Source organism: Cupressus sempervirens, chromosome 4, assembly GCF_028749045.1.
Source record: "Cupressus sempervirens isolate cs-2001-9-10 chromosome 4, ASM2874904v1, whole genome shotgun sequence".
Taxonomy (NCBI): domain Eukaryota; kingdom Viridiplantae; phylum Streptophyta; class Pinopsida; order Cupressales; family Cupressaceae; genus Cupressus; species Cupressus sempervirens.
This window is the reverse complement of record NC_143121.1, coordinates 202,523,147-202,667,325: the sequence shown is the minus strand read 5'-3', so window position 1 is coordinate 202,667,325 and position 144,179 is coordinate 202,523,147. Positions and strand designations below refer to the sequence as shown.

Here is a 144,179-nt window from a genome sequence, read left to right as displayed (position 1 = left end):
AGGAGATCTCATTAGTTTCTCAAAATGTTTGATAACTTCACTAGGTCTATTGAAGCTTTTTAGCAAACTCCTTTTCTCTTTTCATATCATTTATGTGTTGTTCATTCTATAACTTTAGTGTTGTGATCTCCATATCTTTTCCATTCAATTCATGATTTAAAAAAACCATTTGATTCAATGTTTCCAATTTCATGTGAGCAATCATATTCACCTCTGATGTTTTCTCTTCCATTCTACTAGTTAGTATCCTATTGTCATTTTTAATCATGACTTTGTCTTCTTGAGCTTTCTTTTTCTGCTTGATCACTTCACATAGCAATATTGATTTGACTTCTTGTTCTATCTTGAGATTTATGACCTCTTCAGTTAAGGTTCACTTCTTTTCCATCAGATTTACAATTGTTACATTAAATTCACTTGTGTTTCCACTTGCAAATAATTCACTAGTTCAATCTCTTTGTAATTTGTGTCCTCTTCAATAGATATATTTTTCCTTCTTTTCAATGATCTCTTTAACTCATCTCTTGCTTCTTTCAGCTAATGTAGGGTAAGCTATATTTCAATTTTCTAGTTGTCAATACTCTTTCCCAACTTTTACACTTTCATCTCCAAGATCTTTCCTCAAAGTTGCAAAGCTTTACTTTTCAGAGAACTTAGCTCTGATACCAATTGTTGGAAATACAATTCAAAAATTAAACTCTTAGAGGGGTGGGCGGGGGAGGGGGGAAGGTTGAATCAATACTTAAAACTTCAACCTTAAAATCATTCACCACATAGCCATCTCAAAATCTATACATGTAAACTAAAATATAAAATTAAGCATATACATCCATAACTAGAAAGTAAATTAAAATTTGACATATGTATGACACAAGATATTTGGTTACATAGAAAGCCTCCGATAAGAAGGTAAAATTGGGGAGGGGATGACACCCACAAATCTCCACTACTATAGTAATAAAGTGTATCCAATGAAGGTTACAATGTTTGATCATGGAACATGATCTACCTTGTGAAAGGTTTGCCTTGTTAAAGGCTTTCAAGATTGTCATATTTGACCCTATTAAAGGATTTCAACACCTTGTTAGAAGTGTGCCTGGTAAAAGGAAATTGACTTATAATGAAGTAAGAACCCTATTAAAGGATTTATAATATTTGGTTAAGACTACTTTGTTAAGAGACTTAACTAATTCACCTGATAGAATGTATCAACAATGATCTTATGGTTAGCACTCTATTGCTAGATAATAAATCACCTCTTTCCATCTCTCCTTGATCATTCTAATCAGATGCATCTCTTATGTCCTCTAATTCCTTTCATCTATTCTCCTATAGCTAATTCTACAATGCATTTCAATTGAAAACTCCTTAGTCACCATAAATGCTCTACTTTTATCATGAAAAATTTTCTCTCTTCTCCTTCTACATTTATTTAAAAAAATTAGGCTTTTTCCTCCTTAAGAAGACCTAGGTGACTTAGGGTTAGGTATGAATCATTGATTATGATTCATCCATATAGCTACTCAATTCATCCCTTTAACTAATTGGTTACGTGTACTACATAGGGATTCACAATTAAGATTCATTCTTATCATCTAGGATCACAAAACAATCCTCAAGTCGGCTCCAAAATATTTTACATAGTAGTTTGGGACATTACAAACAACTATGTCAAAATTGTCTTACTTAGCACTTGAAGTCCTTGATGCTTGACATCAACTATAACTTTAATGTTGTAACTTGGCCTATGAATGGCTTGACATCCATTGATCACTTGGCATCTGAATGACTCATCACTTACTATCTACTCAACACCTAACTAACTCGACATATCTCTCACTGAACATATACTATCAGACAACTTATGCTCAACATGTATTACTTGTTTGGCATGAACTAAATAAATGACTTAAGTGTATTGTCACTCATATGTCAAAACCAATCTAAGATTAACAAGAACTGATATAAGATTTTTCTATAGAATGAAGAACAAGGGACTTACCATTTTTAGAACTTATCCCTTCCTTGGGATCCATCCTTAACACCATGGATCTTTTAGGATTATTGCATTGTTGCACAAGAGAGGCCAATGCATCCAACCCTTCACTTAAAATCTTCCCTACTACTTGGTTACCAAAATCTAGGTTAACACCAAGGTTTCCTTCAAAAAAATTTCTCTTTGTTGCTGCAAGAGATAGTTCTAGTTCATCTTCTTCCATTGTAAAGCATTCCTTAGGCATCTCATCATTTTTTGAGTCACTACAATTATTAGTTGTTTGAGGACCCTTAGAGGACGAACCTCTTCTCTAGAATCCAAAAGCCTACTCTTCAAGGCTAGAGTTATCACCAATTATTATAAATTCTTTAGTCATTTATTTCATAGGAACCTGTTCCTTTTCTAACTTAAGAGATTCCTCAAATTATTCCTACTCAACAATCCTAGGTTCTTCTTCCTTTTTGCTCCACAATTTTAGATTCAGAAGTGAACCCTTCTAGTGATATGTCCACAATTACATTTTTATTTTGTCTACTACTTCTAAATGAAATTTCTTCCTTTCTCTTTGAAGATATTTTCTTCTTAGAAGTGTTTGTAGCCACATGAGACTATTCTTTCATCTGTTGATAAGGACTAGGAGTAGTTTTTCCTTGTTTATCTATGTTTCTCTGAGAAACCATTTTTGACATAGGAATAGACTTTTCTCTAGAGGTATTTTCTTCTTCCTTATTCTAGGGTGACCCAGCAGTAGAGAGTTAAGGGGAACCTTTAGGAGTCTTAACCATAGACATTTTCTTAGAGGTAGATCATGTCTCAAGCTATACAACAATTTTCTTAACCCCTTATTTAGTTTGAATTCTCTGTCCAACTTTTTTCCCTATAGGAACTATGATTGGTTCTTTAAACCCTTGTGATTGAAAATTGTCCCATGATTTTTCTAACTATTCTCTTAAAGCTTGTTCAATAATTATCTTAATTAAACAATGATGTGAAACAAAGTTAAGTTTACCTTCTTGTACTAGAGCAACCTTCCTCATCAAAATGATGGACATAAAGTTGGGAATGTTTATGGCCCAATTCTCATGTTGTAGACAACTTCAAAACTTGAAATGAACAAAATGAAAATATGTCTGCCATCCTTCACAAGTGAAATACTTGATAATATGGATTGTATACTACCCAAATGAGTTTGGAAAAGGAATTTTCTATGTACCTTCCTTCTTTTCAATATCCAGAGGTGGATCTAAGTGCAAGGTAAACTATGCCCTAGATGTTACTGGATCAAGGTCTTTTGAAAACTCTTCCCCTTCCTGAGCAAAACCCATAACATCAGTCACCACTACTTGCAAAAATGGTACCTTTAATCCCTTAACTATGGCCACTCCTTCCTTCAATCTATTCATAAACTCCAATGCAACCTCGCGGTCCCAACTAGTGAGCCTTTGAATGTAATAAAGTCATTCTCTTGCTTGAAAGTATGGCATATAAGCTTGATCATTTAACAAAACATCATGCACTATGGGTTCATACTAGATAAGGCCACCTCCCATCTTCAAGTAGTCAAATTACCCCAAAACAATGTTGCAGTAAATTTAGATAGACTAAAACAAGAGTTGGACAAGGAGTTTTTGAAATGGAAAGAAATAGGAAAATTTCAAAGTGCAAAAGGTTATAGTATTTGGAAAATGAGATCTTAAGTTAATATGAGTGTAAATCAAGAATATATAACACATTAACTAATAATTATACAACCACGGACTTCATACTAGCCATCCTTGCATGATATGTTCAAAATAAAACCATAGCTCTTTAAAGACTATCACATCACTTGAAGAAAAGGATGGCAAGAAGTGTGCAAAAGTACAAGTAAGATTTGAAAAGAATATAAGAATAAAATATAATATTTTATGAATACATAAGAAAAAATAATTATATATCTTACCCCCAAGCATAATTTGGAAATTGGTCCCACAATTGCACATGCGATGAGGAAAAGCTAAAAGTTTGAAAACAAATTAAGAAATAAATACCTTCAATAGTGTATGAACCTGAATATTTGATGAGGACATATGTTGTCATCATCCATGGGTGGATAATGATAAAATGGATGAGTGAAAAGACAAGAAATGATGAGGTGGAATTTATTGCAGAGAAATTAGTTTCATGAAGAAAGTGTTTACTATGGGATGATGAGAAATTTCCAAAAAGAAAAACTTAAATGAGTAGAGGACTTATTTTCAGAGGTTGTAGGAGAGATATTGTGAATGGTAGAAGAGAACTGTTGTAGGAACTCTGCTTTACTTTGTGGTTTTTCATACAATTTGAACCTTTGACCATTGACTAATAAGTTGAATCAAATAGGATCAATAGTAGATAACTAGACCAATCCATTTGGAAACACAACAACAATTTTATATGGTCCTAACAAATGAGTTTGAAACTTCCCTAGATTATGTTGGTACCTGGAATCATAAAGAAGCCCCCAATCTCCAACAACAAACATTTTATTCTTGATAAACTTCATGTCATTGCTTCCTTTAGTGTTGGATGAGTTTTGTATTATTCAATATTGATTTGCACCATTCATCAAGGCAATTTAAACTCATAATTTGTTCTTGTTGAGAAGAAATAAGATCCATAACAATCTCTAAAGAAGTCCTTATTGTCTTATGTTCAAACTCCATAGGTATTACAACTGACCTACCATAGACTAGCTTGAAAGGAGTAAAGCATGTTGTAGATTTCCAAGTGGTTCTATAGGCCTAGAGAGCTTTAGGAAGACATGTGGAAAAATATTTCTTTTGGAGTGATACTATTTTGGTAAGAATGGCTTCTAGCTCCCTGTTGGTAACCTCTACTTAGCCATTAGCTTGTGATGTTAGGGTGATGATTTACTATGTCGAATAATGTATTCCTTTATTATAGAAGCTATCAGATTAGAGGTAAACTGAGCTCCTTGATCAGATGTCAACTCCCTAGAAACCCAAAATCTTGTAAAAATAAATTCATATGAGAATTTAGCAACATTATTATACCTTGGATGGCTCATAGGCTTTTTATTTTCCCACTTTGTGACATAATCAGTGCAAACTAGAATATAGGATTTTCCTTATGAAGAAGGTTCAATAGGACTAACAAAGGAAATCTGCCATTTATCAAAGGGTGCAAAAATTATTTGAGGCTCAAGGGGTATCTCATATGATTTAGTAGGTTTCCCCATCCATTTACATTTATCACATTTCATGGAGTATCGAGATGCATCCTTGTGTAAGCTTGGCCAATATTACCCGGTAGTTAATATTTTTTAGGTTTTCCATTTAGTTACAAAATGACCTCCATAGGGCTCATCATGGCATGCCCTTAAGATATCACATGTTTCATCTTCCCTTATACACCTACACATGACTTAGTCAGGACTAGTATGAAACATAAATCCAAAACTCCAAGAATAGTTAAAGCTTTTCTTAGCTAATAACATCCTTTCTATAGTAAATTAGTGAGCTAACATCTTTCTTCTGGTTAGGTAATTAGAAATATCTACATACCATGGATCTTGTGATGAAAATAGAAAGAGATTTTCATCTCAAAAACTATCATCAATGGCTACAAGATCATCAGGGACATACAACTGAGAGAGGAAATCAGCCACTACATTGATCTTGCCTAGCTTTTCTACTATTGTGACGTCAAATTCTTACATAAATAGAAACCAGGGAGCCAATCATCCTTATATTGCAAGCTTATTCACCAAGTAATTAATAGTATAGTGTTTAGTAGGAAGAAATATTTCATATTTCTAGTAATGTAGTGCCTAAATTTATTTAGTATATAGATAATTGCGAGCAACTCCTTTTTAGTGATTATGTTGTTGAACTTTGCACCTTGCAAATTCTTACTGATGAAATAGATAGCATGCTCAACTGAGTGTATCTTATGACCCGGCACAACACCTATAGAATAGTTTGAGGCATCTATATGAATGTGAAAAGGCATTCCCCAATTGGGTCCTCTGAAAACTAGTGTTGTTTTGAGAACCTCTTTAAGCTGTACGAAATATGTACAACACTTAGTGTCCCAAGAAAATTTAGAATCCTTTTTTAACAAGTTATAAAAGGGTGATGCAATTTGAGTAAAATTCTTTATGAATCTTCTGTAATACCCAGCATGTCCAAGGAAACTTCACAGGTCCCTCTACTTTTATAGTCTTGGCATCTCTTGAGTACCTTTTCTAGGTTTTCTTTTGCTTCATCAAATGTAGTCTCATAAATAGTAAAATCATCAATGTAAATCTGCATTCAATCAATAAATATATGAGAAAAGATACTTATGACAACTTGTTGGAATGTGGCTAGACCATTGCATAAGTAAAAAGGTAGAATCAGGTAAGAAAATTTTCCCCATCGAGATGTGAAGGTTGTTTTATCTTTTTCCTTAGGAGCTATTTGTATTTGATTGTAACAACTAAAACCGTCCATGAAAGAAAAATATTTCTTGCCAGCAAGTTTATCAAGAACTTGACTTATAAATGGCAATGGAAAGTGGTATTTTCTAGTGGTTTAATTCATCTCCCTATAATCCACACAAGCTCTCCATTTTCCTCCCTTATCCATTTTACTTGAACCAAGGGTTAAACCCATTGGCTATCAAAGATGATGTAGATAAAACCAACATTTAACAACTTCTAGAGCTCATTCTTAACTATATCCCTTGGAATAGAGTTAACTCACCTCTAAGGCTCATGAACAAGTTTTAGTTTAGGATTGATGTAGATTTTGTGAGTGTAGAGCTTAATATAAAATCCTTTCATGTTCATGTAGTCCCAAGAAAATACTTGTTGATTTTCCTATAATAACCATAGGACAATTTTCTTATGAGGATGTGACAAAGCATTGCTAACACTGAACTCTCTTCCTAGACTAACTTCCATCTTAATGACCTTCTCTACCATGAATAGCTAAGCAACTAGAGAAGAGTCAACCTCATGAGGTAATAATGTGTAAAGGAATTGGGAGGCTTTTGAATGCTGAGATGTGTTCAAAGGTAGTAATATGGTTTGTAGGATATAGTCAGCTTGGGGACGTAATTGAGACTCTACTCCATACCCATTCATGAGAATGGATGAAATTATCTCATCTTCTCCTCGAGAAGCTAAAAATGACTCATGACCTATATTCATTACCTAATGGATGGATTTACCTCTAGATCATCATCACCCAAATTTGGCCAGACTAGGTCATCATCTCACAATAGTGGCTAAGAATGGGAGTATAAAGTCAAGGTTTTAGTATGGATACCATTGGATATTGTCATCCTCCTAGATTGAAAATCTATATAGGCATTTGTAGTGGATAACCATGGTTTCCCTAGAATGAAAGGATACCCACCCATGTTATCCTTGCAAGAGATGACAACAAAGTCTACAAGATACTCCCATCAATTTAATGTGACTATAACATCTTCTATTATCTCATCTTGCTTGATAGTAGAACTATCAACAAGCTGAAGTATGGTTGGTGTTTCTCAAAGACCAATGATATGTAGTTGACACAATACCTCCATTTTAATGACATTTATGGATTCTCCTAGGTTAACTAAAGAATTTTGAGCTTGCATTCCATGATTGGTTATAGTAACTACATGACTCCCAAGGTTAGAATATTTGGGTATAGTCAATTTTTCTAGCACTAGATCAGACAATTGTCCTAAGACATGAATAGTTTTTGGATCCTTTTTTCTTCCCCATTATTTGATACATGCTTCCTTGATGGCTTTAGTATAAATAGGAACTTCCTTACTAGCATCAAGTAATGGTTTTTTTAGTTTCATCTACTTCAGTTGATTAAGAAAATTAGTTACTGCTTGGTTTTCTGTGGATTGACCTTGTTCTACCAACCTATGACGAAACATGGGCTCTTTGGTTGTACAAAAGCTATGCTGGACTAACACTTCCACTTTTTCAACTGAGGAATATTCAAATGTCGTTATTATGGACATTTTTGGTGAAGGAAGAGTGTTGTCTAACCTTAATAGCATAGCTTTGTTGTTGTGCTGGTTATTTAGTATTGTTGGGATTAGGATTGGGCTAAAATGGATGAGTCATCTTAGGAGGAGTATTATTGGCTATAGGAGGAGGTATTAGAGCCTAATATTGAGGTTATGGCATTAAGGCTTTTTGACTAGATTGGTTATTCTAATTATGAGGTTGTTTCCACCCTTTCTTAGGTTGTTGCCAACCTTGTTGGGATTTTTGCCATCCTTGTTGAGGTTGTTGCCAATATTATACCTACTAAAATGAGTATCCCAATGATTTTTCCACTGACTATTAATATTATAATTTTGGAGAGGATCTTGTGTCATATCTAGTCTTTAACTCCATAGCCTTCATTGGGTAATGTAGAGAATCTCTCCATTTTCATCAATGACTTTAAACTTAGTAGGAATTGGCTATGACTTTGAGCTTGCAACAAACTTGCACCTACAAATCATTTTATTCTCTCTACAATGTGGATAGTATTCAACTAACATGCCATTAGCTTCATCCTTCTTCCTTCTTGTCTACATGGTGTCCAGCTATATAGCTACATCATTAATGATATCTTTTTTGGAGTCATACAAAAGATTGATTAGCTTCATCTTAGATACTTTTGAACCACCATTAGACTTATTTAGTAGGTTTCTAAGTCTCGTACCTTTCTTCATAGTAGCCCTTGAATAGTTTAGGTAGATATATTTAATGTCATTCGAACTCTTCTAAGTAATATCACCGCTTGCCATAAGATCCAAAGATTTGATGTTGTCATCATTTACACCTATTGGAAAAATATTTTTCCAAGACTCCTCATTCAACTAATGTTGTGTATTGTGATACAGGTTGAACATGAACCTCAAGAAATATTCCTCCAAGGTTTCTTCTTCCTTTTTAGATATTTTGAAAATGTCATCTCCTTTCAAATATCTTCCCCTATAGTATTATTTATACTTCAAAAGAAATAGATTTCTCATTGTGGACCAATCTTGTACAACATTGGCACCAAACCCCACGAATCATCTTAGAGTAGCTTTCTTTAGAGTAGATGGAAACAACTTCAACTTGTGGGCATTAGTTGTATAGTCATAGCTCCTACAAAGGATGTTAGACACAAAGAGAAATGTCTCAGGGTCTTCTATGATGAGGCCATAGAATTTACATACTACAGTGACAAGTCTGTTCTCCAAATTTTTGTTACCTTGTTGAGAAGGAATAGGAAAAGGAAATTTAGGTTGAGGATGAGTCATTCTTGGAGGAGGAATTGGTTGTTGTGACTAGTACACAATAAGGTCAAGTGGGTTATCCTGATACTTTAGGTCAGCAAAAAGATCATTTAGATGAAATGATTCTTCAAAGGATGGAGGTGAAGGTAATTATTCATGTACATCAACAAATACATTTTGAAGTGGTTCTTCCTCTTTTATGTTGTCAATTTGGGGATTTTTAGGCTTTGGGTTAAAAAACTCAAATGGTTCATCATGAATAATGTAAAGAACAAATCTCCCATGATTGCCTCTTCTTCTATCTATGTAAAATAATGTAGAATTTAAGCTAATAGAATGACATTAGGATTGAACTAGATTGACACCATCCCCGAAAATGGTTACAAAAATGACTAGTCAGTATAATAACTTAGTAATCAAGGATTGGACATCCTTTTACAAGGATTCTATGGTTAAATAGAACCAAATATCTTACTTAAAGTAACATACTAAGTTCATTTGATTTATCAATCTAAGAGTGCAATCTTGAAATGGAGATGACAAAGTATATGTGCTAGTTTACCTTTAAATTCATTAGAACTAAAGCAAAGATGATTGTTGAATGATACTAGGAATGGAAACAAAAACTTAACTTAGAGCTTAAGATAATGCTACAAATAAAAAACCTAACTACACACCTATGTTGTCCCTGAAACAACCAATGGTTCTACTACCAGGTAGTTGTACGAGCAATAGAGTATAACTTTTTCAAGAAAGCTAAAGTTTAATTCCAACTTAAGCATGAGCTAAATTTTCCTTCCATGTGGGTCCCCATGGGAAACTTACTGAATTGGAAACTCAAAGACTAAGATATGAAAATATCATTCATTCAATCATCAAAACATAAGTACAAGATGAAGATAAAAAAGTTGTATTTACTACTTACTGGATTTCCTAAACATATCACTTTGAAGTCATGATATCCAACATATTTATAAACAACAATAAAAAAATGAACTACTAAGAACTAAGATCCTCCCATTTAGGAATAGAAAAACTTTCAGTTATAACAACAACATTTAGCATAAGAGAAGACCACATTCAAATACAAAGAAATATAGGAACATTGTTCAAAGCATGAATTCTGATGATATTTATATGGGGAAGTATATTAGAAACATGATCAGGTCATTATCATGATGATATCTTGCATTCATGACTATGTTTGTCATTGATGTCAACATAGCAATTTTTTGTGGAATCTCACAGAAGAACAACAAAAAGATCAAATTGGTATGGATAAAAAATTGATTATTTTCACTAAGAGAGATTAAAGGGAGATAATAATAAGTTTCTAGTATATGTAGCTAACCTTAGAAGCACAAAATAGTAATTCAAGAAGAAATTATGCAAGCTTTCATAAAAATTGTCCAAAGATAGAATTTGCATAGGCATGTTCTAGTAAGCTTGTTATATCTCTTAGTATACTTATTATTCTAAGAAGCTAAAGTTAAAGATGTAAAGAAGACATGTTGGTGATGATGTGGCCAAGTTCACTCATCATAATTTTATGTGTATGGAAAGATATTCAAGTTGCAAGGTGGAAGATTAATGTTATCGCTAAGTGTAATGTGCTCTTAAACTGGTCCTAGAATAATTATTTGAGAAGGTGTAATAGCTAACTCAGGGAATTGTTTGATGGATTTGGTATAAACGAAGGACATTTTCCTTTATCATGATGTATGAAAGGAAAGTGATTGTAAGAAGCATAAAGAGAGGAATGTGAAGTTGAGAAGAGCAGAGCAAAGGTGAAGGAAACCTCGTTGCCAAAGTTTTATTATGTGATCTGAATTTGGATACTTGGATTTGAGGTTTATTACCTAGTCTACAAGATTTGACAGTGATTGGTTTGGTTGATAGGATAGAAGAAAGAAGTTAAATTATAGTACATACAATTACTCTATAAGGAATAGTTAAGAGATCAATTGGATAGTGAGTTTGGTGATCTTGTCCCATAAGCTATTTGGACAATGGGTCCTTCTATCTTCTACAACTCCTATCAAGGTTAGCACAACTCCTAATAGGGTTGGAATCTTCTAAAAAGGATTCAAAGTTTCCTAACATGGACTATTATGCACTAAATATTGTAATAGAATCCTAATGGGGTCCATCCTCTAACAAGGAATATTTATATTAGTACATCATCTTGTGGGCATCATTCCCACTAGGGTTTTCCCTCTGATCAAGAGCGTCCCTAGTTAACATATCTAGTATAATAGAGCATTGTTTTTTGTCTAGATGGAATTCTAATGATTCCTATATGGGGAAGTATCTGTGATGGAAAGAGTCATCTAGGACTCTTGTTGGATGTTGTTTTTAACAATGTCTTTGGACACTTGAGCTAGTTAGAAACAATTGTTATAGAGATTGCTAGTTGCTGAAACCTTTTCCATTAATGTCAATGGGTGAGAAGTTTAGCATGAAAAATAGCATGGAGAAGTAAATAGGTTGGTGTAGTACATCATGGAAAAATATTTTGATGCAAAGCACATTTAGGTATATCAATGGGGGAGAATGATTAATGAAGAGGATTTGAAAAGAAAGATTAATAGTCTTTTGCAATTGATATTCTTGGAGTTAGATGTTTTTCATCTATGTTACCATCAATGTGAAAGGTGGAGATTTTTGGAAGCATGAATGCTGATGATATTCCTATGGGAGAGTATTTTAGAAACATGATCAAGTTATTATCATGATGATATGTTACACTCATGACTGTGTTTGTCATTGATGTCAACATTGCAATTTTCTATGGTATTTGACATAATAACAACATAAAGTTCAAAATAGTATGGATAAATAGTTGACCATTTTTACTAAGCAAGGTTAAAGGGAGATACTACTAAGTGTTTATTATATCCACCTAACATTGGAAGCACAAGATATTAAGTCTAGAAGAAGTTGTGCAAGTTTTGGTAAAAACTATTATGAGATGGAGTTTACAGAGGCATGTTCTAGTACACTTGTTATATCTCTTAGAAAAGTTGTTATTCTAAGAAACCAGAGTTAAAGATGTGAAGAAGACATGTTGGTGATGATGTGGCTAATTTTTCTCATCATAATATTACATCTAAGGAAAGATATTCAACTTGCAACCAATGTTATCAGTAAGTGTAACATGTTCTTAAAGTGGTTATGTAATAATTAATTGAGAAGGTGTAATAGCCAACTTAGGGAATTATTTTATGGATTGAATAGAAAGGAAGGAAATTTTCCTTTATCATGATATACACAAGGAAAGTGATTGTAAGTAGCATAAAGAGAAAAATTTGAAGTTGAGTAGAGCAGAGTGAATGTGAAGGAAACTTTGTTGGTGAGGTTTTATTGTGTGATCCAAAGTTGGATACATGGATTTGAGGTTCGTCACCTAGTCTACAATGTCTAACAAGTATTGGTCCAATTGATAGGATAGAGGAAAGAAGTTAAAGTGCAATACATACAATTATTTTGCAAGCAATAGTTGAGAGATTAGTTAGACAGTGAGTTCAATGATCTTACCCCAAAAGCTATTTGAATAGTGGGCCATTCTATCTCTTACAACTCCTAAAAGAATTGGAATCTTCTAACAAGGATTCAAAGTCTCCTAACATGGACTCATATCTACTAAAATTTGTAATAGACTCCTAACAGGGTCCATCCCTTAAGAAGGAATATTTATATTAGTACATCATCTTGTGGGCATCATTTCCATCAAGGTTTTCCCTCTGATCAAGGGTTTCCCTAGTTAACATATCAAATGTAATAGAGCTATTATTTGTCTGGACTGAATGTTGATGCTTCCTGTATGGGTGAGTATCGATGATGGATATAGTCATCTGGGACTCTTGTTGGATTGTTTTTTTGAATAGTGTCTTTGGACACCTGAGCTAACCAGAAATAATTGTTGCAGAGATTGTTGGTTGCTGAAACCCTTGACACTTATGTCAATGGGCAAGAAGTTTAGCATGAAAAAAAGTATGCATAATTAAGTAGGTTGGATAAGTATAGCATCGAAAAATAGTTTTATGTAAAGCACATTGAGTTATATCAATGGGGGAGAATGATTCATGAAGAGGATTTCAAAAGAAAGATTAGCAGTCTTTTGTAGTTGGTATTCTTAGAACTAGATGTTTTTCATCTATGTTGTCATCAATACCAAAGGGGGAGATTGTTGGAAACATGAATGTTGATGATATTCCTATGGGGGAGTATTGTAGAAACATGAACATGATATTATCATGATGATATGTTACATTCATGACTGTGTTCAACATTGATGTCAACAAAGCAATTTTTTGTGGTATCTCATAGAAGAATAGTGGAAAGATCAAATTAGTAAAAATAAATAGTTGACCATTTTCACTAAATGAGGTTAAAGGGAGATACTAATAGGTTTCTAGTATATGTAACTAACCTCAAAAGTAAAAGATATTAAGTTTGGAAGAAGTTATGCTAGTTTGGGTAAAAACTATTATGAGATCGAGTTTACAGAGGGATATTCTAGTAAACTTGTTATATCTCTTAGCAGATTTGTTATCTTGAGAAGCTAAAGTTAAAGATGTGGATAAGACATGTTGGTGATGAAGTGGCTAATTTATCTCATCATAATGTTAAGTGTATCAAAATATATTCAAGTTGGAAGGTAGAAGATTAATGTTATCGCTAAGTGTAACGTGTTCTTATAGTGCTCCTATAATAATTAATTGAGAAGGTGTAATAGCTGAGTCAAGGAATTATTTTATGGATTCAATATAAAGGAATGAAATTTTCCTTTATCATGATATATGCAAGGAAAGTAGTTGTAAGTAGCACAAAGAGTGAAATGCAAAGTTGTGCAAAGCAGAGCAAAGGTGAAGGAAACTTTGTTGTGAAGGTTTTATTTTGTTATCCAAAGTTGGATACTTGGATCTGAGGTTCATGACCTAGTCTACAAGGTTTTATAGTGATTGGTCTAGATGACAGGATATTAGAAAGAAGTTAAAGTATAGTATATACAATTATTTTGCAAGGAATAGTTGAGAGATTAGTTAGAAAGTGAGTTTGGTGATCTTGCCCCAAAAGTTGTTTGGGTAGTATCCATCTATCTTTTACATCTCCTAATAGGGTTGGCACAACTCCAAACAAGGTTGGAATCTTCTAACAAGGATTAAAAGTCTCCTAATAGGGACTCATATGTACTAAATGTTGTAATTGACTCCTAATAGTGTCTATCCTCTAATAAGGAATATTTATAATAGTACATCATCTTGTGGGCATCATTCCCACTAGGGTTTTCCCTTTGATCAAGGGTTTCCCTAGTTAACATATCTAGTGTAATTATACATGTGTATCTTGGTATGGTTGATGTTTAATTTGGTTAAATGGATAAGATTGTTTAAGGTTGATAAATTTTTTAATTGTTGGATAACTAATTCACCCCCCACCCCCCTCTTAGTTATCTTGGTGGACTATTGTTTCTAACAAACATATGACTATTGGATTTCCTTTGAAAATACTACTGAATGAATTGAATCAATCTACAATAGAAACTGTAACTAACTAGAAATGATGGAGCCATTATCAATATTGAGAGCAGTTCAATGTTTTGATGATGCCATTCAATGGTGAGTCTTCTTTGTCTTGTGATATTTCTATCAGGATTTAACTGTGTAATTTTGAGTCAAACTCATTGACCCATATTTCATGAATAGTGATTCAACATGAATCCATCTCTCATGAGAATAAATGGAACACTTAGCACTCATTGGATCTAGGTGATGCTCATAGGGATGAAGCACTGAGACTTCTTGGGAGGTCACCCATCCCAGTACTAGGATGGGTGACCTCCTAGGAAGTCCCAGCTAGAATGGATGACCTCCCAGGAAGTCTTGGTGCTTCACCCCTATGAGCATTACCTCGATCCAATGAGTGCTAAGTGTTCAATTTATTCTCATGAGAGATGGATTCATGTTGAATCACTACTCATGGAATATGGGTTAATGAGTTTGACTCAAAATCACACAATTAAATCCTGATAGCAATATCACAATTTGACTTGCTATGGAAATTATCTCCTACTTATCTTCTTTGTCTACTGAGTTATTATTTTCTGAAAGAGATTAGTAGATACAAAAGCCACAAAACATACCAAAGATAAAGATTCCTAATAATATTTTCTTGTTTAGCATTATCCTCATCACATGGCTATAGGAACACTACCCCATTAATGTAGAATGGAAAGAATACCATATTTCATCATACATAACCACATAATCTATATATATTTAGCATATTCATTTAGTCTTAAAAGTGTCAAATAAACACATAAGAAAAGAATTAAAACATAGAAAGTTTGAATATTGTTTATGAGAAACTCATGAAATATCAAGTTTTAAATCAAAAATTTGTAAACTAGGCTCATCAATTGTCTTGGACATTTCCATCATTGGGTAACCTATAATTTGATGGATCATCTTCTTGGTGATTATGACTGGTTTCTTGAGCCTGAAGGTCATGTCATGGACTCAACTCAATACAAACCTGACCCACCTCACTTGAAATTTCCTTGGCATATGAAGGATGTGGGTCAATCCTTTAACTTCTAGATGCTTGTGTATAGATTTTGATGCTTCATTCTCAGACAATGTATTGTATGCTTGATCTAGCTCAAAATTACCAAATTCTTGAATTGAACAATGATAAAAATTCCTTATATCATGAATTAGTAGTACCTTTGGAGGGATGGCCGAGTTTTCTCCCTTAGGATCCTTTTCTTCTATGATTGCAGGATATAGTTTTAAAATAGGCATTTTGTAATCTACATTCTTGACCAAGATTTTAGAACCATTCCTAACCTTTGTACTTCATGAAGCTTCCACAATGGTCAGTTTGTGAAGAACTTTACATAGTAAACTTGCTTGTACACTTAGCTCATCAACAATTTTTTTCTAGATGGATTGGGGGATCAAGGAATGTTGTACATAGTTTGATTTTAGAATTTAGTGTGAAATAATAATCCTTTGATTTCTACTTTTATCATAATTTCAAATTTTAGGGCATCATAAATTTTCTATACTATGGTAGATTAAATAAGCTCGATTAAGTCTTCTACCTTGATTAGATCATAAAGCTCAATTAGAACTAGCTACCAAGTTGACTTTTCTTGGTTAAGTTGTATGACTTAGTTGATTCATAGAACCTAACCTTTCTTGGTTATGCCTAAAGAATAAGTTGGTAATTTTTGACAGTTCAGTTATAATTGAGACTTGACTTAGTTAAAACACATGATCCTTTTATTTTTCATACTGCATCTAATATGTTGATTTTGAATTTCTTGCTTGCTTGACAAAAAATGGTGTAGGATCCATTAGGATTAAACCATAGACAAAAAAACCAATTACATACAAATATAAATGATAACAAAAAATAATAGATCACACAGAAGAGAACACAAGACACCAAGAGTTAACATGGTTTGCCCAATCCGTGGGCTATGTCCACTAAACAACAACTCCAATATTATTACAATCTAGTGATTACAACCTGATTATAAATTGTAATCCCTTACAACTCAATATCGCTACAAGAAACAATTTTTGCATCACCCACACTAAAACAATCCCTAACCCTAAGCCCTTTTATACAAGTAGTTTTTCCACTTTAGGGTTAAAATTAGTTACAACATGTCAGCCACAAATTGATGATAAAATAGCCCCAAAAGAAATCTCCCACTTGGTGACTTATGGAGTATGTATAGTACTTCCTTGATCAGTCACCACCATCTAACAATCTCCTACTTGGGGACTGATTAGGCTCCACATTAAACAACAATCTCCCACTTGGAGACTAATCCTGTAGCAATACTACTACCACATGGGGCTCCACCGGATCAAACCACCCTATACTTTGTTGTTCATTTATTCTTGTATAGTCTAGAAGACCTACTGAAGATGAAGAGGATTTCAACTTCTCTTTTGTTACTACCATTGTAAAATTATCTGCTAGATTGTCATCTATATGTATCTTGTCCAGCTTTAATTGTCCATCATCCAAAACTAGACAAATTAAATAGTAGCAAAACTAAATGTTTTTCTTCTTTGAATGTAGAGCTGAATTCTTTACATGATGAATAACACTCTAACTATTTGTAAACAAATAATTATCCTTCTAAGAGTGTCCCAATTCTTGTAAGTAGAATTGAAGTGATATTATCTCCTTGGTTGCCTCTATAGCAACAACATACTCTAACTTTGTAGCCTTTGGACACATCTCCTTAGTCAACTTCAAATGACCAGGCAAAGGTGTGCTGGCAGCTTTAACATTGTCCATAGAGAAATGTTGCAACACCTTCACAATATAGTCAACCTAAGATAATGTCAATTTCCTATTCGTTCTATCTCTACAAATCTTCATACCAAGGATTCTTTTTGCTGCCCTCAAATCCTTCATAGAAAATGCATGTGCTAACTAGTATTTCAGCCCCTTAATGTGCTCCATGTTATACCCGACTACAAGCATATCATCAACATATAAACATAAAATAATGTAGCTATCATCATTCAACCTCTTAAATCAAACACAATGATCTGAATGAAACCTACTATATCCATGCTCATACATAAAACTATTAAATTTTAGATACTATTGCTGAGGTGCTTACTTCAAGCCATATAAACTTTTCTTCAATTTGCAAACTAATTTTTTATTACCTTTGACCTCAAATCCCTATGGCTGAGCCATATATATCTCTTCATCCAAATCACCATAGAGGAAGCTTGTTTTAACATCAAGCTCATCCAAATGAAAATTTTTAGTAGCCACAATACTTAAAACAATATGAATAGAAGTCATTTTAACAACAAGAGAGAATATCTCATTAAAATTAATGCCTTTTTTCTATGAAAATCCTTTTATAACTAACCTAGATTTAAATTTTTTTTACCTCCATCCTCTTCTTTCAACCTATAAACCCACTTATTCTATAAAGCCCTTTTACCTATATGAAACTTGCATAAATCCCATGTCTTAATTTTTAGCAGAGTCCATTTCATCTTTCATTGTAGTCTCCCACTAAATCTTAGTATCCACCTGCACAACTTCATCATGACATTCAAGTTCACCAATATCTATCAGTAAAATAGAGTAAAAGGAAGGAGAATCTTTCTAGAGGTCTACTTAGCCTTGTTGACTGTCTAACATTCATTGGTGTGTGTGGTATTTTTTGTTGTGATTATTGCACATCACGAGGGATTGCTAGAAGATCATCATTTGGAGTATCATCCAACACTACATAATCATCTTCTTTCTTCTCATGTTGCTACAACAAATCTTTGTACAACACTTTCTAATCAAATATGACATTCCTGGTTCTTACAATTTTACAATTTTTAAAATCCCAAAGCCTATAACCAAATTCATTAATGCCATATCCAACAAATACACATTTCTTTGACTTAGCTTCCAACTTAGTTCTATTTTCAGAATCAACATGTGCAAATGTTTCACAATAGAATGTTTTTAGAAAATAATAACTGACCTTCTTACCAGTCCATGCTTCCTCTAGAATTACATAGCCCAAAGGAGTAGAATATACAATAGTATTGACAACCTCTACCCACATATTTAAGAGAAACCCTATATGCAACCTCATGTATAGTCATGTTAATGCATTCAACCACTCCATTTTCTTGTAAAGTCCTTGGAATAGTTTTCTATCTACAAATACCATTAGTGGAGCAATAATCTTCCAATTCATGACTGCACTACCCACCACCATTACCAGATCTAAGACATTTTAATTTCTTACCAGTCTCATTTTCAACCAAGCATTTCCATTTCTTAAAAGTTTGAAATACATCATATTTTTGTCTATGGAAATAAACCCATACATTTCTATTAGCATCATCAATAAATGTAACATAATAATGATAGCAACCAAGGGAAGACACCTAAGATGGTCCCTGTACATCTATATGGACAAGCTCTAATCTCTCACTTTTTCTTTTCCTTTCAATATTGATACATTTCAAACCTAGTAAAACTTTCTTTGAATGAAGTACTTTCATACCTTTCTCACTCATGTGCCCAAGTCTATTGTGCCACGACACTATATAAAAATCTATAGTAGTTATTTGTTCTCCCTGCTCAATTGTAGCAACTATTCTTGAACATTCATTTTTCTTTGAAACAAAGTAGAAGGAACAATATTATATGTACAAAGATATAGGGTGCGTACTTTCACACCTTTTGCCACTACAAGAGAAACTTTTGAAACCTTTCAATTTTTATCATTAAAAGTAACTACACAACCCTCATCACCAAGTTTCCCTATTGAAATTAAATTCCTACTCATCCTTGGAACATATCTTATGATTCCCATTCTGCAACTTAATCTTAACTTTCCCCTTTCCAACAATCTAATAAGGTTCATTATCCCCCAAATAAACAAGCCCAAAATCCCCTTGGACATAATTAATAAAATAATCTCTATGAGGTGTAGCATGAAATGAAGCATCAAAATCTAAAACCCATGAATCATCAATTGTTTCTAAAGAAAGAAGCAAAGCATCCTCTTTAGATTTGTTACTTAGCACATTTGCCTTCTTGTTCCCTTCTAGTTTAGCTCCTTCATTGTTCTTTTGAGTCCAACAATTTTTCTTCTTGTGCCCTATTTTACCATAGTACCAACAATCTCTCAGTACTCTGGATTGAGAACTCTTCACCTTTGAATTTCCTCTTGATTTCCTATGATTTGTGGAATAATTTCCTCTTTCATTAAATATGCCTCTACTTTGTGTGTTCAAAGAACTTGCTGATGTAGGTCCACCTAAGAATTTCCTACAAGTTTCCTCACTCAAAACAACAGCAATCACATCATTATATTTCAGGGTAGTAGCTCCAAAAACATAATTTGTCATAGCCATTACCAAGTCATCCCATCTTTTAGGCAAAGAACACAAAATTGAGAGAGCCTTAATTTCTTCATCAAAATTAATACCCATAGAAGATAACTGACTAGTAACAATATTAAACTCATTTAAATGATCTACAATAGATCCACCTTCTACCATCTTTATATTAAATAAATGCTTCATGAGATATACCTTGTTTAAATTGGAGGGATTTTCATACAATTTTGCTAGGGTTTCCATCAACTCTTCTATCATCTTCACTTTTGTAATATTTAATGTCACTAATTGTGCCAGCCACAATTGAATGCTTCCAAGTGCCTTTCTATTGAAAATATCCTAATTGTCATTTGTCATAGATATTTGATTCTTGGTTTTTCCTTCCCATGCCTTCCATAAATCCTTCTAATAAAGATAGTCTTCCATTTGCATCTTCCATAAATGAAATTTTTGCCTATTAAACTTGTTGACCTTCAGCTTACCCTCCCCTGCCATTGCTTTCAATTAACCATGAGACTCCCACACAATCATGAGACTTTCCTACAAAGGGTAACTGGAAAACAACTAGGCTCTGATACCACTTGTTAGGATTAAACCACAGACAAAAATTACAATAACATGCAAATATAAACAATAATAAAAAATAATACATCACATAGAAGAGAACACAAGACACCAAGATTTAAGGTGGTTCACCTAGTCCTTGGGCTATGTCCACCAAACAACAAGCCCAATATTATTATGATCCAGTGATTACAAACTTATTAGAATATGTAATTCCTTATAGCTCAATATTATCACAAGAAGCATTTTTCATATCACCTAGACTGAAACAATCCCTAACCCTAAGCCCTTTTATACAAGTATTTTTGCCACTTTGGGGTTAAAATTAGTTACAACATGTCGGCCACAAAATGCTAATAAAATAGACCAAAAAAAAATCTCCCACTTGGGGACTTATGGAGTATGTATAGTACTTCCCTGATTAGTCAATGCCATCTAACATGATCATGTTTTTCTTACAACTCCAATGGTCTCCTTTTATGTTTATTTAGAGGTGATTGAATCACCCAAATCATTGACTTGGGTGTCAATAACTTCAAATTTTTTACTTGAGCTTTTAGGAGAATTCCTTACCCATTATTGATTCCTTCAAGACTTTATCTCATCGATCTTGGTCTTTCCTTTTTTTTCTTCATTATTATTTATAGTAGCTCTATCCATGTATTTCCTTGCCAAATAAACAAGTTCTTTGCATAGATAGCATCTTTTGGTAGGATTCCTTTTTCTAAAGTGAGTGTTGACATGGTTTGCTCCAATATGTCCACATTCTCCACATACATAACATATGTACTATGTGTTGTAATCCAAACTAATAAATGCTCCCAGTCTTGATTCAATGTTCTAGTCCATTGGTCTACACTCTAATAATTTATGACCTTTTTGGTTGTATGTAAAGCACTTTCCTTCAAACTTTGGTTTGTCTTTACATTCACTTTCTCTATGACAAGGCTTATTGTAACTATAGTGATTTTGATTGAATTTTGACTTTCCATTGCACCAACATTTGTTTCATGAGTGTCCTATATTTCCACAATGATTGAATGTAGGCCTTTTTTTATTTTGAGATCCTTCTTGTGATGATTCTCCTTGTTTAGTGTAACCCATTCCTATTTTCCCTTTCTATCTTTTTCAGAATAGTTCATCCAACTAATTCATTCTTTCTTGTGATCTCATCATTCTTTCATTGGTTACTTTTTCTACTCTAAGATCATTCTTGAGTCTATTATTTTATGTCCTTAAATTGAATGACTTAATGATTTGCACTATTAAGTTGATTTGTCATATCTGCCTCATGTAGTGATAGTTGGTGGATTTCATTATCCTTTTCTTCTAGTCTTGTGCTTAGTAATCATTTATCTTCATCTTCCATCTCTTTATCATTTTTAGCTTGATTCTTTTCTTCTACAACTTCACAAATCATAAGTGGATGAATCTGATGTTCTATTATCAAGTTTTTGATTTCTTGCAGAATGAAGTTCCTTCCAAGTAGATCTTTTATAGTTGTGTCTTCTTTATGTAAACGTCCTTCTCTTCAATTATCTTCAATACTTTCTTTTATGTATAGATTTTCATTCATATGTACTACTAACTCTTTTCTTCTTTTTAAGGATTGAGATTGTTAATTCTTCAGTTTCTTGAATTTTTCCAAGGCCACATGTAGATCCATCTTTTCATTATCAATGGCTTTCTCTAGCTTGTACACTTCTATTTTTTTGATATTTTCTTTGAACCTGTTAAAATTCTAATAAGAGAACCTTTCTTTGATACCAATTATTGGAAATATAATGATGAGTAGGTGACTAAGAGGGGGGGGTGGTGGGGGGGGGGGGGGGGGTGGGGGGGGTTGAATTTGGAACTACTCTAAACTTCTTCTTACTCCCACTTTATTAGATTATCTAATCTAGTTACATGTATGGAACATAAAGTAATAATGTAACAACACTATAACACTTTTACACAATATTTGGTAACCCAAAAGGCCTCCAAGGAGAAGGTAAAGGTGGGGTGGGGATGACACGCACAATGCTTCATTATTGCAATAATAAAACTATCCTATTAGGGCTTACAATTGATCACTGCTAGTGATCTACTTGGTTAAGAATAATTATGACTGCTAGGTCCACCTTGTGAAAGGATTTATACAATACAATAAAGTATACACTCGATTAGGAAATTATGTATGGACTATTAGGTCCACCTCGTTAGAGGATTTTAGAATGATACATATATTAGGATGAATCAACATGTTGATCTCTTCTTTTCAACTTTGTTTATTGATGAAGATCATTTGAATAATATAATGATCACCTAATTGTGTTAGATGATTCTTTTCTTTGGCTTTTTACTACTTGATAGCCTCCTAATCAATCTCCTCTTGCATTATCCATATTCACTTGTGATAATAAATTTAACCCCATGATATCATTTGGATGAAACAAATGTCTTCCTTATATATTGATCCAAATAATAACTTTGCATTAGATCAACTATAATGGAAATTCAATAGTTTTAGAAACAGTTACCAAGATGGTTCAATGTTGATACTCAGGTTCAATAGCTTACTTGGATGATATGGAGACACTTGGGAAATACTGTCAAATTAGTGCACTGACTCTAGCACTTGGTTGACTTCTGATTCTTAGATCACATTGATTACTTAGTAAATGCAACTAGCTTATTTCACACTACTTTGCCTGCTTGGTTCTCATTCTAAAGTTGGAATGCTAAACTAACCCAATTTATAGTGGAGCTTGGTTGATAATCTTAGCTCAGGCTATAGTGACTTCCATGATGACTTAAGTGTTTTGGCACTAATGCACAATATATCTTTTCATAGGGTCAGTAGAAGTATTATTGGGAGTTTGTTAACTTTAACCCACACAAGGCCTAATATTACATATTGAGTTATATTAGTTTTAAGTTATGTGACAAATTCTTCAGATATACATATGAAGGAAGCTAGGAGAATATTGAGGTATGTGAAAAGAACTATAGATTTTGGTATTCATTATTACTTCTCAAATAAATTCAATCTTGTTGGCTATAGTACTCTAGATTCGGGAAGTAGTTTTTATTATTGTAAATGTACATATGATAATTTTTTATCTTTGGATTATGGTTTAATTATATAGAGTTCAAAGAAGAAAAGTATTGTTTCCCTCTCTTCTATAGAAGAAAAGTATGTTGTAGCTACTTTGGCAAATAAACAATCTTTATGGCTCAAATTTTTTTTTGAAGAAGTTGGATAAATACACATTCATCCTACTATGACTTTTTGTGACAACATTAATGCTATTAAATTGAAAAGAATTTAATTCATCTAAGTAGGACCAAGGATTTTGATTTAAATCAATATTTTATTAGACATTTGGTACAAAAGAAATTAAGTGAATTGAAGTATCCAACACAAAGGAAAAATAGAAGATATATTCATGAAGGATATTGCAAAAAAATTGATTCTAGCACTTTGAGATATGTTTGTTACTCCTATTATAATTAATGAGGAGTATGATGAATAAACATACTATTATTTTCAGCTCCACCATCAAAACTTTTAGTAATCAAATCAGTGTCAATTAGAGTAAGATTTTCTTAAGTTTATCATGCATATTGTTATGGGACTTTATATCTTCTAATGTGTAGTTTTGAAAAATAATTTAATTAGTTAAGAGTGAAGAATAGATGTATGATTTCGGAAAACATGCCAATTTTCTTTATATCAAATAAATCATCCACAACATGTGTAAGACTTATGAGTTTGTTTCAATTATTATAGGGATTTAATCCATAGTCTACAATGGTAAGAAAAATGAATAAAATATGATTTGCATTCAATTTTTTTTCTAGTAGCTTGAGATAGACAATTGAAATATTTTGAGATTTATTTTTATAAAAATAAAGCATCCTCTATTGTGGATTATAATTTAATTTGTCATTTTAAAAAAAAAATTGAATGTGGTTTTTGTTGCTACTTCAAATCTATAATAACCCCATATGTCTAGTAATATGTTAGCACATATTTTTTATTCTCATCGAAATAAACATAAGTCTAGGAAAAATTCCTTTGCTACATTGTCAAAGGAATAATTACTATTCTCCAACAATCTAATTATCACATCTTTTTGATAATCTACTATGCATTCTCCTCTAGACTTCTTGTCATTTTCCCTCTCCCAACCTCATATAGTTCCCCATGCAAACAAAATCCAATCACCTTTAGAGAAATTGGTAGGATTCCACATTCTTCTTGCACTTGTAATCAAAGAAGGATCCTTTTTTTTTTAAGGGGTTTTCCATTAAAAAAAAAATTCACGTACCTAACAAAATTTCTTGACTTGTGAAACCTAATTTCAACTTCGAAAATTTCTAAAATTCTATAAATTGTTTAAAAATAAATTCTAATTCTGGCATCTAATATAAATCATTATATTGTGAGAAAGCCTAGTCAATTGCAGAATTTTCAGGAAATTTATCATTATTTCAGTATATTAGATCTGACTAGTTAGTAATTTGGAAGAAAAATATTTCAAATTCTTATTGATCAAACATAATTAAGTAGTTCAATAGTTTTTATATGTCAATAAAATCATAATCCACTTGAAATTTCCATTCATAATTGCACATATTAAATTCACCTTTGATTCTACATATTATGGAATCCACCTCCCTTTTCTTTTCCAATGTTTTTATAGTTCCACTAAATGATTCAATCATTAAAATTAGAAAACGTTGTATCCACTACATAGTATGAATGAGAATATTGACTACCATATATTTCAAAAGGATAGTGATGCTATTTGATAATAATGATTAGGTTATAATATTAAATAATTAACAATGTAGCATGTAAAAAAAAGAAAAGAAATATTATACCTCATCCACTATGTCTATATTTACATTGGTCGGAATTTATAGCAGTTCAAATGCCCAAAAATAGAAAAGTGATAGAATATCCCATTGGCTCTTAATTTAATAGTGATTTTAACTACCTTTTACAATGTGAAAAGCACTAGGAATTATCAGAAACCATTATAGGTAATCTACAAATTGAAAAGGGCCAACTAATAAGATGTCAAAGTCTTCTCCACTTCAAATTCAACAAGATTTAGGTGGATTTACCCCAAGGAGTCAACTTTATCTATTATTCAAATCAAGATTTATAACATGAATTCCAGTCAAAACAAATTATTAAGCCTTATCTTTTCTAGTTCATTGATCTCAAGAGGTGATAACTAGCCATTTTACCAAACCCTAGACACCATGACTCAAGTGTAGGCTAACATCTCATACTTAGCTAACAAAGGACCAAAATATTTATTGATTATAGTACTCTACATTGTGCAAAATATTCCTTTTAGATTAACTCATAAGGATGACCAGTACCTTATCCATTGGGCTAAGCTCATAGAGATAATAAACCTACTTCTGGGTGTTATCTTAACACTTTGTGTAAAGATTTATCTATTTTCACTTCCAGATCTTATACTTACCATATCTTTACCTAAAACAATAATTTTCACTCAATTTTCACTAAAAATTTACATAATCCATTAGGCCATCAGTAAAGGCAAAATGAAATATAATTTATGGTGAATCACAATTGAATATCAATAAAATTTGTTATTAGAATTTCAAAGAACAAAATAGAGACAAGGAAAGAGACAAGGTCTAGAATGAAATAAACTCTCAATATTTGTATTCATTTCATTGGACTATCTACAATTCAATGAACATTGCTATTAGGAAATAACATAGTAGACTAGTAATTGTAACTTTCATATTCAATTTTTTGGAACCAGTTTACACTATGCATGAACTGACTTAAAAATACAATGACTCATGAAAAGAAATAATCTAGGACCATCCATTCAAGTGTAGAGGGAATGGACAACTATCTTTACGAAAAAAATATTTACAAAGGAAAAAATTGTCATAATCAAGAATTATACAAGAAGAGACAAAATTGATGATCTTTTACTTTTCATAATAGAATGGCTTCTTCATTGGTTGCTTTGTGGTGGGGCCAATTCTATTATAGTCATTTCTTGGACATCCACTACATCTAATGATTGATATTTCTTTTCTTTCTTTTCCTTAGGTTGTGGGACCACCTGTTCCTCATGTGTTGTATCATATTCTGATATATGGATATTTATCACAATTGTTTGTTCTGCTGCAAGATCATCAGTTTGGGTAGCTACATTCATTATTGTAGTTTGATTCTCCTTTTCTCTTTCTTCTTTTTGGATTGATTGATCAACTAATTGTATCTATTTTTTAGTAAATTCTTTTTCCACACTCTCATCTTCAATTTTCATCTACAATAGTTATGTTGCTAAGGAATGATCTACTGTCCACTTGTCAAAAATTGTATCATCTAGCCAATTGAAGTTCAATGTTTCATGTTCTCTCTTTAGGATGCCTTTAGCCATTCTTTTTATTTGAACAAAATCTTGTTTGAAAGAATCAAATAATATTTGTGCTTGTACAACTTCCTTGGTGGTCCTAGAAAACCAGAGGTAAGTTTCCTTATTGACTACTTTATTTAGCTTGATACTCATTAATTATTTTAATTCATTGGCCCACTCTTCCTTGTCTTTTATTTTACCTATGTCCTTTATTGCATGAGGGAGGAGATCAAAGCTTTTGCCTAGATATTTCAAAAAGAAATTATTTATTTTCCTTTGCAATAAGTTCCTCTTATTGTCAAAATCAAGGAAATCATTAGTCTGATCAAAAGTTTTCTCTATCTAATCATCAGAGTGATCAATAAAAGAGAAACATAAGGCTATAATAGCATTATCCCTATTGATCAACTTATTCAAAATTGGTCTAAAGTTGGATTCATTATTGTTGAACTCATTTCATATCTCTACCAACCTTGAAAAATCTTGGTAAAAAGAGGCCAACCTACCCTATTGACTAGATACATGATAATATCATTGATTCTATCTTCATATTGGATTCCTAGCTCAAATGTAGGGCCTAGATCTCAGTCTTCTCTTCTTCAAGCTCCTCAACTATGTAGAAATCTATTTTTTGAGGTGTGCTTGGAATTTCCACAATTGGTATAGTATTGATGGGTGACACATGGGGAGGAGGGGGAGAAATTTTGAGTTGAATAGACTACCCTTTATATCTTGTCATTTTGTTTTCAAGTCTGAGTAGTTTTTGGACTTCCTCATTGTAAGTAGCCAAGACTTGTTCATATTTCTCATGTAGCTCTTGTGTAAACTTCTTCTCTTTCATGGAAGTGGCTAAAGTGAGATTTTTTGTCTTGACATTCAATTTTACTACCGTATCATTTGAGGTATCTTCCAGTCTTTTGACAATTAAGTAACCCATCAAGTCAGAGTAATTGGCCTTAGAAAAGATAGTTCTTGATACTCCTTTTAAAGTCCAAATAACTAAGGTAACATTGTCTTCTCTATATTTAACACCACTAAGTGATTTTTTATTTTTATCTTTAGTGTTCAACTCCTTTTTAATAGTATTAAAACCCATTGCATATGCAATGTACCAATTTGGAACAAGTAACACTATAGCTGATTTAATCAATTTTCTTCCTTCCTCAGGGGTCACATTATTGAATTCTTGCATCATCTCTTCCTTGACCTCATTTTGTATGACTATGTCTTCCTTCTCGTGCTGCTTAGCCTTCCTTTTATTACATCTTTCCTCAAGAATTTTAATAAATTTGTCCTCCATAGAAATTTTTAGAAGGCCCTTGACTTTATAAAATTATCATCAAATAAGAATTCATGGATAGCCTATTCAATTACAGGTTGTTTCTCTCTTCGTTTGAAATAAAAAACAATCAATTCTAGGGTAGGCATATGAGGTTCCTTGGTATTTCCCTCTTCTAGCTCCACTATGGTAATGAGTATACACTCTGGGATCCAAGTTGCTCAATTTTCTCTCCAATAAGTTCTTCTTATCCTATATGTATAGGAGATTGGGACACTGTATAATTTTCATTTTGTAACACCTATTTTCCTAATATTTTCTATCTTTTTGGTGATGGCTATGAAGGTCTCTCTTCAAGTTCAGGTCTCTTTTATAAAATACTGGTGCTTGACCCAACCTTTTCCTTCCCCTTAATACTAGCCCACTCCCCAGTTTTGACTATGTTGTAGCCAGTTTTCTTTTGAATAACCAATTTTCTTGAACCTAAAATAGGGGTAAAAGATAATTATTTCATTGCCTCTCTTGCTTTTTCAAGATAATTATTGATAAGGAGGGATTTCTTCTCATACATGGTGTCCATGATCATTAGCTTATTTATCTTATCAACTAATATCTTAGCATCTTTCAATGAACTATATTCTTTTTCAAAATAATTAATGAATTATAATACTCTAGAATAAACTCTCCATTTTTCCTTCTTGATTTATTTTTCTTGTAGGGACAATTAATCTCTTATTATATCTTTTGGAAAATAAAATTCATGATAGCAAGCTTTGGCCTTGGCACTCTATCTAAAAGTCTCAAAGAATACTTCATTGTCATTGAATCTAGGATGAGAAACTACCATTTTATATGGGATTGATACTTTATATAGTAAAATCCAACCACTCTTTGTAATTACAAACTGATGGGCCATAGTACAACTTGAGAAAACTTGATCTACCAGTTAACTCTAATTCCTCCAATCCACTGATCTACCACATAATTTCAGCTAAACCTACCTTAAAAGGGACTTGGTAGGGTAGCACATGTGGGGTTCCCTAGAATCCATATACTCTAAAGACAATAAGAATTGGATATATGATAATATTTTCCCAATTATGGGAGACTTTCAAATTGTTTGGGAGGTCTAATGGAATCCAACAGGAATCTAGGTATCCTAGGATAATAATTTGACAAAAGGATCCTCAATCTAGATGCAAAATACTTGTCAAATATTACAAATCATTATTCTTCTACATTCCATGTAATAGATGCACTCCATATTTGAACTGATAGAGGCTCTCCTTCATGCTCTTTTGTTAATTCCATTTCCCTCTCAAACTATTGAACTCCTCTAGAAAGAAACATGTGCATTAACATAGAGTAGAGACCAAAAGTTTTCTCAATTTTTCCTTTACCTATGCCTATCAACCCCACATGGATTTCCTTATCCAAAAAAGATGAAAAATTTATATGGCATGGGAATTACAGAATAACTTATTAAAGTGTTCCCTTGTAGAGGTTGTGACTAATGTCAAATTCCTGATTTTGGCTAAATATCCCCTCAATGCCCCTTTACTAATTTTCTCTTTATGGGATGTGTATTCTTTCTCCAAAACCTTAAAAAGTAATGACCTCATGATATTGTGAAGTGGGATTCATTCCAAACACTTCTTGAATTTCTTCAGCGGTAATTTTTACCAAGCATTCCCCATTTGTCCCCCTTACAATTATAGTTATAGGGTAATGATTTTAAGCTATAGAGGCAAGGAAGTTTGAGTCCATAAACACTCATGGGACTACTAGCTTCTGTAGCTCAAAGTTCCAAACATTTCCACGAGGAGAAAATAATTTTCTCTTGGAGAACCATTTCTTGAATAACTATAACCCAGTCTTAGATGTCACTATATCTTGGGTCTAATTCCCCATATCATACAAACTTTCTACTACCTCTAACCTAGGATTTATAGGGATTCATTTTTTCATCTATACAACATCATTAGTGGATTCATTTAACTACTCCAAAAAATCATCATGAATATTTTTTTGAGCATAATCCTTCTACCTGAAGAAACCCTTCTTTGGAGGCATTATAATTAATAGATATAGACTACCCAAATTTTTCTTGCAAGCATAGAAAAATACTTACTTGGTTTGCTAATACATTTGTGATCACTAGAGTATATTATTGATGTAGAGATTTCTCAATTTGAGTTAAAAGATTTTTTGCAAGTAGCACGCTCTGATTCCTTAACAATCCTTTTGCAGAATAAAAAATTTAATGTGTCTATTGTAGCTTTCATATTTATTCACATGAGAGGCATTTACTTCCCATAAATATTCTATATAAAATATAATGACATGTCTTATGAATTTGAAAATGGGTCATTGATTCACAAACATTTGATGATCAAAATATATTCTACAATTGGACTCATTTTCCACCCTCTGACCTAGTAGTCAAACCAACCAAAATTTGACACATGGAACACATCTTACCTAGTTTACATTTCCCCTATAATGGTTACATATCATAAGACACATGTCACCTTGTCATTATGTTGCTATGGTTAAAGGACAAACAATTCTTGTTAGTGACATAGTGATAGCCTTAGATCTTTCATACATCTAATGATTGAGAAAATAATTGGACTTTATTTGAAAGTGGGCCACTGTTACAATGTATCAACATGTCTCCATGTCGCTATATTTATCAACCTTTCATTTTGGGTTACAAACATAGCGACAACCCTTGATTAATATTTAATTTGATAGCTGGGAGAAAATGCATCATGGAATGTAATGGGCACACTGGGACATGTGTTTCCTTGTCACTGTGTTGCATGGATTAAAATAGCCTCATCTTTCCATAGCGACAAACTGATAGTCGTAGATCTATTCTAAGATCAACAACCCTCATTATTTTCCTTGATTATTGTATACGGCCTGAAAAGGAAAGGTCCCACTAGCTCTATGTGTCATGTTATTACTCCATCACTATTATTAAAAATCACACAACTGCTCATAGTGACATAGTGACAAACCTTGATTAATCTATGGATCAATGGTTAATAGAAAACTATCAAGAAATTGGCTCACTTTGCAAACAACCAATCAAATGGAAACACCTATCATTTTGTTTGACAACCTTACTAGTTGCAAAAGAAAATGGCCCACAAGGACACATGTCTTGACATCATTATTTTACATATATTAAAGAATAAGAAAATTTTGTTAGCTACATAGTGACAACCTTTGAATTCAATTTTGATCTATGATTGTGGGATTTTCTAAAATTATACCATAGCTAGGTCTCATGGATAGGTGTCACTTTATCATTAGGTTACATGGATTAAAGCACCTTCATCTTTCTATAGTAATATAATGAAGACCCTTGATCTAAGGGAAGATCGAGAGTTTTCATTATTTACCCAAAAAATATGAATCAAAAGGTAACCTGTGTAGGAGGAAAGAGGCATTACAACACAATTTTAGGTTAATAACAAGTTAGGAACTAGGGTAGGGTAGAAAAATGTAAAAAAATTTCAACATAATGTAGGAAAAATTTATAATAAGAGTGTTTGGAAGAATTTTTAGGGCTTTAGGAACTTTCCACACACATTTAGAAAAAAGAGGACCACATCAATAAATAAAAAATATGAAGAACCTAGGGAAAAATAATTAGCAATTTTCTAGGGTATAGTTTTAGGAAACATACAATTCCTAATCACAAAACAATAACTAGTTTTCCACAATAAATTTTGAAGAATCTTTAATCTGTGAAAGACTAGGCCAACACGTCCTCTTGGCTCAATAATGGCAACTGATACACATGGGAATTTGGCATTGTGGGGATAGTGGAACTATCTCTTGTTTCTACAATAATTTTGTATCTTGGTCCTTCAAATAGTAAAGTTTTAAAATTTTCTAGTGACCATACATCATCGAAAATCACCAGAGTTAGTTCTGATTGAGTTAAAATCAAATGTTGCAGCTTCATGCATTCATATTTTATGTTCTTAAATGATAAGCACTTCATTCCAAAAATATTCTCCATATAGAATCTAAAATTCCGATCAGGTTTGGGGACTACAAGAGAGTGATGAAAATCACACTATCACATAAATATATTGAAAATCAGAGTCAATTGGTCGGTCAACTTAATACCTTAGTAACAACAGATTGAATATCCTTTCATAGTGATTCTATTGTCATATAACATCATTTCTTTTACTTAAAATAGTACACTACATCATTTAATTTGTCAACCTAGGAGCATAACCTTGAGAGAATGACTGCAAAGTATATGCTCTAATTCTTCTTTAAGTCATTACAACTAAAGAAAAGGAAATGTTGAAGGAAACCTATGATAGAAACTAAAACAACAACTTAACTCAAAGCTTAAAGTAATGTTACAAATAGTAAACCTATCTATGTGTCTATGTTGCATGAACAGTTCATTGATTATTTTATCAATGGCTGTAGGTGCAACATAATTCTACCATGCAAGGAAACAAACATGGAAATGAAATGTATTCTAATAGAACAATTTACTCACCAAGTGGCCCCCCCTTGGATGAGTGAATAGAAAAGACAATCAAGATAAAATAAATAAACTTGAACTACTCAATCTATTCATTCATGGTGAAAGATTACAATTGATTAAAAATGGTATCACACTCTGCTACTATGAAAATCAACTTATACTATTCTTCTCCCAAAACTATGCTCAACACTACACCAGACGTTATTTAAAAGGAACTTCAATTACTTCCTAACTCTACGATCACTCCATTAATGAGGATCAATTACAGAATCATAAAGTATGAAACAGGAAATGTCATTGACCATGAATAAATCCTCTATGAATATAGAAAGTTGTGGAAGCTACATTTGTATGCTGCAACAACAAAAAACATATAATGACTTGCAATAGTTTAGTAATCAGGTTGGATCTGACATCCTTAGCACTAAAATGTTGAACATTGAATATCATGACAAGTACCTATAGAACATTCAATGCATACACAACTTCCACATACATATATTTATTTCAGCATCAATATTAGAGAAAATGTGTAAAGTTCAAATTAACACTCTTTCAAATCCTATGGCTATAGGAGAAAAACTATGCAAGACATAGAATAAATGGAGAAATATTTATAAAAATGTAACATTACTTTAGTATATCATTTCTATCTATAAAATCAAGCAAATATAGCATATTTGTACTACCCAAACTTCTACTTCATGTCTTAACACACACACACACACACACACACACACACACACACACATATATAAGTTAATCTTCTTAAAACCATAAATTTATGACTTTCCTTGCAAGATAACTGCTTGAAAATAGGATAAAAAGATCTTAAAATAATGGCCTTTTTGGAGGCATATTATTCCCCCAAATGAAGATATTACTAGTCCCTAGCATCCATGAAGTTTCTGATTCTACCTTGACCTCTGCTGTCACCAGCTATTCTCTTTCATGGCTCATTTTTAACATAGTCAAAGTATCCATAATTTACCTTGAGCCTTCTCCATCACCAAACTCCTATTTTTTCATCTATTGACATTTCAGTCAAGTTTGTTTATTAGTGACACACACACACACACACACACACTTATTTAGATGACTAGTAGCTATTGAGCTTATTGTATAGTTAACAGTGTTAAAAAGGTAATTCAAGCTCTAACGATTTCTATAGTTGCTACCAAGTTGTAGGAACAATATTCAGTTTGCACTGAGCAGTTTCTACTAAGTTGGTGATTATCAGTGTAAATTGAGCTTCATAGTGTTTACAGAGTTTCTCAGTACAAACCAAGTTCTCTAATGCTTATGGAGTTCATAGCTTCAGTGATGCAAATCTAGTGTTGACCAAGCTATGCAGTGTCAACCAAGTGATTCAGTTTATACTGAGCTCATAGTGATAGTATTGACTGAGCTATGCATTGTCAATAAAGTGATTCAGCTTATATGACAAATTTTGCAATGTTAACTAAGTCACTAGTACAAACCAAGTTTAGACTACTTGGAAGTGATTAGTATGAGCCAAGCTTCTACATCTATCAAATGCATAATGATTCCAAGCATTGATAATGGTTGTCGAGTGTCAAAACCTCACCGAGTTTGTCCTCATAACCTGATTATCTATAATTGGGCTAACTTTGTCTATTTTGGTGAAACTTGTATTGTAGTCAACTTTGATAAATTGTAAATTGGATTGGTATATATGTGATGTATTGTATTACATCTAAGAAGATATAGAAGTATCAAAGAATATGTATTAAAGAGAATAAGTGCAAAGTAAAAGGTTATAGTAGTATAAGGAGTAGCGAAGATTTATCTATCATAGCAAGGTGATCATTACACTCAAAGAAATCTCATTTAGCAAATTAAGTTGCATATTAGAGATCAACTACTAGTTCATCCTAATAGGTGGAACAATTAAATATTTACATAAGGTAGACTTAAGAGTCTTTTGTAAATCTCTTTACCGAGTGCATACTTCATTGTATGTTTGTAAATCCTTTTGCAAAGGTGGACATAGCAGTCCTTATTGTTCCTAATAGGGTAGATCACCAGAAATGATCATTGTAAGCCTTAATAGGCCAACTTTATACTACAATACTAAATCTTGTGTGTATCATCCCCACCCTAGTTTTACTTTCTATTTGGAACGTTTTTGGGTTACCATATTGTGTGTCAAAGTGTTATGAATGTTTTAATGATTTCATTTTATCATGCATGCAATTAGATTAGAATACACTGAAGGATTAATTGGTAAATAAAGATTAAGTTTTATTGGTTATTGATTCACCCCTCCCCTCTCAGTAACTTATCCTATAATATATTTCCAATAATGTCATATTGCTCTACATTGTTGCTCATTGCTAGTAGTAGTTTCATGAGAATGGGATGTTAATACCTTAATTCAAGCCAATATTTTCATCAACTCCTTCCCAAATTGATATACCATGGAACTCTAATAGTAGCATGAGTTAAATTTTGAGGAGTGTGAGGTTCTCTTATCTTTAGGTCATGTGGCATCTATTTCCACCTTTGTCTAGAAGCAATAATTGTTGTCTCCACATCTCGAGATGAGTGTTGTTCCTAATCTACAAAGTCTTGTTCTTTGACTGAACATATTTTACTAGCTCTAGTAGGGTTGCCTAGGATAGATTTCCAAAAGGTTCTATAAACCCAAAGAGCATTAGGAAGACATGTTTCCAAATCCCTCCTATGAAGTGCTACTATTTTTGTGAGAATGGCTTCTAGCTCCCTACTAGTAACTTCTACTTGGTCATTAATTTCAAGGTGGTAAGGTGATGATTTACCATGTTGAATAGTGTATTCATTCATTGGAGTAGCTATCAGATTAGATGTAAATTGAGCTCCTTGATTAGATGTTAACTACCTAGGGACTCGAAAATATGTAAATATGGTTTTGTACAAGAAATTGGCAACATTGTTATCCCTTGGGTGTTTTATGGGTTTGGTCTCTTCCCACTTAGTTAGATAATCAGTAAAAGCTAGAATATAGGATTTACCTTGTGAAGAGAGTTCAATAGGACCTACAAAGTGAATTCCCCATTGATCAAAGGGTGCAAAAACTATTTGAGGCTAAAGGGTATTTCATCTGATTTAGTGGGTCTTCCCATAGGTTAACACTTATCACATTTGTTTGTGTATCTAGCTACTTCCTTGTGTAAACTTGACCAATAGTACCTGGTTGTCAATATTTTGAAGGATGTCTATTTGGCTGCAAAATAAACTCCATAAGGCTCACCATGACATACCCTCAAGATCTCATATGTTTATTCTTCCCTTATCTACTGACACATTACTTTATCAAGTCTAGTATAAAACATAAATCTAGTAATCCAAGAATAGTTAAAGCACTTTTTAGCTAGTAAATTTCTTTCTTTGGCAGAGAAGCGAACTGACATCTTTCCTATGGTTAGGTAACTTGCAGTGACTACATACCATGGATTTTGTGCAGACAACAAGAAATGTATTCATCTAGAAAATTATCATCAATATTTGTAGGATCATCAGGGACATACAACCAAGAGAGAAAGTCAACTACCACATTGGCCTTGCCAAGTTTATCTATTATGGTGATATCAAATTCTTGCATAAGCAATAACCAACTAACCAATCTTCCTGATATTGTAGGCTTATTCATTAGATACTTTATAGTAGAGTGATCAGTATGAACAAACATTTCATATCTAGTAATATAGTGTATGAATTTATTCATTGCATAAATAACTACAACTAACTCTTTCTTAGTGATTGTATAATTAAACTCTCCACTTTGCAAACTTTTACTAATGAAATAAATAGAATGTTAAACTGAGTCTACCTTTTGGCATAGCACTACACCTATATCATAATCTGAGGCATCTGTATGGACGTGGAAAGATAGTCCCTAATTGGGACCTCTTAAAATTGGTGCTATGCTAAGAACTTATTTGAGCTATAGGAATGATGTAGCATAGTCAAAGTTCTAGGAAAATTAAAGATCCTTTTTAAACAAGTTATAAAGAAGCACTGCAAGTTGACTAATTTTTTTGATGAATCTTCTATAATATCTAGCATGTCCTATGAAACTTCATATATCTTTATGCTTCTCTAGCATAGGAAAGGTACTAATGATTTCAATCTTGGTTGGATGCCTTTGGATGAAATGAAATGACCTATTACTAGTCCTTCCATCACCATAAAATATTTTTCACTATTTAGGGAAAGGTTATAGTCTTGGCATTTGTTGAGTACCATCTCTAAGTTAGCTTTTTCCTCCTCAAAAGTAGTCCCATAAATAGTGAATTCATCCATATAGATCTCCTTACAATTAGCAAATATATCTAAAAAGATACTTATGACAACTTGTAGGAATGTGGCTGGGGTGTTGTACAAGCCAAAAGGTAAAATTGAGTAGGAAAATGCTCCCCACGGGTATGTGAATTTTTTTTTTCTTGATCCTGTGGAGCTATTTGTATCTGATTGTAACCAATAAAACCATCTAGAAAAGAGAAATATCTCTTAGCAGCTGGGTTGGAAAGAACTTGATCTATAAATTATAAGAAAAAGTGGTATTTCATAGTGGCTAAATTGAGCTCCCTATAATCTACACAAACTCTCCATTTTCCTCCCTTCTTTGGGACTATAACTAGGGGTGATAACCATTGGCTATAGGAGACAGGGTAGATAAAACCAACACTTAATAGTTTATGCACTTCATTCTTAACTATATCCTTCAAAACGTGGTTAACTCTCCTCTAAGGCTATCAAACAAGTTTTTAATCAAAACTAATATAGATCTTGTGAGTGTAGAGCATAGGGTCTATTCCTTTCATGTCCATGTAGTCCCAAGAAAATTCATTTTGATTCTCTTGTAGTCACTACAACATAATTTTCTGATGGGAAGTAGATAAGGTATTGTTTACATTTAACTCTCTTTCTAGACCAACTTCCATCTTAATAACCTTATCTATCATGAATAACTACGCAATATGAGAAGAATCCATCTCATGAGGTAATAATGAGTGAACGGATTAGGAAGCTTCTAAATGTTGAAGTGTATTCAAAGGTGGTAACATGGTTTCTACAATGTAGTCAACTTGAGGACACACATGAGACTCCACTACATATTCATTCATGATAATGGATGAAATTATCTTGTCCTCTTCTTGAGAGACCACAAATCACTCTCAACCTATCATCATCACTCAAGGCTAGCCAGATTACTTGGTCATCTAGCAATAGTAGTTGAGTAGGAGAATATAAATATAAAGTTAGGTTCTTAATATGGATACCATTGGATATTGTCATCTTTCCAGACCCACAAGCTATATAGGCATCTACAATGGCTAATCATGGTTTCCCTAAAATTAAATGATATCCACCCATGTTAGCCTTCGGGGAAAGGACAAAAAAGTCTATTGGATACTCCCAAGAGTTGAAGGTAACTATGATATCTTCTATCATCTCATTTGGCTTGATAGTAGAACTATCAGGAAGCTAAAGTATGGTTGATGTTTCTCTGAGACGAATGATATGTAATCGAGACAATACCTCCTTATTCATGACATTTACAGATGCTCCCAAGTCAACTACAGAATTTTGAACTTGCATCCCATAAATGGTGATAGTAACCACAGGACTTCCAACATCAGAATATTTAGGTACAATTAATTTTTCCAAAATTAGATTAGAGAATTGTCCTAATACATGAATAGTTTTTGGATCCTTCTTTGTTCTTGGTTATTTGATACATGCTTGCTTGATAACATCAAGTATTGGTATTTTTATTTTCATTTGCTTCAATTGATTGAGTAAATCAATTGTTGTGTAGTTTAATGTAGGTTGGCCTTGTTCCATCAACCTATGAGGGAATGGAGTTTCTTTGGCTATAGGAGAAGTTTGGTGATTTGACACATCTGCCTATTCATTTGGGGAAACTTTAGCTTCAATTATTATAGGCTTTGGGGTGAAGGAAGAGTAGTTTTTGACCTTAAGTGGATATCATACAAGGAATTAGCATAGCTTTTTTGTTGTGCTAGCTATTTGATATTGTTTGGATTAGGATTAGCCTAAAATAGTAGCTAAGTTTACTTAGAAGGAGTATTAGTGGCTATAGCAGGAGGCATTAGAGCCTACTACTAAGGTGGTGGCATTAAGGCTTGCTAATTAGGTTGGGTATTCCAAAAAAATATTTGTTGCCAACCCTGTTCAGGTTGTTGTCAACCCTGTTGGGGTTATTTCCAATTAGTATTTCCACTAAAACCAATATTTTTCCATTGATTGTTACTATTATAACTTTGAAGAGGATCTTGTGTTATACCTTGTCTTTGAGCCCATGCCCTTTGTTGAGCAATGTAGATCACCTCTCTATTTTCATCAATGGATTTAAACTCATTAGGCATTAGTTGTGACTCTAAGATTGAAACAAACTTGCATCTATAGTGTCTTTTCTTTTTCCTACAATGTGGATAGTATTTAGCTAACATGGCATTAGCTTCATCCTTATTCCTTCTTGGATACATTGTATCCAACTGAGTGACTAAACCATGAATGATGTCTTCTTTGAAATCTGACAACAAATTGGATAGTTCCATCTTTGATACTCCTAAAATACCATTAGACTTATGTGGTCAGTGTCTAAGTGCCCTATGTTTCTTCACAGTGGCCTTGAAATAATTTAGAGATATACTCTTTATATCAGTCCAATTTTTATGAGTGATATCTCTTCCTTCCATAAGATCCAGATCTTCAATACTTCCATTATTTACACCTCTTAGAAAAATATGTTTCTTTGATTCCTCATTCAATTGATGTCATGTGTTACACTATAGGCTGAACATGAACTGTGAAACATAGTCTTCTAAGGTTTCATCATCCTTTTGGGACAAGGATTCTTTATACTTTTTAAGAAATAAGTTTCTCATTACAGGTGAATCTATGACAACATTAGCACCCAACCCAATGAATCATCTCAGAGCATCTTCATTTAGGGTGGATGGAAACAACTTCAGCTTGTGATGATCAGTTGTATAGTCATAACTACTACAAAGGATATCAAACTCAAAGGGGAAGGTTTCAGGGTGTTTGGTAATTAGACCATGGAACTTGAGAAGTGTAGAAAAAGGTATGTTCTTCAAGTTTTGATTACCTTGCTGAGGAGGTATAGGAAAAGGAAATGTTGGAGAACTTCACAGTGGTGGTTGATAGATAACAAGGAAAACTATATTATCTTGGTATTTACGTTCAACAAAGAGATCATTCAAATGCAAGGATTTTTAAGAGGATGACAATATTTTTTCTTGAGAAACAATTAATGGATTTCGAAAAGGTCCTTCTTCTCCATTCTCATTGTGACGTTCTTTAGGTTCAGGATTAAAAATTTCTTCTTGAATATTATGGGGAAGAAATCTCCCAAGGATGTCTCTTCTTCTATGCATGCAAAATAATGCCAAATTTAAACTAATACAATAACTTTAGGGTTGAACTATATTGACACCTTCCCCAAAAATGACACCAAAAATGGTTAGTCAACTTAATACCTTAGTAACAAAGGATGGGAGATCCTTTCACAGTGATTCAATGGTCAGACAACATCATGTGTTTTACTTAAAATAGTACACTGACTTCATTTAATTTTTCAACTCGGGAGCGTAAACTTGAGAGGTTGACTACAAAGTATATGCTCTAATTCTTCTTTAAGTCATTACAACTAAAGTGAAGGAAATGCTAATGGAATCCTATTCTAGAAACCATAACAACTTTACTCAAAGCTTAATGTAATGTTGCAAATAGTAAACCTCTCTATGCACCTATGTTGTAGGAATAATTCACCGATTCTATTATCAATATCTATAGGAGCAACACAATTCTACCTTGCAAGGAAACAAACAAGGAAATAAAATATATTATAATGGTAAAGTTCACTCACCAAGTGGGCCCCCTTGGTTGAGTGAACATAAAAGACAATGAAGATAAAATAAATGAACTTGAACTTCTCATTCTATTCATTCATGGTGAAATATTACACTTGATTAAAAATAATATCACACCCTGCTTCTATGCAAATCAAATTGTCCTATTCTTCTTCCAAAACTATGCTCAAAGCTATAACAGACATTGTTTAAAGGAAACTACAACTACTTCCTAACATTATGATCACTTCATTAATGAGGATCAATTATGGACTCATAAATTTTGAAATAGAAATGTCATTGACCACAAATAAATCCTCTAGGAATATAGCAACTTGTGGAAGCTACATCCGTTCATTACAACAATAGAAAGTAGATAATGACTTGCTCCACTTGTGATAGTTTAGCAATCTGGTTGGCTCTAACTTCCTTAGCACTAAAATGTTGGCCTTTGAATATAGTAGCAAGTACCTACAAAAAATTCAATGTGCACACAACTTCCACATACATATATTTATTTCATCATCAATATTAGTGAAAAGGTATAAAGTTAAAATTACCACTCTTGCAAATCCTATGGACACATGAGGAAACCTACCTAGGACATAGCATAAATGGGGAAACATTTATTAGCATATAACATTAATTCATTATACCATTTCTGTCCATAGACTCATGAAAATATATCATATTTGAACTACCCATACTTATACTTCATGTCTTAACATCTATATAACATATACATAGAAACATAAGTTCATCTTCTTAAAACCATAAAGTCATGACTATCTTTGCAAGATAACTACTTGAAAACAAGATAAAAAGATCTTAAAGCAAAGGCTTTTTGGAGGCCCATCATCAACATAGCCCTGTAAATCATTAGTACAACCCCCAAAATGTAAAAACTTACTAGATGTTCCTCTCAAATATCTAAGAATCCATTTAACTACATTCCAATGCTCAAGCCCTAGATGAATCATATACCTACTAACAACTACATTGCATGTGCAATATCTAGCCTAGTACATACCATAGCATACATCAAGCTTCCTATAGCTAAAGCATAAGGTACCTTAGACATCTTATCATCCTTTTCTTATGTCTTTGGACACATCTCCTTGGTCAACTTCAAATGACTTGGTAAAGTTATGGTAACAACTTTAGCATTGTCCATAGAGAAATGTTGCAACACCTTCTCAATATAATTAGCGTGAGATAATGTCAAGTTGTTTTTCTTCCTATCTTTGCAAATTTTCATACCAAAGATTTGTTTTTCCATCCCTAAATCCTTCGATGAAAACGAATGTCCTAGTTATACTTTTAACTTCTTAATGTGATCCATGTTAGACCCAGCTACAAGGATATCATCAATATATAAAGATAAAATAATATAGTCATCATCATCCAACCTCTTAAAATAAATACAATAATCTAAAAGACACCTATTATTTCCACACTTATGTATAAAACTATCAAATTTCAGATACCATTATTGAGATGCTTGCTTTGAGCTATATAAACCTTTTTGCAATCTGCACACTAAGTTCTCCTTACCTTTGACCTAAAATCCCTATGGTTGTACCATATAAATATCTTTATTAAAATCACCATGAGCAAAGGTTGTTTTAATATCAAGCTGCTCCAAATGCAAATCTTTAGTAGCCACAATACTTAAAACAATATGAATAGAATTCATTTAACAAGAGGAGAGAATATCTCATCAAAATGAAAGACCTTTTTCTATGCAAATCCTTTTACAAGTAACTTGGCATTAAATATTTTCTTACCTCCATCCTCATCCTTTGACCTATAAACCCATTTATTCTATAAAACCCTTTCACCTGTAGGAAATTTACATAAAGCCCAAGTCTGATTTTTCAGCAAGGATTTTGTTTCGTCTTTCATTGTAGGATCCCACTGAATCTTATTATCCACCTACATAGCTTCATCATAATATTTAGGTTAAATAGCATCAGTTAGTAAAATAGAGTACGAAGAGGGAGAAAATCTTTCAAGAGGTCTACTTAGCCTTGTTGACTATCTAACTTCACTATGGTGTGTGGTATTTTTTGTTGCGGTTATTGCAAATCACGAGGAATTTCTAGAACATCATCTATTGGAGTATCATTCAACACTACATAATCATTTTCTTTCTTCTCATGTTGCTACAATAGATCTTTGTACAATACTTTCGAGTTGAATATGACATACTTGATTCTTCCAATTTTATGATTTTCAAAATCCCAAAGCCTATAACCAAATTCATCAATATCATATCTGACAAATACACTTTTATTTTTAACTTAGCTTCCAACTTGGTTCTATTTTCAAAATCTATATGTGCAAATGCTTCACAACTAAAGGTTTTGAGAAAAGAATAACTTGCCTTCATACTAGTCCATGCTTCCTCTAGAATACCACAACCCAAAGGAGGAGAGAGACCTCTATTAATCAAACATACAACATTATTGACAATCTCTGACCACATGTTTAAGGGCACCCTAACATGTAACCCCATGCTCCTTGCACACTCCATTATTGTCTTGTTCATGCATTCAACCACTTTATTTTCCTGTGGAGTCCTTGGAATAGTTTTATACCTATGAATACCATTAGTAGAGAAATAACCTCCAAATTTATGAGTGCAATACTTACCACCATTATTAGATCTAAGAAATTTTAATATTTTACCATTCTCATTTTCAACCAAGCATTTTCATTTCTTAAAAGTTTGAGATACATCATATTTATGTCTAAGGAAATAAACCCATACTTTTCTAGTTGCATCATCAATAAATGTAACATAATAATGAGAGATACCAAGGGAATATACCTAATTTGGTCCTCATACATCTATATGGGCAAGCTCTAATTTTTCACTTTTCTTTTCCTCCCTAGTCTTCGTAGAACTCACTCTCTTTTATTTTTCATACACACAACTTTCATAGAAATCCATATTAACACATTTTAGACCTAGTAAAAATTTCTTTGAATGAATTAATTACATACCTTTCTCACTCATGTGCCCAATTCTATTATTCCATAATACTACATCAAAATCTAAACAATCATTTGTTCTCCCTTCTCAACTGCAACAATTGTTCTTGAACATTTTTTTTCCTATAAAAAAATCAAAGTAGAAGGAACAATATGAATTGTACAAAGATATAAGGTGCCTACTTTCACACCTTTTTCTACTACAAGAGAACCTTTTGAAACCTTCCAATTTTTATATTTAAAAGTAAATACACAATTGTCATCACCGAGTTGCCCTACTGAAATTAAATTCCTACTTAGCCTTAGAACATGTCTTACCTCATGTAGCAACCAATGATTCTTATTCTACATCTACATCTTAACTTTTCCCTTTCCAATAATTTGATAGGGTTCATTATCCTCCAAATAAACAAGCCCAAAATCCCCTTGGACATAATCAATAAAATAAAATCTATGGGGTATAGCATGAAATGAAGCACAAGAATTATCAACAATTTCTAAAGAAAGAAGAAAAACATCCTGTTCGAATTTGTTACTTACTACATTTTCCTCCATATTCCCTTTTGGTTTGTCTACTTCATTGTTCTTTCAAGTCCAATAATTTTTCTTCTTATGCCTTACTTTACCATAGCACCAACAATCTCTCGGTCCCCTAGATTGAGACCACTTCCACTTTGATTTTCCTCTTGATTTCCTAAGATTTCTAGAATTGTTTCGTCTCTTAGTCATCCTACTTCTACTTTGTGTGTTCAAAGCACTTCTTGATGTATATCCACCTAAGGTTTTCCTACAAGTTTTCTCATTCAAAATAACACCAAGCACATCATCATATTTTAGGGTATTAGATGCAAAAATAGAATTACTCATAGCCATTACCAAGCTATTCCAACTTTCAAGAAAAGAACACAAAATCAAGAGAGCCCTAATTTCTCCATCAAAATTAATACTCATAGAAGATTACTGAGTAGTAACAATATTAAACTTATTTAAATGATCTCTGACAGATCCACCTTCTACCATCTTCATATTAAATAAATGCTTTATGAGAAATACCTTATTTGAAGAAAAGGGCTTTTCATATAGTGTTGCTAGGATTTGCATCAACTCTTTCATCATCTTTTCTTTTATTATGTTAAATGTCACCGAATGTGCTAGGAATAATCAAATACTTCCAACTGCCTTTCTATCAAAAATTTTGCATTCCTCTTGTATCATAGTTCCCTATTTCATTGTTTTTCCTTCCAATAGCTTCCATAAATCCTTCTAATAAAGATAGTCCTCAGTTTTTGTTTTCCATAATTGAAAATTTTGTCCATTAAACTTGTCAACCTTTAGATTACCCTCGTCTTCCATCACTCCCAGTCAACCGTGAGACTGTCCTATAGACAATAGCTATTTTTTATAAAAAGGATGATAGTCTAGCTCTGGTACCGCTTGTTATGATTAACCATGGAAAAAAATATCAATTACATCGAAATATAACCAATATCAAAAAATAATAGATTGCACAAAAGAGAACACAAGACACAAAGATTTAACGTGGTTCACCCAATCCATTGAGTATGTCCACCAACATCAATTCCAATATTATTATCATCTAGTGATTACAATTTGTAATCCCTTACACCTCAATACCACAACAACAAGCTACAATATTACCATATAATAAAATCCCTAACCCTAATTATTTTTATACAATCTTTTTCTTCTTACAAAATAAGGGCTAGAACAAATCATCCAATAGAAAAATAGCAATCGACAACTTTTACAATTTAAGGTCATTTTTTGCCACCCTAGGACCCCGCAAGGGCATTGCTTACATGCCAAATTTTTTGTGTCCTCTTAGGGCCATCTATGTTAAATATAATTGAAAAGAGAAAATAGTTTAATGTAAGAGAAAATAAAACTTATCATTATCGATGATAAAACAACTTTTTAGTTTTGGTTGTCTTTTATATTCCATTGTGTGTTAGTGATAATTTTCTATGTTCATGGAGATTGAAACAGTTATTAGTTAAGTAAATAACTATATCAAGGGAATAGATGAGTGTGTTTCTACTTATGTTTGGATTTATGGTAAAACTACAACTATATAAGGTAAATAGATGAGTATGTTTCTACTTATGTTTGGGTTTATGGTAAACCTAGTTAAACTTTACAAAAGATTAATGGGAGCTCAAGAATTAGAAGAATTTGAGTTACTACAATTAGAAATGTAAAAGTTTGAAAGGAGGAGAATATAAAAACCAATTGTATTGCAAAAAGTTGTATAGGAGAAAAAATAGTTGTAAGATCCTCTAGCTACTAGATCTCTTGGATGCATAATTAGTTAATGATGATTTGACTAGAAGTCAAAGCAAGATAAGCTCCCATATATAGATGATTAGGTCAAACAAGATCGAAATAACAATATATAGACCTAAAATATACATATGCATACAATTCTATTTCTGATTCATGTAATGTATTGTCTCCCCATAATCACCGTAAGGGAATTGTTAGGAACCACTGTTTATGTGTGGTGCATTTTTTAATAAATTAATATACATTAAATTTTATTTTTTTTTTTGAGAAAAAGTTTAATATTGTAGCAAGTGTGTTGTTCTCAATAGTGTGATTTCTTAGTCACATGGAGATATACGAGTGTTTGTAGAGACTTGAGTTGTTAAGTATTATGAGAGTTATTATTGGAAGTTTTGTAATAAAGCATAAACACATCCTATAAATATGTAATGTCTATTAAATGAAAAATTGAAGAAAATACAAACATATTATTTTGTATTTAATTATTTTGTCTTTAGTTTTCTTTCTACCCAAATTCTCAATAAGCACACAATCATATTATATAATCTTCTAATTAATTATTTTTATGTATCCACAAGTCTAATTATCTCTTAAATTATATACCCTCTACCCAATTATATAATATATTTTTGTATTGCCAGAAAATTATTAAAGTCCACTTCTTTCATCTTATACACTTTTTCTAAGTCTTGCAATCATCAATATAAATTTTCAATACATAAAATATACAACTATATATATTTGATAATATATTTAAATAGTCACAAAGAACTGAATTTCTTATAATGTACATATTATATGAATTGAAAATCTGAAAGCTTTTACACTTCATTTTAATTAGACTATACTTTATTGTGTATATATTAATATGTATATGTTATGATTAGACTAGTCATAATGTTTTACACAACAAACATTTTTCTACCTATATTATAGATGTGATTGTTTTTTTCAAAACAAAAGTAGACGAAGCCTCTATATAATATTATATAATATAAAGGCTAATTTAAGAATTCCATAGAAAGATATCAGCAAGAAAATAACATCTACATTTTATATTTGACAGTCATGTATGTTTTCATGTACAAGTGTTTGATTGTCATTCATATATATATATTTCAATCCACTAATGCCGTGCCCACGCAAACAAGAAATCAGTATTGAAGTAATGTATAAGCTCTTATTTATCAACTATCTCCATCCGGTGAATAACAAACATCCTCGCAGGTGTGAAACAATTATAGTGGCGAAAGCCCTCCTAAACATTGGAAGAGAATCATTGCTTAAAGATAAGGATCTGGTGGATGGGAAAAGTCATTTTTATGCCGACTATGCTGAGAAGGACATGAAGAAAAGGTAAGAAAGCATTTATTAAAACTTAAGAGGAACCAAAGGGCAGTGCAGGACGGCCCAATACTTTGAAACGAATGGAAACGTTTCAAAATGAATGACAACCCATAAAAAGTTGGATGTTTGCGTGATATAACAATAATAATAATAACTGGTTCTCCAGCATTGCTATACTTGTCAACTTTCACCGTCAGTGGGCCGGATAATAGTTGTGCGCAGTCAGCAGTGATATAACCATTTGTGAATGAAACATAGTAGGATGTCCATTTCTTAGCATGCCCCGGTGACCAACTGAGCTACGTACAGATATCACGAGATAAACATTGTTCACAAAATAGGGGAGCCCACACAGAGATATTTTTAACATGGGTTTGGATTATCTATAAAGAAAAGGCTATTCGTGTTTTTAAATGTGTCTATTTAGTTAAGTCCATTTGCTTATATTCACTCACTTTTTTCAGTCGGCACTCCCTAATTTTCAGACAAAATGTACTAAAGATAAAACAAAGTCAAACTTCTTTTTGTCAGATTGAAGAAAGCATAGTGATTTTTTTTTTCCAATTTTTTAGTTTTTTTCTTCAGCTCATGAAGTTCAAATGCTGAAATTTTTGGAAAAATCCATAATGTTTTCGATTTTTTGAGAATTGCTCAACTGTACAGTTTGTAGGGAGGATAGCCACATCCTTTTTTATATCAGACATGCGTTGATTGCTTGATCATTAGATTCAAGCATACTTCTTAAAGTGGTTTAATTGCAGGTAAATCTAATCTTTAAGTTTGTGATGCTTTTTATTGATAAGTGTCTCACTATTCCATTTTCTTTTGGATAGGTAATGGATTGAAGTTTAGATTAATTATAATAATTAATTATTGTTATGTGTTAAGCTTGTGTAGAGTTGATTCCAAAACATCCTACATAAGAGGTTCACATGGTATTGTTGTGTTGTAGGCACTTGTCTGTGTCTCACCATTTTATTAATCTTGTCATTTTAATAATAAAATAATAAAATGCTTTTTTTTTATATAAAAAGAGTTTAGTGGACTGAAATTTGAAGAGCCTATAGAATGTATAATATGATAAAATAATGTTGTGTAAGTAATGAGATAGGCACTAGTCAAAAGAGGAGGATATCAACCAGGTCAAAGGTGTCATCGAGAATAGACCATCCATTCTCTATAGTATCTTTTTCCTTGTCCTCAAAGTGGAAAGGAGAAATTTCTGGAGCCAATCAAAAAAATCACACTGAAGCATTAAGAACCCCTGCAACTAGAACCACCACCAATTGAGAACCTCGTCCCCTAAAAAGCCACTTGATACACTTGACCCCCTAAGTGTTGAACAATTAGAATATTGAGAGGAGGTGGGGTGGGGGTGGTGGTGTTATAATTTAATATGCCATAAAACTTTTAACCTTTTTAGCATTGTTAATCAATTTCATCAAACTTGCTGCAATCCAAGTATTTGTAGAAAGATAAAAACATGAAAGCACAACAATCATAGAAAACACGAGACACATCCAAATCAAATCTCCATAACTCCAATTTCTTAGCCACCTTTGTATAAGACTTGAGTACAACTTCCTCTTAGAGACATTCTTGTACAAATCCAACCATGGGCGAACGATCACTTAACAAAGATAACCTTTTAACTAGAACTGAGGGGAAAAGATCAAGTGCTTGGTTGTGACTCATTGAAATAAATGATTGTTGATTTAACTTTTAAGTGAATTTAATGTCTCTTTTTTTGTAATGCAAATATGTAGCTAAAATTTTGACAAAATTGTATAACAATACTTTGCTGTAATGATTTTAAATTTGATAAAGTGTATTTTTTGCACTGATATTTTGGATAATATTTTGTGATCCATCATTCAGATGAAAGAGAGCAAAAAGAAAATAGAATATCATAAATTTCTTATTGTTAATAATGACTATCCATAATTGAATTATCCGTTACTAGTAGAAAGAATACAACCATGTAACACCATATCAATTGTCTAGGAATGGGTCTTCCTTTAATATGACCATTGGTCTTGCCTTTATTCGATTTATTTTAGAAACTTTGGTAAAAAGCATGTTGATGTCGCATCATAATAGATAATATGGCCTTGAAACCTTAGTTATAAGGAGAATACTTGTCAAGTAAGGTATCATGAAAAATTATCATTGATTTGATATTTTCACATCAAATTTTGTGAAGGAAGAAGGCTTTTTTCTCAACTATTAGTTCTTCTTCCCAAATTGGACAATGAGAATATCTTGTGTACATAGGATGCATAATACTTTTAATCCAAAAAGAGTTTATTTAGAAAAGAAAAGTGTTCTCATCATAAATTAGAGATCAAAAGAGGGTTAAAAGTGTTAATGTTTTGTAGCTTTAGTTGGACAAACCTATGAATATTATATAAGATATATAATGAGTTCAATATATATGAGATATAATGTTATTGCTACATTTGAAAAACACATAATTGCATTTACAGTGATATTGAAAAACTAATATGGTATTGGAACTAAGTTGCAAATATAATCATATCATATATTGAACATTCTAATAGTTGGCTCCATCAAACAAATGCATTTGGCTGGCATGAAGTTCAACTCTATAACTGTTTCCTCCATCCTCTTTGTTTGCAACATTCTAGGGATCTAGATCAAAATTATAGAATAAACAAAAAGATGGCATGCATCTATGGTAGTAGATGTCATGGTGTGTTAAAATAGGCCATAAACAACATAAAAACTAAAGTAATAACTATTGAAATGTAGAAAGCAGAGTGAAACATAGATGAAAAACATAGAGATATATAACTTATAAACAACAATATATTAATCTATCTTTCTTACATACATCAGAAATTCAAATGTCTTCTAAACATGCACTGCTTGTATGTGCACATCACATATTTATACATGTAATACCAAAATCTAGAAACACCTTTTCGAGAGTATTCTATATCCTAGAATGTTCTACATCTAATCTGGACTATACAATGGAAGGCTCTAGGAAGCCTCTTCTTTGGATTGTTCTAGACAATCTTAACCCTTAACATCCCCCCTTCAGATTGGCTACAAAAAAATATAAAAGAGATGGGTAGAGGGGAACATTATATGACTATCCCCCCTTAATGTTCACCTCAATCATACCGAGCATACTCCATAGCTTGGGAAATTTATTCTCAAGAATACTCTTAGTAAATATATTTGTTGTTTGATCTTCACTTGGACAAAATTGAATATTAACAATATTTTCTTTAAAAAGATCCCTAATATAGTGACCATCAATTTCAATGTGCTTTATTTTAGCATGAAAAACATGATTGCTTGCAACTTGTATAGCACTTTGATTATCACAATACAAAGTAGTAGTTGAACTTTGTTCAATGCCAAGCTCACATAAAAGATGTTGAAGCCAAACTATTTCTTTTCCCACTTCTTTTGCTGCTCTATATTTTGCTTCACATGAAGATAGTGATGTAGTGGCTTGTTTTTTCCTGCTCCATGTGATTGGAATTGAGCGAAACTGAAAAATATAGCCTCAAGTAGTATTTCTCTCATTCATATCACTGTCCCAATCTGAAGTTGTAAAGCCAAGAAAAGAAATTGGGGACTTATAATTGTAATCTATGCCATAGTACATTGTTCCACGAACATATCACAAAATTCTTTTAGCAACCATCCAATGTCTTTCTTTAGGTTCTTGCATAAATCAAGATACCAGATTGACTACAAAAAAAATTTCTAGTCTAGAATGTGTTAGATAAACCAAGCTACCAACAAGCTTTTGATATAGAGTAGGATATACATTCTTGGAGGTGCATTCCTTAGTAAGCTTGACTCTGGATTTGAAAGGAGTAGTGGTTGGCTTGCAATCAAGAATTTTAAATTTCTCTATAAGATACAAAAAAATATTTTTTTTGAGAGATGAACAACCCATCATGAAGCCTACTAATTTTCTAGCCAAGAAAATAAGTTAGTTCACCCAAATCATTCATATAGAATGCCCCTTTGAGAGCCAATTTCAAATCATTGATTAAACTAATATTTGGTCAAACAATGATTAAATCATCAACATAAACTACAACAATGATGATGTCATCTTTCACCTTCTTCACATAAAGATTTGGATCTGATTTACATTTTTTAAACCTGTGAAGCTGAAAATACTTGTGAATCTTCACATTCCATGCTCTTGGTGCTTGCTTAAGTCCACAGAGTGACTTCTTTAATTTGCAAACATGATTAAGATGTTGCTGATCTATAAAACCTAGAGGTTGATCCATATAGCTTTCTTCATAGAAATCTCCATTTAAGAAAGCATTTTTAACATCCATTTGATAAACATGCCACCCAAGACTTGTAGCCAAAGATAAAATAACTCTAATTGTAATCATTTTAACGATAGGAGGAAATGTTTCTTCATTATCAACACCCTCTTTTTGATTAAATCCTTTAGCAACCAATCTAGCCTTGAATTTCTCTATATCACCATTTGATCTAAAAAAAAATTTGTAAACCCACTTGCAACCAATAACATTCTTACCTTGCAATTGAGATACAAGTTCCCAAGTTTTATTTTCCATTGATGCATTATATTCTTCTTTCATGGTTTGCTCCCATTCTTTCTTCCTTCAAGCTTCCTCATAGGATTTTGGATCATTTGCTTGTAATTATTTGGGCATGAGAGCACAACCATTCTTTCCTTGGATTTTTGAGACTTGCCTATAGATTTCTTCAACACTTTTTGTCTTTTGTATAGCAGGAGAAACATCTTCATTATCACTAGTTGTCGATAATGGCTGATCAGAAGCATTAGTAGTTTTATTTGTATTAGCAATGCATACATCATCCTCATCAATACAGTCTTCACCTTTTTCTAGTATAGGAGAACTAATTGTTGTTGTAAGTTGTGAATTCTCATCAAACTTTACATCTCTATTAACAAATACCTTATTTGTTGTCAAATCATATAATCTATAAGCCTTTGATTCTTCACTATATCCCATAAACAAACACTTTTGACTCTTTGGTTCTAACTTTTTCCTCTTTTCATCAAGGATATGTGTCCAAGAAATACACCCAAATACTTTAAAATAACCAATGTGGAGTTTTCTACCACTTCAAGCTTCTTTATGGGTAATATTTGTGAGGGCTTTAGTTGGAACTCTATTTACAATATATGCATAGCACAAGAAATAGCCAAACCCAAAAATTTATTATGTATACTTTTAAAATGCAACACACAACAAGCCATTTCTAGAAGAGTTCTATTCATTTGTTCAACTGCCCAATTTTGTTGAGGAGTATATGGTATTATTTTTTGCAATTTAATTCCACAATTCTCACAAAATGACTCAAATGCATAGTTACAATATGGTGCATAAGCACCTAGTCTTAAAGATATTGGAGATGATCCCTAGAAATATTTCAAAAATTGGTTTAGAAGTTGTAAACCAAAAATTAACCTATAAAAAATTATATATGGTCTAACCAAATCAAAATGGAAGGAAATATTCACATTTGAAACAAATTTGGAGTGATTCTAAGTTGTTTTTTTGATTGGCTTTTCAATTTTTGTGTTAGTTCTAGGTCTTGTATAGACATTTACAGCCTAGAAACTATGCAAACTCTATATATTTGTTAGCGGGATGAATAACCTTTGTTTTTTTTTTGGTTTGGGGTGACTATGTGAAGAAATGAATAAGTTACGAGCATTTTGGTAAAAGTTCTTGTTTGCAGATTTGGGATTCCCTAACAGCAGTCATGTTGCAGCACTTGGTATTGACATTTATAGAAGAGTTATGAAATCTAAATGGATTCATTTGGAAGATATGTGAATCTAGTTTTATTTTCTTTTTGTGTGAGTCATTTTCATTGAGATTTGTGGATGTTGTACATTTCTTAGTGAAAACTAGTTGATTAAGATCTCCAATGGAGTTGCAGGCATAAATTTGCATACATATAATGATTAATGGGTTGGAAGATTCAATTTCTTACATATTTGGAAACTAGACTCAATAATCCTTATTATGAAATTTGTTTGGGATCAATTTATTTTGTTTTGTGAAAGATATGGGATGCCCCAGGCAGGGTTACAAGTTTTATTACTAGTTTATGATAGACAAAATGGGTCTCATTACAAAGAGCATAACTTGTAATTTGTTTATTGGATTGGCCTCATAGTTGGATATGTTTTAGAAGGGATAATTTTAATAGAATCTAAAGTAAAGTAGCGCCCCTTAACATTATATTTTATTTCAAGTGTAGTAGTTACCTCCTTGTTTTATCTTCTCTTTTTTGGGAGATGGCTACAAAGTTGTATCTATCCTTCTTGCCATCCTTAAAATTTCCTTGCTTGGGCTTGTTTTGCTACATTTCATTGTCCTTCTTTTTCAAACAAAATTTCTCCATGTGAGTTTCACCACCACAATACCCGCAAATGATGGGTTTTCTTCCATCTTGTTTCTCTGCACCATCATTTCTTTAAAAAAATTAGAACTTTCATTATTCTAAAATCTATTATATCCCCTTCAATTTTTCTTTCCATCATTTATAAAAAACTTACTTCTAGCTGCATATGCATGATTTTTCTTATTATGCCCTTCTTTAATAAGTTGGGCTTCTTCATCTATAATAGACTTACAAAATTGATCAAAAGTTTGTTGTGGAGCATTAGGATTTAGATAAATAATCCTTTTACTTGAATCCTTAAATACCTTGTATGGATAGGGGAGCCTACTTCCAACCATTGCAATCAACTGAAAATCTTTCTTTGCATATTCAACACCTATTTTCTTTAGTTGAGCATTTAGAAAAGTAACTTCATTGAAATAATCAATTATTTTTTTCAATTTGGATCCAAGTTCACCAATTTTTCCTCTATGCTAAATGTGTTAGCAATATCAAAATCTTTATGATCTTTTTCTAAACTATCCCACAATACTATTGGATCATCAACATCAACAAACCTTCTATTGAGATTGTTGCTTAAAGCTTTACCAATAATACCTCTTGCTTGCTCCAACTTGCATCTCCAATTCTCTTTTTGTTTATTAGTTTTGGGTTCTCCAATCTCCTTATTCACTATCCTCCATAAGGCATTTTCTCTCAAGGCATTCTTGACTACAATCTTCCAATCTACAAAACCACTTCCATCAAATATAGGAAAAAATTCATTTGAAGAGCCCATGTTAGCAAAAAAAAATCAGCCTTGCAAACAAACCACTTCCAGAAATGTATTTCCTACACCAAATATCTCTAGAGATATTTCTAGTTGAATCTCTAGCTAAGCCTAAGTTCTAATACCATGTTAAAATAGGTCAAAAACAGAAAAACTAAAGTAATAACTTTTATAATGTAGAAAGAAGGGAAAAATAGAACCAAAAAAATGAGATATATAACTATTCTAAAGTAATAACTATTGTAATTTCTAGCAACCAAACTTTATCACAAGTCAAACCTACATTTTAAACTAACGTTATCCATCGTTCATGGATGACTTTGGTCATTTCAATTTATGGTTATTTACATGTATAACCTATCAGCCTATAACCATTTGTAGCACATGTATTGACTACACATTGTAATATGACTAGAGGGTTTTGGATTTTTCCTAGTCTTCTAGAAATGGAGGAATTTTATAAGAATTTAGACATCAATTGTTTATCTAATCATTGTGGTTCTTGAGTGGATAAACAATGTTGTGGCAGTTTCAAATTTTGTAATATATTTTAGTAATGTTAATGAGCATGAATTGTTGTAGCATAGATTGATAAGTCTTTCTATTTCGCTTAATGATTTCAATATTTACCATTGAGTTTGTGTTTGTCTTTTATCCACTCCATCCACTTCCTACAAGTGGTATCAGAGCAGATTTAAGATCTTGGGTGCTAGTGTAGAAAGCATAGGTCAAGTGTAGATTCTATTACCATTTGTGATGGATGAAGCTAATGAATAATACCAGTGAATCTTGTCACCATTTATGACAGATGAAGCAAGATTGTCAATGGATAGAGACAAGAAAGGAAAATCCTATCACTATTTGTGACAAATGAAAGTTGTTCAAGATTGTATTACTAAAGAAAGACCATTATTTTTATGTCATAGTAGATCTATGGGAGACATCAACTAATTTGACCAAGGAATATTGGCATCACAATTGAAGACCCATGATTAGTATTTAGAAGTTGCTGGAGAAAAATACATCAAATTACTACATATTGCCAAAGGATGGAAGCTTAAATGTCAAGAGAAGAATCACTGACCATGTTTACAGTTGTAAAGATTTGGAGATTAAAGATAACAGGTTAGAGATATAATCATGAAGGCATTAAGGCCAAGACAACAATTTAAATATTTATGAGATAAAATGAATATTGTCATTTTTTATGTAAAAGTGGTAGACATTAGGGGGGAATATTGGTAGGTAGTAACTTCTACCAACCAAACTTTATCTCAAATCATCCCTACATTTAAAACTAAAGTTATCCACCATCCATGGCCAACTTTGGTCATATCAATTTATGGTTGTTTAAATGTATAAGTTGTTGACTTGCACAACCATTTCCATCACATGTATTGATTGAACATTGTAGTATGACTGGAGGGTTCTGAATTGTTCCTAATCTTCTATAAATGGAGGCATTTTATAAGACTTTAGACGTCAAATGTTTATATAATAATAGGCTTGATTGAGAAAAAGTGTAGAAGAATAAGGAACCTGTAATAATTGCCAAATGAGGCTAGTATCAACCGAGCATTAGTATACACCAAGGAAAAATAGTGTAACCAAGCATTAGTATTGACCTAGTGTCAATATATTTGTTGAATAAAAATGTTAGTATTGACCGAGTAACCCAATGACGACCAAGCATCAGAATAAAGTGTTGGCCGAGGGAAAAAATTTTGATAGTTTATGATAAAATTATGATTTCCATATGATGGAGTTGATTTCTAGTAATATGTAAAGCATGTTAAAGATAAGGATGGATGACCTAAAATATGTAAATTAAGGGATACCATGTTTGCACATTTCTATATTGCAAGGATTCAAGGAAAAGTTTTCAAAAGTTTCTAGAATAGAAAGGAGGAGAAAAAATATTGGAAGGATTTGATGAATCTAACCTAAACCTAAGATCAGTGATGGTGTTTAAGTGGAAAAATTTTAGAATTACCTATTTAAGGAGATGTAAGGGCTAATATTAGGAGTTGTTGAGGTTAGAAGAGTCGATCAAGAACTAATAAGGTTGGATCAGTTGTTGACACTATTGATTGGTGAACTCAAGCAAGAAGTTAAAGAAGAGTTGTGAAGAGGTGAAGTGTGATTGGTTGAAGGGTTGACAAGTAGATTAGTGAAAAAGATGACAATGAAGACTAGTCAGTGGATCAACATGTGAGACAAACTATGATTTTTATTTTCAAAGTGATCTCACAATTGTTTACCCATTTATAAGAATCTCTAAACATACCTTGCTAATATTATCCACTTCATAAGATTTGTAAAGTAGTCATTGTAGAAGAAAAATATCGGCCACATGCCTCACTATGAAATTTTTGAAGTAATATCTCATGTTGATCTATATGCACAAATCTAAGAAACATTCTATCAAGTCCTTTCTTGTATAGGGCATTGTCCATAATCACAAATTTGGTTGCTTTTAATTTCAAGCTTCTCCTGTCTTTCCCTTTTAAATGTTTTCAACATTGTCCATATGTTAGGTAGTGAGCAATGTCTAAGAACCATTAATCTTCCAAGCCTATGAATAGATAGGTAGGATAGGGTTTTTCTTCTTTATTTTTTGTTATCATCTTATAGAGAACTGACCTTGAACTAAACTAGTAGGTTTAATATAAAGGTTGAACATTTTCACCTTAGCCACCTAGGCAGCCCTATTGTTTACAACTACTTGTTGTGTAAGGATACTTTTGGCAACAATACTTGGTACATATACTATGGAATGGGAATGAAGGATGTAATAAAGAAATTATTTCACAACTTTGGCCATAGAAAATGTTTTTTTTTTTAGTAGGGGAATAATGAAGCTCATGTTTCTTAAGAGGAATTCTCATGAATGATATTCGGATCTCCTCATCTCTTTTATTGTTTTGTAGCAAAACTCCTGACATAGTTTGTTTGAATGCATATCAATTCATTACAAAATCTCATTTAAAATTAGGGTGAATCTGAATGGGGGCTTTAGCTATGGCTTCCTTGATTTACACAAATAGTTTAACCACTTTCTCATCTCATCTAAAGATTTTCTATAGGTCTCGTGGTTCCAGCAAAATTTGGGACAAATTTCCTAAGGAAATTTATCTACTTGAAGAACGAATTGATGCCATTACTATTCACCATAAGGTATAGCTATTGTATTTCCTTTACTCTTTCTAGATCAATTTTGATCCCTTCTTTTGAAACTATATGGCCAAGTAATTTTCCCTCTATGACACAAAAAACGGACTTCTTGGGATTTAATGATATTCCATGCTCCTAACATCTTTACAGTAGTTATTTTAAGTCTTATAAATATTTCTTGCACCTCCTAGAGAAGACTAGCATATCATCAAGATATGTGGTGATTGTTTTGTTAAATAGATGTCCAAAAGTTGAATTCATTGCACACTAAAAGCTGGCTCCACTATTTACTAGCTCAAAAGGCATCCTTTGGTAGGCAAAAGTGGCCCAGGGCATAGTGACTGTTATTTTGTATTGGTTTTCCTTAGCAACTCCTCTCTAGTTTTATCTTGAGAAACCATCAAGGAAGGACTGTTGGAAGAATGAATTCTAATGATACTTCTATGGGGGAGTATTGTAGAAACATGATTCGATCATTATCATGATGATATGTTACATTCATGATTGTGTTTTTCATTAATGTCAACATAGAAGTTTTATGTGGTATCTGACAGAAGAACAATAGTAAACATCAAGTTGGTATGGATATATCGTTGAGAATTTTCACTAAGAGAGGTTAAAGCGAGATACTAATAAGTGTTTAGTATATGCATCTAACCTCAAAAGCATAAGATATTAAGTTTGTAAGAATTTATGCAAGTTTTGGTCAAGACTATTCTAAGATAGAGTTTACAGAAGAATGTTATGGTAAACTTATTATATCTATTAGTAGAGTTGCTATTCTGAAAATCAAGGTTAAAGGCATGTAGAAGACATGTTGGAGATGATGTGGTTAAGATCACTCATCATAATATTACACATACAAAAATTTATTCAAGTCACAAGGTGATGGATTAATTTTATCGCTAAGTATAATGTGTTCTTAATGAGGTCCTATAATAATTAATTGAGAAGGTGTAATAGCTAACTCAAGGAATTGTTTTATGGATTTAGTATAAAGGAAGGACATTTTCATTTGTTATGTATGAATGACCAAATGACTACAAGAAAAATGAGGAGTAGAAAAGAAGAGAAACAAGTTGATATGCAAGGATAAGCAGAAGAGAGTGAAGTTGGAGAGAACTTCATTGCTAAGGTTTTATTGTTAGATTCAAGGTTTGATATTTGGATCCAAGGTTCATAACCTAGTCTACAAAGTTTGATAGTGATTAGTTAGATTAAAAGGATAGAGGAAAGAGGCTAAATCATAGTACAAACAAGTAATCTACAAGGAATAGTTGAGAGATCAGTTGGATAGTGAAGCTCAGTGGTCTTGCTCCATAAGCTATTTGGATAGTGGGTCCTTCTATCTTCTATAACTCCAAATAGGGATGGCACAACTCCTAATAGGTTGGAATCTTCTAATAGGGATTCAAAGTCTCCTAGGAGGGACTCTTATGTACTGAATGTGTTTATAGACTCCTAACAAGGTCCACCATCTAGCAAGGAATATATATATCAATGTATCTTCGTGGGTATCATTCCTAGCAAAGTTTTCCCTCTGATCAATAGTTTCCCTAGTTTAAAAATCTAGTGTAACTATGTATGTGCATCTTTTTATGGTTTGTGTTTACTTTGATTGGATGGCTAGGATTAATTAAGGTTGTCAAATGTTTCAATGGGATAAGTGATTCACCATCCCCACCCTCTCAGTTATCTTGGTGGACTATTATATCTAACAATTGGCATCAGAGCATTAGGTCCTTGAAGATAAAGTTTAACAACTTTGGGAGATCCATGGTGAACATATTTAAAAAGGATAGTCTAAAGTTTGGCAGAACAAATTATGACAGCTGGACGAAAAAGATGAAGACGCATATGCTATGTATGGGTCTAGGAAATTGGATTTTGACAAAACTAAAAAAAACCCCATAGAAGTAATCTGAGGAGAAACTACACTAAACAAACCTACAAGTCTAATTTGGCTCCACATCACAACACAAGTCTAAGAAAAATAAAGATACTTAGGTTTTGTTGGGACAATGAGATATATGTATCATTTTCTATTTGGAAGTGAATCCCAAGAATACTTCTAAGTATTTACTAAATGCGGAATGGTGATTTTCTCTTCATTTTGAGTACTCCAATGACCACCATGGCTTTAATTTAATTCATCGAATACTCATCATTATATTTCTTTTTGGTGTATGTTAGCAAATTATGAGGATGTTTCTTACCGTGTTGTTCCTTGGTCATAAAGTGTTTTAGTTTTTGAACCTTTTAATCCCTTGGTTATGTGTGAAATACATCCATTTTGATCATTGAAATGACCATTTTATCTCTGATTTTTCATGAGTTTTTGAATCTTCATGTCTCCAGCTCATCCTTAGCTCCGCCCAGCACTTGAAATTTTTAAAATCCAGCTTTTGAGCTCCAACTTATCACAAGTTAATGTTGACACCCAAAATACATGTTTTCAAGTCTATCATTAACCATTAACCTCTCAAAAGGTTAATGATAAATTTCAAAATATGCGCATTTTGGAGTAAGTTAATTAACCTCTCCAAAAATACGTATTCATTAACCTCTCAAAAGGTTAATGTTAACTTTCAAAATATGCATTTTGGAGTAAGTTAATTAACCTCTCCAAAAACACGTATTCATTAACCTCTCAAATAAGTTAATGATAACTTTTAGATTACGCATTTTGGAGTAGGTTAATTAACCTCTCCAAAATGCATATTTCTTAACCTCTTTGAGATGGTTATTAACCTATTTGAAAATTTTCCTAACCTGTTTGAAATTCCTCCATCAGAAATTAGATATGTGAATAGCTTAAAATAACACAAAGAGAAAGATTTTTTTGATGAGAAGATGAAAGTCTTGGAAAAGAAGATATCCAGACTTGGTGATCTTCTAGGTTTTATCAATAGTTAATCTTGTATTAGCAGTGTACAAAAAAGTGTACATGATGAAGGAAGAGGGAAGACACCCAAGAAACTGCCCTTTAAACTGATAAAACCATGGTGTTCCTTAGAGGACTATTTTTTATACTTGTTTACTGCTTGATTAAGCTAAGTCCAGTTAGCCGAAGGGGTAAAGTAGCACTTTTCAAATCCACAAGGCATGATCATAGTATATATATATATCATAGGCTTTTTTGTTTTTTCTCATCTTTAAGATGTATCAATGTAATGTATAAGAGGGATGGGAAGACAACTCAAAGGAAGCACTTTCTCAGGATCAGACGGTGTTCAAGTTCAAGACACTGGAAATGGACGCCATGAATTTCCTTGATGACAACAAGGTTGGGGAGACTCCAAAAAGCCTATGGATAACTAATAAGTGATCCATTGTTAATGTGCGAAGTCTAATTAGAGAAGGAAACTATAGTGGAGAGTTTAACTACACAAATCTAGTTGCTTTCTTACAAAAGTGTGCTACAACTTAGGAAAATAAACTTTTAGCTAACGTAGGGAACCATTTTGAAGATGCCACGAAAATGTGTTGGAAAATGATAGTAGTTTTCTTTATTAAAATGATTATCTAGCTCTCCTTGAGTTGTTTTAGTTCAAATTGCTCTCATGTTTCTCATCAATTTCCTCCCAAGGATGTGCGTGATTCTATGGAAGACATACACTCAAGCATGAGAGATTCTAGATTTTGAAGATGCTAAGAATAATGCTAGAATTCTAAGCAAGGCCACTGATACATTCTTCCTTGAACTCCAAAAAAAAAGTGGAGAGCAAGAGCCCTATGCCCACAAGAATTATTCATTCCATCGATAATAACTACATAAGTAGAACAATGAATGAAGTTTCAAATGAGGGTCTACAAAAAGAAACTAGGCCCAAAGGTTCATACATTGGGGATGGTGTGTTTGGTGACCCTAGACTAGGAGTTAGTGAAAAGAAGACAAACTGAAACATCGATAATGTTCCAAAGCAGGTGATAGTGGATTCAAAATCTTTATAGCCAAATAATCTCATCTTATCTCTAACCAGTGATATGGGGTTTCTTGATGAAATAGAGCTTGTGTAAAAAGAGAATGTTTATTTGTCCAGCAAATTAGAACAAATTGCATACAGTGTGCTTCTCTCGATGTCTGTGTGTGGATAGAATTTTTGAGGCATTGCATGAACTATATCAAAAGTCTTTTGCAAGAGTGCTGGTTGATTGATCACTCGTATTTGCATTGAATTTGGTGTCCCAACATTTGGAAGTTTTTCTTGAGAGTTGATATAACAAAGGTGATGATGCACAATAAGTGTTTGATAGAATGTTCCAACTCCTTATAGTTTGTGGTGCAAAATTGCTGAAACCCAAGATATCACTATGACAAGATTCGAGTACTCAAGCGATCATATAAATAATGGGCTTTCCTAGCCGTGCCTTGTCATTTTCCAAATTGTCTTAGAACCTCCATGTCCATTAGGAAGAATCACCTTCACCTGATTTACATAGCAGTTTGAAACCTAGGCATTGCAAGAAGACATATCATTGTAATTCCCTTTTTGGTGAGTATAGACAGAGCGTCCTTGTTGGAATAGTGAACATGTTGATAGAGAAATGCATCAGCAAATTGTTTGTCAAAATAATCCAATGAAAAGTGATTCTCAAACTATTATAATCGTGTGATATGTAAACATTTGAAAAGATATCGAGACCTCACAGATGTAACTACAGAAAGAGGGACATACCTCAAAGAACTCAAGCTAGCTGCCACTTTAGTTGTAGATTTTGTTAGCAGAGCCATCTTAAGGAATGCCATCGAGCAACATATATCATAATTGATATCATCATATATTTGAAGGGCACATTTCTTACATGGACAAGTAGCTGAAGTAAATGCATTGGAATCAGTCAATAAAATGCTATCTCTTGGGGATGCAATAATTGTATGAATCATAAAGTTTGTCAATTTTTATCAAATATTTGTAGAGGCACGAATCAATTTATAGACTGGGCACCTAATTGTTTCAGTGGAATGTTATGTGATACTCTCACACAATATGTGATAATTGTGAGACAGATCAGAATTTTGGTACTTGTGGCTATACAAGGGCCAACCTTTCAATAGATGTCATCATGGAAGAAAATCACATTTCATAAAGATAAGCACAATTGGAGAGATTATAAGCATAAATTTTGTATTTGGTGCACTCATACACACCACATGCTCTTGATCTCTTCATGAGAAGGAGGATATGCATTCATCAATAAAGTAATGTAACTTGAATGAATCATTCAAATATCAAAAGGAGATCAACAAAGATTGATTATTCAATCTTCTTCTCAAAATATCTAAGGTCCAAGTTTGAAGCCACATTGGTTAATTTTGTTGAGGTTAATTAACGTCATCCAAATCATGTATTTGGGGGGTAGTTACTAACCATAGAAGGGTAGTTATTAACCTCTGTGTCTATATAAGGACACCTTTTGGCTTTGTAAAGGGACTTTTTGGCTTTGGAAAAAGGGAGCACTATGCTAAAATTTTGATTAGGAGATGATATTTGGAAAGTATGTAAAAATTTTGTCTTTGTAATCAGAAATTCGTCTTGAATTCTTGGTGCAAGAAAATAAAGGAATGTACAATTTGAGTTATCTTCTTCCAAATCTAAATTGTTAGAAATGTTGATTCTCTTTGTAGTGAGCATTCTCACAGTATGGTGTAGATGTTTATGAATCTGTGGATCATCATTGTGCTAGTAATAGTTTTCAAGCATAGATCTTGATTGTTGTTATTAGTGGTTTAATTTAGTAGTTTGGGAAATCCTTGGAGTCATGTGGTGCATTCATCATCATGAGCTTTCTCACCTTTTAGTTTTAGATTCTTTATTTGAAAAGCTTCAAAATCATATCATACGAGGGAGATGCCCCTCTAAACGTAGAAGAAAGCCACATACCAAGGGCCTATCCAACTATTGTAATAAATTTTCCACACACTCTGTTGGGAAAATTCTACTGTAACAAATTTGTTTACCAACACGTGCAAAGAAAAAAAAAAAAATATTTTGTTTCAGCTTTTGGCAAGTTTATTTCCAATCTTGGTCAATATGTGTGTTGGCATGAATTTAGATGTATTACTATGGGGGAGTATCCTAGTAGTGTTAAATACATGGTCCAAAGGTTATGTGTTGTATTTAGGACAAAGTTTGTCATTGATGTCAACGTACTAGTTAATTTGTAAAGATCGGTAGTGCAGCAGACAAAGTTTGTCTTTGTGCAATTTGAGGATGAAAGATCATCTTATGCACACATCTAATTATGTTATAGAGTATGTCTATATTATATAGTTAATATTTCATACATAAATATAAATTTTAGTTAGAGTTATCATGGATTTAGTGAAGACATCTTTCTAACATGTTTTCTAGAAAGTAGATACTATTGTTTGGATTGTATCTCCTAATAGAGATGGAATATGGTTGACAAAACTTGTACAAAGGTTGATGAAAATTTTAGAATGATGTGTTTAATCATGCACATTCAAATGATTGGCAATAAATTTTTTATGATGAATATGAGCTAATAAATTTCTTGTAATTATGAAAAAGATGCAATATTGTAATGTAATGTGCAATGTCATATCTTGAGTTGCTCCTATATTATTATTATAATTTAGGAAAGCCTCAAGGTTGATTCAATATCATTTTTTAGGATATAGTATAAAGGAGAGATTACTTCCTTGTGGTAGAGTATCTAGGTCATTCAGATCATTGTGTTATATGCTAGCATATCTATTTGATGCATTGTGTGAACTTACATGTGAATATTTTGTGGATAAGAGATGTAATTGGTGTAGTTTAGGCATGGTGATCTTCAAGGACCTATATTTGGAAAAGAATTTTTTGTTGGATAGTTTCTGATGTACACTTGTATTATTCACAAAGGATACTACTAAAGTTGTTTGGACAATAGGTCCATCTGTCTTCCTTTCAACTCCTAACAAGGTTATCACAACTTCTAGTTAGTTAAGATTCTCCTAATAGGGACTCAAAGCCTCATAACATGGAATCATATGTATTGATTGTATTTCATTGAGTCCTAATAGGGTCCACCCATTTACAATGAACTTTAAGATTAGTACATTATCTTGTGAGTGCCATTTCTACTATGCTTTTCCCTCTAATCAGGGATTTACCTAGTTAACAAATCTACTATTATTGTCTATGGTTATCTTTCTATTTTTTTTTGCATCTACTATTTTTTTATTTTGAAATTAATAATGATATTGAGAGTTATTTTAATTGCATAACTAATTCACCCACTCCCTTGTCTTACTTATCTTTGTGGACTTTACTTTCTAACAATTGGTATCAAAGAATCAGGTCCTTGAAGGAAAACATAACAACTTAAAGAGAACTATGGTGTAACTCAAGAGAGAATTCACAAACATTGACAAAGTTATCTATGATGGTTGGAAGGGAAAGATGAAGAAACTTTTTCTATGCATGGGTTCGATTTATTGGTTGATTACTAAAAGTAGGATGTGATTAAAGAAGAAAAGCTTGAAGGTTATGATGAAATAGAGAAAGACACATTCATGTTGAATATTCTTAATAGAGAAGCAATATTATCAACTCCTCTTGAAACTAAATTTTCATAGGTAAAATCATTAAGACTTGCCCATGAAATTTGGAAATATTTGCAAAGTATAGTTGAATGTAATAATCATGCTTAGAGGTTTAGATTATAGAATTGGATATGTTTATTTCAAGGTGCAGATGAAAAATGAATTTTTAAGAAGTTATTTTGGTAGAATAGTAGAGATTGTTATAGGAATTAAGACTTGTGGAGGAGATAAATTGGTATGTTGAAGAAGTTGTATCTCCCTTTGCAACAAAAGGTGGAAGTATTTTTCCTGCTCTTGGAATTTCTTGTCAATTGATATCAAGACTTGATGTAGTGCTTGCCATCATTTACATTTTTCTAGTTACATTGTTGCTATCATTGTCGAACGTTATAAGGACAGTTTTATGTTGATGGTTAGTAGCATTGTTTTGAGACTATCAGATATTGTGTTACAGATTTGGTTGATATATGATGTGATTACTTAGACTCTACATTTTATGTATGAATGGTGATTATTACATTATTCTTAGTTTTTGATGATGTTTAGCTAAATGGATTATTATATGTTTTGTTTTATGGATACTTACCCCATATTGCATGTGTATGGTGTGCGTGTTTGTTCTCTTTATGTATGGCATTTCTGATGTGGTTAAGCAAGGGAGTTGTAGTCACCTACTAGTTGGGATCTACACAATGCACCACTTCCTGTCATTTCCTATTTAGCTTAACGTGTATATATATATATAATATGTACATGCATGGATTTTTTGTAGGTTGCAGGTACCAGGTATTGACTTCCCTGAATTGCAAAGATAAGCGTACCCTGTCGCACTATCTCAATGGTAAGAGAGGGGACATAAATTCTCAAGTCCAAATCCTAAACCCCTAAACCATTTGTCCTAGAAAGGTAGGACAAGTATCTGAGATGTTTTACCTTCTGAATGCGTTAGATGATGTAATTCATGATTTTAACCCCTTAGACTGATTTTGTATGGGTTGTTCTGTGTTGGGTTTTCATATTTTATTTTGGAGGTCTTTGGTGAATTCTCTATAAATTAAGTCTAAAATTAAAAGATTTAATTAATTATTTAACTATTTTGGAAAAATTAATATAATATCATGATATTTTGATATTTTGATTAATTAAGTGGGAAATTAATTGAGAAAAAAGGATTAAGTAAAAGAAATTAAATTAATAATAATAAAATAATAAATAATAATAATAAAATAATTAAAATAAAAGTTATAAGTCTAGCTAGGAATAAGCGCACATCTTGATTGCACGTATGTCTACAATGTAGGAGTTAGCGCACAAATTAAGCACATGGTGTCTACAACCATGTGACTCATCTAGAAGTTTGGAAAAGGCTGGTGCTTAGTTGTGAATTCTTATCATATCTTCTGGTTGACTCTAGAGACATTCTAGGTGCTTCTTGAGAGGTCCTTATATTCAGGCACTCCTATTAGCTCAAGGAGCATGTTGGGTGGTTTCGTGAACATTGGAGAAGGAAGGATCTTGCTCTATAGATTCTAAGGAGAAGTGAATTAGCATTAGTGTCCAGGTAGACACTGTTGATTTTTCATATGATATTTTCGCTTCTTCCTCTTCCTGTCTTCATCGTGCATGATAATGCTTGTCTAAATAATTCTTTGTGAACATATCTCAATCTTGATTTTGGGTATGCATGTTGTTTCATTAGATTGGGGAGAAATAAATCGAGTCTAGATTTGAGTTAAAATAGAATTAAGAATTTAATTTGGCTAGGGTTGAGAAATCTTGCCTGATTAAAGAATGGGTTCCAATACAGTCCAAATTCAAGAAGTTTGTAAATCGAAATTTTGAAGCAAAATTAGATTTTAAACATAAATCCATAACTACAATTCAACCAATGTATCAGCTTGTGTATTCATACTGGATTATCAGCATCTGTATTCATATAGAGAATGTTTTAAATTAAAAATATATATATTTAAGGAGAAAGTTTAATTGGAAATGCTAAAGGTAAAAATTTTTATTAACAAAAAATAATAATAGCGCATTTGAAAAAAATAAAATGCTATTGAAATGTTTAATAGATAAATAAATAAATTTGCAAATTTTAAAGGAGCAGGGAGGGATGAACCAATACCCCCACCCCATTTATTATGGCAGAGTGTCGGTAGGTGCTACTACTATAGGCACTGCGATAGTGTGATGTCGTAGGCTTGCATCAGTAGGCCTGGATGACACTATCGCTACAAACGGCGATGATAACATTGCAACCGCATATGCAAGTTTATTAAATTTGTTTTTTTTTTATGTTGGTTTAAATATATGATATGAATCTAATTTGTAATTTGATTTTATTAATATTTAATATGAGTAATTATTAAATGTTAATTATTATATATATATATATATTATTTTAATAAAATTTTATTTAATTAATTATTTAATTTAATAAAATTTGAAATCAATAAATAATAAAATTATATATAATTAAATTTACTTAATTAGAATCAGTCTAATGAGAATGTTATCAATGAAATATTTAAGTTGTTCAATTTCATTTGGGCTTCTCAAAAAAATGAAGTTGAGTTAATTGGAAATGATATATGTTAATTCATTCCAAAGTAGTTTAGAGAAAATTGATTTTTTCAATATAGTGATTATGTTAAAAAAAATTAAACTCTTAGAACATTTTAGAGAATTGATTCTAAGAGTTATGGGAAAAACTTTTACTCATCAAAATTAATACATGGGTTAGGAAAATGTACAATTCTCTCCCTTGATATTAAACTCTTAAACGAAAATGGAGAACCCCATATTTATCTCGACTAAGTTATTTTAGCAAACCCAAACATGTGCTTGCATTTTGTCTTTTCTCTATGCTATCTGTTTTGGGGTTTTTGGGTTGACTAGATTGTTGACCAATTATAGGACGTCTACTAGAGGCTCAGGGGTTATGATTCATGATGTCATGATGATGTCTTTTGATTTTGATATTTTTAAACCCAACCATAGTTATGAGATGGCATGCTCTATGGTGTGTGTGGTTCACTGATTGATATTGTTCCAGTTTTCTTGTGTAAGTTTTGATTTATGTAACCATTTATGAGTTATCGATTAGTTGTATTTGGATTACTTTCTAGTTGCGTTGATGGGACTGAAGTGTTTATCTAATCTTGATGATGTCATGTTGAGACATGTATGACTTGACCATTTTGGAGTCTTTGATCAATATTATTTTCTTTGAGATGCTTTTTTGGTTGCTTGTTGAGAACCAATGGATAATGTGATTTATTACGGTTGCTTGTAGAGAACCGATGGATATTGTGATTATCATTGATACCTTCAGTTGCCAATAGAAAACTATTGTGGTCATGATTATCAATGGATGCTCTTATTGTGGATTATCTTTTGGTATTTTTCTAGTCACTTGTATAGGACTGTGGTGATTTTGTGATTTATGATTCCATGAGCCTAGGGTAGATTATCTACTTTTAGTGTTGGGAAGTGGCTTGCAATGGGGGATAGGGCCCTAAGTGGTTGCCAAGGTAACTCATTGTAAGTTATTTAATAAGTGAAAACATTACACTAAATACTAACTTAAGTGAACCTAATAAGATAATTGTTTGTTCTTGCCCATGCCTTGAGTTCTAGTACAGACCATGGTTGTGAGTAGAGAGAACACTTGGTTGCGACCTTGGATTCTATAGTATGCCTCATCAGTACAAAAGGATACTAGTGGCCACATAGGGATCACTAGGGGGTCGGGGTCTAGTGCCTCTGGGATTAGATGTCGGTTTATGTTGGAACCTTTGAGTTACTATACTTTTAGGATTCCTGGACTTAGAAAGTACTTGTGATATGTGATTGGATATCTTGTTTGGCACTTGAGATTATCTCCTCAGCATGGTGGGAGTGGGCCATTTAGGTCCCATGCGGTCAGGTGATAGTACTTTTTCACTCTTACCATTGGAGATTCATCTGAGACATCATGGCTGACGCATTCTTTGTTGGCACTTATATTCATTCTATTCTTGGATTATGATGATGGACACGTATCCTTATATTGATGATTAGGATATGATAGATGATGTTACTTACTTATCTTATGCCCTATTTTGCATGATTATATTTCTTATGCATATGTTGTAGCATGTTAGATTTCTTTCTGCATATGATGTAGTATGTTTTAGGAGTGACATCCCTACTATGATAATACTGATGATCTCCTCAGTGACTTGGGATGTTACACATGGAGGGATGGCTAGGGCCCACAATGGTCTAATGATTCTATTTACAGTTGGGAGGAACTGTGCACTTAGTTAGTTGTGTTATGATTTATGGTTATCATTTACGATGGATGTTTATATCTTCTTTGATGATGTATAATGTATGGAATATGGTTTCATTTACTTTATTGCACTTGCGTCATGAATTAGAATAGGATGATGTACTTTATTTTCACATATGTATATCCTTTTAAGCCTTTCATAGCCTGTGGCATGTACAGTGGATGATTGAGCATTCTAAAATGTAATTTACTATGGGACAAAAGTATATTGTTTTAAGAATATTGGACTTTTTATTATTATTTCATGTGGATGTGGTATTAGATGGAATTAATATTAGTTAATTTAAATGTGGTTCAGCATTAAGGGATCCTTAAGGAATCTAACCTATTATGTATGTTTATGTATACTTTTAGTTAAATGTTGTTATTGCTTCTGCTACTATATGTATTTTGTGAATAGTTTAACTTTCATATTTCAAAAAAAAATGCTACCAAAATTAGAAAAACTTTAGGTTAATTCTTTTGGATCCCTTGGAAGGATATTACACTTGAGGCAATTAGAGATTGAATATAAAAAAATCAGCAATAAAAATTGTAATGCTTGGAATCTACTTTTTGAATAGGTAATTTATTTGTATACCTGTATGAAGATTTTTTTTCGTAAGGATCTTTAAAAACAAGTTTTTCAAAATGTATGTTTTAGGACCATATCACACTCGTGTACGAACACCATAATTTGACACAAATAAATCAATTTTTGTAAATATTTCTTAAATGAAGTTACCCAACATACCAAAGATTGATGAGAATATTTTTACTTAATTTTTTATTAATAAATTTTTTTTTAATTCATTTTTAATTAGCTGTAAAGTTAAATTTTGAGACCTCTCATCTACGAACACCATAATTTGATCAAAATTTCACTTTTTTCAACATTTCTATTTTTTAACTTCAAAATAATTGTATGTAGTTTGATGAAATATAAATTAATTTAAGAAAACCATCAAATAAGAAAGTAATTAAAGTTTTAGTTAGCCTCACTATTTTATATTTAGGTACCACATTCGATAAAAAAATTATGCAGAAAAAGTAAATAAAATTGTCACACTATAAAATTTATATTTCTAAAATTGGGATAGTGAGAACTCTAATTGGTTTTTGTTTTGTCAAAATATTTGATTAGGAGGTCCCTCTAAAAATTATGGCGAGGCCTGAATTCATCAACTTAATGCCTTAGCCAAATCTTGAGAGGTCAAAGCATAGCCTTGGTCCCACCAAGCTTGTCCAAAACCAAAATCCAAGGTTGGAGAAAAAAGTATCGCCCCATGCTATAAGAAACGAGCACGCATTATTTGAAAATCAAAAAATGGGTGCCTATTTTCAAAAAGTAAATTCAATGTTTAAAACGCATTTTCAATCACAATAAAAATAAAATATATTTTTTTGAAAATAGGTACCCATTTTTAAAATAATAAAAAGTGGGCACTTGATTTTTAAAATATGGGTGCCTAATTTTAAAATAAATTGGTGCCCATTTTTTGAAATTTGCATTGGGCATCCTAGACTAATACAACCACTTGCTTTTAAAAATTGGGTGCCCATTTGCACAGGAGTGCGATCTCAATCCGTAGAACTCCATGATTTTGAGACCCAACTTCTTTCTTCTACCCATATCTGAAGATGAAGTTGAAAGGAATATATGGAAGACTTTGACACCTTCATACAAAGAAACAACACAAATGATAGAACAGTTTATTCCCTTAACTATTGATTTTACAAGAGAGACTCTTCTTAGGAGATCGAAGTCAATAGAAATATAGATGAGAAATAGTGGAGAATTGTCTATAGTTGAAACTACTTGTAGTGCACTAAGTGTTCAACCTATGTTGACAAGGAGTCCAAGTACAAGTTGAGATTATGTTGGTACTAGCCAAACAAAAGTGGATGAAGGAAAAATGAGTTAGGACTTGCCCTTCCTATGAATAGAGAACCTAAAGTTAAAAAAATATTTAAGTATTGGACTTGGAATGAATATGGTCTTTATTCTTATAGATGTCCTAAAAGAGTAAAAAATTTCAAGAATCCCTATAAATCAAGAATATTTAAGGATTTCTTTTTTCTAATAAAGTGGAATTTAATCCTATATTAGAAGAATTCTTTAATGAAATTGATGAAATAGGATTTGTTTCTATTGTGGAAGAATTCCTTTTTAAAAAAAAAGTCAGAGAAGAAAATCCTTACTATCACAAGTTAAAAAGAATAAATCTAATTGGATTATTCATAGTGGTTGTTCCCATCATGTGACTAGAGATATGAATAAGTTTGTTGAATTCAATAGCTATGATAGAGGAGTAGCTAGAGTTGGAAATAATACATCATGTCATATAAACATAGAAGGATCTATTAAAATTGATGGAAAGACTAACACTGATGATATTTACTTTGTGGGTGGTTTGAAACATAATCTTTTGAGTGTGGGACAACTAGTGGACAAAGTATATCAGTTGTAGTTTACAAAGAAGACTTGCATTACCAAAGACAAATATGGCTCATTAGTTGGTATTGGTACAAGGACAATAGGTAATGTATTTTGATTGAATCCTTCTGAGATGAAATGTTTAGTTGTTGTGATGGATGATAGGTGGTTATGGTATAAGAGACTTTTCCATATCGACTTTGATAACATTGTATAGGTCAACACTACATTTGCAGTAAGATATTTTACTATGATTGTGAAACCTACTAACATGGTGGGTAGGTAATGTGTATTGGAAAAATAGAATAAAATCTCATTTCCAAGCAAGACATTTATTACTTCAGTAAAGTTGGAGATTGTGCACATTGATTTGAGTGGTCCTTCAAAAATAAGATCATTCTATGGTGAAATATAGTTTATGATTCTTTTTGATGATTTCACTAGAATGATGCGGGTCACATGTCTAAGAGAGAAATCTAAAGCTCTTAAGAAATTGAAGATTTTTAAGACTAGAGTTGAGAATGTGTCTAATTTGAGGATTAGATGTTTGAGATGTGATAGAGGAGGAGAGTTTAATTTAAAAGAATTTAACAATTTTTTTGTAGACAATGGTATAAAGAGACACCTTTCAACCCCTAAGAATCTTGAATAGAATGAGATAGTAGAAAGGAGGAATATAACAATACTAGCAAAAGAAAGACAAATTATTTTTGAAAATAATGTATGTAAGATATTTTAGGGAGAAGTGATAAATATAAGTGAATGCACTATGAAAAAATTACAAATATGAGAAACTACTAGTAAGACACCTTATAAACCTTTGTTTGGACATACACCTTCTATGAAGTATTTTAGAATATTAAGAAATAAACATTACATTAAGAAAGATTATGATATTGAAAATTTTCATTCAACAAGTTGTAAAGGTATGTTCCTTGGATATTCATTGAAAAGTAAGGCATATAGATGTTTTAATTACATGACTAATACTATTGTTGAGAGCATTGATGTAAGATTTTATGAAAATTCAAAATTCAAGAAAGGATAATTTATTATAACTCTAGTGAAGAGACTAATCCAAGGCTTAATAGAGAAAACATTGAGCAAGAATTATTTTATGAGACTGACACAAATTTGAGGAATGAAATTCAAAGAGAAGTATAGTGATAAAAACAAAGAGAAGAAACTAGAGTTGAACCTAGAGCTGAAATCAAAGTTAAAGTGGTGACATATAACTAAAACTTGATAAAGAATCACCCTACCAAACAGATCATTTGGAGTACAAATAAAGGAGTTATGACAAGAAACAAGGTATAAGAGGAACTATGTGTAATTTCTCAAATTGAGCAAAGAATTATGAAGAAGCTTGAAAAGATGATTATTTAAATTTCAAAGCTATGAAAGAAGAACTAGAGTAGATTGAGAAGAACAATACATGGGGATCAGTTCTTAGGCCTAAGGACAAGAATGTTATTGGAACTACATATGTATTTGGAAACAAGATGAATGAACAAGATGAAGTTGTAAGAAAAAAAGAAATATTTGTATGTAAAGGTTTTTAACAACAAGAAGGAATTGACTTTGAAGAATATTTTGTACATATTGCTAGATTAGAAGCATGAAGAATAGTTTTGGAATATGTAGCTAACAAGAACTTTAAAGTTAATCACATGGATATCTAATCATCTTTTCTAAATGGAGAACTTGAAGAAGAGATATATATTGAGCAACATGATGGTTTTCCTTTAATAGATGATGATGATATGGTTTGTAGATTGAAGAAGGCAATGTATGGACTAAAACAAGCACTTAAGGCTTAATATGCAAGATTAGACAAGCACTTGACAAATCTAGGATTTGTGAAAGGTAATGTTGATAGTCACTTGTATTTGAGAAAAGACGATAAAGGATTACTAATTTTTATAGTATTTGTGGGTGGTGTTATTTTGGGAGGTCATGATGAATCAAGTTAGGTATTTTCAAAAGAAATGAAGAAGAAGATTGAAATGAGTGTGATGGTGAGATGAAGTATTTATTGGAATTGCAAATTATTTAGATTGATGATAATGTTTTCATATCACAAGCTAAGTATATTAAGGACTTATTGAAGAAATTTGGTTTGGAAAGTTGTAAACTTATTTGAACACCTATGGTAACTGAACATAAATTCTCTAGAGAAGATGAATCCCCTACTAGTATTAAATAGAGAAAGTACTAGTGGTGGAGCATTATTATTTAAAGGAAGATTGGTTTCTTGGTAATGAAGAAACATGACTGTATTTCATCAAGTATGAAAAAACAAGGGTATTTTCCACCATAAAATAGTTGTAATTAGATTATTTGGATGAAGAAAATAATGAAAGACAATAGAATTGAGTTTATAGAGTGTGCTATTGTACATTGTGATAACACAAGTCAAGTGAGTATGTTAAGTCAAGTATATTACTAGAAAGAAGTAGATAGTAGATATATTTATAAAACCTTTGGAGAAGGACACATTTGAGTACTTGAGAGGTATGCTTGGGGTTATAGCCCAACCTATTTTTGAGTAGTTGATGTTAGAGTAATAAAGTATTTTCTTATTAATTAAATCATATTGCTTTAATCATTAAGTAACTTATTATCTCTAGTTTTCTTAAGCTAATCGTTAGCCATATAATAATTAATTCTTTTATTAATTACTATCATGTAACCTAGGTTTTGTCTATTAGGGTTTTGATCTCCTTTATAAGGATGATCTCTCTTTGTATTTTATTAATTCACTTTTGATATTACCAAAAAAATAATTTCTCATCAAGAATGTCTCATCTATGGATCTAGTAATTCTAGCCTTCATAGCTTTTTCTTCTCTCTTTTTGTGATAGGTCTTTGCATGTAGGTGATTCTTGGGAGATGTGGGGTTCATCTTTGACCAACTACAACATGGTATCAAAGCTTTAGACCTTCATGCCCCTATTCTATTTGTGATAGATTTGGTATTAGTTTTCAATTTTGATTTTTCTCTTTGAAAGTGTTTCATTTATTAGAAGTGTTTTGTATTGGATCTAGGGGGACCTATTTTTGGAGAACTATGATCCCAAATGGACATTATTATTAAGCTCAGAGCCCTCAAAAACCCCCATTTTCATATAAAATACATCTAGTTTGGGTGTTGTTGAAATCTAAGAAAAAATATTTAAACCCAAGTTGTTTTGACCTAGGCACAAATATCGAGATGATGATAATTTTTTTTCTTTTTAAATTACTTTTTGGAGTGGAGAAAGCATTTTTGAAAAGCCTAGAAATGTTTTTTGGTGAGCACATGTGAAGAATTTCCTTGAGCTTCTCCATCACTAGCTCGTGTGATTTTTTGTGGAGGCCCTTTATTCTATGCCCATACCATCAACATCATGGGTTCTGCACTTTGACCTTGGTGGGTCTTTTTTTTTCTTGCATTTTATAGTCTTTGTTACTTGTTTGGTGCTTGTATTATAGAGATTTGTGCCAAGTTTGAAGAATTACGCTTCCTGTACCAAAAAAATGCATGACTCTCAGTGTCTAAATTAGTTAGTAAAAATTCAAAATTCCATACAATTTATTATTATTTTTTTGCCTAATATTAGTGTTTATTGAGGACTCACATTTTCCTCTACTTTGATTACCCTTTCTAGCTCCTCTTGGGCTTGTTCTTGAATGCATGCATGTCAGTCTCCCTAATTTGTGAGGTCTCATGATTATTGGCACTCACCTAGTCGGTGCCTTTTCTTCAAGTGGTAGGCTTTCCATTGCAAGTTGCCACCTGAATAGGCCTTTTGGAGATCCCCAATTATTTAGAAGCATATATTTTTGCTGACTTTATAGATCTGTGATGTCTAACATGGCTTTCTTTATTGCACACATTGGTGGATTCCATGTTTTAGTGGTATTTTTTCCCTTCTTGAGTGGTTTACCTCAATCCATGGTATTATAATTTCTGTGAGTGATGTTTTTTAGCAACAAGGTTTGTAGATTGCTTGAAGTGGTCTTTTCAAGAATTTACCCCTGGGATCGTGGAATTGTCATTTATTTTGGTGGGTGTGATTTTTTTTGGAGGGTTGCTCATGTCAATATTTGGGGTGGGACTCGACATTCTATGGGACTCCTTGGGCCTACAAGTTTGTAAGACATGATTTTTAGCAATGTACTTTGACTCGGTGCTGCTACTTCTTCCTAGCATTGTATGATGTTTTAGAAAGAGTTAAAGTAGTTTTACACATTCGGAAATGTGTTTTTGGTGATCATTTTTTGGTGGGTCCATAGGTCTTCATACTTGCCATGATAGTCTTAGGACTCCCACGTGATCTATTTCCTTAGAAGGCATGACTCCATGTTCAAAGTTTAGTGATTTTGACATGCCCACCCTACGGATCCTTTTCCATGTTGGCCCCTAGAGCCTATTTGTGTGGCTGGTGGCTCAAAGTAGTTCAGTTGTTTGCCTTTGTGTGCCTCTTGATTCAATGTAGACTATACTCTTCTCTACTTGGCTAGGTTCTATTATAGTGGAGGTTCCTCAGATCAGCAATTAGTTTTGATAGAGCTTTGCAGCTTGTACATGCTTCAATAACGTTCTTCATGATCATCTTTTGTTCCTATCTTCTGGGAAATTCCCTAGTTTAGAGGCTTCTTCAGTCCTTCACTAGTTTCTTTCAGAATGTTTTCTATCTCTTTTCAGAGTATGATTTTTCCCATTTGCTTTTCACTATTTCTCCTCTTTTCAGAGATTTGGTTGTGTTTGGTTACCTCATCAAGCCTTTGTTGCCAGGACCCAATTTTACTTTTAGTAGTACTTTCTAGGTTTTTAGCTACTCCCTAAGTTTATCTTAAGGGGGGGGTGTTAGAGTAATAAAGCATTTTCTTATTAATTAAATCATATTAATTTAATTAATAAGTCTCTTATTATCTCCAATTTTCTTAAGTTAAACTTTAGGCATATAATAATTATTTCTTTTTTAATTATTATCATGCAACCTAGGTTTTATCTATTATGGTTTTGATCTCCTTGATAAGACATATCTCTCTTTGTATTTTATTAAAAAAATTATTTTGTTTTTGTTTTTATTTGTTGAAGTTGATGAAAGATCAACCTTGCAACTCCCAAGAATGACCTACATGCAAACACCTACCACAAAAAGAGAGAAACAAATTCATTTTTTCATACAACAATTTCTCTTTTTGCTCATCAAGAATGACACATCTATGGATTTGGAAATTTTAGCCTCCATATCTTTTTCTTCTCTCTTTCTATGATAGGTGTTTGCATGTAGGTGATTCTTGGGAGTTGTGGGGTTGATCTTTCATCAAATTCAACATGAAGATCTAGAGCTCTGATTGGATAACAAGGTCTGCCTCTCCTTTCATTGTGCCCCATATGCAAGCCTAGAGCTTCTCCAATAAATTAGCTAGAACAATGACTTATTCATGCCTTGTCCTTTTGTGCCTAGATTGCATACATTACATGCACTTCTTTTTGGCGATCACTTCTTATGGGACACACATTTGATTTCATGTGACATGCACAATCAGCATTCCTGGGAAAATGGAGAGTCATGTGGGTCATTTTATGGCTTATTGTCATGTTGCTAAGTGTTAACTAGGTTGTTTCATTTCCTTGGAAGAATTCTCTATCTCCATGCTTTCCTCAAACTCACATTTGACCTGTGCATGCTCACAAGCCTTGTTTTTTTGGCATTTGGTGTTTCTTTCAAACACATGGCATAAAATTTGGCCACCATTTTTTATTCTAACACTGACCCTTGGTTTTTAGGCATGTTTCTAGTAGATGGATTTTTTTCCAACAAGGGTCATTTTAAGGCATTTTATGCCTTAACGACCATTTTCCTGTCAAATTTATGATCATCACTTGCTGATGTCAACATTGCATTAGCACTTCTGTCACCTCTTCAAGCTTTGTTTGGACCTACCTTGATGTTTTTACTCATCTCTTAGGCATATCGGCTCTATTTTCCAAAAACAAGATATTGCTAGAAAGCTAGTTCTGAGCATGTCACATTGGTATGGTTAGTTTTCAATTCTGACTTATGCCTTTTTCTATTGTCAAGATTTGGGGTACTGTTTTTCACTTTGGGAAACATATCTTGAGCATCCAATATCTAATTTGGGTATTCTTTATATCATTAGAAAGGTCTTTCCAAGCTCTTTTCAGTGATGCTGGTTATTTTTCTAGATTCTGCTCTGGGCAGATTCTATTCAAATGTTTGCAATTTTGCATTTTGGTAGATATCTTGTTTATTTAGGGTCTGAGGATCAATTTCATTGCTTCAGATGACTCGACATGACTTGTACTTGTTGGAAATATTCTAGACTATGCTAATTTATTAAGAGGGGAGGGGTGAATTAGTAACTTCTAAAAAAATTAATAATTTCAACTCTTAATCCAATAATCCAATTAGCATTTAATCCATCACATATAATCTGATCTAATTGCATGTATAGGAAACTCAAAACATGAAAGCATTCATAACACTTTGACACAAAGATTTGGTCACCTAGAAACCTTCCAAATAGAATGTAAAACTAGGGTGGGGATGACACCCACAAGCTTTAGTACTAAAGTATAAAAGTAGCCTGTTAAAGCTTACATTGATCACTTCTGTTGATCTGCCCTATTAGGAGCAATAAGGACTACTAGGTCCACCTTGTGAAAGGATTTACAAACATTGAAATAAGTATGCACTTGGTAAAGAGATTTATAAAAGACTATTAGGTCTAGCTTGTTAAAGGATTTGACTAATCCACCTATTAGGATGAAGTAGTAGTTGATCTCTAATCTTTAACTTGGTTTGTTGAATGAGATTCATTTATGTACTGATCACCTTGTTGTGATAAATATAACTTTTTTTCTCCTTATACTACTATAGCCTTCATAAGTTTCTCTTTCTACTCTTCTCTGATGATTACATTAATTCCATAAATACACTTTGATATAATACATTACATATATATACCAATCTAATTATAGAAATTACAAAGTTGGCCCACATAAAGAAACTCAAGTTCTGAAGACTAACTTAGTGAAGTTCTAATACTCGACATCCACTATCAATGCTTGGCATCATCATGCACTTGGTAGATGTAGAAGTTGGGTGGACCATACTAATGACTTTCAAGTAGTTTGGAACTCAATCTGTACTGGTGACTCGGTAGATACTGTGAAACTTGTCATACAAAATGAATCACTTGTTTACCGTGGCAGGACTTGGTAAACACTATCACCTTGAGCTCGGTATAAACTGAGTCACTTGGTTAAAACTAAGAAGCTTGGTTAACACTGGACTTGCATCACATACATTGCAAACTTGGTGAGCACTACACAACTTGGCTTGCACTAGTAAACTTGACATATATTGAGATGCATGGTTTACACTATAGATCTTCACTGTAATTGTGACTGCTCGATAACCGTTGGGATTTGTCCAAAGGACTAAGTAGCAATTGTAGAGATTAGTAAACACTGAAATTCTTGGCAAGCATTGATAGCTATATAATAAGCTTGGTAGCTATATATAATCTGAATAAGTGTGTGTCAGTAATAACAAACTTGACTGATATGTCAACAATCTCTCCCTTTGGCATTAGTGACAAAAACACTTATCAACCAAAACTAAATTCAAAAAGTTTCATAAATACCTTTTATCCATCACCTTGTGATAGTAGCTTGGTAGAGTATACTATTTTTGAGATTTTTCAAAATTGATTTTTTAAGGTATATATCTATACATATCTTTCTCCCTCATTGATTTTACAACTTATTGCATGTTCTCCCCCAGAACATATGTCTTTCTCCTCCTTTTAGACATTAATGCCAAAGATAATTTACTCTATTAATTTACATAGTAACACCAAAATGAGATAGAAATTATGAATGTACCTTGAGAATGATTGCCAAGGTTTTATCCCAATTGTCTTGTAGGACCTTACATGTGTGAAGTGCAATTTGGACTTCTACTAACAATTCTATGATATGATCTACTATGGAAAAATTGTTGTCATGGCTGAAATTTTTTGAATGTGCAATATGTTTTTATAGTGCATCCATGTTGGGAAGAATCATATGTTGTATATCTACCAACGTAGATCTGATTCTTGCTTCTTCTCTAAGAAATTTTGCTTGCATATCTATCAAAAATCTTATCTTCTGGAAATGTGCAGAGCTTGAAATAGGCTTAAGTTGCAACTACTAAGCACTAGCTTTAAGATCGTCATCAATTTTTGACAATTTTCCCTTTATTTCCTTGGTAAAGTCAGAAACATTACTTAGCTTTCCAAAAAGTGATGACACATCTATACAAGATGCTTCTAAAATTGCTCAAAATTGTAGAAATTTCTACTTGATATAAAGCTATTTGTTGATCAATCTGCTCCAATACTTATTCTCAAATTTCTTCTTTTCCTTTTGCACTATCTTATCTTACCCATCAGTATCTTCATTGAACCTTTTAACTATCACTACTAGTTGATACAAAATTGGTTGTGAAAAATTAACCTCAATGGCTATAGCCTCTGGCAAAATGTTCTCTACATCTCTTTCCTCTCTAAGTCTTTTCTATTTAGCCTTCTTCTAGAGGAGTTCACCAAATGACTATATTTGGTCTAGAGTAAGCTTGGAAATATCCCAATTTTGGATTACAATTTGCTCATCTAAATCAATTTATTCTTCCAATTCTTTTTCTTTACCCAAAAATTTTGTGCTCGGTTGAACCTTGTGCTCAACTATCTTTTCACTTATTGCTTGTATACCTAGAATAGAAATAATTGTAGACATATTAGGACTTGCTATAAAAAATGATACTACACTTACTGAAGCAATATTAACAAAAATACCTGAAGAATCCAAAATTGATGTGTTCAAAACTAAAGTAGCCAACTTAGTAGTCAAGGGAGGAATCTATAGCATGGTAGAGTAAGTGGAGGTCACTTCAGTCAATGATGTGTTGAGCTAAGTGGGAGCAAAGAGTGATTGGAAATTTGGAATGTCATTGGTGGTCACAATCAATCTTGTTTGGGCTTTCTTCATGCTTGATGTTGTCATTGGTTTGCTTGGAGAGTGAGGAAGTGAGGCAATGACTACTGTAGCTATCTTAATTAGATCAGTTTCATCATCATCTCTTTTTTCTTCCTCGGTAACCTCTTGTTCCTATTCCTCTTCATCATCAATGTTATCAAAATGAGTTTCTTCTTCAAAACTCTCTTCTCCATCTTTCTCCTTATCTTATTCATTGTCATCATCATTTACATTTATAGGGAAATCACTTGGTTTATGAAGATGATATACATTCTTCCAAGTGTTTGTTGCATTCCTTACAACATATTCAATATCTTTCATCAAAATTAAGCAAATATTAAATTTCAGAGTCATTTTTTCTTCATTTTTCTTTAGTAACTCTTTTATCTCAGCATTTGATATGCTCGATATAAGCTTCTTCAAGGTTTTCCTATATATTTCTTTTGTAGTTTGCATGGAAAAATCCTATCTTTGATTTATCTTATCCATCAAAATATTAGGAATCTAACAAGCAAGTTGGTTTGGTGAGTATTTCCATTTGCCCATTTTGCCCATTACGAGATCTTCAATCTACTTATGTTCCTCCTCAGTCCTAGTTTCATGCTTTAATGCCTTAAAAAAATTTAAACCTGGTCCATCCTGTAGTTCTTTGAACCTATCTTGGAAGGTGGGTGGAAGTTTTCTGAACATAATGTCTCATCCTTCCTTGTCAGATTTCTTTCTTGAGGATCTCCTAGTAAATACTATAGTAGATGGCATTGGTGGCTTAGTGATTATCACCTTGCCATTCTTCCTTAATTTCTCTTATTCCTCAGATTTTGCCTCATCCCCTACTTCCTCATCCTCACCTTTTCCTTCAATTAACAGAAGTGTAGAACTATTTTTCAATTTTGTAATTCTCTTCTTTCCTTTATTTATCACCTAAACAAGCTTTATTTCAAGTTCAATCCTAGCTTTTACTTCATCATACATGCCAAAATATGTTGCCTTCGGATCAACTGGCTCATTCACAAGAGCTTCAATGATATCTTCAGTTTCATCAATATTAACCTCATATCCAAGAGGTTTTACACATGCTATTCTAGACTTAACTACTTGAATTAGACTCTGTCACCATCCACCATTAAACATTCATCATCCTTATAAGGAGAGTTTAATTTTTTTATTTGGGCTCATGAAAAATAACTAGGTGAATTTGGTGAGCAGTCAAAATGAGCAACTTTGATTTGTAGAACTAGAAACACTAACAAAAAAGTTATTTTCACAAATGGAATGGACCTGGGAAAGTGTCCAGACAGATTCATCAAGACTTTCAATCTAGCATACTTAAAGTACTTTTAGAGTATAACATAATGGTATAATCTATTTAGTCTCATCTATCATGAATTTAGATTTATGACATCCCAAACAAGGGTACTAATCAATCTGCATTTTCTTGACACCAATAAAACATCATAAATTATTTTCGGAGTATCATTTAAAAACTTATCAAATGGATTTTTCATAAGCTCAAATCTGAAACATAATAAGTAGGTGACCTATACAATGCAATGTAAAAGTAATTTTCTCATTTTAATCAACTAGGTCAAAGTTATAACTTATCAAATAAGGTCTCCCAGAATTAAGAATTAGCATCAACATGACAATAGTAAATAACTAATTTTGATAGATTCAAAACCTAGTTGAAAAATGTCAAAATGACTTGAAATATGAAACGTAGGTTCTTGGATAGGTTTACTAAATATGCCCAAAGTGGCATGTCATGAAACATTATTGAGTGTGATGTATTCAATTGCAAAGTAGGCTTCTTGACGCTATTTGAAGCTTAGGCAAACATGTAGATTTGGACATTGCTCAAGATAAAACTTCACAAAATGACTTGGAATGGAAAGTTATCTTCATGGGATTCATGGATATGTTGAATGCAAGGTGTTAGAAACATTAAACACCTCTCAGGCCTCAAATAGATAGTAGGGTACACATATATTAAATGGGCTTATAGGTCTCAATTTTAGAAAGGTACTCAAAATTAGGGATGCAATTTTGATTCGCAATATAATAAATGGTAAAACATTAATAAATGTTGTGAAATAATTAGTACTATTTTTGTTAAAAAATTTCCCTCCTAATGAATTGTAATGAATCTAACTTGCTAAATGAATGACCCAATGTTGAAAAGGTCAATGTTGTTGAAAATATAAGAGGTGTAACTAAGAGGGGAGGGGTGAATCAATTACTACAAAAATAAATCCTAGATACCTTAGATGCCAATACAAAAGCTCTACTTAAACAATAAATATGATTGTCACTTGGTTAGTACATAGGCACTCTGTTAACACTATCAATATGTTGTAACTTGGCAAGCACTATAATATCAATTGTAACTCAATAAATATTGAACATACAATTATTAAGATATTAAGTGTGATTAACCTTAATTAACCTAGTTGCATACACATAGATGAAATAACTTGAACACAAAATACACCAAGATTTAATGTGGAAATCCAATTTAGGAAAACCACCAATTGCAACAAGTTACTATTTTTGATTGTTTTGAAGTGAGCCCTATTAGGAGCCAACCTTATTAAAGGTTACAAAACAAATTGTTAGGTATGACCCTATTAAAGGATTTAATCACCTTGTTAGGAGTGGCCTTGTTAGAGGTCTTTAGACACTTCAATATAGAAATTCCACCTTGTTAGAGGATTTACAAAATACTTGCTAAGCCAGCTCTATCAAGAGATTTGATTCACTACTACAATGGTTAGAAAGTAACAATGATATGACGTAATTGTTGATGAAAACTTATCTTTTCTGATTTTATATCACAATTCAAATTTCAATACTCAATCCTTCTTGATCATATATGTCTTTGTATCTCATCAAGGATATTATTCTTATCCTTTCAATTCACTTCCTCTAAGTATATTCTTATCTTCCACACATTCTCACTCATTCAATCCTTAATTTGACCTTATAATTATATCACATACATTGTCAATTTTTAACTTGAATACAACTTAAAACAATTAACATTCATTTCTTCAGTTGGCCTGAACCAATAAACAAATTAATTAAACTAAATATTCTAAAACAAGACAATCCTTTGTTAGCCAACCCTACTTAGTAGACACTAACTCTAAAATTATTTTCCTATGTTAACCAAGTCAACTTGGTTAACCTTGCAGCATCCCAAAGTTCCTTTCATAACCAAGTGAGTTTGGTTAACACTAAACTTTTGTAAACTTCTCTTTGGTGCACAAGTGAACTCGTTAAACACTATCTTCTAAATATGTTAAACTTTGGAATGGTTGGTAGACACTAGAAGCTATCTTCATCACTTGAGTGATCTTGACAAACACTAACAGGTAAAGATATGAAATTTTTTGTAACATCCAAGACAATATACAAATGAACAATCATTTTCAACAATCTCCCTCTTTGTTGTTGATAGCAACAATGTTAGTGTTGGTGTAAATAAGTATTTACTATTTTCACTTTACTTAAGTTTACTTAGGTTAATGGATTATTTTATTATTTTACCTTATTTTATTATTTATTTAGGTGAGACACTTAGGAGTTTGTGTACTCTCATGAATTGTCATGTTGATAACACAAAAGTACGCAACTCTATTTCAGTACAGGGTGTCTACAACAATGGAGTTTGCATCATTCACTGAGTTATCATGTTGACAACATAGTTATTTACACTCTTAATTTAGCACATGTTTTCTATAGCACTGATTTGCATGCTATACCATTGTAGGCTTATCCTCACATCATCACACTTACTTCCGTGCTTAATGGAGGATAACCCATATCTAGTGGACATGTGTCTAGTTGTATGACTTATCATGTTGTTGACTTCTATGCATTCTAGAAGCTCTCCAAAGGCCTTTATATATAGGCACTCCTAGTGTACTTGCATATGGCACATATAGCATATATAGCATATTGAATGAATATATTTTCATTCTAATCATACTCTCTCTCTTTGGTCTACTGTTGTGCTTGTGTTTGAGCTCCTTGGTCTTGGGTGAATTCTGGCCTAAGCCAAATTCTTACGTGGTATCAGAGCTCAGGGAGATTCTCTACACATAGCCATTCGAGACTATTCATGCTTTAGCACCTCGACTCAAATCCGAAGGATCCACAGAAATTGGGAGTGTCTAGAGCTAGATTTGACCTTGCCATTGCATCCAGAGCATTGATTGAGTGAAGACAAACTATAAATTTACCTAGGCTAGGTGAAAATTGATTGTAAGGAAAAAAAAAATTGCAAATCAGAACCCCGAGGCCTCGATTTGCAGTTTGGGTATGGTCAATTCAGTTGATTTGATTATTTATTTTTTGATTTGAATTTAATTTATCTCTACATATTTCTTAGAAATTTTTCCCATCAAGCATTCAGGTAGAGAATTTTTTTTTACAAAATTGGGCTATAAGATCCCAACTCTGTAATTTAAGAATGCTTTTTTATCACAAGGAATATTCCAACTTTCATCAGTGGGCATCTTTGCATTTTTTAGGCATTGAATCTTGGCACTAGCCAACACATATTCCAACAACTCAACCGAGCGGTGAGTTTCTCACACCTATAGCCATTTTTTTTATCATTTGTAGGGACTATTATTTAAATAGTCTATAGACTATTATTCCCATGCATGTGGGATAAATCATGAAATTTTGGGCATCGAAAGTGCTAACTCAGGCAACAACATCTGCATTAATACATTGGCCCGCGCATGCAAAAAATTTCTAACATCTTTCTCTACAAAATCAAAGTCTGGCATTCACTGTATAAAATCCAATGTGAGTTGTCTCTGACACCCACTCTAGTCAACTTTCTAGCATTTTTTTTTTGGTGAACAAAATAAAAACTCAGTAGTCATTATTTCTAATTCAGCAACCACCAAATGGACACATGAAACCCTCTGACTACTAAATCTAGCCACCATGCGAATGCTCCATCAGACTTGAAAGGAGACACATGATAGTTTATAATTCCTCCATATGGAAGGTAGCAAACCATGCTCCTTGTCCAACTGATAGACATACAACATAATCTCTATAGCACACTTGACAACATGCCTATCCTAGTTAGCATCCAACAAGGATGCCAAGTCAGTGACATGTGGTGCACAGTTAGGGCCAATGCATTCATCATACCCTACCACATCAATTTTTTTTTTTATGATTCAATACAATTTTGTATAACCACATCATCTACTGATGCCATGCTAATGTCACCATAGGTTTGAAGGTGCACTAACGTCATCTTTTTATGTTCCTAAAATTGATGGTCATCTCACTATCATTCTAGGGAAAAATATAATTGTTGCGATGGCCATATGACCATCAAATTTAACCTCATCTTTTGCTAATGCAACCCCTCTCCAGATTGATTTTTAAATTTGTAGTCCAACTTTAGGAGGCCATATCTCATTCATCCGTACTCCAAATTAGGTGCAATTTTTTTTAAAATTGGGTGGAATTTCCTAAACCTTTTAGTGGTCAACTCTTTTCTAGTTTTAGTGCATGGATTGTTTAGAGATTGCATTTTTTGTGACTATACCTACATAATCCTATATTTTGCAACTTCAAACAATTTGTATGAGCACATCTAGAGTCAAAAATAGGTTCTATTTTTTTTGAAAGTGAGTTATTTTTCATCAACTTTCCTGATCTATAGTCAAATTGTAGGGTTGTGTGGACAAAAGTGTCACTTTTAGCAATAGGGCCTTTCTTTGTTTTGTATTGCTTCAGAATTGTAGCACATTGTAAAGTTTTAGATTTGTAATTCATTAAGAGGTTGTAAAAACCAAAATCAAAAGTCCACAAAGGCCAAAATTGGCAAGTGGCCCATTGTAATTGCACTACTGATAAAGTGGAAAAAGCATCTATTTTGGGGGGTTCTTGATTTAGTGAAAAGGGGGGGTGTTCTTGGTGTTTTGTTCTCTCTTTTCTACACTTTTCTTTTATTTTCTGCATTATGGGCAACTTTAAGTTTCCAAAATTATCTCCACATAGCTATGCTACATGGTCCATCAAAATGTAGTATCATTTAATGCACAATGGAGTTTCTCAATATGTAGATTGTACTCTTCATAAACCAATAGTTGATAATGTATCAACAAGTGATCTTTCAACTTGGGTAGTAATGGATAGGAAAGCCCTAGGCGATATATGTTTGGGGTTGATGATAAGATCATGTATCAAATTAAGAAGTGTTCTACATCCAAGGAAGCTTGGGATACCCTCAAAAGCCAATATGGTAAAGTGCTTGAAGAGGATGTTCTCAAAATAAAAGATGAGCTTGTGTCCTTGGATCATAACTCATATGATTTTATATAGGATTTCATAATTAAGGTGAATGAACTAAGGACAAAGCTTACTTATTGTAGGAGTTTTATCAAAGATGATAGATTGATGTATCTCATACATAAACAAGCTGCCATTGGAATATTCCACATTTGTATCTTCTTTTAACACCTCTAAGACTACCTTAGGGTCTACCTTTAAGAAAGTCACTTTTGATGAATATGTTGATCTACTGGATACAAAAGAAAAGAAGTTGAAATCAATGGGTATTCTCAAATCACCTAAGTCTAAAGTAGTGGTGGCCAACAATGAGAGTTCTCAAAATTCAGCTAGACAGTCTTCGAATAAAGGAAAGGGTAAGAATAAATGAAACAACAAATCAGAGGATGTAGAAAAGACAACACCACAATCCAATCAACAAGGAAAGTCCTCAAATTCCAACAAAAAAGGGGACAACAATAAGAAAAAGAAAAAGTGTGCTTATTGCAAGAAATCAAGTCATGAAGAACATGACTGTTATCTTGAAAAGATTGATGAGTTGACCAACATCATGAACAAACATAATGTTCCATTTCCTAATGATTACAAGGATAAAGGGTCTTCTTTAGATTCAAAGGACAAAGGGCAAGCACGCATGCAAATTCAAATTCTTCAAAGGAATAGATATTTGACTCAGGTGCCTCCCACCACATGGGTTCTTGAAAGGAGGATATTTCTTCAATGAAGTAGTCAAAGGTACTATACATCTTTGTAGGAGATGATACCAAAGTGGAAGTTGAAGGGAAAGGAAATGTGGAAATGGGAAATAGAGAGTTTCAATGTGTTCTCTATGTTCCAAACCTAAGTTCAAATCTCCTATCAATCTACCAAATCACTCATGTCATAGATGGACATAGAGTTGAGTTCCTTCCTGACTCAATATAGGTGCATAGTCTAAAAGAGGACTCATTGGTTGCAGTGGGGAAAGTGAATCATAACAAAAGGCTATACTCTTTCTCCCATTTTGTGCCCAAGTCTCCTTTAAAGGCCTTCTTATATCAATCCAATTCAAACATGCAATTATGGCATGAGCGGTATGGTCGTCTTGACTTCTGCTACCTTCAACAGCTTTGCACATATAGAATGGTCAAAGGTCTACCCCAAATAAATTTTTCTAATGGTCAATGTTCAAAAGATTCAATGGATATGCATCTAGAGGGGAAGCTACAAAGAGAGAAGTCTTCAAGAGCAATAGGTGTTCTCCAGATGGTTCACATCGTATTAGCAAGTCCTTTTGTAGTCAGCCAAGGTCACTACATACTTACCTTCATTGATGATTTTTCATGATAAATTTGGGTCTATTTTCTTCATAATAAGAATGAAGTGTTGGACACATTTCTAGCCATCAAGATTCATGTAGAATGGAAATCCAAGAAAGCCATCAAAGTTCTAAGAATGGACAATGGAAGCATGTTGGTGAATAGAAGACTTATAGACTTTTGTAGACTCAAGGGCATTGATCTTCAAACTCCACTAGCATTCAATCCACATAAGATTGATGTTGTAGCATTGAGGATCTAAACTCTTAAGTCTATGCCAACTTGCATGATACAAGCCAAGTCTCTAGATCCATCACTTGAAGTCACCTATTGTGACACACTTCAAAGTCTTCAATCATCCTACACAGGAGAAGATATCTTCTAGGGGATGTAAGGCATAGTCACCTTAGCCTTGTATTTTCATTGGTCGTGAAGACAGTATGAAATGATATAGACTATTGGATCTAGAGACACATCAATTTTTTGTGGAGAAGGATGTATACTTTGAGGAAAGTTCACCCAGCTTGTCCTTGAATCCTCTCTGCACATCATACCATGTGGAAACTCATCTTGACACTACTGATGGTGCTTCAAAAGATTTAGACACATGGAATTCTATTGACAATTGTAGGAAGAGGTCACTACATAGTTCATTCTACATGCATATATTGCCACAATGATAGGTCCAACACAACAAGGTACATCTAGTCTTCCAAGCCCAATTTTAGTGACAAATTTGGAGGGCAGTTTTGATGATCTACCTCTTCTTCTTGATGCAATAGCTCCTTATTCATTTGTCACAAGGGCTACATTTGACCCTCTTGTTCATTCCCTACATGATTGATTGTTATATATTGAAGTGATTGTGGATTCTTATGATCAACAGTTGCAGAAGGGTTCTTCATTAGTTTTTGAGACAGAGGGTTCTTTGAGATAGGTTCTTCAGCTAGTTAACCAAGTTCCAAAGACATCACTTATCCATGGGATTCTTTCTACACACAATAGAAGCATCTCATTTGTACCTTTGGCATTGTTTCTTCCTAAGGGGAGGAACACAATTTTGTAGTCTTGGATCAACTTCTTTATCAGAGCAGTCACTGGTAGGCATTCTTCTTTTGGGGGGGGGGGGGAGAGCCTATCTTGTCTTTCTTCCTCTTCTCATCATTCTCTTATGTATATACTAGATGTATGTCATAATAGGGGGGTCTTAATTACTCCATCCATCCATACATTGTGTGTGTGTTTTTCATATCTCTTTTTGGGGGAGGGTTTTTCCCATGAGGTTTTCCCTCTTTCTCTGCTTTATGATAGATTGGATTTGCATTATGTACACGGGTACCTAACATGGCCTAGTACCCAGGACCCATCATGCATTGCATCCTAGATTTCATAAGCTTAAGGGTGTTCCCCTATGTTGCACTTAATGGGGGATGTTGGTGTAAATTAGTATTTACTATTTACACTTTACTTAAGCTTACTTAGGTTAATGCATTATTTTATTATTTTGCATTATTTTATTATTTATTTAGTTGAGACACTTTGGATTTTGTGTACTCTCATGAGTTGTCATGTTGACAACACAAAAGTACGCAACTCTATTTCAGCACACAGTGTCTACAACATTGGATTTTGCATCATTCATTGAGTTTTCATGTTGACAACATAGTTATTTGCACTCTCAATTTACCACATGTTGACTACACCACTAATTTTCATGCTACACAATTGTAGGCTTATCCTCATATCATCACACTTACTTCTGTGCTTAATGGAGGATAACCCATATCTAGTGGACATGTGCCTAGTTGTATGACTTATCATGTTGCTACCTTCTATGCATTCTAGAAGCTCTCTAGAGGCCTTTATATACAGGCACTCCTAGTGTACTTGGATATGGCACATATGGCATATATGACATATTGAATGAATATATTGTCATTCTGATCATGCTCTCTCTCTCTCTCTCTCTCTCTCTCTCTCTCTCTCTCTCTCTCTCTCTCTCTCTCTCTCTCTCTCTCTCTCTCGTCTATTTTTGTACTTGTGTTTGAGCTCCTTGGTCTTGGGTGAATTTTGGCCTAAGCCAAATTCTTACAGTTAGAAAAAATAGTCCATCAAGATAACTGAGAGGGCGGCTGAATCATTTATCCAATAATTAAAACATTTATCAACTTCAAACAATCTTATCCATTCAACCAATGTAAAAAATAACCATAAAAAGAGGCACATAGACAGTTACACTAGATATCTTAACTAGGGAAACCATTGATCAAAGGGAAATCCCTTGTGGGAATGATGCCCACAAGATGATGTACTAATTTATATATTCCTTGTTAGAGGATGAACCCTATTAGGAGTCTATTGCAATATTTAGTACATGTGAGTCCATCTTAGGAGACTTTGACTTCCTCTAAGGATATTTCAACCATGTTAGGAGTTGTGCCAACCCTATTAGGATTTGTAGAAGATAGAAGGACCAACTGTCCAATTGATCTCTCAACTATTCCTTGTAGAGTAATCATGTGCACTATACTTTTAACTTGTTTCCTTTGTCCTATCAACCAAATCAATGACTATTAGACCTTTTAGACTAGGTTAGAAACCTTCAATCCAAGTATCCAATTTTGAATCATAAAAAAAAACCCTCGGTAATGAAGTTTCCTTCACTTCTTCTTTGCTCTGCTCAACTTCACATTCCAGTCTTCATCTTTCTTACAATCACTTCACATCCATACTCATGATAAGGGAAAATTTCCTTCCTTTATATCAAATCCATAAAATGAATCCCTAAGTCAGTTGTTACACCTTCTCAATTAATTATTATAGGACCATATTAAGAACACATTAAACTTAGTGATAACATTAATCTTTTATCTTGAAACTTGAATATCTTTTCATACATGTAACATTATGATAAGTGAACTTAACCACATCATCACCAACATGTCTTCTACACATATTTAACTTTGGCCTCTCAGAATAACAAAACTACTAAGAGATCTAACAAGTTTACCAAACATGCCTCTATAAACTCTATCTTAGAGTAGTCTTAGTGAAAAATTTCATAACTTCTTTCAGACTTAATATCGTGTGCTTCCACGGTTAGTTGCATATACCAAACATTAAGTAGTATCTCTGTTTAGCCTCACTACTAAATGTACTCCATGATGTGTTTGTACTAACTTGATCTTTCTTTTGTTCTTCTATCAAATACCATAGAAAACTACTATGTTGACATAAATGAAAAACACAGTCATGAATGTAATATATCATCATGATAATGATTTGATAATATTTCTACAATACTCCTCCATAGGAATATCATTAGCATGCATGCTTCCAACAAGCTCCCCATTTAGCATTGATGGCAACATAGATGAAAAACATCTAGTTCCAAAAATACCAACTACAAAAGACTGTTAACCTTTCTTTTCGAATCCTCTTGATCAATCATATTCCCTCATTGACATAATTCAATGTGCTTTCTATTTTTCCATGCTAAACTTCTTCCTTTAGTGTACTCAATTTTTTTTTATGCTAAGCTTCTCCCCCGTTGACATCAATGTCAAAGGTTTTAGCAACCAACAGTCTCTACAACAACATTTTCTGGCTAGCTCAGGTGTCCAAAGACACTATTCAAAACAACATCCAACAAGAGTTCTAGATGACTCTACCCATTACAAATACTCCATCATTTAGGAAGCATCAACATTCAATCTCGATAAACAATAGTGCTCTATTACAACTAACTAATGCACTCTTGCATCATTTACTATCATGTAGGAAGCAACATAACCCCTAGCATATGCCGCAAATACTGAGAAGCCTCTTTGGGAAGAGGCTTAGTGAAGATTTCTGCAATCTTCTCTTTAGTTCTCACATACTCCAACCTAATTTTCTTTTTTGCAACTTTCTCTTTGAATATGTGATACTTGATAGAAATGTGTTTGGTCTTAGAATGAAACACTAGATTCTTAGACATATTTACTATGCTTGTGTTGTCACAATGTATGACAATAGGTTCACTAAATTCTATCCTTATATCCTTTAGCATGTGCTTCATCCAAACAACTTGATTACAATTGTTTGCTACTGCAACATATTTTTCCTCTACTGTACTTTGTGAGGTACAATCCTACTTCTTGCTTAACCAAGAAACTAAATTTCTCCAAGAAAGAAGGCTTAAACACTAATTCTCTTTATGTCATCCATACTTCCTGCCCAATAGGCATCAGTATAATAATTTAGAGTGAAATCACTAAATCTGTCATACCACAATCTAAACTCTGGCATTCCTTTTAGTTATCTAGATATACTTTTGATTGCTACATAATGTGAAATCCTCTACTAAATGATTTGTACTTCTTTTTCTCAATAGTAGGTGTCTAATCCTTTGTTGATAACTTGTGTCCAGTTACACATAGGTGTTCCAATGGGTTTACATGTTTCCAAACCAAACCTTTTCAATAAATCTTTCAAGTACTTAGTCTAAGAAATAAAGATTCCTTCTTTATCCTCCACATTTTGTAATCTTAGAAAATATTTTATCTCATCTATCATGCTCATTTCAAACTCCTTCTTCATTTCTTCTCCAAACTTGTCACTTTCATCATCATTTCCTCCAAATATTAACAAAATTATCAATCGATCATCAATTTCTTTCCAATAGATATTACTATCTGCCATACCTTTCCTATATCCAAGCTTTGTCAAATTCTTGTTCGACCTTGCATACGATGTTTTGGGTGCTTGCTTTAAGCCATACAATGCTTTCTTTAGTCTATATACTATGTCCTTATCATCTGTCAAAGGACAACCTTCAAGCTACTCTATGTACACCTCTTCTTCAAGTTCTCCATTCAGAAATGTTGACTTGACATCCATTTGATATACTTTGAATTTATTATATGATGCATTCTCTAAGAATATCTGTTAATGTTTGGTAGCTTCAGTCAGCTAAACCTATGAGACTAGTATAAATATACATATATAAGTGTGATATATATATATATATACATATATACATATATATATATACATATATATATACATATGTATATATATATGTATATATATATATGTATATATGTATATATATGTATATATGTATATATATGTATATATATGTATATATGTATATATATATATATATATATATATATATGTATATATATATATATATATATATATATGTATATTAAAAAATATATTTAATATATGAGATATTATATATATTTATTATTTTATTAATTATAATGGATAACTCTCCATGTGTGATTTACAATACATATAAGAGGAGATTGATGCATTTGGAAAGTATATACTAAGATGGCAATGCAACTACATCTGCAATCGATCCTAAGAAATCAACATGGTATCAGAGCTAGGTTGTAAATGTAGAAGTGCAAATAAAATAGGAAGGATAATATAAAATTTTAAAATGTCATCAAATTCAATGCATATAACACAAGGACATGATTGTATAGTAATTATAAAGCCAGCCAAAATTTTGTTCAATGTGGAAGGAACAGATCTCATTGCCAAAGCATGTCAATGTTGTCATACATGGTATGAAATCGACCCCCTCAATTTTATAATGCTACAATATATTAGTTGAGTGGCCACGTCAATGTTACAGGCAGACTCGCCACACAAAAAGGAACACAAAAAAAATAAAAAATTCATAGATTATAATATGGTTATAATGTTTCTAGTTGTATTGGAAACCATATTATCAATTTACTTTTTTAGATACACAGATAAGTATTACACATTAATGTTAGCATAGAGGGAAGAAATGGTTCAACCATTCTGTAATGTATGAACAGAGACATGTAAAGCCATTAAAGATTCCATGGTTACCAAGACAGTTTTAAAGAGGATGCCTTCACTCTAAGTTCCCATGGAATATGTGTGGGAGGTGGTTTGCAATATGTGCAGACAGGTGTGTTCACTATGTCGCACTTCAAAGAAATTTTGTCATGTTCTTTTACCACGTGAGTGGACCTTTGGTTGGCAATGATTTGGATCCACATGCATGATGTGATAAGGATTTGATTATGGTAGAGCAAGATGAGAATCTACACATTATTTTCCTCTCACCACATGGTGAATGATAGCTTCACTTTTATGTTATTGGGATGATAACAGGTTGGATTCATTATAGAGCTCATGAAATCAAGATGTTGCTTAGTGACTACGTAGTGAGATTGGGTTAGTTTGAGAAGAATTCATATCCATGGTTATAAGGTATTAAGACTGGCATTCACCGTATAAAGAAAACTAATGATGGGAGCTAATTAACTAAGGACCATAGCCACTGACCCATGTGATACATGTGCCCAAGCCAATTTATACAAAGAAATAGAGATCTCATGAAGAGGTAAATAAGGAGTGGATGCCAATATATTTGACCACACATAATATACAAAATTATGATAAATATCAAACTTCAAGGAATGTGGGATTAGGAATGTCGGAAGGGGGAAATAGAGAAATACATACTCTCTTCAACTCACATGCTATCCCTAAGAATTCTAAAGGAATTACATGTATTCAAAGATGGGGCAACATTTAGCACCTATTCTGTACCTCCTCACTCTACCTTCCTGCAACAAAAGAAGTCGTCTAATGTGATCAGGCTTCATATATAAGGAAACTTGCTACTCCTAGCACTACATACGTAACAAAGAACTCACAGAGTGATATTGGAGGTAAGTATATATATATTCCTTCCATTATTGGATCTTTAGAATATTATTTAAGTGATGTTTATGTTGGCATAAAGTTATTTTCCATTAGTGACAACACTTATTTTACAGTTCAGACCGAGTAATACAATTTAGACCAAGTGAAGATGCAGTTAGTGTTAACTGAGTATAGAAGCACTTAGTGTTAACCGAGTAAAGATGAACTTAGTGTTAACTGAGTGAAGATGCACTTAGTGTTAACTGAGTAAAGATACACTTAGTATTAACCGAGTGAGGAAGCACTCAGTGATGACTGAGTGAAGAAGGACTCGGTGATAACCGAGCTCAGAAGGTTAATGAAGAAGTTAGTGACACTATATCTACTGAGTCACCAAAGATTACTGACTTCCAGGCAATGTTGTATGACTAGTACGAACTGAGCCCCTACCTCTACCGAGTAACGTAGTGGTTGCCGAGTATCAGGAGGTCATCAAGTCTACCTGAGGAACCTGAATTTATTTTACTATTTGACCGACTCAGTTATATTTTGTTTACTTATGTTTAGCTGACCTTGCATCTATAATTTTTGGAATGATATATATGTATAAAGCATTACATCTTTCTTACATAGATGAAATAGAAGATAAGTATGAATGACTGAAGGCAAGAAAAGGTGTGTGTTCATATGTAAATAAAGAACAGAAGCGAATTTAGCAGTAGTGCAGTACATTCAACAAGGTCCACAAGGACCAGTAAAAGATTTCATCAATCACAAGAGGTGATCTATTGTAAAGGATCCAATCCAAGTGAAATATAGATCTATTGGTTCATCCTAACAGGTGAATCATCTTGAAAATCCTCTAACAAGGTAGACTTAACCATCTTTGTATAAATCTCCTAACAGAGTGCATACTTGTAAAGTGTGTTTTAAATCCTCTAACAAGTTGGATCTATCAGTCCTTTATGCTCCTAACAGGGCAGATCACCAGAAGTGGTCATTGTAAGCCTTAACCGACTAACTTCCTACTGCAATAAAGAAGCTTTGTGGGTATCATCCCCACCCTAGTTTTACTTTCTATTTTGGAAGGTTTCTAGGTCACCAAATCTTTGTGCATATATGGTTTAAATGTTTAATAGTTCTTTTATGCAGCAGGTTAGTTGAATGAATATTCCATATGGTTATTTTGAATTGACTTAAAAGTTTTATTGTTACTGATTCACCCCTCCCCTCTCAGTAGCCTATTATATCTTGAATATTCCAACAGTGTTATCATTAATAATTATTTCTTAGTTACATTATATGAGATAGTATAATGGAAAATATATGGTGACTATATTTGTAAATAAAGTAAAATATATTTTCTAAACAATTTGTTATGAATATGAATGAAATTTGTTATCTTGGATTTTTATATCAGATATTAATAAAGGAAATATTATATTGAAAATATAGATCATAGTATATACATATAGAAAATGGAAGATATGCTTATATGTTCAAAGCATATACATTTATCTATATTATATTGAGATGATCTTATATTATTATGCAAAATTATCATCCTTGAGTATAATCTATAATTCATATTTCTATATGAGCTATGTGCCTTGATTTTTTCCTCTGAGAATGTTACTACAGGAAGAGGGAGATTGAGATTTGGAGTGAGCTGGACATTTCATTAGAGGCAACCTTGAAAGAGAGGGAGTAGATAAATGATATGGTTCAGTCAACCTTCTATGATCTCAAACATATTGATTCAAAGGGAGTAAACCACGTTGAGATGGATTCTCCATTAACCAATAAATTGTAACGGTCAAGAGGACTGCAACTCATGAGTATACCTCATGACTATGTGATTTTAATGGGCTTACCTCCTGTGTACATCATGAGGAAGTGACGACTTCCAAATGATTATCACTTGTATTTGCAAAAGTTATTGAAAGGTGATGATCTTACAATAACTTAACTTTTCTATTATAATGGATATATTACGATGTCTATGTAGATCATAATAGATTCTACTTTTTCATTGTGGATGTTTATATGGTAAGCATTGTGAGAATGCGTGTGCACATAGCTTATAAAAAATTTTGAGTATATGGTGAATGTTATGTGAATTTGATGTTCTAGAGGCCATTAGAGTACATGGTGAATATCATATGGCTTGATATTCTGGAGGCCATTACTCACAATACTTGGTGAATATCTTGCATCTCATTCTGGAGACCATTACTTAAAGAGTATTTGGTGAATATCATATCTTATTATTCTGGAGACCAATACTCAAATGTGATATCAAAATGGTGAATATCATATGTTGATATTCTAGAGACCATTACCTTATTGAGTACATGGTGAGTTTCAAGTGTTGATACTCTAAAGACCATTACTCAAAGTATTTGGTAAATATTTTTGATATTTTGAGACCAATACTTATGATGTCATATCAAATATCAAAATGTTCAATATCTTCTTATCAAAGTTATTCATATATTACATTAAGTAAATATATCATCATATGTTTATCCTCCCTAGCGAAGAGGGAGTGTTAATGTTTGGTAGCTTCAGTCGGCTAAACCTATGAGACTAGTATAAATATACATATATAAGTGTGATATATATATATATATTTATTTATTTATCTGTATATGTATATTAACATATATATTTAATATATGAGATATTATATATATTTATTATTTTATTAATTATAATGGATAGACATGTCTCATGAGGAGACATGTCTCTCCATGTGTGATTTACTATACATATAAGCGAAGATTGATGCATTTGGAAAGTATATAGTAAGATGGCAATGCAACTACATCTGCAATCAATCCTAAGAAATCAACAATAACCTTACTGCTTCTATTCTTTCCACATGAGGATGGGTCTCATCATAGTATATTCCTTCTTGCTATGGGTAACATTTACATACCAATATTTCTTTGTTCCTTACAACTTCACCTTGTTAATTCATCTTTTTTCTAAATACCCATTTAGTTCCCATCACATTTTTTCTATTCTCTTGTATACAATAGAAGGATTCTTCATCCAAAAACTTAATGCTCTTGTCTTTACACAAATTTGATAACTTGCCAAGAATTTCCATCATTCAGGTGTCAAAATTTCTTCTATTATATGTAGGATGATCTTTCTAGGACATGCTTTCCATGTATCTTCTAAAGTTGTTAAACTTTATCTTCAAGGACTTGATGATTTGATACCAATTGTTAGAAACAATAGTCCAACAAGATAAATGAGATGGGGGGTGGGGTGTGTGAATTAGTTATCCAATAATTAAAACATTTATCAACCTTAAACAATCTTATCCATTTGACCAAAGTTAACAAAAACCATAACAAGATGCACATACATAATTACACCAAATATGTTAACTAGGGAAACCCTTGATCAAAGGGAAAACATTGGTGGGAATGATGCCCACAAGATGATGTACTAATATAAGTATTTCTTGTTAGAGGATGAACCTTGTTAGGAGTCTATTACAACATTTAGTACATGTGATTTCCTATTAGAAGACTTTGAATTGCTGTTAGGAGATTCCAACCATGTTAGGAGCTTTGTCAATCCTATTAGGAGTTGTAGAAGATAGAAGTACCCAATGTCCAAATAGTTTTTGGGCCTAGATCACTAAACTCAATGTCCAACTATTCCTTTTAGAATAATTGTGTGTAATGTACTTTTAACTTCTTTCCTCTGTCTTGTCAACTAGACCAATCAATGTTTGGCCTTGTAGGCTAGCTCACAAAACTCATATCCAAGTATCTGACTTCTAATCACATAGTAAAACCTCGACAATGAAGTTTCCTTCACTTGCACTCTACTCTTCTCAACTTCACTTTTTTTCTTCGTGCTTCTTACAATTACTTCACATCCATACTCATGATAAAGGAAAATTTCCTTCCTTTATATCAAATCCATAAAAAAATTCTTGGAGTTGGTTGTTACAACTTTTCAATTAATTATTATAGGACCACATTAAGAACACGTTACACTTATAGATCTAATATTAATCTTCCATCTTGAAACTTGAATATCTTTCCATACACATAACATTATGATGAGTGAACTTAACCACATCATCACCAAAATTGCTCATTCACATCATTAACTTTGAATTCTTAGAATAATAACTCTGCTAAGAGATATCACAAGTTTACTAGAACATGCCTCTGTAAACTCTATCTCAAAACACTATTTACCAAAACTTGCATAACTTCTTCCAGACCTAATATCTTGTGCTTCCAAGGTTATCTACATACACTAGACAACTAGTAGTATCACCCTTTAACCTCACTACTGATTTTACTCCACAATGTGTCCATACTAACTTTATTTTTTTATTGTTCTTCTATTAGATAAGATAGAAATATACTATGTTGACATCAATGTAAAACACAATCATGAATGTAACATATCATCATGATAATGATCTAATCATGTTTCTACAATACTCCCCCATAGGAATATCATCAGCATTCATGCTTCCTACAATCTCCCCCTTTGGCATTGATGGCAACATAAATGAAAAATATGTAGTTCCAAAAATACCAACTACAAAAGACCGTTAAGCTTTGTTTTCAGATCTTATTTATGAATCATTCTCCCTCATTGATATACCTCAATTAACTTTCTATTTTTCCATGTTTAACTTCTTCCTTCAATAAACTCAAAATATTTTTCATGCTAAACTTCTCCCCTATTGATATTAATGTCAAAGGGTTCAACAATCAATAATCTCTACAACAATTATTTCTAACTAGCTCAAGTGTCCATGAACACTATTTAAAATAACATCTCATAAGAGTCCTAGATGACTCTGTCCATCATAGATACTTCCACATTTAGGAAGCATCAACATTCGGTGTAGACAAAAAATAATGCTTTGTTACACTAGAGTGATGCACTCTTGCATCATCTACTCTAATTTAGGAAGGGGCATAACCCTAACATACCTTGAAAATACTCAAAAGTATCTTTGGGAAGAGGCTTAGTGAAGATATCTATAGACTACTCTTTAGTGCTCATATACACTAGTCTAATTTCCTTTTCTACAACTTTCTCTCTCAGTATGTGATACTTGATAGAAATATTCTTGGTCTTAGAATGTAACGCTAGATTCTTAGACATATTTATTGTGCTTGTGTTGTCACAATGTATGACAACATGTTCACTAAATTGTATCCTTATATCCTTTGACATCTGCATCATCCAAACAACTTGATTATAATTGTTTGCTATTGTAACATATTATTCTTTTGTTGCACTTTGTGAGGTAGAATCATGCTTCTTTCTTAACCAAGAAACCAATCTTCCCCCAAGAAAGAATACTTCACCATTGGTGCTCTTTCTGTCATCCATTTTGCCTACCCACTCAATATCAATATAAGCATTTAAAGTGAAATCATTAGATCTGTTATACCACAATCTAAACTCTAGTATTCCTCTCAGGTATCTAAATATCCATTTAGCTACTACATAATGTGCTTCTCTAGGATCGTCTTGGAATCTTGCAACAATTCCAACTATATTTGCAATATCTGGCCTTGTGTCAGTCATATATTGTAATCATCTAATCATTGATTTGTACTTCTTCTACTCAAGAGTAGATGTCTCATCCTTTGTAGATAACTTGTCTCTAGTTACCATAGGTGTTCCAATGGGTTTACATGTTTCCAAACCAAACCTCTTATGAAAATATTTCACTTAATTAGTATAAGATATAAAGATTCCTTCTTTATCCTACACAACTTGTATTTCTAAAAAATATTTCGTCTCTCCTATCACGCTCATTTTCAAATTCCCTTTTCATTTCTTCTGCAAGCTTGTCAATTTCATCATCATTTCCTCCAAACATGATATCATCAACAAATAATACCAAAGTCATCAATCCATCACCAATTTATTTCCAATAGAGATTACTATATGTCTTTCCTTTTCTATATCCAAGCTTTGTCAAATGCTTGTCCAACCTTGCATACTAGATTATGGGTGCTTTCTTTAAGTCATATAGTTCTTTCTTTAGTCTACATGCCATTTCCTTGTCATTTGTAGAAGGAAAACCTTTAGGACACTCTATATACACCTCCTTTTCAAGTTCTCTATTCAAAAATGTTGACTTGACATCCATCTGATATACTTTGAATTTCTTATATGTTGCATATGCTAAGAATAATCTTACTGCTTATATTCTTTCCATAGGAGCATAGGGCTCATCATATTCTATTCCTTCTTACTATGAGTAACCTTTACAAACCATTCTTCCTTTGTTCCTTACACCTTCATCTTGTTCATTAATCTTGTTTCTAAATACCCATTTTGTTCCTATCACATTCTTGTTTGTTGGTCTGGGGACTAATTCCCATGTCTCATTCTTTACTATTTGATCCAATTTCTCTTTCAAAGCTTTATTTCTATTGGTTTTTATCAACTAATGAATAGAAAAACCTCAATACCAAGATAGAAATACTAAAAGATCTAGGGACTAGCTACTTCCTATTAACAATTATGTATGCATACTATTTGGATCCAACTTCACCAAAACCAAGACTATTATTCTACTCTCTAAACTCTACATAACCAAGGTGGGTATACTTAGGGATGATTTAAATGAATGTTGTTGTATGAGAATCTATTAGTTTCATTCTGATTGTCATCTTTTATCTTTGACATAAACATAGTTTATCCATTCCTTGACATTTTTAGATGATATACATTCCTTATAAATAGATTCAAACATAGAGAATTGATAGTTGTCAACTAGACAAAAGATATTTACATGTAGCTATCACAAAAAGACAAAAAAAGTGTAACAAAAAATTCATGCATCTGATTATTCTCTTGGTAGGCCCCTCTTCTGTTACATCTCCGAATTCTACAAATCTCATGATTGGCTTTTATTTATTCTAAATCCTTGACATATGTAGCTATCAAGTTTTCCAGTGACGTGTTAGGCTCTAATTTTTGTAAATTCACCTCTACTCTGACATTTCCACTTGTATCATCATGTACTACCAAGGTGATAGTTATATTTGGTTTCATTTCTACAACATCATCCATCTCCCCCACTATATCTTTCACATTAGATGATTGACCTTCTTTGTCTTCTTCTTTCCCATGAACTAGTGAAAGTGAGTTGATGATTTATATTTCATCTTCATCATCACTTTTTGGGTATGTGCAAGATCATGGTGTACCAAACTATGGCCTTAAGTGGCAGTGAAAAATCAGCAAATCAGATTTATGTCAACTTGACACATAATTTTGAAGTGGTTATGGACTTTATATCAAAAAGTTGTAAGAAAATAATTTCTAGAAAATTGAATATAGTTTCTGAACCACTAGGACTTATCAGGAGAAAAAAATAATTGATTGGTCAAAAGTTTGAATTTTAATCCAGTACTAAGAAAATTTTAGGGCGAAAATAAAAAGTAGGTGTATGTCTGACCACCTTAATCAAAATCAAATCATAATATTTTTTTAATATAATTATAGATATGAAAACTAGACTCATGCCCGGATGTGACGCATATTTTTTGATATTTTTATTCCAAATAAATAATTAAATATGAATTTTCTACCAAAACTTTTTCAGATTAAAAAAAGTCCCGTGTCTGACCACCCTAACTAATAGAAAATTTGATCAAATTTTTCTTTTTTTGTTTTTTTCTTATACTAGGCGAAGTATAGAATGTGACGCAACTTTTAGATTTAAAAAATGTTATATCTTTTGAAAGTTATAGCTATTTTTCATTCAGTATGTCAATCAGCACTTTACAATAATCTTCATTGATAATTAACTAATAAATACTTATCGAACCCAGAATTTGACCGAAATTATATTGATGGAATCTAAAGAGCGATATTAAAAAATCCATTTTGTTTCATTCAATTTCGATCAAAATAACATTGTTAGACGGCTAACCGAAGTCTGAGTATCACTAAAACTCTCTATAAACACGTCTTTGGGGTTGACCGGGCAGGCTTGGTAAATACCAAGCTTGATTGGATATCCGATTCAAAATCGGATATCCGATTTCAAATCAGATATCCGATTTGACATCGGATATCCGATTTGACATCGGATATCCAATATGGCTCGGTAGTCAAATTCCAAAAATCTTCAAATTTTGGAGAGAAATTCGATTTAAACATTCTAGTTTTTAATTTTTAAATTATTTCACTTATATTAATATGTAAAGACATATTTTAATATATTATATATATATATAATAACGTAATGTAAACATACAAGATATAATCTAGTAATATATAATAATATCTTATGTTAATCTTATTATAATCTATAAATATAATATATATAATATTATTATTTTTACTAAATATAATAACGTAATTTATATATATATATAAAATACGTATTATATATTATTATATTAACATATATGTTATTAATATATACAATAACGTAATATTTTCATTAACTATAATATGTATTATATATTATTATATTAATATGTATAATAATATAATATTTATACAACAACATAATATTTCTATTAAATTTAATATATATTATAAATATTATTATATTAATATGTATTTTATTAATATATTTATATAATAACGTAATATTTTCAATAAATATAATAATGTAATATGTATATGTATATATATATATTATTATATATTATTATATTGATATGTATATTATTAATATATATGTATATTATTAATATATAAGAGTGAAAGGGGGTCATAGGGTGACCTATAACCCTCTTTGACTCATTAAATGACGATATATGTCTCTAGGGGTCCTAGGACCCCTAGGGACATATGTCGTCCTTTAATGGGTCAAAGGGGGTCATAGGGTGACCTATGACCCCCTTTGACCCATTAAACGACGACATATGTCCCTAGGGGTCCTAGGACCCCTAGGGACATATTCGAATGGGTATCATGGGTCAAAGGGGGTCATAGGGTGACCTATGAACTTCTTTGACCCATTAAACGATGACATATGTCCCTAGGGGTCCTAGGACCCCTAGGGACATAGTCGAATCGTTCATATGGGTCAAAGGGGGTCATAGGGTGACCTATGACCCCCTTTAACCCATTAAATGATGACATATGTCCCTAGGGGTCCGAGGACCCCTAGGGACATAGTCAAATCATTCATATGGGTCAAAAGGGGTCATAGGGTGACCTATGACCCCCTTTGACCCATTAAACGATGAGATATGTCCCTAGGGAACCTAGGAGCTCTAGGGACATATTCGAATGGATAATATGGGTCAAAGGGGGTCATAGGGTGACCTATGACCCTCTTTGACCTATTAAACGATGACATATGTCCCTAGGGGTCCTAAGACCCCTAGGGACATATTCCAATCGTTCATATGGGTCAAAAGGGGTCATAGGGTGACTTATGACCCTCTTTGACCCATTAAACGATGATATATGTCTCTAGGGGTCCTAGGATCCCTAGCGACATATTCGAATGGGTAATACGGGTCAAAGGGAGTCATAGGGTGACCTATGACCCTCTCTGACTCATTAAACAATAACATATTCCTCTAGGGATCCTTGGACCCCTAGGGACATATTCGAATTGTTCATATGGGTCAAAAGGGGTCATAGGGTGACCTATGACCCCCTTTGACCCATTACATGATGCATATGTCCCTAGGGGTCCTAGGAAACCTAGGGACATATTCGAATGGGTAATATGGGTCAAATGGGGTCATAGGGTAACCTATGACCCTCTTTGACCCATTAAATGATGACATATGTCCCTAGGGGTCCTCAGACCCCTAGGGACATATTCAAATTGTTCATATGGGTCAAAGAGGGTCATAAGGTGACCTATGACCCTCTTTGACCCATTAAATGATGACATATGTCCCTAGGGATCCTCGGACCCCTAGGGACATATTTGAATCATTCATATGGGTTAAAGGGGGTCATAGGTCACCCTATGACCCTCTTTGACCCATTAAACGATGACATAGGTCCCTAGGGGTCCTAGGACACCTAGGGACATATTTGAACCATACATATGGGTCAAAGGGGGTCATAGGGTGACCTGTGACCCCCTTTGACCCATTAAACGATGACATGTCTCTAGGGGTCCTAGGACCCCTGGGGACATATTTGAATGGGTATTATGGGTCAAAGGGGGTCATAGGTTAACCTATGACCCTCTTTCACCCATTAAATGATGACATATGTCCCTAGGGGTCCTTGGACCCCAAGAGACATATTTGAATGGGTAATATGGGTCAAAGGACCCTATGACCCTCTTTGACCCATTAAATGATGACATATGTCCCTAGGGGTCATAGGACCCTTGGGACATATTCGAATTGTTCATATGGGTCAAAGGGGGTCATAGGGTGACCTATGACCCCCTTTGACCCATTAAACGACGACATATGTCCCTAAAGGTCCTAGGAACCCTAGGGACATATTCGAATGGGTAATATGGGTCAAATGGGGTCATAGGGTAACCTATGACCCTCTTTGACCCATTAAACGATGACATATGTCTCTATAGGTCCTCGGACCCCTAGAGACATATTCGAATCGTTCATATGGGTCAAAGGGGGTCATAGGGTGACCTATGACCCTCTTGACCCATTAAACAATGATATATGTCTCTATGGTTCCTAGGAGCCCTAGGGACATATTCAAATAGGTAATATAGGTCAAAGGGGGTCATAAGGTGACCTATGACCCTGTTTGACCCATTAAATGATGACATATGTCGCTAGGGGTCCTTGGACCCCAAGGAACATATTCGAATGGGTAATATGGGTCAAAGAGGGTAATAGGGTGACCTATGACCCTCTTTGAACCATTAAACGATGACATATGTCCCGAGGGGTCCTAGGACCCTACGGACATATTCGAATCGTTCATATGGGTCAAAGGGGGTCATAGGGTGACCTATGACCCCCTTTGACTCATTAAATGACGACATATGTCCCTAGGTGTCCTAGGACCCCTAGAGACATATTTGAATCGTTCATATGTGTCAAAGGGGGTCGTACGGTGACTTATGACCCCTTTTGACCCATTAAAAGGACATGTTGGAATGTGTAATATGGGTCAAATGGGGTCATATGGTAACCTATGACCCTCTTTGACCCATTAAATGATGACATATGTCTCGACGGGTCCTAGGACCCCTGGAGACATATTCGAATCGTTCATATGGCTCAAAGGGGGTCATAGGGTGACCTATGACCCTCTTGACCCATTAAATGATGATATATGTCTCTAGGTGTCCTAGGACCCCCAAGGACATATTCGAATGGGTAATATGCGTCAAAGGGGGTCATAGGGTGACCTATGACCCTCTTTGACCCATTAAATGATGACATATGTCCCTAGGGGTTCTAAGACCCCTAAGGACATATTCGAATGGGTAATATGGGTCAAAGGGGGTCATAGGGTGACCTATTACCCTCTTTGACCCATTAAACAAAGACATATGTCCTTAGGGGTCTTAGGACCCTAGGGACATTTTCGAATGGTTCATATTGGTCAAAGGGGGTCATAAGGTGACCTATGACCCCCTTTGACCCATTAAACGACGAGATATGTCCCTAGGGGTCCTAGGACCCCTAGGGACATATTTGAATCGTTCATATGAGTCACCCTATGACCCCCTTTGTCCCATTAAACGACAACATATGTCCCTAAGGGTCCGAAGACGCTACAGACATATTCGAATGGTTCATATGGGTCAAAGGGGGTCATAGGGTGACCTATGACCCCTTTTGACCCATTAAACGACGACATATGTACCTAGTGGTCCTATGACCCCTAGGGACATATTTGAATCGTTCATTTGAGTCAAAGGGGGTCATAGGGTGACTTATGACCCCCTTTGACCTATTAAACAACGACATATTTCTCTACGGGTCCTAGGACCCCTAGGGTCATATTTGAATGGGTAATATGGGTCAAATGGGGTCATAGCGTAACCTATGACCCTCTTTGACCCATTAAACGACGAAATATGTTTCTAGGGGTCCTATGACCCCTAGGGACATATTCGAATCGTTCATATGGGTCAAAGGGGGTCATAGGGTGACCTATGACCCTCTTGACCCATTAAACGATGATATATGTCTCTAGGGGTCCTCGGACATCTAGGGACATATTCGAATGGGTAATATGGGTCAAAGGGGGTCATAGGGTGACCTATGACCCTCTTTGACCCATTAAACGACGACATATGTCCCTAAGGGTCCTCAGACCCCTAGGGACATATTCGAATGGGTAATATGGATCAAATAGGGTCATAGGGTAACGTATGGCCCTCTTTGACCCATTAAATGATGACATATGTCGCTTGGGGTCCTAGGACCCATAGGGACATATTCGAATCGTTCATATCGGTCAAAGGGGGTCATAGGGTGACCTATGACCCTCTTGATGCATTAAACGATGATATATGTCTCTAGGGGTCCTAGGACCCCTAGGGACATATTCGAATGGGTAATATGGGTCAAAGGGGGTCATAGGGTGACCTATGATCCTCTTTGACCCATTAAACGATGACATATGTCCCTAGGGGTATTTGAACCCCAAGGGACTTATTCGAATGGGTAATATAGGTCAACTGGGGTCATAGGGTGACCTATGACCCTCTTTGACCCATTAACTGATGACATATGTCCCTAGGGGTCCTAGGACCCTAAGGACATATTCTAATTGTTCATATTGGTCAAAGGGGGTCATAGGGTGACCTATGACCCCCTTTGACCCATTAAACGACAACATATGTCCCTAGGGGTCCTAGGACCCCTAGGGACATATTTGAACCGTTCAAATGCGTGAAAGGGGGTCATAGGTTGACCTATGACCCCCTTTGATGCATTAAAGGACAACATATGTCCCTAGGGGTCCTAGGACACCTAGGGACATATTCGAATGGGTAATATGGGTCAAATTGGGTCATAGGGCAACCTATGACACTCTTTGACCCTTTAAATGATGACATATGTCTCTAGGGGTCCTAGGACCCCTAGGCACATATTTGAATCGTACATATGGGTCAAAGGGGGTCATAGCCCTATGACCCTCTTGACCCATTAAACGACGATATATGTCTCTATGGGTCCTAGAACCCCTAGGGACATATTCGTATGGGTAATATGGGTCAAAAGGGGTCATAGGGTGACCTATGACCCTCTTTGACCCATTAAACGATGATATAGGTCTCTATGGGTGCTAAGACCCCTAGGGACATATTCGAATGGGTAATATGGGTCAAAGGGGGTCATAGGGTGACCTATGACACTCTTTGACCCATTACATGACAACATATGTCCCTAGGGGTCCTCGGACCCCAAGGGACATTATCGAATGGGTAATATGGGTCAAATGGGGTCATAGGGTGAACTATGACCCTCTTTGACCCATTAAACGATGACATATGTCCCAAGTGGTCCTAGGACCCTAAGGACATATTTCAATCGTTCATACGGGTCAAAGGGGGTCATAGGGTGACCTATGACCCCCTTTGACCCATTAAATGACAATATATGTCCCTAGGGGTCCTAGGACCCCTAGCGACATATTTGAATCGTTCATATGAGTCAAAGGGAGTCATAGGGTGACCTATGACCCCCTTTGATGCATTAAAGGATGACATATGTCCCTAGGGGTCGTAGGACTCTTAAGGACATTTTCGAATGGGTAATATGGGTCAAATGGGGTAATAAGGTAACCTATGACCCTCTTTGACCCTTTAAATGATGACATATGTCTCTAGGGGTCCTACGACTCTTAGGGACATATTCGAATCGTACATATGGGTCAAATCGGGTCTTAGGGTGACTTATGACCCTCTTTGACCCATTAAACGATGATATATGTCTCTAGGGGTCCTAGGACCCCTAGGGATATATTTGAATAGGTAATATGGGTCAAAGGGGGTCATAGGGTGACCTATGACCCTCTCTGACCCATTAAACGACGAGATATGTCGCTAGGGGTCCTAGGACCCCTAGGGACATATTCGAATGGGTAATATGGGTCAAAGGGGGTCATAGGTCCCTTTGACCCATTAAACAACGATATATGTCTCTAGGGGTCCTATGACCCCTAGGGACATATTCGAATGGGTATTATGGGTCAAAGGGGGTCATAGGGTGACCTATGACCCTTTTTGACCCATTAAACGACGACATATGTCCCTAAGGGTCCTCGGACCCCAAGGGACATATTCGAATGGGTAATATGGGTCAAATGGGGTCATAGAGTGACCTATGACCCTCTTTGACCCATTAAACGACGATATATGTCCCTAGGGGTCCTATGACCCTAGGGACATATTCCAATCGTTTATATGGGTCAATGGGCGTCATAGGGTGACCTATGACCCCCTTTGACCCATTAAACAACAACATATGTCCCTAGAGTTGCTTGGACCCCTAGGGACATATTTGAATCATTCATATGAGTCAAAGAGGGTCATAGGGTGACATATGACCCCCTTTTATGCATTAAATGACGACATATGTTCCTACGGGTAGGACCCCTAGGGACATATTCGAATGGGTAATATGGGTCAAATGGGGTCATAGGGTAACCTGTGACCCTCTTTGACCCGTTAAATGATGACATATGTCTCTAGAGGTCCAAGGACCCCTAGGGACATATTCGAATCATACATATGGGTCAAAGGGGGTCATAGGGTGACCTATGACCCTCTTGACCCATTAAACAATGATATATGTCTCTAGGGGTCCTAGGACCCCTAGGGACATATTCGAATGGGTAATATGGGTCAAAGGGGGTCCTATGACCCTCTTTGACCCATTAAATGATGATATATGTCTCTAGGGGTCCTAGGACCCTTAGGGACATATTCGAATAGGTAATATGGGTCAAAGGAGGTCATAGGGTGACCTATGACCCTCTCTGACCCATTAAACAATGAGATATGTCGCTAGGGGTCCTGGGACCCCTAGGGACATATTCGAATGGGTAATATGGGTCAAAGGGGGTCATAGGGTGACCTATGACCCCCTTTGACCCATTAAACGACAACAAATGTCTCTAGGGACATATTCAAATTGGTATTATGGGTCAAAGGGGGTCATAGGGTGAGCTATGACCCTCTTTGACCCATTAAACGATGACATATGTCCCTAAGGGTCCTTGGTCCCCAAGGGACATATTCGAATGGGTAATATGGGTCAAAGGGGGGCATAGGGTGACCTATGACCCTCTTTGACCCATTAAACGATGATATATGTCTCTATGGGTCCTAGGACCCCTAGGGACATATTCGAATGGGTAATATTTGTCAAAGGGGGTCATAGGGTGACCTATGACACTCTTTGACACATTACATGATGACATATGTCGTTAGGGGTCGTCGGACCCCAAAGGACATTATCGAATGGGTAATATAGGTCAAATGGGGTCATAGGGTGAATTGTGACCCTCTTTGACCCATTAAACGACGACATATGTCCTAAGTGGTCCTAGGACCCTAGGGACATATTACAATCGTTCATATGGGTCAAAGGGGGTCATAGGGTGAACTATGACCCCCTTTGACCCATTAAACCACAACATATGTCCCTAGGGGTCCTAGGACCCCTAGGGACATATTTGAATCGTTCATATGAGTCAAAGGGGGTCATAGGGTGACCTATGACCCCCTTTGATGCATTAAACGACGACGTATGTCCCTAGGGGTCCTAAGACCTCTAGGGACATATTCGAATGGGTAATATGGGTCAAATGGGGTCATAGGGTAACCTATGACCCTCTTTGACCCTTTAAATGACAACATATGTCTCTAGGGGTTCTAGGACCCTTAGGGACATATTCAAATCGTATATATGGGTCAAAGGGGGTCATAGGGTGACCTATGTCCCTCTTTGACCCATTAAACGATGATATATGTCTCTAGGGGTCCTACGACCCCTAGGGACATATTCAAATAGGTAATATGAGTCAAAGGGGGTCATAGGGTGACCTATGACCGTCTCTGACCCATTAAATGACTAGATATGTCGCTAGGGGTCCTAGGACCCCTAGGGAAATATTCGAATGGGTAATATGGGTCAAAGGGGGTCACAGGTCCCTTTGACCCATTAAACAATGATATATGTCTCTAGGGGTCCTAGGACCCATAGGGACATATTCGAATGGGTATTATGGGTCAAAGGGGGTCATAGGCTGACCTATGACCCTCTTTGACTCATTAAATGACGACATATGTTTCTAAGGGTCCTCAGACCCCAAGGGACATATTCGAATAGGTAATATGGGTCAAATGGGGTCATAGGGTGACCTATAACCCCTTTTGACCCATTAAATGATGACATATGTCCCTAGGTGTCCTAGGACCCTAGGGACATATTCCAATCATTCATATGGGTCAAAGGGGGTCATAGGGTGACCTATGACCCCCTTTGACCCATTAAACAACAACATATGTTCCTAGGGTTCCTAGGACCCCTAGGGACATATTTGAATCGTTCACATGAGTCAAAGGGGGTCATAGGGTGACCTATGACCCCCTTTGATGCATTAAACAATGACATATGTTCCTAGGGGTAGGACCCCTAGGGACATATTCAAATGGGTAATATGGGTCAAATGGGGTCATAGGTTTAAATGATGACATATGTCTCTAGGGGTCGAAGTACCCCTAGGGACATATTTGAATCGTACATATGAGTCAAAGGCGGTCATAGGGTGACCTGTGACCCTCTTGACCCATTAAACAACGATATATGTCTCTAAGGGTCCTAGGACCCCTAGGGTCATATTCGAATGGGTAATATGGGTCAAAGGGGGTCATAGGGTGACCTATGACCCGCTTTGACCCATTAAACGATGATATATGTCTCTAGAGGTCCTAGGACCCATAGGGACATATTCGAATGGGTAATATGGGTGAAAGGGGGTCATAGGGTGACCTATGACCCTCTGACCCATTAAACAATGAGATATTTCACTAGGGGTCCTAGGACCCCTAGGGAAATATTTGAATGGGTAATATGGGTCAAAGGGGGTCATAGGGTGACCTATGACCCCCTTTGACCCATTAAACGATAACATATGTCTCTAGGGGTCCTAGCACCCCTAGGGACATATTCGAATGGGTATTATGGGTCAAAGGGGGTCATAGGGTGACTTATGACCCTCTTTGACACATTAAACGATGACATATGTCCCTAAGGGTCCTTGGACCCCAAGGGACATATTTGAATGTGGTAATATGGGTCAAAGGGGGTCATAGGGTGACCTATGACCTTCTTTGACCCATTAAATGATGACATATGTCCCTAGGGGTCCTAGGACCCCTAGGGACATATTTGAATCATTCATATGAGTCAAAGGGGGTCATAGGGTGACCTATGACCCCCTTTGATCCATTAAATGATGGTGTATGTCCCTAGGGGTCCTAGGACCCCTAGGGACATAGTTGAGTCGTTCATATGGGTCAAAGGGGGTCATAGGGTGACCTATGACCCCCTTTGACCCATTAAATGACCACCCTCTTTGTATTATATATTATTATATTAATATGTATAATAATATAATATATATATATATAACAATGTAATATTTTTATTAAATATAATATATATTATAAATATTATTATATTAATATATATGTTATTAATATATCTATATAATAACATAATATTTCAGTATATATAACGTAATATTTTAGGATATACTATTTATACTATTTTAGGATAATAATTATAATATAAATAAACACTAAATATTAATATTATTATAGCTATAATAATAATATATTTTAATACTATATATTGTAGCTTAATATAAATAAACACTATATATTTACACTATTATATCTATATTAATAATATTAATACTATTATAGGTATAATAATAATATTGATACTATAGGTATATTAATACTATTTTATATTAATATTATTGATATTTTATAATAATACTAATATACTATTAACTTAGTTATAAATTAAAGTTGTTTGCCTACAAATATTTTCATAATATTAATATTATTATGGCAAAGGAGGGAAACCTTAGCAAGTTTTCCCCCCAAAAGTCCTTTTCCTATATCGGATATCCGATTATACTGGCATCAATTTCAAATATTTGACTGTCCCTACAGACCTGACAACATTACTTTTTTACCTCTTTTTTCACGGGATTTGTAAAAAGTCGTGTTTTGGGGCCCAACCAATCGAAAAAAATTCGAAAATATAACCTTAGGTGTTCAAATTTGTCATCTGAATGGGGAGCAGCAGTCATCGAAAGAATAAACGTAAAAAGAAGATATCCAATGAAGACATTGCAACATATAGGGAAAAGGACAAAATGAAACACTAAAAAAAAAGACAAGGTATGCTAAATATCAATCAAGTTGACGATGAATTAATAGAAGGTGAAATCATAGAGTCAGATAATGAAAATGTACAGTTGGGGAATGAAAATGTACCTATTGAAAATAATAATGCGGAAATTGAAAATGTAGAGATTGGAAATTTTGAAGAAGAAATGCCACCAAGTCATAATCCAAATTGCATAATTGACCATGTCGAAGATGACAATGCATAGGAACTTAATGCACAAGAACCTTACATATCTCCTAATTATAATCGACATGAAGGTTCTAAAACACCAAAATGGATAATTGAAATTGATGAAACGATTATGACTAGTTTGGAAGGAAAAAAATCAGAAAGAACCATTTGGTTATGGGCTTCAAGACTATATCAGATGTTTTTCGGCAACAAGACAGTGGTAGAGCAATGTCAGCTTTTCACGCACTTATTAAAGATGCAAAAGATGAGACCTATGCTTTCCAAATTGAAAATTCATGTCAATAAAAAGTTGGAAAGAAATGCCATTATTGTGAAGAATCTTTTCAGTGCTCTCAATAGAGTTGGGAAAAATAGCAGAGAGAAGGATAATAGAGCTGCTCGAAGGGTTATTACAACCTCTTTGGTAAGTCATGATTTGAGAAAAGGTAGATATATGAGACAAACTTGTATTGATTTGAATTTAAATCGTACTACTTTGAGAAGAGCACTTAGTCAACGAGAGAAAATTGATGATCCTCTTCAAAATGAAACATGTGCATTTGGTGGGAGACTTCCACGTTTTGATAAAAAGCTATCCGACGATGTGAAGGAAGAAATTATACAATTTTGGCACTCTAACTCACGAGTATCACCCAATGCTAAAGATGTCTTAAAGTTGAGAATTGGCATTAGAGAACGCACGCCACATCCTAAACACTATTTGTAGGAATGTCAAACTATGTTGTTCAAACAATTTAGAGAGAGTCATCCAAGTGTTCATATATCACAAAGGGCTTTTGAATCTTTGAAGCCATTTTATTGTGTGCCACTCAAAATTCAAAATAAATGTTGTTGCAAATATCATGTTGAGTTTTCTATGCACCATGAACTATTATGCTCCATCTGTTCTACTTTTCATAGTAAAGAAATGTTGGAGGATTGTGGGGCTAGTGGGCTTCCAAAATTATCAAGAGACTTGTTAGATCAACTCTTATGTCGTAGAGTTGATGGTTGTTCCTTTTATAAAAATGCTTTCTTAAATGAGAAGTGTTCAGAATGTGGTGGCTTATCCAAGTTTGACACATGTTTCCATGAGGGGTGTGAACAAGATTTTGGAAAGAAAATAGTGAAAAAAAGGGTCTATGAAATGGTGAAATACACATTGAAGACTTGGAATGAGAGCTCTCGATGTGAATTGGTTGGAAAAGATATCAATGTGGCTATTTTTATTTCAGATTTCAAGGCAAATATTTTTTACAAGTATGCAAGACATAGTCACAGGTCTCAGTGGTTGGATCAACAATTTAGAACATGTAAGGAGACTTTTCCCATTGGCACTATTATATCAGTTGTTGATTTTGCTGAGAACTACACATTGCAACCTCAAAATGAGACACAATCTCAGTATTACAACTCTATTCAGATTGCAATTTTTGTTCACATAACATATAGACATGCCCCTGATAGTGCAGAAGATAATTGAAAGATTATTAGAGAGTATCATTTTTATATGAGTGATGATAGATCTCACTCTCACGAGTTTGTGCAACATTGTTTCGAGAATTTTTTTTATTTCTTACACGAGCATGCAATTGCTATGGATAGACATATCATTTGGTCAGATAACTGTACAGGTCAATTCAAGAATGCTCGCATGTTTTATTGGTTGTGTAGGATGCACGTAGAGAGAGGGGTGCCTCATATTTGGAGTTTTTTTGAGTCCGGCCATGGAAAAGGGGAACATGATGGAGCAGGGGCATGTGTGAAGAGAGCTCTAGTTAAGGAGCAACTAAAGATTTCAACAACAGAGCTTCTTGATGCTCGTAGCATTGTTGATTGGTGTAGTTTAGCATTATCATAGGGGGGGACTCTTAATTCAGTGGTACGTAGGTTCTTTTGGTTGGTTGAGGAAGGGTCCATAGGTGATAGATCAGATTGTGCTACAGTGACAGACTCATCAAAAATGCATTCATTTTGGAGCTCTAATTCTATTACATGGACCAGTTGGACATGACAACTAGCTTGTTTTTGTCGTACTTGTTTTCAGTGTGATTGGGATCACTGTGAGTCAAGTGAGTGGGTGGACACATGGGCTCCGCATTATCTTACTCGATTGTCTATCATACCCTCTATCAAAAATGATGACATGGAAAGTTCACTTGAGCATAATCATCTATTAGATCTACTTCATCCAGGACATGTCTTTGCATTGGCTGCACCACAGGGGAATGATGAGAAATCTGATTATTGGTTAGCACATTGTGTAAGAGGAAAACAAAAACTTGCACAACCGATCACAGATGATGATGGATTCAGGTATCCTACTAGTTCAGTTGTTGTTGCTGGAACATGGCTGCGGACATACATGCTTAGAAGGAACAGAATTCCTGCATTCGAAGACTATCAGAAGCACAAAGTAATTCTCATATATTCGCATCTTATTATAGCAACAAATGTAAAGCTATTGAAGCATCAAGGAAGATCAAAAGTAAAAGAACTTTTTACTATTGCTAATGTTGATCATGAAGCCTTGTTGGAGACCCTAAAATAGAGAGAGGACCCTATTGGAATACTTGACTAGGTATATATACTTGTGTTATTTTCTTCATAATGATTTAATGAATTGATGATTATCTTGTTTAATATAATAAGTTACTAATTTTTGTATGATATTGGAATGTAGGTACATCATGAAGAGTTGGAGGGGGGTGGTATTGGGGAGAATTTTTAAAATTTATGATGTATTATGATGTAAAATGTGTAGTTTTTTGTATATGGTTTTTGTATTTTGGTAGGTTCTTTGTAAGGAATTATAAGAGGAAGATATTGAACAAGTTCTTCCAAATCATATTTGCATGTGATACAAGGCTATAACGACAATGTTAAGAGCATTTATAACTATATGAAAGATAATTGCATGTGGATATCTTATTATAAATTTGATTTTTTCCTTATTTGACATAAAGTTGACATTATGATTATTAAAACTATTTTTATCAAACTAATCAAATAAGAAAAATCCATAAAGTATGAATGAACAATTAGAATACTTGATTTCTTCCATTTTACAACCAATCATAGCATTTGAAAGCATAAAGAGTCATAATATTGTATAATGTTTTGAAAGACTTTCATATTGAAAAGTTGTATGAAACACATTTGGGATAAGCCATAAAATCCATGAAAGAAGATAGCATGTAGGATAAGCAATTAAAGCCAATAAGAAAGATAGCACATGCATACTGACATGATATGAAGTTGGATATGAAGGCTATGAGTGGATGAGTCATTAGAGGTATCAACAATCCCATCATAAATGAGATCTTGGATTTTATGTTTCAACACTATGGAATCTTTAGTTTTACAAAATTTTCTTCCATGGAGATTAATTTAAGAATGCCCCGTGTGTATGTAAAGGTCTTAAGGGAGATTAATTTAAGAATGCAATATTCTCCTCTAACCTTTTCTCAAGTTTAGAATTGATTTCTATCATGTGCTTAGAGAGATGAAGGTAAGAAATATTATTTGTCTCTTCTAGCTCTTTGTATTGAACATATAGAAAGAGAGATGACAAGTGAACAAATTTAAGTGTAGTCAATAGATCAAGGAAACCATTTAGTGAAAGAAATTCTTAGTATGCATATCATAGACCATGAAGTTAGAAAATACCAATAGCTCTAAGACCAAAGAGCCATTTTAAGTATGTTCAAGCACTAGAGACATAGAAAATCAAAGTCAATTTATGAAACTCCCCTTAGCAAAAAATGCAAACAAATATTTGCATTTGACATTTTGACTTGGTTGAAAAAGTTTGACAATAATTGATAATATTGCAAGCTTGATATTCAAAAGCAATTTTTTTTCCAAGAAAGATAGTGACACATGGAGTAGTCTTCAAACAATCATCCATCATTTGCGGCCACCCCGTACCGAGGAGTCTCCAAGGTGCTCTAAGTGCATTTGGAGGTCGATCTTTGAAGGGTCATAACTCAGAGCTCGTGAGGACTATTGATGAACTATCAAATGCTATAGGATGATGATCTTGAGGCCTAAAATAACCTATCTCATTTTCAAGAGATCACATTCCGTTTGGATTCAGCACAGCAATCTCGCTCGATGCCAAAACTCGCAGTGTGGCTCAGTTCATAGGTGCACCACAACGTAACTTTGAAACTATTGATCTTGGCATCGAATCGTCAGTGCCATTAGCTCTGGATGGGTGGGTGAACCCTATTCACACCCTTGTTCTAGCCACGAAGACCATCCATCATTTGCGGCCACCCCGTACTGAGGAGTCTCCAAGGTGCTCTAAGTGCATTTTGAGGTCGATCTTTCAAGGGTCATAACTCAGAGCTCATGAGGGCTATCGATGAACTGTCAAATGCTACAGGATGGCAATCCTAAGGCCTAAAATAACTTGTCTCATTTTTGAGAGATCACATTCCGTTTGGATTCAGCACAGCGATCTCGTTTGATGCGAAAACTCGCAGTGTGCCTCAGTTCATAAGTGCACCACAACGTAACTTTGAAACCGCTGATCTTGGCATCAAATTGTCAGTGCCATTAGCTCGAGATGGGTGTTTGAAGCCTAGTTAGACACTTGTTATGGCCACAAAGACCATCCATCATTTGCGGCCACCCCGAACCAAGGAGTCTTCAAGGTGCTCTAAGTGCATTTTGAGGTCGATCCTTCAAGGGTCATAACTCAGAGCTCGTGAGGGCTATCAACGAACTGTCAAATGCTACAAGATGGTGATCCTGAGGCCTAAAATAACCTATCTCATTTTTGAGAGATCACATTCCATTTTGATTCAGCACAACGATCTCGCTCGATACCAAAACTCGCAGTGTACCTCAGTTCATAGGTGCACCACAACATAACTTTGAAACTGCTAATCTTGGCATCGAATCGTCAGTCCCATTAGCTCCAAATGAGCCGGTGAACCCTAGTCACACCTTTGTTCTAGCCACGAAGACCATCCATCATTTGCGGCCACCCCGTACCGAGGAGTCTTCAAGGTGCTCTAAGTGCATTTTGAGGTCGATCCTTCGAGGGTCATAACTCAGAGCTCGTGAGGGCTATCGATGAACCGTTAGAGGAGACAAGTTCGTAAGGATGGAGTGGCTTAGTGTTTTTTCTAAAATAAGTTAGTGGGAAGGCTTTATTAGAGGGTCTTGGCCAAACTAGTGGGGTGTTTGCCAAAATTTCTTGTTTTATTTCTACTTGGTTTTGTTTTCTTGTTTTGTGCTTGAGTATTGTTATGGGATTGGGACTTACACTCACCCTTGTGGGAAGGGAAGAGAAGTCCAGGGTGAAGGGCTTAAGTTGGGTTCAAAAAATGTATTGAGAACCTTGGAGTATGGGCTCCATTGTATGCCATAACATTTCATATCTTTTTGGGGGTGATAAGGAAAGTATGGTGTAGAAAGGAAGTTTGAGGAGTTACAGCTGATGGTAGTGGGTTTGGAGGAGGAAATGTGGAGGCCCCGAGAGGGCATTAAATGGTTCATTTATGATAGCCCCGAGAGGGCATGAAATTTGGTGAATTATGATAGCCCCGAGAGGGCATGAAAATTGTTTATTGCAAATATGGTTTGGTATGGCAAGTCTCCATTTTAGAACACACCTTCAGCCTATGTTTATGGTTCCATCTGTGAAACCATTGTGAAATAGTCTTGGGGGGAAATTGTTCAAGTTTGAAATGTAATGTTTATGCATTGAAAGATTTTATGTGTATCCCAGTTTGGGCCTTGTTCCCTAGCATGGGGGTGGTCTCTTTGAGGCCTATGGTTGGGTGGAAAGCACCCATGGTCCTTGTTATTTTGTTGTGTTGCATATGCAGATTTGTGTCCAAGGGAACAATGGAAATGGCTTGGAATGATCATCTTGCAGATTGATGTTGGATGAGAAAACTTGACATTGTGCCCTCATTTGTGAAGGAGGATTCACCAGCTTGTTCATGTTCTCAACGATCATGTTGGACAATGTTCATGCTAGTCATTGTCCATATCTTTCAATGTCCATTTTCCTTATGATTTTGAAAAGTTCCCTTATGTTGCCCCATTGTGATAGAAGGATATTGTATCATTGTTACCTAATGTACGTGTAGAAGAAAATATTGATAAGGTTGTATATGCATGTTTCATTTGGAGTTTATATTGTTATGAAAGAATTGGTACGAGTCACAGATTTTCTTTGACATCATTGTTATCATTTGAAAATGTGAAAGAAAGTTTTCTCCTTGTGGTATTGTAAATGACTAGTTGATAATAACAATCCATAGATGTTATGTGATACCATTGATTGTATAAATTTAAAACTTAGTAGATTGCTTACAATCTTGTTGTGTACTCAATAATTTGGTGAGGAAGAAATGTTGATAGATAATGAGGATATAGTAATATACTAATTGTCACATTAATATATATTGTAATGATTAATGAATGTGTGTACATTGGTAATGAGGATAATAAGTAATTCCGATCCCCTTCCCTTACATGCTAGAATCACAACCTAGTCCATATGATACAACTGACAGACCCTAATAGAATATTAGTATCAGAGGCTTGTTAGGATATGAATTACCTCACTAATTTATGAGTGTTGTATCTTGAACTTGCTCGTTTGACTCATGACGCTAAGTTGAACTAGACTGTCATCAAATCTATTTGAAAACCACCTATGACTAAAATGTTAACACCTTCACACTATTCACATGAGTCTTGAACTCCTATTCAATGATAACCTTGTTTTACAATATGTAATTTCTTATGCTACTTCATAAGCTAAAAAAAAAAAAAAAATTGTTGTGTTTTTACTAGTAAAATTTAGGGCATGACACATGATCCACGATAAATTGAACAATACTAGATACTAAATTAATATTTATATCATTGTGCACGTAAATGATAAAAATATATATCAAAATACATGTATCTATAGAAAAAAATTTACACAAATATATATCACAGATCATGTATCCATAGACAAAGTACTCAAATATATATATATCAAAATACATAGATCCATATACAAAATGTGGCTGATCCTGCCATCAGAATGTGTATAATATCAATGTTTCTATATACAATGTGGCATATGCCATCTCAAAATGTCTCATGATGCATCCTACAGAAACTATACTATCCTAGGGTGCTGGTGGATGATCAAAATGCAGCCTCTTCGCTGCACTAGGTGGATCGGATGCCTCCTACATAAACAAAAAAGGAAAACCCAAAGTTAGACTACTAAATTTATATGATTCTATGTATGTAACATTGAATTACTCAAATGCATAATGATCTTTTCTGTATTGGAGATTAATACTATCAAAATTTCATAATAAATACCTCTCTCTTCGACCTCCTACGCCGGTCAGGATTCCTCTCGTATGCCCTTGGCAATGCTGGTACCTTTGTGATTGTGGGCTATATATGTTCAAATACCTTTTTCAGATGAATCTACAATTTAAACTATAACATTATAATTCATAGCATGCTAAATTTATAACATATTTAATCATGAATTCAAACTACAACTTACTACTGTAGGCTCCTCCTCAAGAGTGAGTGGCCGCATCATCAAATCTACATAACTGTCCCATCGAACCTCATGTGCACTAGGAGTCTCCTATGAGATACAAAATAGTAGTTGCTAATATCACAGAAATTAGTTTTGAATTTATTTATGAAGATAAGTGATGCAAGAGCATCCCATGCTCATCAGGGGAACATTGAAGATCCAAGGCATTACAGAGGTCATGGAACATCTCTTGAAGTCAATTGGGCAATCCTTGCACCAATTATGGCTCAAGTAAGCATACAAAGTTATAATGTTGGACTCATATGTGGAAGAAAGTTGTAATTGGGCATGAGATAGGATTTTAGGATTTCATATGGTAGATGTGTCTTTTGATAGGTTCATGTAGGTTGTCATGATCATATCTTGTCATTAGACAAGTCAAAATGTTCTAGAATTGAGTTTTGGGATTTGAACAAGTAGGCCCTAGTTTTTAAGCCATTTTAAGGAGGGTTTTGAAGTTTGGGTGTTTAGGAGTGTGACCAAGACCTATAATCTTGAAAATCCTTAGTGTGTTGGTCCCTTTGTTGAAGCCTTGGTGTGTCTAATTCCTCCTTGTGTGTCCCAGAGTTGAAAGGTACATAAGTGGTGTCCAGAGATTTCTTTGTGAGGAAAGAAATAGAATCAGTGAGTTGGCCCTTGGGAAGGAAGAAAAATTGTTGTGAAAATGCCTCCTAAAAATCAAATGGCTAGAGAACTTGAAGAATTGAGAGAAGAGTTGGCAAAAGAGAAAAGAGAGAGGAGAGAACTTGAAGCATCTAGAGTGAGGGAAGAAAGACAAATGAGAAGAGAGAGGCTGAAGCTTATTGCAAGGATAGAATCCTTAGAAAAGGAAAGGCAAGAACCTAGAGGAGAAGAGGTTAGAGGAAGAAATCATGGAGAGAACCATGAAGAATAAGAGGTTGGTAATGCAAGGCAAGAGCATGAGACAATAGATGATCCTGAAGAAAGGAGATTTATGAGAATCATTAAGGCAGTACAAGGTAATGGTGGGAAGAACCATATTGATTTTCCAATATACCAGGGTAAAATGGATAGTGAAGAAGTGCTAGGGTGGATAGAGGCCCTTGAGAACTACTTTGATCTTGAAGACATAGAGGAAAATAAGAAGGTAAAAGTAGCAACAACAAGACTGAGAGGAACATCACTCACTTGGTGGACTAGTGTTCAGAATGAGAGAGAGGAAAGGTGGTGCAGGGCACCTAACCTATGTGGCAAGGGGGAACAAGTATCTCTGTTGCTGGACACCTTGCCACTCCATGAAAGCGACGATTCAAGTAGATTAGGAAGTTGGAATAAAGGTTTGGTCCATATTTTACAAGTTGGTCTATGTTTTTTAATAAAGGCACATGTAAGGCCCACAAGCATTTTGGTGTGGTTATAAACCAAGTGACTCCATGGGACCAAAAGGCCTTAGAATAGGGTATTTAGAGTCTAAACAGTATTAGCAAAAAGTGGTTGTTTGTTTGTTTTATGGTTGGGAACGCCTATATGGTTGTTCCAATGGTCATGTAGACCTTTATATATGTCATATGTGATCTCAATTGAAAGGGGGAGATCAGAGTGTACGGTGGTTTGGAGAAAAAATAATAAAAACTTCAATTTTCTGGAAATTTACTTAGTTGCATTTAATAAATCCATATGACCAATTTTGAGTCAATGGAACAGTTTAGAAAGTTAGGGAATGCATAAAAACTATAGTTTGAAATTTGAATTTCAAATTCAAATGGTCATATTAGTTTTGGAGGGAAAGTAGTAATTTGGTATTTGTTTGATTAAATAAACCTTTGTAACCAACTTGGTCGGTTGGACAGGTGCATATAAGCCTATTTAAGTTGTAATGAACATATGCAAGACATGAATCATTATTGGTACGGAAAAAATCATAGCAATTGTATAGAACAACAATAATACTTTCCTTTGCATCAATTAAAAAAATAAAAAATAAATGATACTTATACATACAATGGGGCTCTTTGTGCGAATGAAAATCCCTGATGATCTAGGACGCTGAATTTGTACAAGCTCATCACCAGTAGCCACACCGTATATACAATAAATAATTTAATTAAATGAGATTACCACAAACATTTTACAAGAATGCATCAATATTTAATCAATTAGAAAACATCTAATTACCTTTCCTTTGTCAATGCATGCTGGCTCACCCCCCGCACTTTGTCCCCCTGGGGCAGGTGGTATCTGCAAGATAAAAGAAAGATTAGCAACCATATATGCTACAATATCAAATAGAAAAAAGAAATGCAAACATAACATAATGTACCGTAGATGTCTCAAGGCCAAATGAAATGGCCGAGAGTGTAGCATCATCTATCTGTCTGAGCTCCTCCTCGGTCATCAACTAAACATGAATGAAGATCACATACATGTAAAAGTTAGTATGGCTTAAAAATTAAAATTACTCTATTATAAAAATTAACTTTAAATCACATATGTCATAACAAAAAAATGTATACACGTACCGACACCGAAGGAGTCCATGCCTCTACATTCCCCTCCTCTCTCGCATCAGGGTCTGTAGCCTCTACACGTGCGTCTGGTGTATCCTCGTCTAATACAAAATGATACTCAGGAAGATCACCTATGGGACCCAGGCAAATATTCTTGCATGTAATGCAAGTGTGAGGCACACAAACGTGTGATGAGCTAGCCGATGATGAACTGGCACCAACATCATCAACACGAGGAGGCAAGACTGACCTAGCCTGAGATATCATTAGGCTACTCAGCCTATGAATGGCTCTGATGGTCTGAGAGCTAGCCTCTTCCATAATATCTAGATGCTGCACTCAAGGAGGGGGGGATATATCAGGGGGGGCGACAAAAGTGCCAAGTTTCTTCCGCTGGGAAGAGGGTCTATCCTGAGGAGCTCCTAGTCCTAAGCCCATGTTGGGATTCATGCTCCAATAGTTCACTTTAAGTTTCAACACAAATTCTGCATATAATTTTTTAAGGAAATAAAATGGTATGTCTAAATTTCCATGTGGAGGGATATCAAAGACCATCCACCAACGGTCCCAAAAATTTGCACGTATGGCGTCATTTGTGCACCATTTAATCGATAGTTTGGTTTTTTTTGGGTCAACTGGTATACCCGTTTTTGGGTTAGCAAAAAGGCTTGCCAAATCGTCTTTGTTTATGTTGAGGGCCGCGACCTCATCATAATCCAAACCATCATCAAACATCTAGTGCATTTCATCACGCCAACGAAGAGTGGCATTTTGTTGGTTTGTAAGAGTTTCAATGTTATCCACTATGGTGTTTAATGTGGATAACATAGGAGCCAGTGCAGGTACATTATTGTATGTTCTATGCAAAGCTCTCAACTCAGTGAGATTTTCATTTATCAAATCCTCGATTCGAGGAGGGTTTTGAGGAGGTAGAGGATCATTTGGTGGATGGTTTTGTGGGGATACTGGATCGTTTGGTGGTGTGTTGCGAGGAATATTATTCCCTGCCTCAGTGTCATCATTTTGATCAGCCATTCCTATTGAATTGCAAAACGTAATATATATTAAAAAAAAATTTAAATTTTAACCATTTTTGTCAAAAAAACCCTAGATTCAACTAAAACAAACAAAATCTTGTTAAAATCTATTAAATTTAGGTTAAAAATGAGTCAGGGGGGGGGGGGGGGGGAGGGGGGGGGAACATACCTGATATCTGATATCCAATTTGCTATCTGATATCCTATTTATTATCTGATATCCAATCTGACTGGCCCAAATTCGCGTGAAAATAAGGGCCGCGGGTCTGTGATTTTGTGTTTAATCCATGCACAGGTATCGGATATCCGATATTATATCAGATATCCGATATTATAATATATATAATATAACATATATATTATATTTTATATTTATTATATTAATTTACTATATATTATAATATAAAATATTATTATTATACTATATTATTATAATTTATAATATATTATACCTTTTTATTATATATTACATTATAAGATATTACTTTTTATTATTATATTATATTATTATAATATAATATGTTATTATAATATTATTATTATAGTATAATAATTATTATAATAATATTATTATTATAATATAATAGTATGATATATTATTTAATATTATTATTATTATTTTATATCAATAATAATAATATTAAATAATATATCATACTATTATATGATTTTAATTATTAGTCGAATATTGGATTTAAAATCGGATGTCTGATATGATATCGAATATCTGATAAGGCTCGGCTTAACCTTCCAGGTTTGGTTCCTGGATAGGTAAAAAAAAGTCAGAGCGGATTTTGAAGTGCTTTTAGGCGTCTTCAAACTCTTTTTTTTCACATCGCCACTTTTTGGCACACCATGATCCTGCACATACCCTTCTGCTCCTTCCAACTATTCATCAGAAGCAATATCTACCATCCACTTGTCAAAAAGTGTCTCATCTAGCTAGTTAAAATGTAGAATATCTTGTTGCTTCTTGATAACATATTCATCCTCCTTGTCAATACTAGCAAAATCTTGTGTCAAAGAATCAAAGAATATTTGGGCTTTCACCATTTCTTCTATTGTGCTGGCCCACCATCCATGTCCTATTTCATTGATGATTTTATTCATTCTTAGACAAAATAAATCATCTAATTCTTTAGCCCATTCATCTTTATTTTTCAATTTATTCTTTCTATCAAAAGAACATGGGAATAAATCAAATTTTTGGCTTTGGTACTTGTCCAAGGAGCCAACTATTCTTCTTTGTAGTTGAACTCTTTTATCATTGAATTCTGGAAGATCATCAACAATATCATAGGTTTTTTCAATATGGTCATGTGATGACCCGATGACAAAAAAACACAAGAATGTGATTTCTTTTCTCCTCTTATCCCACTTATTTACAATAGGCTTCAAGGCCTCATCACTTGCCTTTATTTCATCCCATATATTTATTGTTCTTGCTAATTGACCACAAAACAATGGCCATACAATTTTATCAGCCATATACATGAGATCCTTTCCCTATTTATCTTCATATTGCACATTTATCTCTACATGTAAAGCCCAAAATTTGCTCTTCTCTTCCTCAAAATCTTCAGCTATATAATATTGTGGTCTTTGTGGGGGGAGACAAGTGGATTTAAAAGGCTCCACTAAAGGGTGAGGATATGCAATCCTTGGCCTGGAGGACTATCCTATTATTTTACTTTCAAGTTCAATTCTTTTTTGAACTTCTTTATTATAAGACTCCAAAACTTTTTCATACTTAGTTTGTAATTCAAGCATTGCCTTCTCTTCTTTCTCTACAATAGCCAAAACTAGGTGAGATGTTCCAACGTTCATATGTTCAGTCTCTACATGGATGGTATATACCACTATGTTTACAATGATATTCACGATTAATCAAAAGTCATCTGGTTGTGATGAAATGACCCTTGATCCTTTCCTTAATGACCAATTCACTAAGGTGGCATGGTCCTCACTGAATGTAGTACCTTCGAATTCTTTCTTATTTTGGTCATGTAGGTCCAATTTAATTGAAACTAAATTAAAAATTAGAGTATTTGATATATCCCAATTAGGTAGTAGTAAAATATTTTGTGCTTTCACCATTTTCTTCCTCTCTTTAGGGGTTATACTTTGGAATTCATGCATCATCTCTTCTTTTACTTGATTTTGCAAGCCTACCTCCTCTAGTTCTGGATGCTCAACTGTCAACTTATTGAACCTCTCATATTTTCCTATGTATAATCTTTGTCTAAATAATGAATGAATTCCAAAACCCTTGAAAAAACTCTCCATTTCTCATTTTTGATCTCTTGCTCCTGCAAAGAGAACTAATTCCTTATTATATCTTCTAGGTAATAAGACTCATCTTTTATTTTACCGAGCTTAGCTTTGTGTCTAAAAACTAGGTCATAAAATCCCTCAGTATCACAAAAATAGAGATGGGATACAACCATCTTATACTGATTTAGAAATTTGTTTTAAAACAACTAGCCTCCCTTTGTAATAACAAAATGGTGGGCTACATTGCAGGTTGGGAAAATTGACCCTTTTCCCCTTTTCACCAAATAATTTTCCTCCAATCCTCCTCGTTGCCACAAAATCTTGGCTACCCCTACCTATAACAACACCTAGTAGGGTAATACATGAGGAGTTCCTTTGAAACTATAAATCCTAAAAATAGTTGAAAGAAAGTATGGGATAATGTCTCCCTAATTATGTGACACTTTTAGACTAGTAGGATTATCCATGGGCCTGATAAGATATACTAATGCCTTATGGACTCTAGGATTGTCCTTGAATAATAGACATATAAATTTTGAAGCAAAGTACCTATCAAATTTGATAGAATTAGCATTCTCTGCATCCCAAGTCATATCAGCACTCCATAGCTGAATTGGTAGTGTTTCTCCCTCCTATTCTCTATTCAAATTCATTTCCTTACAAAAATATGATACTCCCTTGAACAAAAACATATGCATCAAAAAAAATAATGACCAAACATTTTCTCTACCTTTCCTTTTGCAATTCTAACTAGGCCTATGTGAATTTCTTCTACTAAAAAGGAGTCAAAATTGAAAATAACATCAACACTAAAACAAGCAATCTATGTTATCATATACATAAAACTTATGGGCATAGCATTCTATTCATGTTCACCAAAAACTCTACATAGAGTCATGTATGCCTCCACAGCCTAGGTAGTGAAATAATCTTTTTTGAAAGTTTGTCTAGAGGTTGCTATAATTATAGGAAAATTCCCAATCGTGCCTATATATGACCTCAATGCACCCTACCTAATTGCATCCTTCTTTGATAAATATTAATTTTCTAATTCTTGTAGGTGAATGGGTACGTGATAGTCTGTCAGTGCTCTAGGCAAAATACCCCTCAAATTTCCTGAAGGCTAATTATGATCAAAGACTCACCATCACTTACCCTTGTCATACAATCCATCAATAATTTTAAGCTTAGGGTTTAGGGAAGTTAATTTCTTTATTTCAATGGTCTCATTTGTTGATTCAGATAATAGCTTGAGGAGGTAGTCATTAATATTTATGGCCAAGTAATCTTCTTTAGTAGAGAAATCCTTCTTCGGAGGCATAATGAAAAAAAATTGCAGAAAATTAAAGTACTTAGATTTTTATAGTGAGAACAAGAACTTAATTGATTCTCTGCTAACCTTCTCTACAATTCTGTGATACTTCTACAAACAAAGGGAAAATATTTCATTTTTGATTATGTCCAGCATGAACTCTCAATAACTCTTTGGTTTGGAAGCTTGAAATATTGTTTGTGTGGTATAGAAATGGAAAAAATTTCTATAATATACTCTATTTTCTACTCACATGAGGAGCTTTATTCCTCATAAATGAATTGTAAGGCAAATAGGGTGGCACCACATTCAGATTTTAAAACTATGTCGTCGATCTCCAAAAATATGATGATCCAAGAATAAAAATATGAATGACACATTTTCCAATCACCATTCTAGAATTCAATCTAATAAAATTTATCCACATGTGCTTTTCCTTCACTGTTGACAATACAAACTGGACACTAGTTCTAGAGGACATATGTTGCCAAGTCGATACATCACTATGCATAAAAAGTGAGCATGTTGTCTATGCGACATAGTGACAATCACTAATCTCATTTAAATCTAAAAATGTACATTTGATTTGTGATTCAATACAATTGTGGTGGGTCCCTCCTTTTCTCCCTTTGGTCACTATGTTGCTACCTTTAAAAAATGAGCAACTCCCCATCATGACTTGGTGACAACTGTTGATCCATCTTTGATCTGACAGTCATGAGCTTCAATCTACCCTTTCCTTTTGAATGCGAGTCAATGTCATGTATGACTTAGCAATATTATGACAAGCTGGAAAAATAAAATTTTATTTTATTCCCTTTTGTAACACCATAAAATTGAGCTCGCCATGTTTCATCTTTTTTGGCAAGGTGCTATGTCACTACTAGTGGAGAACAAGGACTTTTGGGTCATGACATAGTGACCTCCCATATTTCTAGCAAATTTTGGTGCATAAAATACACATGTTATTTAAATGATGCCAACATGTCAAGGTGATTACATGACTATTTCTGACGAAGGAAAAATTTTGGATCCACCTCTTAGAATCATTACCGCAAACTCATTTTCCATCAAGGTACTATGTCTCTATCGATGAGATTTCTTATTTTCTCAGTTGTGACATAGTGACCTCTTGAATACTGTTAAAAATCTAGTGTTGGGATGATACCATTTTTAAATCATGATTACCATAATCAATACCTCTAAAAAGGTAACAAAAGCACACAAAAATATTATCTCCTAAGAAATTTATGATCATCGTCTTTTTCAAATATCTGTCATCCTTGCTATTCTTTGATAAGGTGCTATGTCATTACTAGTAGGGTGCTTACAATTTTTGGTCATGACATAGTGCCCTATCGAAAAAAATCAAACCTTAGTGATGCTGATTGTACCTTTTTCTAGCTATTCCCTTCTCTAACATTGACAATTCTAACATCAATCATTTCAAAAAAGTATGAATCAATCAAAATTTTGGTGCCCACTTTCCGCTTTCCAAAACCATCCTTGTATTTTGTGGTAGTCGCTATGTCACACGGGTTAAAAACCTTGCACTTCCTCTAAGTGACATAATGAACATCATAAATCTTGCAAATATCTGATGATGTAAAAACTTTGGGAACAAGAAATGTGAAGTGGGATTTTAAACGAAACTACAAAGAATTTTCCAAATTTAAAGAGTTGCCCACCCAATAAAATTTTGAAAAAAAGGCCTAGCATGCTTAATTGGGACACAAAGCTTATTTTTAAAAGGGTTTCTCATAGGGTTTTAAAATTGAAAAGACACAAAACAAAACCTTAGTAAGCAAGACATAGAACTTATTTTGATTTTTAATTCTAGAAATAGGAAAATTTTATTTTGTAAAAATTAGACCAACAGTGGCTCTATCTAGGGACATTGAAAGCACTAGATTCAAATAAGGGCTCATAATCCCTGGGAGAAGTAGACCACATACTTGAGTTTCTTTAGAACCTAACAACTCTGAGAGAGTGCCAAAACACAGAAAAGAGAAAATACAGGAGCTATACAGAAGACACAAAGAATTTACAGAATGTAGAAGGAAACCTTAAACTACTATTCATGGAAGAAACAAGTATTTCAGGAAAAATACTTCTTCAAAACCTATCCATGAACTGGCAGTTCTAGAATGTTACCTGACAGATCCTTGAGAATATAAGAGTCTTGTCTCCATGTATTTCTAATAAGATAAGCAGCTAACCATAGAGGATCAAACTTACAATGTTTTCCTTTATCCTTAATCATAGCATTCCACATGAGGACTAAATCTCCATCTTCAAATTTATGGCTCATTGTCCTTTCATCATAGAGTTCTTTGACCTATAGTTGCAACTTCTAATTTTTGATTGATGCCTCTTTCCTAGTCTGAGTTAGTCCAAGTAACTCACCCAATCTTTCTTGCATATCATCAATGATAACCTCATCATACATTTGACTGTAGTTATATAAACCCACTAGGTTATTCTGAGGCATCCTTGCCTAGATTCCATATACAATGTCAAAAGGTGCTACACCAATGGCCTTCTTCATAGTCACCCTATTAGCCCATATTGGGGTGAACCCACAATAGTGGGTTACACTTTTTGGAGGAAGAAATCCCTCCAAAAAAATGCGCATGGGAAAAATCATCGAAAGAGTTTCAATAGAAAAAAAATTAAAAAATTTCTATCAAAAAAATCTTTTTTCTTAGTTTTGATCGAAACTAAAATATTATACTAATTTCAATTGAAACTAAGAAAACCAACGTGCAAAACCCTAATCCCGCGTACATAAATGAGGGCCCCAACATTTTGTCCACTCATTATTTCAATCAAAACAAGGAGAGTGACTGGCATCCACCCCATCAACTATCTAAGAAAGGTACAAAATACTTGTTTTTCCCCCTCTTATGTTGTTTTAGTTAAAATTTATGTTGTTTTAGTATTTAAATATATGTTTCTTTGTATATTTCATTATTTTTTATGTACGCACTTTATGTGTGTGTGTGTGTGTGTGTGTGGGTGTGTACACATGTATCATGTGTATATAAATGCATATATATGTATGATATGTATATATATATATATATATATATATATATATATATATATATATATATATATATATATATATATATATATATATATATATATATATATATATATATATATATGTATGTATGTATATATATGTACATATACACATGATATGTACATATATATGCATATATCTACACATATCACATGTGAAATGTATATATGCATATACATATGATATGTATATTTGCACATATCTCATGTGTGTATGAATATATATGTATATATCCTAATGCTATCACTCACCATAATTCCAACCATAACACTAGATCATTTTCCTAATCGTAACATTAATTTTAACCATATCCTAAAACCTAAACCTAACCTAGGTAACTATAACTATATCTTCATTTTGGGGCCCCTTGAAAACCTGCTTTTACCATAATTTGAAACTATAACTATATCTCTAACCTAAGGATGACCCTATATATAACTATATCTTCAACCAAGAATCTAATGTTAACATTAAGTATGAAACAAATCCTAACCTCAACTCTAGACCCTTACTATAATATTTATCCTAACCCTTAGGCTAACCTTAACCATAAATAAACCCATATACATTGTGAAATTTAGATGTGTAATATTGAGATTTTTGAGCTTATTACCATGATGTTTGATCTTTTCTCAACTTATCAAATATTTATAGACAGATATCGACATTTTCATTATAAACATTGCATGTACTACAAATCTTGGTTTCATTAATAAGTATGATTACATTAAGATGTCCTCTAAGTGATTCAGTCATCACGACTATATTTTTAATATATTTGATATGAAATAATAGATAATATATTAATATTAGTTTCTTTTATTTCTTTAATATGTATCTTGTGTGCATTTTGTATGTCTTATTAGATGAGCCAATCACGTGCTTGCCTCTTTGGATACTTATTGATTAAGAGGGAGTTCAAATTTATGAAATGATATCATTACATTAATGTTTAAGAGTATATATACCACTTTACACCAATTTCATTACTCTTTTAATATTATCATGTTAGTCTTCCTCACACTAGATTGGATGATCTTTTACATCATGAAAGATTTCGGGTTCAAGAATAAAGTTTCTTTGTGGTAGGGTGGAAATGTAGTCTGGCAATATTCTCATTCTTATTGTGTTGAGTGAAACAAGTGTCTAGAGGTCCTATCTAGATGGTCTTCTTTGATAAATTTTGATTTCAATTTATTCAACCCATTGATCTATTATAAATATGTATATATGCATACTTATGTTAGCCTAGTTGAAGACTCTTGTAGTATTCTTTATGTAGAATGTGATTCAATTTATCTCTTGTTTGGTCTATTTTTCACTTGTAAAAATTGATTTATTTGATAAGATAGTCAAAATCTTCTAACAATTTTTTAACTATTGTATTCAATAGGTTCATTGATTTTTTTATTTATTATTGATGTATCATATCTTATTTGAATATGTAGTCTATCATTGATTTTACTTAATTGTGCTTATTTATTGTTGACTTGCAACTTTGTATGCAACTTGTGTTTGTGTTGGAATTTTAAATCTTGTGTCATGTTAGATCTTATAGTGGGACAAGTAAATGATTGGGTCTTGCCTCCTAGTACCATCCTTGCTCAAGTCTTTTATGTCACTCTACTCATATGTGAGATAGGTGGATGACTACCTATCAATTTTCTCTTCTTATAGTTCTTTCTTAGACCTTTGATCTCACTATGAGTCCAATGATGCATGGAGTAAGTAGATGATCTAGGATCCCCTCTTCTTTCTATTATTTTTCTTTCCAAGGCCCACTATATCACTCTAGATCCCATGATGTATAGAGAAAGTAGATGACCAAACTCTCCTCCTTCAATTATTGTTCTTGCTTAGGCCTTTAATGTCATTGTGGATCTCTTAATCCACAAATCAAGTAGATGATACAACCACCTCCTCCAATTATAGTTATTTCTTAGGCCCATAATGTCACTCTAGACTCCATGGTGTATGAAGCAAGTGAGTGATATCATAATCTCCTCTCATTATTATTGTCACTTGATCTTGATGTTATTTTTTATCTTGTTGATAAATGAGGCAAGTTGGGCAACATGACTCCCTCCTCCTTCAACTAGTATTCATTTTGTAGTATTAACCTTTTGTCTCTTCGTATTGTTTTAAATCCTTCTCTATTTAGATTTTAAAGATATTTTTTCATCCATATTATCTAAATATATAATATTATTTTTTAATAAAGTTTATTTAAGTACACTCTAACTATTTTAAACCTAATCTAAACCATAAAACTAGCCATAACCATGACCTTTAAAAAAATCTCTAAAACTAATTCTAACTTCAACTATAAGCTTTACTCCAATTTTAATCATAACTGAAATGCTAACCCTAATTTTTTAAAACCCAAATCTAATTATTTCTCTAACCTAAGATGATGGTAAAATTAACTATATATCACTAATCCAAACCCTTACCACGGTGTCAAATCTCAACCATAAATCCTAACATTGACCCTAGCGATGTAACCCAAACATAAAACCTAGGTATGTCATTTTAACCCAAACGCTATTCATGATCAAACATGATGTAAACCCTAACCTTAACCTCAAATTATATTTTCAAACTATATCTAAACCTCAACCCAACCAAATTCTAATTCTCTCCCTAACTATGAGATAATATAAACACTAATCATAACCCTATCCTTAATCAAAGCCATAACTCTAACCCTACATGGTTCATTATATGAATCCTAACACTAGCCGTTATTATATCCTTAACCATAAACCTTGAACTTAACTAAAATCCTTATCATAACCAAAGTTATGCTAACAATAATCCAAAGAAAAGTGTTTCTCTAATCTAAGAATAATTCTAAACCTAACTATATCACTAATACAAAACCTAACCTGAACCTTAATCATGATGTTAAACCTGACCTTGACTCTAAAGCTTAATAGTAGTAGTAACACTTATGCTAGCCATCCCCAAACCCCAAACTTAACTATATTTTTATTTCAACTTTTAACTCTAATTTGCTAACCATGATTTAAACAACCACACCATAACCTCATTGCAAAACCCTAAACCTAAACTTTATCCTAGTATGCATATATATATATATATATATATATATATATATATGTACATATATATGTAATATATATATATACATATATATGTACATATATATATATATATATACATATATATATATGTACATATATATATATATATATACATATATATATATGTACATATATATATATATATATATATGTATGTATGTATATATATGTACATATATATATATATATATGTATGTATATATATGTACATATATATATATGTATATATATATATATATGTACATATATATATATATATATGTACATATGTATAGATATGTACATATGTACATATCTATACATATGTACATATGTACATATCTATACATATGTACATATATATATATATGTATTTATGTATGTATGTATGTATGTATGTATGTACATACATACATATATATATGTATATATATATATGTACATATATATATATACATGATATGTATATTTGCACATATCATGTGTTATGCATATATATATATATATATATATATATATATATATATATATATATATATATATATATATATATATATATATATATATATATATATATATATATATATATATGCATAACACATGATATGTATATTTGCACATATATCATGTGTGTGTGTGTGTCTATGTGCATATGCACATATACACACACACACATGATATATATGCACATATACATATCATGTGTATATGCATCTATATATATATAGATGCATATACACATGATATGTATATGTGCATATATATCATGTGTGTGTGTGTATATGTGCATATGCACATATACACACACACACACATAATATATGTGCACATATACATATCATGTGTATATGGATATATCTATATATACATATATATGCATAACTTAGATAGAAATATAACTTGCACACATAGTTCTTAAAAGGTCCTTGAGTTACAAACATTATATATAACAACATGTGTGTTTTAATATTTTTTTTAAAGGTACATGTTCATTTATGTTTTAGGACTTCTATATATATGTACACATGTACACATGTTTAATTTTATTAAAATAATTTAGATTGTTTTTTAGTTTTTTCATTAATATAAATTTCAAGTTTATTAAATTTCATACATTTTAATTTAAATTTTCAACTTTACACATTATACACGCACCTACATACATTGACACATGGCTGATCAATAGCCTTCTATCCTCCCTAAGCAGCCTGTTGCACATGAGCAGCCTATACCCAAGCTCGAGAAGCCTATCCTGGGCCCTGAGTAGCAGCCTATCCCCCCTGAGTAGCATCATGTCCCCTATGATCAGCTACCTATCCCACCTCAAGAGCTCTATGATCAAACTAACCAAGAGATTCATAGAGTTCATGAATCCCTGACTAGTGGCACATGCTCTAGTGTCTATAGTGGTACATGCCAGAATATCTTATGTAGCTTGACATTTATTCAAGATGAGATTCATGGAGCTGCCCCATATTCTTCATAGACTATATAGACTATCCCTGACAGTAAGAGATGAGAGGTCTCCTCTGGTCTTTCACTCTAGCAGGTGTAGGGCTTGGTGCCCAAAGATGTCTTGAAAAGGGAATGTTTCCCTCATTATCTTTCAAAAAAGTATGTGAAGGAGTATTCTCTGCTTAAGTTTATAGATCCATAGATGGCTACATTGATATACCCACACTTCCTTGCTTCCCATGGTCATTATCCAAATAATGACCAAATTCCACTCTATTTTGCCTGGCAGATTTATGCAAAGGTTCGCTTACACAAGGCAGTGAACTACACAGATTTACTAGGACATTTAGGATAGGGCATGTTATATTGGTGGATAGGCAACTAGGTCATCCATCACTGACACGTAGATCAATTTTCAGAGAGAGGGCACCTGCTATTTCCCCTATGTTAGGTCCATCAGCTAATGAGGCCATGTATAGCACTCAATTACGTGGGGTCATTCAAGGAGTTGGAGAGATTGTAGAAGCTGTCATATCTATTTTGAGTGATGAGGTTGGTCAGTATGTGATGTTTCATGGGCATTCCAGATCATCATCCTATGCTTCATCTTCAAGAGACTTGTATAGTGTAGTAGGCAACCCTTTAGTGGCTAGCTTAGAGGGTCTCACTGGAGTGTTGGCATGAGATACTATGATTGGTTTGGCTAAGGATCTATTAGATACATATAGATTTGTATCAGAGCATCTTGGCATACCCATATCAGATGTTTGAGATCATGTCCATGCTAGTACTAGGACACATCCTCAACCATATTCCTCTCATCAATTAGGTAGTGGTCATGGTGGTAGTGCACATGATGATCCACCTATTGACCACTCTTATGCTCCAGAGAGACATATACATACCACAGACCCTTCAAATAGTGTTATAAGGTAGACTCAGAGTTCAAATGTGGGCCTTAATGATGTTGATTTGAGCTTGTCGACAACAAGACGGATGGACTTGTTGACATGTGATGATTCTACTTTTATGTCATCTCATCTACATAGTCCACTTGGCTCCTCATTATTAGGACATGTGAAAATCACCAGTCATGGGGCTCACATAGATGTAGAGATGGACCTTGATGTGATGTAATGAAATATTGATGCATCAGTGGACAAAATCAATGCTAGGCAGTCTAAGTATTATCAAATGCCACCATCTACATAGTTAATCTTTTTTTTGTTCATGTTAAAATTTCAATCATTTGAAACTAATTTAATTTACACATGTGCATGTGTTCACATATATGTATATCATGCACATAGATTTGTAATCATAGAGAAATTTTAATTTGATGTGTTGCATGTGCACATGTACAATGTAGGGGGACATGCCTCTTTTTACTCCAGCTTTGATCCCACATCGTGTACATCATCGAGACTCATTGGATGATGTCAGTAGTGGAAAAGTAATGTTTATTTATGTTTTGATTATGTGTACATGTATTTCAATATCACTTTCTCTTGATTAAATGTATGTATGTATTGATATCACTTTCTCTTGAATTTATATATAGGGGTCAACACATCCTAGTGAGCACCTTGATAGTCAGTCTTCAGACCGCATTGTGAGGAGGCATGGAAATGATAGTCTTGCACCTTATGATCTATAATTTTCTTTATCTAGATGATTTGTTCCAAACTTTCATCCAGAGAGACATTCATATATTAGATAGACACTTTATATACACACATGCATGTTATATTTATATTTGATTTGATATAGATGTACCTAGATCTGCATGTCTACATGTGTGTACGCTATTTATATTTGATATTATCCCCTGATAGATCTCTAGATAGATACATATTTTTTTAATTTTTTCTTGAGATGATTGATACATGTTACATTATGTTGTGGAATCTAATACATTATAGATCTAGATCTAGTATATTATAAATTCTTTCTAGGAGATATGTAAGTAATTTATTTAGATATGTACACATGTAATATATTGATTAAATATCTATATATATATATATATATATATATATATATATATATATATATATATATATATATATATATATATATATATATATATATATATATGTATGTATGTATGTATATATAGTTCATGTAATTTAAATGTCTGGTAATATATCATATATTAAATGTTCAAGTATCAAGTAATTAGTTGTACATAATTCCTAACTTGAGTAAATCTATAGAACTCATCCCTTTTATTTGTACATATATCCTAGAATTTTATCCCCTTAAGCCCAATGTTCTAATTCAAGTCCAACTTAAAACATGTACATGTTCAAAATATAGTTAAAAAAATTGCAATTTGAACTTGAAAGCTCACATGTCAAGTAATTAGTTAAATCAAAAGCTCACATGTCCTAAAATTGAAAGCGTACATGTGTTCTAAAATTGACAAGTTTAATGAAATAGCAAGTTTAATATAATAGAAAGTTACATGAATTCAAGGCATTGAGTTAAAAATGAAAGAGTAAAAGTTCAATTTAGAAAATTAGTTATTCCACCAAATTTCAAATTGATCAAATGATTGTTCAACCAAATTTCAAATTGTTCTTGAGTTACATTTCAAATTTTAATCATAGTGAAATTTTAATTTGTACACATATCCTAGAATTTTATCCCCTGAAGCCCAATGTTCTAATTCAAGTTCAACTTAAAACATGTACATATTCAAAATTTAGTTAAACAAATTGCAATTTGAACTTGAAATCTCACATGTCCTAAAATTGAAAGCTCACATGTTAGGTAATTAGTTAAATCAAAAGCTCACATGTCCTAAAATTGAAAGCACATGTCCTAATTAGTTAAATTGAAAGCATACATGTGTCCTAAAATTGACAAGTTAAGTGAAGTAGAAAGTTCAATATAATTAATTTTATAGACTCCTAATTTCATTCCGTTACGACAAGTGGTGTTCGAATTTCTTTCCCTCAAGGTGCACATGTCAAGTAATTAGTGTACACACATACATATAAGTTCATAATTTCTATAATTAGTTACTTTATGAAAATTTGAATTCAAGACATTGAGTTAAAAATAAAAGAGTAAAAGTTCAATTTATAAAATTAGTTATTACACCAAATTTCAAATAGTTTGAACCAAATTTCAAATTGTTCTTGAATTACATTTCAAATTAGGAGTTGTTTCTATCTCATATCAAGTGGATTAGCTCATTCTTGGATAAAATTTAATATTTTCTCATGATCATCAATATGGAGCCTCCACTTACATATTCCAGGTCCTTTGACTGGATGAAGAGTTAGACCAGTGGCAATAACATGATTACTATATTGATATACCTTATTGTTAGGTTGATAATGGTGAAATGAATCCCATTTTAAAGTACTTTTCTTTGTTTCAAATATGTGAAATACAACAACAGAACCTGCACATGTACACATTTAAAAAATACATCAATCTTGAATTTAAATCAAAGAATTTGAATTCATAAGAAACATAGATACTTGACATACATTTACATAATTCAACTATATACTAACCTGTGGGAAAAATAATTTCATCACTTATTTCATTCTTTGTTAGCTTCTCTCTTTCCATGGTGCAACATAATAAATAATAGCTAACACCTTCTACATTTTCTGATTCTTCCATGACTGCAAAAACATTTCCTACACAAACTTATATACATAACAATTCTGGATACATGTCATGTACATAAGTACATATATACAATAAAAGTTATAAAAAATTATGAAAAATTTATACATGTACATGATCTAGGTATATATATAGTTCATACATACCAAATCTGATCTATCTTGAAATATGGTTATAATCACTAGAAATCAATGGAATATCATCATAGTTTTTGTCCTCAAACTCATTCGTATTAATAACATCTAGTGGCACCAAAGTCCATTCACCCACATATCCACCTTCTTGATTAATGCAACCATCATAGTCTTCATCAATACAATTAGGACAAAAACATGAATATTCTCTTGTGTACAATGACCACACATTACTATTTTTACTCATAACTAAATGCAAATATTGTGTCTTCTCTACCCTCTTGCATGCATGCATTGATCTTTTGTCAACACATGAATGTACACAAGGTCCATAATTTAGTTATAGATCATCTAAGGTAACATATTAAATATAAGTTTAAGATTTAATTAAAAAATATGAAAACTTAATTTATATATACATGATACCTCGCAAAACACTCTAAATGGTATGACTTGATGATCTGCTTGTGATTATGTGTTATCTATATTTGTTGGCACTGAAAAATGTGTTTTGCACCACTCAACCACATCATGAGCATTATTAATGTGATATCCTTAGTAGTCCATTTGATAATTTCTTAAAGCACATTTGATACAAGCTCCTGCACCATCATGCTCACACTTTCTATGTCCACTCTCAAAAAATGTCTAAATGTGTGGTATGTTAAGGTATCAATGATATCTACATAATGCATAAAATGGTCTAGCTGATTTAAATTGTGTTGCACATCTATCCGACCATACAAAATGTTTTCCTATTTTAATGTTTTTTTTTTCAAATATTCAAAAAATGTCTTTAAACAATGTTCCACAAAATGAGTGTGATGTTCTTTGTCATCACAAATGTAAAAGTGATACTTTTTGTTAATGACTCGTGCTTGATCTGTACTTTCCACACCATCCAGATCAATTTGTACATGTCAATAAGACACTTGAACCATAATAGTAACCTACTCTGTATAGTAGTATTCTGCTTGAAGTTGTTTTTGAGATACGAAAGAGTAATTCTCTGCAAAGTCAACAAGAAATAGAATTGTTCCAAGTGGGAAAGTTTCTCTTAGTGTTTGAAATTGTTTTGCTTGCCACTTAGAAAAAAATGCATGGCATATATATAGTTGAATCAATTTACAAAAAATTGACATAAATTCTCCACCTAATATCTCATCCTCTACATATTCTAACCTTGTTGATTTTTTTTCCATATTTTGTTTCTGACTTTATGTAATTATATCTCTTACTTTTTACCATCCTTGTCTTATTAGTATCTTCTTCTCTCCAAGGAAATTTAGTCAAGTTACCACATTCTTCAAAAGTTCCTCTTATGCAATCTATTTCACCTATTGCACAATCATTTAGTTTGTCACATAAGATTGATGTTATGCATTGACTCGGTTATTTAGGAAAAGTATTTTGAGAAGTTCCACCACTTTCTTATATCATCTTTCGAAACCCTTCATAGTAGAAATCAAATTCAACATGATATCAACAACAACATGTTTGAAAATATTTATTTATCTTCACAAAATAGGGCTTCAATCTTTCAAACATTGTTTGTCCAATCTTTATGTGAGGATTTAAATTACAAAATGAGAGATACAATTCATGTTGAGTGACATCCAACCAATGTTTTGTGTGTTGAATATATTCCTTAGGCCCAATCCTCTACTTGATGATATCTCTTCTATTTGGTGAAGGATGAGTATTATCAATCCAAAATTGAAGAACTAAGTTCTTAACTATTTCCCCAATCCTGTCAGATTAAGGAGCTCTACACATTAGTGCCCAATTGCCTTCTAATGTACTATCATTCAAATTGTTTCTCCTTTTCAGATAATGTAGTACTATCTTTTGACTATATCCAAAATGACATGATAATGAGGAGCTCTTTCTATTTTTGGATGTTTTCGTATTTAAAATAGATGTTAGTATCACTCTTTGTGCAATGGATTTATCTACGGATCTAGTTTTTTTCCCAATGGAATGTAACCCTTCCTTAACACTTTCAACAATATCTTTTTCCAGTTTAGAAGTCCTCTTCTTTTTTATACTTGTATCTATACCCAGTAGTCTTAGAGGCTCTTTTAATTCATCTTTAAGAAATAAATTGATACTAGTTGAGTTTTCTCCACTATTGATAGATTCTCAAATTGTGTAATTATGTCTTTAGACTTTTTATTCAATTTCCTCTTCATAGTATGTGTAGGTTGATTAATGTATTCTCTCAATTTTTCCACATCCATTTCAATTAAATGATCTATGTTTCTATGATTAATTTTTCTCTTCAATCTTTGAGCTAGATTAATATTCTCATTTGTTGTTTGATCTAGGGCTGCACAAGAAAAAATGAAACAAAGTCTTAAGATACAATCTCTTTAGGGGACATATATGTATACATATATACATGTTTAACTTGAGTGAAATATTAGGTACTTGATTAAATTATCTAACCTTCAGATGGTCCTTCTTTAATATCCATTGCTTCATCTTCAATTTTCTCATGTCCAACATTTTCATCATCTACTAGATTTGCATGTGCACAATATAACAAATAAAATCAACTAAGTTTATAAGGGGAAATATCGCTCACTAAATTTAAAAATTAAAGATACAAAGTTTAATAAAGACCTAGAAATCTAGAGAGATCTATATTATATACTTGCAAGAGATGCACATGTACCTATTTGAACTTGGGATGGACCTTCTCCAATGTCGATAGGTTGTCCTAGGTGACTATGTCCTAAATAAATTCATTTATTTAAATTTAATCATAATCTAATAAACCTTAAAGGACTATAAATTATTAACATAATTGAATAAACAAGGTAATTGTTGTGCTAAATAAATTCATAATTTAAATTTATTCATAATGTAATATTTACCCTAAGGACTAAATATGGACATAATTGAATAAATCCTAATGGCCTAAACATGAACATAATTTCAAATAAAATCTTAATGTTAAGTTAATAGTAATGCTAATTTAAGATAAATATCATATTCCTAATTGGATTTAAACCCTAATCCTAACTAATTAAATACATTGGAAAAAAGATTGTGCATGTTTACCTAATCTAAGATAGTATCTTGCTAGCATTTTTTGACAATTTTCATCTTCTTGTTCCTTAGTTCTTCTTCATGCATATTTACTTGCTCTTTTATCTTTATTGCCCATGTCATAAATTCTTCCTCCAAAATTCAGAAATAGGTTGAAGTTTGTCAAATATTTCTTTCTTCCCAATTCAAAAGCCAATAACTTGATTTCACATAAATGTAAACCGAAAAAAATGAAACTCATATTTATATAATTTTTTTTTTCTTTAAAAAAACAACCTTATTAGCCAACTAGGGAAAAACCCCTAGGGGCTGACTAGAGAAACACCCCTCTAGACGGATGAGGCAAGATCCCACGCTATCTTTCCGTATCAAAACTACTTTCTAGTTTCAATTGAAACTACCACAATAGTTTCAATTGAAACTAGAAAGTAGTTTGTTAACCGTGTGGTTAAACCACCCATAGTTTTGATAGAAAATAAGTGATTTAGTTTCTATCAAAGTTTCGGAAAAAATATTGATAGAAACTAAGTTTCTATTAAAACGAGCTAGATAGAACGTTACATGAATAGTTTGAATTTTTTTCAATGATTTCCCTTCTTCGGAGCTAAATTACCAGGTTTAAATGGAGCATTGAAGACCTAAAATTTTGCATGAATGAAGTACTCTAAACTATCTTTCTAATGACTATGAATTTAGTGCTTTTTGAAATTTTTAGGTATATATTTTTTTAACATGAATTGAATATAGGTTTATTATAAAAAAATAAACTGAGATATTTGACACTCATGAAAAAATAGTAAATAAAAAAATAATTTTTTTGAAAAATAAGTACGGTCTCCATATTTGAGTCACCTTTCAATCAATTTTTTTTTTTTGAAATTGGGTAAATATATAATAAGTTACATGCATCAAAAGCCACGTATGTCTAAATTAGTGTTATGCCAACTTTAAACTACAATAAAATATGAAATACTAATGATAAAGATATAAGACCAGCTC

At 33.3% G+C, this 144,179-nt stretch overlaps 1 protein-coding gene across 1 annotated transcript; it reads right to left on the bottom strand.

Annotated features, from left to right (window-relative positions):
* Window positions 1–47,325: 47,325 nt before the first annotated feature.
* LOC149560687 (uncharacterized) lies at window positions 47,326–124,359 on the bottom strand. Its single transcript, XM_089827665.1, has 5 exons — window positions 124,105–124,359; window positions 123,906–123,983; window positions 123,761–123,823; window positions 47,524–47,780; window positions 47,326–47,392 (listed from the first exon to the last, which is right to left on the bottom strand). Exons 1-5 carry the CDS (start codon window positions 124,357–124,359, stop codon window positions 47,326–47,328), a joined length of 720 nt encoding a protein of 239 aa, XP_089683791.1.
* Window positions 124,360–144,179: the final 19,820 nt, after the last annotated feature.

Coding starts and splice junctions, on each gene's coding strand:
- LOC149560687 (XM_089827665.1), bottom strand. CDS start 124,359: ATGATATCTCAGGCTAGGTCAGTCTTGCCTCCTCGTGTTGATGATGTT. Junction 123,984..124,104: donor CATGGACTCCTTCGGTGTCG/GTACGTGTATAC, acceptor ATTCATGTTTAG/TTGATGACCGAGGAGGAGCT. Junction 47,781..123,760: donor CATGCATTGACAAAGGAAAG/GTAATTAGATGT, acceptor ATCTGTACGTAG/CTCAGTTGGTCACCGGGGCA.